Source organism: Heterodontus francisci, chromosome 13 (assembly GCF_036365525.1).
Source record: "Heterodontus francisci isolate sHetFra1 chromosome 13, sHetFra1.hap1, whole genome shotgun sequence".
Taxonomy (NCBI): Eukaryota; Metazoa; Chordata; class Chondrichthyes; order Heterodontiformes; family Heterodontidae; genus Heterodontus; species Heterodontus francisci.
In genome coordinates this window covers 117,461,165-117,605,343 of record NC_090383.1, presented here as the reverse complement: position 1 = coordinate 117,605,343, position 144,179 = coordinate 117,461,165, and the positions used below count along the sequence as shown (strand labels likewise).

The 144,179-nt window shown below is 44.1% G+C and overlaps 1 protein-coding gene across 1 annotated transcript; it reads right to left on the bottom strand.

Moving 5' to 3' along the window:
• Positions 1–39,380: 39,380 nt before the first annotated feature.
• Positions 39,381–142,924, bottom strand: cd109 (CD109 molecule). Its single transcript, XM_068045710.1, has 33 exons — positions 142,848–142,924; positions 141,101–141,261; positions 132,057–132,085; positions 131,063–131,287; positions 124,565–124,690; positions 122,427–122,466; positions 120,103–120,190; positions 116,583–116,670; positions 114,682–114,883; positions 113,521–113,630; positions 112,025–112,282; positions 109,902–110,003; positions 109,742–109,804; positions 105,769–105,945; positions 104,975–105,127; positions 103,157–103,237; positions 102,730–102,784; positions 97,747–97,867; positions 96,055–96,172; positions 93,538–93,651; positions 90,946–91,164; positions 87,243–87,384; positions 74,101–74,277; positions 71,774–71,855; positions 66,983–67,211; positions 65,400–65,571; positions 62,230–62,426; positions 61,311–61,466; positions 57,429–57,494; positions 53,061–53,203; positions 44,392–44,548; positions 44,108–44,210; positions 39,381–39,574 (listed from the first exon to the last, which is right to left on the bottom strand). Exons 1-33 carry the CDS (start codon positions 142,922–142,924, stop codon positions 39,381–39,383), a joined length of 4,425 nt encoding a protein of 1,474 aa, XP_067901811.1.
• Positions 142,925–144,179: the final 1,255 nt, after the last annotated feature.

The following is a 144,179-nucleotide window of genomic DNA, read 5'->3' as shown; positions in this document are numbered from 1 at the left end:
GGGAAAGATCAGACAGAATCACAGAATTGTTACAGCGCAGAAGGAGGCCATTCAGCCCATTGTGTCTGCACCAGCTCTCTGAAAGAGCAATTCACTTAGTGCCATTTCCCCCCCACTTTTCCCCGTAACCTTGCACATTCTTCTTTTTCAGATAACAGTCGAATTCCCTTTTGAATGCTTCAATGCCAGCAACGCCCACATCCCATGAAACAAATGAAAAAAAAATTGAACCTACCTCCACCACATCAACAGCATTGCCTTCATTAACCTTCTCTGTTACCTCTTCAAAAAACTCCAGCAAGTTCGTCAAACTTGATTTTCCCTTAAGAAATCCGGGCATGTGACTATTAATTTTGTCCTGAATCATTGTTTCTAGAAGTTTCTCCACCACCGAAGTTAAACTGACTGGCCTGTAGTTGCTGAACTTATCTTTACACCATTCTATGAACAAGCATGTAACTTTTGCAATTCTCCAGTCCTCTGGCACCACCCCGAGTCTAAGGAAGACTGGAAAATTATGGCCAATGCCTCTGCAATTTCCACTTTCACTTCCCTCCGTATCCTTGGATGCATCTCATCTGGTCCTGGTGCTTTATCAACTTTAAGTGTAGACAGCCTACAGTATCACACAACAGACTTGTAAGCAAAGTTATAGCTCACAGAATAAAAGGGACAATAGCAACATGGATATGGAATTGACTGTGTGACAGAAACAGAGAGTAGTGATTAATGGATGTTTTTCGGGTTGGAGGAAGGTTTGTAGTGGAGTTCCCCAGGGGTCAGTGTTGGGACCCTTGCCTTTCTTGATATGTATTAATGACCTAGACCTTGGTGTACAGGACAGAATTGCAAAATTTGCTGATGATACAGAACTTCGAAGCATTGTGAACTATGAGGAGGATAGTGTAGAACTTCAAAATGACATAGACAAGTAGGTGGAAGGGGTGGACAAGTGGCAGATGAAGTTCAATGCAGGGAAATGTGAAGTGATTCATTTTGGTAGGAAGAGCATGGAGAGACAATATAGAATAAACTGTACAATTATAAAGGGGATGCAGGAGCAGAGGGACCTGGGTGTATATGTGCATACGTCATTGAAGGTGGCAGGACAGGTTGAGAGAGTGGTTAATAAAGCATACAGTATCCTGGGCTTTATTAATAGGGGCATCGAGTACAAGAGCAAGGAGGTTATTTTGAACTTGTATAAGACACTAGCTCGGCCTCAGCTGGAGTATTGTGTCCAGTTCTGGGCACCGCACTTTAGGAAAGATGTTAAGGCATTGGAGAGAGTGCAGAGAAGATTCACAAGAATGGTTCCAGGGATGAGGAACTTCAGTTATGAAGAAAGATTGGAGAAATTGGGACTGTTTTCCTCAGAGAAGAGAAAGATAAGAGGTGATTTGATGGAGATATCCAAAATCATGAGGGGGCTGGACAGAGTATATAGGGAAAAACTGGTCCCACATCGAGAATGAGAAGGCACAGATTGAAAGTAATTGACAAAAAAAGCAGAGGTGACAGTGAGTGGTTAAAGTCTAGAATGCACTGCCTGAGAGTGTGGTGCAGGTAGGTTTAATTGAGGCATTCAAAAAGGAATTAGACTGTTATGAAAAAAAAGCATGTGCAGGCATGCAGGGAGAAAGCAGGGGGATTGGCACTAGGTGTATTGCTCATTTGGAGAGCTGGTGCAGACATGTTGGGCCAAATGTCCTCCTTCTGTGCTGCAACGATTCTGTAATCTGTTATTTTAGTGATGTTGGTTGAGGGATAAATATTGGCCAGAACACCAGGGAGAACTCCCCTGCTCTTCTTCAAATTAATGCCATGGGAACTTTTGTGTCCACCTGAGAGGGCAGACAGGGCCTCAGTTTAAATGTCATATCCAAAAAGCAGCACCTCCAACAATGAAGCACTTCCTCAGTTTGGTACAGGATCATCCGTCTAGATTTTTGCACTCATTTCTCTGGAGTGGGACATGAACCCACACCCTTCTGAATCAAAGGCCAGAGTGCTACCAATTAAACCGTAGCTGACAAATGTCGCCCCATTATTTAAAAAAGGAGGGAGAGAAAAAACAGGGAATTGCAGACCAGTTAGCCTTACATCAGTAGTGGGGAAAATGCTAGAGTCTATTATAAAGGATGTGATAGCAGAACATCTGGAAAGCATAAACGGGATTGGACAAAGACAGCATGGGTTTCCGAATGGGAAATCATGTTTAACAAATCTACTGGAGTTTTTTGAGGATGTAACTAGTAGAATAGATAAGGGAGAACCAGTGGATGTGGTGTATTTGGATTTTCAGAAGGCTTTTGATAAGGTCCCACATAAAAGGTTAGTGTCCAAAATTAAAGCACATGGGATTGGGGGTATTATACTGAGAATTGGTTGACAGACAGGAAACAGAGAGTAGGAATAAATGGGTCTTTTTCCAGGTGGCAGGCAGTGACTCGTGGGGTATGGCAGGAATCAGTGCTTGGGCTCCAGTTATTCACAATATATATTAATGACTTGGGTGAGAGAACTAAATGTAACATTTCCAAGTTTGGAGATGACACAAAGCTGGGGGGGAATGTGAGCTGTGAGGAGGATGCAAAGAGGCTCCAATATGATTTGGACAAGTTGGGTGAGTGGGCAAATGCATGGCAGATGGAGTATAACATGGATAAATGTGAAGTTATCCATTTTGGTTATTAAAACAGAAAGGCAGATTATTATCTGAATGGTGATAGATTGGGAAAGAGGGAGGTGCAATGAGATCTGGGTGTCCTTGTACACCAGACGCTGAGAGCAAGCATCCAGGTGCAGCAAGCAGTTAGGAAGGCGAATGGTCTGTTGGCCTTCATTGCAAGAGGATTTGAGTACAGGAGCAGGAATGTCTTATTGCAGTTATACAGGGCCTTGGTGAGACCACATCTGGAGTGTTGTGTGCAGTTGGTCTTCTTATCTGACGAAGGATGTTCTTGCCATGGAGGGAGTGCAAAGAAGATTTACTGGGCTGATTCCTGGGATGGCAGGATTGACGTATGAGGAGAGATTGGGTCAACTAGGCTTATATTCACTAGAGTTTAGAAGAATGAGAGGGGATCTCAGAGAAACCTATAAAATTCTAACAGGACTCGACAGACTAGATGCAGGGAGGATGTTCCCGATAGCTGGGGAGTCCAGGACCAGGGGTCACAGTCTAAGGATACGGGGTATGCCATTTAGAAACAAGATGGGGAGAAATTTCTTCACTGAGAGGGTGGTGAACCTGTGGAATTTTCTACTGTAGAAGGCAGTGGAGACCAAGTCATTAAATATATTCAAGAAGGAGATAGATATATTTCTTAATGCCAAAGGGATCAAGGGATATGGGGAGAAAGCGGGAACAGGGTACTGAATTAGACGATCAGCCATGATCTTTTTTGAATGGCGGAACAGGCCTGAAGGGCCGAATATATAAGGGTGAATATATACCTGCTCCTATTTTCTATGCTTCTATGAATGCTCTTTCAAGCTCACGGGAAAGTTTTGCAAGTGACGCATGTACCCTCCAGATGCCACTGGTCAGTCAGTCTAACTGGTCAATCATTACCTGTGCCCTAGAGAACCGCCAACCTGCCTGGATTACCAAGGCTATCTCAAAATGTTGGTTTGGTTTCCATCTTCTGTCACGAGGCTTGTCATCTCGGAGCCACCTTATTCTCATTTACCGCAATGCCCCCACCGCATAACCAGCCTGCCCAATTCCAATCCAAATTAGGTTAGTTTAGTGTTTATGGTACTAGGTTTGCAACCTAGAGGTTGTTAACTCAAATCTCACCCCTGCGAAGTTTTGAAATTGAATTCAGTAAATCTCGGAGAGGTCAGAAATTCGGGTGTAAGTTTGACAGTGTGTGATAGCATTACAGGTGATATGCTAGGAACATCGGAATACAGGAACATAGGAGCAGGAGTAGGCCATTTAGCCCATTGAGCCTGCCCCGCCATTCAATATGATCATGGCTGATCATCTACTTCAATGCCTTTTTCCCACACTATCCTCATATCCCCTTATGTCATTTGTATTTAGAAATCTGTCAATCTTTGATTTAAACATACTCAATGGCTGAGCTTCCACAGCCCTCTGGAGTAGAGAATTCCAAACATTCACAACTCGCTGAGTAAAGAAATGTTATACATTTCTCTCCATTTACTCAGAAGCAATGGATAACAGGCAGCTGAATCGATATTGCCCACTCACATTGTCACCCGCAACAGGACTGAAAGAAAGAAAAAAAAAGTTGCATTTATATAACCTCCTTCATGACTTCAGATGCCCCAAAGTGTTTTACAGCCAATGAAGTACATATAAAGTGTAGTCACTGTTGCAATGTAGGGAACATGGCAGCAGATTTACACACAGTAAGCTCCCACAAACAGCAATATGATAATTATTTTATTCATTCATGGGATGTGGGCATCGCTGGCTCGGCCAGCATTTATTGCCCATCCCTAATTGCCCTTGAGAAGGTGGTGGTGAGCTGCCTTCTTGAATTGCCGCAGTCCATGTGAGGTAGGTACACCCACAGTGCTGTTAGGAAGGGAGTTTCAGGATTTTGACCGAGTGACAGTGAAAGAATGGTGATATAGTTCCAAGTCAGGATGGTGTGTGGCTTGGAGGGGAACTTGCAGGTGGCGGTGTTCCCATGCACATGCTGCTCTTGTCCTTCTAGGTGGTAGAGGTCATGGGTTTAGAAGGTGCTGTCGAAGGAGCCTTAGTGAGTTGCTGCAGTGCATCTTGTAGATGGTACATACTGCTGCCACTGGGAGTAGATGTTGAAGGTGGTGGATCAAGCAGGTTGCTTTGTCCTGGATAGTGTCGAGCGTCTTGAGTGTTGTTGGAGCTGCACCCATCCAGGCAAGTGGAGAGCCACTCCGGACTTCTGCCTTGTAGATGGTGGCAGGCATTGGGCAGTCAGGAGGTGAGTTACTTGCCAAAGAATTCCCAGTCTCTCACCTGCTTTTGTAGCCACAGTATTTATGTGACTGGTCCAGTTCAGTTTCTGGTCAATGGTAAGCCCCCAGGATGTTGCTAGTGGGGGATTCAGCGATGGGAATGCCATTGAACATCAAGGGGAGATGGTTAGATTCTATCTTGTTGGAGATGGTCATTGCCTGGCACTTGTGTGGCGCGAATGTTACTTGCCACTTATCAGCCCAAGCCTGGATATTGTCCAGGTCTTGCTCAGTAGGTGACCAGATAATCTGTTTTAGGTATTGAAATCATCAATTTACCTTTACTGCCCCATATCTAGACACATATTACAGTGACCTAGGCTGTAACAATGTTAGCTGGTTAAATGAAATGGATACCATAACCCGGAAAACCCCTCCATGTGAATTTATCTAATCTTTTGGAAGGTGGATTATTTAATGTTTTAGTGAGATGAAGCCAGATATTATTCATCACGCTAATTTATTTTACAGTCAGTCATGTGTGTGCAAAGCCTGCTCTGCCATTTCAGTTAGCCAGTGGAACTCTGTCTTTTCAATCCCAATGTTAGGACACCTAATGAGAATAAGGCACAGAATCTAACTCAGTGATTTCGGCAGGAGTGCCACACAAGCAAGGGGTGTTCAACTAATGACTGTCTTTCATTGCAAACATTGTTCATTTTGTAAACAGCAAGCTGTAGGAGTTATAGAGGGCAAGCATGATCTATATCCTATCAGAAGGTCAAGCTGCTTTCTCGCCAGTAATGTCAGTAAGGTTTGATTGCAACAATCTTCATCTATCTCCTTTATAGATTTCGTCGTGGTTTGGTTCAACTGTTTTGCCTCATTGCGGCTGTTAAGTTTTCAAATTTAGAAGAAAAAAGCCTTTGATATGATTCTATGATTCTGTGTAATTCAACTTAATTTTTGTCAAGTTGGGGGTACCACTGCCCTAAATCTCTACCCCCCAAGTGCCTTTGGTCCGCAGTTCAGATGACATAACACATGTGAGCATGAAAGAGCCAAATCATGCAGTGTGTGCCTTTATCAGTAATTACGTGTTCATATTTTTTTAAAAATTTTTGGACCAGTTAAAATACTTCATCGTTAAGTAAGATGGCAATCTATTGAGAACACAGCTTTTCAATATTGTATGACTAACAAAGGGGAAGCAACCCAATCCACAATATTGTGTACTGTTTTACTCTCTAAGGAGTAGTCCCTTGATAATCCAAATGTTGTATGAATGACTCATTCCTAAGGATCGCTTTTCTCAAGGCTATTAATTTCTGGTGTCTGTTTTCCTCGTGTACCAATGCAGGTTTATGATAGAGTCCTCAGTTTATTTGCCTGCACTACTTACATCTGCATATGGATATTGTTAATAAGGGAACAGCTGAAGTTTAGTGGAGGTCTCTTCCTGGACTATTCCTCATTGCCTCTTCTCAAAAATCTGATGCTGGACAGTTGCCTTGTCGAATCTGTATTGGCCATAGTTCATAACTGGCTTGAGGAAGAGATCCCCCCGTTGCTTCATCAACTGCCGTTGCTTCATGCCAGTCGGGTTGTTTCAGTCACTCCACAGGAATCTGGGTGAACTGCTGACGCACTTTTGCAATGGTTCTCTGACCATGTATCCCTTGGCAGGACAAGGCTGACCTTGTTATGTAAACAGTTCTCATGGGAAAGGTTGTCTAACAGTGACTCCACACTATGAATGTGGATACTGTAGTCAGTTTGCAACCTGCCAATTGAAGGGAATAGGGTCTTTTGATGGGGGGAGGTGAGCTGGGTTGAAGGGCCTACCTTGTACGTGTCTGTAATGTGGTATTGTTGGAAGGGGAAAGGCAGAGCTTTGGCATGGCTCAATGGGGAGCACCCTAGCGACTAAGTCGAAAGATTGTGGGTTCATAGTCTCCCCTAAGACTTGAGCCTGTAACGTAACTGTAATTATAAGAAAAAGAAAGACATGCATTTATATAGTGCCTTTCGCAACTACCGGATATCTCAAAGTGCTTTACAGCCAATGAAGTACTTTTGAAGTGTAGTCACCGTTGTAATACAGGAAACACAGCCTGCAGTATGTGCACATCAAACTCCCATAAACAGTAATGTGATAATAACCAGCTAATTTGTTTTTGTGATGTTGGTTGAGGGATAAATATTGGCTGGGACACTGTGAAGAACTCCCCTGCTCTTCTTTGGAATAGTACCATGGGATCTTTTATATCCACCTGAGCAAGCAGATAGGGTCTCATCCAAAAGGCATCATCACCAACAGTACAGCACTTGATTTTTACACTCAAGGCCTGGAGTGAGATTTGAACCCCAAATTTTATATCACAGAGACATGAGTGCTACAAACTAAGCCACAGTTGATACTCACACACAGAATTGTAGGTGAGCATTGCTGTGCAGCACTGAGGGAGGTGCCATCTTCTCAGAAGAAGTGTTAAACTGAGGCCCCATCTGCTCTCTCAGCTGGCACTACTTAAAGAACAGCAGTGGCCGGGCCGATATTTATTTCTCAGCCAACAGGTTATTAGGTCATGTATTTCATTCCTGCTTGTGGGATCATGCTTTGTGCAAATTGGATGATATATTGAAATGATTGAGTCCTGGAGGTGACAAAGGCATGGACCAGTATGAGGATTTCAACAACTGAGGCAGGGATGGAGACTCTTAGGGAAATTAATTAGTTTGAGGTCAGTTTCCCTCAGTAATTTCCTGCCCTATGGACATTGGCCTTTCCTCTATTTTTCTTCATAATATCCTTTGCCTTCTTTTCTATCACAAGCACCAATGGTGGAGGACAATGTATTCTAGCTCTAGTTGATTGAGGGTAAATTATAGAATTCAAATGCCCAAGACCTGATGACTTATAAATTCGGCTGTGCAACATCCAATTTTCAGGCACTAAACAACCGATTAAGCCCCAAATATGGCAGAATGAAAGCATGCATCAATTTTTGGCCAAAAGTCTGCCATCTGCCATATTGGTGTGAGAGAAGGAAAAATGGGCTACAGACTCCATCCAAGCAATTCTCACGCACCCATTAATTGTCACTTGAAGGGCGGTAATGGTACTAGTAAGAGAGAAGATCAATAAGCATGCCAGAAAATTGTTAAAAACAGCTGGGACAAAGGAAAAAATAAATTCAAATGAAATTGGCTGAGGAAAAAAGCAATGTATTGAATGGTTTGAGTTACTGAAAAATGAAGAAGAAAATGGTCATAATATTTAATAGAGTAATTAACTCATTGCTTGGACCTTGGAAACTCCATAACTCTCGTTGAGTTCTATAGAATCATATTTTACATCACAGGGGGAGGCTAGACAGCCCATCATCCCTGTGCCAGCTCTTTGAAAGAGCTATCCGATTAGTCCCACTCTCCCCTTTCTTTCCCCATAGCCCTGCAAATTCTTTTTTATTTTTTATTTAGAGATACAGCACTGAAACAGGCCCTTCGGCCCACCGAGTCTGTGCCGACCAACAACCACCCATTTATACTATACCCTACAGTAATCCCATATTCCCTATCACCTCCCTACACTAGGGGCAAATTTACAACAGCCATTTTACCTATCACCTGCAAGTCTTTGGATGTGGGAGGAAACCAGAGCACCCGGCGAAAACCCACACAGACACAGGGAGAACTTGCAAACTCCGCACAGGCAGTACCCAGAATCGAACCCGGGTCCCTGGAGCTGTGAGGCTGCGGTGCTAACCACTGCGCCACTGTGCCACCCTTCTTCAATCTATAAGCCACAGGTTTTTGAAACTCAAACTTTGTGGCCACTTAACCATCATTACTCAATCCATTTTGATCCCTCTCTTACATTTTCCAATTTTCAAGCCTACGTATATACAATGACAATCACAATTTCTGCATCCACCTCATCCCCTTTGCCAATTGAATTCCAGCTGGCTTGACGTCTGTCGTGGGGAAGGTGTTAGAATCGATCATTAAGGAGGTTATAGCTGGGCACTTAGAAAAACTCAAGGTAATCAGGAATAGTCAGCATGGTTTTGTGAAAGAGAAATCATGTTTAACCAATTTATTGGAGTTTGTTGAAGGAGTAACATGCACTGTGGATAAAGGGGAGCCCATTGGCGTAATGTATTTGTATTTCCAGAAGGCATTTGACAAGGTGCCACATAAAAGGTTATTGCACAAAGTAGGAGCTCATGGTGCAGGAGGTAACATATTAGCATGGATCGAAGATTGGCTGGCTGGCAGAAAACAAAGAGTATGCATAAATAGGCCCTTTTCTGATTGACAGGATGTGACGAGTGGAGTGCCGCAGGGGTCTGTGCTGGGGCCACAACTTTTTACAATTTATATCAATGACTTAGATGAGGGGAGCGATGGCATGGTAGCTAAATTTGCAGATGACACAAAGATAGGTAGGAAAGTATGTTGTGAAGAGGACATAAGGAGTTTGGAGACCAATATAGATAGGTTGAGTGAATGGGAAAAAATCAGGCAGATGGAGTATAATGCAGGAAAATGTGAAGTTGTTCACTTTGGCAGGAAGAATAAAAAAGCAGAGTATTACATAAACAGAGAATGACTACAGAACTCCAAGCTGCAGAGGGATCTCAGTGTTCTAGTGCATGAATCACAAAAAGTTAGTATGCAGGTACAGCAAGTCATAAAGAAGGCTAATGGAATGCTATCCTTTATTATGAGAGGAATTGAAAGTAAAAGTAAGGATGTTATACTTCAGTTATACAGGGCATTGGTGAGACCACATCTCGAATACTGTGTGCAATTTTGGTCTCCTTATTTAAGGAAAAATGTGAATGCATTGGAGGCCGTTCAGAGGAGGTTTACTAGATTGATACCTGGAATTAGCGGGTTGTCTTATGAGGAAAGGTTGATCAGACTGGGCTTGTTTTCACTGAAGTTTAGAAAAGTGAGAGTAGACTTGATTGAAGTATATAAGATCTGAATGGTCTTGACAAGGTGGATGTGGAGAGGAATGTTTCCTCTTGTGGGTGAGTCCAGAACTAGGGGGTACTGTTTTAAAATTAGGGGGCACACTTTTAGGACAGAGATGAGGAGACATTTTTCTCTCTGAGGGTTGTGCGACTTTGGAACTCTGCCTCAGCAGGTGGTGGAGGTGGGGTCATTTAATATTTTTAAGCCAGAGGTAAATAGATTCTTGTTAGGCAAGGGAATCAAAGGTTATGGGGGGTAGATGGGAGTGTGGAATTCGAGACACAAACAGATCAGCCATGATCTTATTGAGTGGTGGAGCAGGCTAGAGGGGCTGAATGGCCGACTTCTGCTCCTAATTCGTAACAGACCTCTCTACCCTGACGTTTGGCCATTTTCAATCCTTGCAGCCCTGCAAAATCCAGCATTTAGACGGCACAGTTTTGTCAAAAGTCAACAATAGAACAGAAAACTGCTCCAGAAATGTAAGCACATGGCTCTGTAATGGTTGTAGTCCTAGACCAACAACCCAGAGACTGAGTTCAAAATCCTATCACAGCAAGTTGTGAAACTGGTTGCAGTCAACCTAGTGCCAGCCGTGCTGAGTGGGTAGCACTCTTGCTGTGCTGTGAGAGGATTGTGGGTTCAAGTTCCAAGCCAGAGATTGGCACATAAAATACAAGCAGATGTTCCAGTGCAGAACCGAGGGAGTGCTGCATTGTTGTCCTGTATTTTGGGCGAGATGTTAAACCAGGGTCCTGTCTACCCTCTCAGGTAGACGTAAAAGTGTTATCAAAGAAGAGCACGGGAGTTTTCACTTACATTAATGACTGCACTTCAAAAATACTCCATTGGCTGTGAAGTACTTTGGAATAGTGTAGTGATCTGAGTGAAGAATCATCATGTCTGTCAGAGGTAAAGAAGGCAAAGGACTGGGCAAAGGCGGAGCAAAGCAGCACTGCAAAGTGCTTCATGATAATACCCAGGGCATCACCAAACCAGCAATCCACCGCCTGGCTCGCCATGGTCAAGCGGATCTCGGGTTTGATCTATGAGGAGACTCACAGGGTGCTGAAGGTTTTCCTGGAGAATGTGATCACCTGCAATGAGCACACCAAGCGCAAGACGGTCACTGCCATGGATGTGGTGTATGCTCTGAAACGGCAGGGCCGCACTCTCTACGGATTCGGCGGCTGAACAATGCGACCCTTTCCAGCAACACACACTTTGGGGTAGCCTGAGGTTGTGAGAGATGTTATATAAATGCAAACTTAATTTCTTTCATTTGTGGACTGGTTCATTGATGTCCTACAGGAAAAGATACCTTCCAGCTAGGGCACAGTCTTAAAATTAGAATCAGTCCATTTAGGAGTGGAATCAGGAAGCACTTCTTCACATAAACGGAAGTGGAAATCAGGATTTGCTCACTCAAAAACCTGTGGATGCTGGGAGACAGTGAATGATAGATTTTTGTTAGGAAAGGGTATCAAGGGATATGCAACAAAGGCGGGGAAATGGAGTTGAGGTACAGATCAGCCATGATCTGATTGAAATAAAAACAAGAAATGCTGGAAATACTCAGCCAGTCTGGCAGCATCTGTGGAGAGAGAAGCAGAGTTAACGTTTCAGGTCGGCTCTCCACAGATGCTGCCAGACCTGCTGAGTATTTCCAGCATTTCTTGTTTTCATTTCAGATTTCCAGCATCTGCAGTATTTTGCTTTTATGATCTGATTGAATGTTGGAATAGATTTAAGGGGTTGAATGACCTACTCCTGTTCCTAATGTTCCCATGTTATACCATTCTGAAATCTGGCATAATATGTGACTCCAATTCACACTATGTGCTCGACTCTTAATACATGGTTGCTATGAAGGAAAGCCCACCCAGAACCTTCTCAGGCCAACTAGGTGTGGTCAATAAATGCAGTCTTGCTAGTGTTGCCCCCATTAAGACCCCTTCATTTGAGGCTCAATTTGTTGATCCATAAATCCAATGCCACAATTTTACTTCATATTCTCTTAGACATTGAAACATGTGGACCTAATACAAATGTTATTGTCTTTGAGATGAGTTAATTGCCAGAAGATTTAAATAAGGTTTGTAGATCTGATCTGGAAAGCTTTCCATTATATTAACTGCCAGTCATTTCCAATGTTCTCAGCATTGAAGGAGCTGCATATAAATAGAGATTAAATTGAAAAATGTGTCGTCACAGCCAAATAGCAAAGTGGTGATAGAAGTGCCCTACTTAATGCATGGTTCAGGGTGACTGCACATCCCTCGTCATCTGTACAGCAGACCATTCAAAAATAAAGATGGACTGTATGCACGGGAATTCTGCCACAGCCCACTGCTCTGATGCAAATCCATATTTCTTTTTCATCTCTTTAAAAGCTCTATTTGCAGTTTTCTTTCCTGGTAAAAGTAGGATAATGGGCACCATTGTTCCTGTACATATGGGAACATGGAATCTGATCAAACCACTATGGAAAATCTGGCTGGTCTGGTCTATTCTGAAGTTCAAAATCAGTTCCCACATACAACTCTGTCTCTCATATCCGTCAATCTATCGTTCTGCCAAAACACTATCTAAATCTCTCCTTGAATCTGTAGCAACTATTGGCCCCCATTACCCCACAATATGCGATACTCTATCGTGTTGGCCTTGCTATTCACCTGTTCTACTCAATAAAGAGAAGACAAAGGTAAGTTTGCAAGAGTGCAGTCAACTCCTTTTGAGCATAATGCAAGTCAAATCAATGTAGTTTGATTAGACTTCCATAAAACATTGGACAGCGTGCCATTTGAAAGACTTTTCATTTTTATTCATTTTCCAAATGTGAGCATTGCTGGCAAGATTGGCATTTATTTCCCATCTATAGTTGCCCTCGAGAAGGTGGCTGTGAGCCTTCTTCTTGAACCATCTTTGGTGTGTCTAATGGTCCATATCTGCCAGGTCGATGAAAGGTCACAGAGCTGAAACGTTAACTCTGCTTCTCTCTCCACAGATGCTGCCTGACATGCTGAGTATTTCCAGCACTTTCTGTTTTTATTTAAGCTTCAAACTCTTCCTGCAAATCTATTCTAATTGCTAACTTCTGCTTGTGCAATAAGGACAAATCTAAGAACACCATGAGGGGTAATTTTAACCCAACTCATTGAGACAGGAAACCCACAGGAACAAGCAGAACACCAGTTTTAATAAAATCAAGTGGATGTTTAAAATCAACGTTGCACTGGACCTGCAGGGTTTGATCAGATTGAAAGGCGGAATAGATTTAAGGTGCTGAATGTACTACTCCTGTACCTAATGTTCCGATGTTCTGTTTACTGGAATCTGTTAAGGTGACTTTATTTTGTTGTTTTGTAGACTCAATGATGCAATTTACTTCATTTTTTTTAAACATTGAAAACATGGACCTAATAGGAATGATATTATCTTTGGGATGAGCTAATTACCGGAAGATTTAAATAAAGCTTGTCGTTTCTAGTATATAACTGATCCCATCTGTTTTGCAAAAGGCAAGTGAGGTTAAATTATCCTCCTGTAATCCTGCTGCCTAAGTGCAAATCATTCCATCGTATCGAATACTCCTTGAAATAGTGGATTTTTTTTTTATTCTTTCATGGGATGTGAGCAAGGCCAGCATTTGTTGCCCATCCCTCGCTGCCCTTGAGAAGATGGAGGTGATGACGTACAGTCACTCCCTAGTGCCTCTTTTGACACTGTTTGCCCCTACAGGAGCCCACTGAACACCTGCGCCAAGTCTGTCACTGCCCTCTCATGCATACATTTTCCAGCATTCCCTGACTTCATGGCAATGATGGAAGTACTGGGAGAGATAAATTGTCAATTACCAGACTGAAGACAGGCAGCCAGCAGTGGAATGGCTTTTTAAGAGTTCATTAGGAGGGAATGAAAATGTGAATAATACCATACAGAAGCTTCAGGATGACATAAAAATTGTGACCTAAACAGTTAAAAAGGAACCTAGAGTACTGATAAGGGCAGAAATAAAACAAATTTGTTAAGTGGGGTTTTAAGAGGATTTTTAACAGTGTAAATAGGAATAAACGGTTTTCAATGGCGGGAGTGTTGGTAACCAGAGAACACTGATTTAAGTTAATTAACAAAAGAACCAGAGGAGAAATGAGGAGACCTGTTTCCCACAGTGAGTTGTTGTGATCTGGAATATGCCGCCTTCAAGGGCAATGGAAGCAGAATTAACAGTAACTTTCGAAAAGGAATTGGAAAATTGAAAAAGAAACCTTTGCAGGGCCATTGGGAAAGAGTGGGATCGCTCTTTCAAAGAACCAGCACAGGAACAATGGGATGAATGGCCTCCTTCTGTGCTGTATGATTCTAAGTGTGGAAGGAGGACGTTTGGAAATTGTGCCATTGTAATGTCAAAGTGACAAAGACAATAATCAGGGCCAAAAGGTTGCAAATGCGAAAAGGAAATCACAATGGACATTAGGGGAAATGGAAAGATATTATTTGCACCGGTTTACAGTCAGAAAGGTATTGAAGAACAAAAGGGGCCCCTTAGGCATGAAATTGCTGAAATTATGAGGCCAAAAGAATAGTAAAGCCTTGCAGTGTTTATTTTTGGTAACAGTTTCCACAATTCGGAATGTTTTATAGTAAAGTGGTAGGTAATGCATTTGAGTTTAAGAGAGAAATAGCCATTTAATAACAAAAAAGGATTAGCTTATATAAAGCTAGAGATTATAAGAAGGCCAGGCCCAGATGGGAGGCATCTAAGAGGCAATGGAATGCAGGGAGATAAATTTTCCTCAGTTTGTCAAACACTATCGCAGTATTTTTTAACTTTGATGGCATAAAACGAGTGACATGGATTCAGCTGCCCCTTATACATCTCTCGCCACATTCATTTCCATTGTAGTTTTAATGAGGGAGAGATGAATAAGACATGGCTTAATGGATATCAAACGTTTTACACAATGACCCAAAGTGAAAAGTAACCCCAACAGGACTGCTAATGAATACAAATCTTTAAAAAGAAGTAAAATACTCAACATGTTCCTGGGGTCTTGAGAAAAGTTACTAAAGGAAGACATTGGAGAGTGCAGCATCAAGCCAATGCACCCAAATCAACATGGATTTAGGAAAGACATTCCTAGTACAGTTATTAGAGGTGTTTGGGGAGAGTACATACTTCAGGGTGAAAGTAACATTGGAACAAATTTTCTTTTATAGCATTTAAGTACACAGTATTGCCTGTGCAATTTTGACTTTCTGTATAAATGCTGGCTTGCCGAGAAGCTAGAATGTCTAAATTTGTAGATAACGCAATGTTGTTTGGGAACAAACAGACACTTAGAAGATGCCAAAGGAAATTCATTATTGTGAAATGTAAGTAAGTGTATATTGGTGCTAAATGGTAGTAAACAGTGAGATAATTATCGTAACAAATTCATGTTGACCAACTGTTTATGATAATTTTTCTGACTGCCACGATTAATCTCAAACATGTGAAATGAAAAGCATTCAGTGCAGGAGTTTCCATGCAATATTCAGTTCAATGTTTTTATTCATTCTTCGGATGCGGACATTGCTGGCAATTTATTACCCTGAGAAGGCAGTGGTGAGACTTTTTACGAACCGATGAAATTCCTTCCAGTGGTTTGATACAACTGAATGGCTTACTAAGCAATTTCAGAGAGTAGTTAAGAGTCAAAAATGTTGGGCTGGATTTTAAAGTCCCTCCACTGTTGGGAACGTTGGCGAAGGCAGGTGGGGGGCGGGTGCAATGAATATCAGTGCGGCAGAGGCCTGCCATCGACCCCAATGGCGACAGGCCCCCTGACGATCTCAGAGGCGGCAGCGAGACCTCGTAGTGGCTGCCCCACCACTCGGCGACGGGACTCCCATTTAAATAGGTAAACTAATTTGCATACCTGATTTAATGAGAGTCCCATCGCCTCCTTAATCGGCGCACCGATCTTCATACGGGTGGCCGACAATGCCGTGCCTTCAAATCCCCGTTCGGGGATACGTGGTGCACCACCTGTGGGGGGGAAGGAGGATATTTTTCTCTGTGCGGGAGGTGGCGAGTGGGGTTAAAATGCTGCAGATTGGTCGGGGGTGGGGTGTGATGAGAAGGGGTAAAGGGCAAAGGTGCCGAACTTTGAGGGGGGTGGGGGTGGGGAAGGTCGAATTTTAAATATCTGTATTCCGGGAGGGAAAAGGGCAGGAATGTTGTGATTTACGTTTGGTGGGGGAAGGTGGGAGAGTGCATGGTTCATTTATTTTATTTAGTTTTAGGAAACGTAAACTTACCTGTCCCTTTAAATTTTAAATGTGCATTGAGGGCTGTGAGCCCTTTAAAAATGGTGCCGACGCCTCCGCATTGCGACCTGGACGCCGTTGCCTGCAACGTTTCACCCACCCCCTCCACCTCATGGGGGGTGGGGGTGGGCGGATGCCGCGGCCATGCAAATAAGCCACCACATTTGAAATCATGGTGGCTCCATGACACGGCGCCCATGCGGGTGAGCCAAATTGTATCACGTCCACCGCCGACTTCGGCGGCGGACTCTTAAAATGCAGCCCATTGGTGTGCGACTGGAGTCACTTTTTTTTATTCTTTCATGGAATGTGAACTTTAGTGGCACGGCCAGCATTTATTGCCCATCCTGAATTGGCCTTGAGAAGGTGGTGGTGAGCTGCCATCTTGAACCACTGCAGTCCATGTGGTGTAGGTACACCCATAATGCTGTTAAGGAGGGAGTTCCAGGTTTATGACCCATTGACAGTGAAGGAACGGCGATATAGTTCCAAGTCAGGATGGTGAGTGGCTTGGAGGGGGAACTTGCAGGTGGTGTCCCCATGCATCTGCTGCCCTTGTCCTTCTAGGTGATAGAGGTTGTGGAATTGGAAGGTGCTGTCGAAGCAGCCTTGGTGAATTGCTGTAGTACATCTTGTAGATGAGGCAGATGGGAAAGGTTCCTTCCCTAAAACACATTAGTGAACCAGTTAGGTTTATATAAGAAACACAAACAAGAAATGCTGGAAGTACTCAGCAGCTCTGGCAGCATCTGTGGAGTGAGAAGCAATGTTAACTCTGCTTCTCTCTCCACAGATGCTGCTAGACCTGCTGAGTATTTCCAGCATTTCTTGCTTGTGTTTCAGATTTCCAGCATTTGCAGTATTTTGTTTTTATTTTAGTGTTTATATAAGAATCTGACAGCTTTATGGTCGCTTGCACCAGTTTTTTTATTATACTGAATTCAAATTCTCAAACAGCCTGTGGCAACATTTCTACTCACAATCATACAGGATAACTAGTCCAGGAACATAACCACTATACTACCGTACCCTCACTGAAATTAGGTGACCTTTTAGGACGGAATCATGCTGTATGCTCTATTTAGCCCTTCGGAATGAGCTAAAGCTTCATTTGCAAAGGAGCCTTTAAAGAGGGAGAGGCTGTGTTTTTTTCCCCATTTTCATTGCTTTAATGGTTCTTAATGCTATTTTGTTCTGTGTTTTTTGGCACCAGAACACCCGGGGAATGTTTACATAGAAACAAAAACAGCCAAATATTTTCTGTAAAATCACAAGCAAGCTGACTGTAATTAAAGCATTTTTACAAGCTTAGCAGAACATGAGGCTCATAAAAGATTGGTTATGAAATCAAGTTTGTTACAATACAATCTTTCACTGCAGCCGAGGAAGCAACTAGGTATCTGACTGCAAGTGACAGTGTCCCTGGCAATGGAGACAGGGATGTCAGGGGTGCTTTTCAAGTTCATGATTGAAATCGTACAGGATGAGAAAAGGTGGGGGCCAAATCTAGATGGTCCCGCCCCAACATTGTGCTACCTAACGATATCCTGGTACATTTTTCTGGCCACAGCTGATGACCCCTGTCTCTACAGACTCCAGCTTCAGCTCCAGATAGGCTGTGCTGTCTTCTGAAAGGGTGTGAGCAGCCAACGTGTAACACTGAGATGGCACTGCCAGTGCCAGGCACGGTCACTGCCATGCTCAACTTTTCTGTCTTATTCTAGATAACAATAACAACATTCTATGCCACTGTGAAGCACTCTGAGATGGTGAAAGGTGCTATATAAATCCAAGTCCTTCCTTTCTTTATTGCCTTCCCCCCCATGTATCTGCTTCAGTTGGTAGCACTTTTGCCTTTGAGTCAGAAGGTTGTGCGTTCAAGTCCCACCCCAGAAGCCTGAGTATATTGGCCAGGCTGACACTCCATCCCACCAGCCTTCTTGGGATGGCCTTTGAGGTGTTGGGGTGGATGGGGAACTTGTAAAATGGCTAGTGAAGAAGGGGGGAGGTGATGGAGTGCCCGTGCCGTCCTGCGGCCATGACATTTGACCAACGGCGGAGACGGTAGAGGATGGTCCTCCCCCTAGAGGATAAGTGGTCAATTAAGGGACTCTTCCCGCCGCCACTGGCATTTTACCTGCAGCAGATGGGCACTCCGCCACATGAGGAGAACAACTAGTGAGCTCTGGCGGCCTCCCTGCAGGCTCAGTGGTGGGGGGGAGCCCTCCCAATTGGGCACTCTGTGGCCCAAGGAGGGGCTCCATTGGGGCGGTGGATGCCCCCGCAGCAGCACCACCCCACCATCCCCCCCCCCCCCCAGTACCCCCTCTGCCTGACTGGCCCAACGAACACAGGCTCCACTCACCTTGTTGCGAGGGCAGCGTCCATCGCTGCATCCTCTCAGCCATCACTGCTGAGACTAAAGAGCTGCTGGCCTTCCGATTGGCTGCCAGCTTTTGGAGGCAGGCTGTTGTCCATTAAAGGGAAGGGAGCCCTGATCGCAACTAATTAGTTGCTAGATGGGCCAGAAGTGCAGCCGGGATCCGACAAACGACCGAGGTGGGGCTTCCTCTGGCTTTTGGGCCTGTCATTGAGACCTCCTGCTGTTCTGACTAAATTCAGCACTCCCAGTGCAGTATTGAGGGAGTGCTTCACTGTCAGAGGTGCCATCTATCATATGAGACATTAAACGGAGATCCTATCTGCTCCTTCAGTTGGAAGCATAAGATCCCACGGCACTATTTTGAAGAAGAGCAGGAGAGTTCCTCCAGTCTCCTGCCCAATATTTATCCCTTAACCAAAATCACTAAAACAGATTATCTGGTCAGTCATCTCATTGCTGTTTTTGGGAGCTTGCTGTGCACAAACTGCCTGCAGTGATTCCTACATTACAACAGTGACTACACTTCACAAATACTTCTTTGGCTGTAAAGCACTTTGGGACATTCTGAGGCCACGAAAAGTGCTATAGAAATGCAATTTTTCATTCTTTCTCTAATGGAACCATGCTGTAGCAAAGAATGAACACCTTTAGGGAAGGAGTGACCCAGGAGAGAATAGGTAGGCAAAAGGTCAGAAAGAAAGGATTCACTGAAAGTTGAATTTTTAAAAAATTCATTCATGGGATTTGGGCATTGCTGGCTAGGCCAGCATTTATTGCCCATGCCTAATTGCCCTTGAGAAGGTGATGGTGAGCTGCCTTCTTGAACCGCTGAAGTCCATGTGGGGTAGGTACACCCACAGTGCTATTAGGAAGGGAGTTCCAGGATTTTGATCCAGCGACAGTGAAGCAACGGTGATATAGTTCCAAGTCAGGATGGTGTGTGGCTTGGAGGTGAACTTACAGGGGATGGTGTTCCCATGCATTTTCTGCCCTTGTCCTTCTAGGTGGTAGAGGTCGCGGGTTTGGAAGGTGCTGTTGAAGGAGCCTTGGTGCATTGCTGCAGTGCACCTTGTAGATGGTACACACTGCTGCCACTGTGCATCGGTGGTGGAGAGAGTGAATGTTTGTGGATGGGATGCCAATCAGGGTGGCTGCTTTGTCCTGGATGGTGTCGAGCTTCTTGAGATTTGTTGGAACTGCACCCATCCAGGCAAGTGGAGAGTATTCCATCGCAATCCTGTCTTTTAGATGGTGGACAGGTTTTGGGGAGTCAGGAGGTGAGTTACTTGCTGCAGGATTCCTAACCTTTGACCTGTTGCTGTAGCCACAGTATTTATATAGCTACTCCAGTTCAGTTTCTGGTCAATGGTAACCCCCAGGATGTTGATAGTGGGGAATTCAGCGTTTGTAATGCCATTGATTGTCAAGGGGAGATGGCTAGATTCTCTCTTGTTGGAGATAGTCATTGCCTGGCACTTGTGTGGTGCAAATGTTACTTGCCATTTATCAGTCCAAGCCTGGATATTGTCCAGGTCTTGCTGCATTTCTACACGGACTGCTTCAGTATCTGAGGAATCGTAAATGGTGCTGAACATTGTGCAATCATCAGCGAACATCCCCACTTCTGACTTTATGATTGAAGGAATGTCATTGAATCAGCTGAAGATGGTTGGACCTAGGACACTACCCTGAGGAACTCTTGCAGTGATGTCCTGGAGCTGAGATGATTGACCTACAACAACCACAACCATCTTCCTTTGCACTAGGTATGTCCCCAACCAGCGGAGTGGTTTCCCCCTGATTCCCATTGACTTCAGTTTTGCTCGGGCTCCTTGATGCCATACTTGGTCAAATGCTGCCTTGATGTCAAGGGCAGTCACTTTCACCTCATCTCTTGAGTTCAGCTCTTGTGTCCATGTTTGAACAAAGGCTGTAATGAGGTCAGGAGCTGAGTGGTCCTGGCAGAACCCAAACTGAGCATCACTGAGAAGGTTATTGCTAAGTAAGTGCTGCTTGATAGCACTGTCGATAACCCCTCCCATCACTTTACTGATGATTGAGAGTAGACTGATGGGGCAGTAATTGGCTGGGTTGGACTTGCCTTGCTTTTTGTGTATAGGACATACCTGGGCAATTTTCCACACTGCTGGGCAGATGCCAGTGTTGTAACTGTACTGGAACAGCTTGGCTAGGGGCGCGACAAGTTCTGGAGCACCGGTCTTCAGTACTATTGCCAGAATGTTTTCAGGGACCATAGCCTTTGCAGTATCCAGTGCCTTCTGTCGTTCCTTGATATCACGTGGAATTGACTGAAGTCTGGCATCTGTAATGCTGGGGACTTCAGGAGGAGGCTGAGATGGATCATCAACTCGGCACTTCTGGCTGAAGATTGTTGCAAATGCTTTAGCCTTAACTTTCGCACTGATGTGCTGGGCTCCCCCATCATTGAGGATGAGGATATTTGTGGAGCCACCTCCTCCAGTTAGTTGTTTAATTGTCCATCACCATTCACGACTGAATGTGACAGGATCGATCCATTGGTTATGGGATCGCTTAGCTCTGTTCGCTATTATCAATTCGTGAGTGAATTATAGCACAAAAGGAGATTTCTGGCAGGTGTAATTCGATTGTTTCATTCATTCTGCTCGTTTTTTACTTTATATGTGCCTGCATTGACCTAATGGGTATAATGTGTCCGCCACCCTTTTGATCTTCAAGAGCAGGCACCTGTAAGGTCGTATTGGCAAACAAATGAAAGACAAATGTAGGTCAGAATTTGTGCATCCATCTGTTTTGAATATTCTTTCCTGTCATCCAATGGCTTCACTTCACTCCTCACTGCCCTTACAGCAGGATATGGCTGAGTTTTCCACTTAGATTTACTTAGAAGAAAAGAAAAGCATTTCAGCATGTCAAAGAAAACGAACCTTATCCACATAGCTATAGGAGACTTCCAGGTGCCCTGAGCAGGTTTGAAACAGAGACGGACGGGAATGACTTGACTGCAGTGGGTTTGGCATTAATGCTGATCTTAAAGGGGCTGTGTCATCTTCATTCTCTGGCTTTGTCTCGCAATTTAGTGTAATGGAGGTTTTTTTTAAAATAAAATTGTTCTCAGAATGGGGATGTTGCTGGCAAGACCCGTATTTATTGCCCATCCCTGGTTCTCATGCTAAAACTATTGCTTTGTATTTCAGAGGGCAGTTAAGAATGAACCATGTTGGTCTGGAATTGGAGTCACATCTGACACCAGGCAAGGATAACAGGTTTCCTTTCCTGAAGGACATTAATGAACCAATTCTGACTGGCAATCCAACAGCTTTGTGGTCACTTTTAATGATATCAGCTTCTCATTCCCAGATTTTAGGAACAGAATTTAAACTCTCAAACTTGCCAATCTAACTGGATTGTTTGTCCCAGTCCAGTGGCAGAGCCTCTACGTCATTATATCCTACATTTTGCCCTGTGATCTTTAGCAGGATGTTATTGCACAGGCAATAAACATGATGGCAGAGGACCTTTCATGAATTTTCACTGTTAACACTGTTTTATTTTTAATTTGTTCTTGGGATGTGGCGACCCTGGCAAGGCTACATTCATTCCCCTTCCCAAGTTGCCCCCGAAGGCATTAAGAATCAGCCATGTTGTGTGAGATTGGAGTCACATATATATCACACCAGGTTGGACTGATACTTTCCCTTTTTTGAATGCCATTGGAAAAAACAATTGGGTTTTTAGCACAATCAAACAGTTTTTATGGTCATTGGTTCCTGATACTAATTTATTTTGAATCAGTGTCACAATTTGCCATGGTGGGATTTAAATTTGAGCCCTCTGGGTTATTAACCCAGTACCATAAGCGTTAGATACCACCTTCTGAATGGGATGTTGGACCTGCAACCAGCTAGGCCATTAAAGCAGAAAACACAACTGTTTTATTTTGAGTTTCATAAGAATTTTCTAAAGGAAAAAAATGATTTTTTTAATTGATCTCACCCCCGCCTACCCACCTCCTCATCATTTCCCTCAATCTCATCTCCCTCGAGAAACATAACTAAATGCCTCTGGAATCGATCCTACGATTCACCTCAATGGCCTTAGCTGGCCAATTTACTCAATAGATCAATTACTCCACTCATAGGTCATGACCACCCTTTCCATACAAATATTCCCTCCTCTCTCCAGAATCACAGAATCACAGAATTGTTACAGCACAAAAGGAGGCCAGTCGACCTGACGTGTCTGCACCAGCTCTCCGAAAGAACCATTTACCTAGTGCCACTCCCCGGTCTTATCCCCATAACCCTGCACATTCTTCCTTTTCAGGTAACAATCCAATTCCCTCTTGAATGCCTCAATTGAATCTGCCTCCATCTCACTCTGAGGCAGTGCATTCCAAATCCTAACCACTCGCTGAGTGAAAGTTTTCCTCCTGTCGCTATTGCTCCTTTTGTCAATTACTTTAACTCTGTGTCCTCTCGTTCTCAATCCTTTCATGAGTGGGAACAGTTTCTCTCTATCTACTCTGTCCAGACCCCTCATCATTTTGAATACCTCTATCAAATCACCTCTCAGCCTTCTCTTCTCCAAGGAAAACATTCCCAACTTCTCCAATCTATCTTCATAACTGAAGTTCCTCATCTCTGGAATCATTCTCGTAAATCTTTTCTGCACACTCTCCAATGCCCTCAAATCTTTCCTGAAGTGTGGCACCCAGAACTGGACGCAATACTCCAGCTGAGGCCGAGCTAGTGTTTTATACAAGTTCAACATAACCTCAAGAAATGCTGGAAATACCCAGTTCTGATGAAGGGTCACTGACCTGAAACGTTAACTCTGTTTCTCTCTCCACAGATGCTGCCAGACCTGTTGAGTATTTCCAGCATTTCTTGTTTTTATTTCAGATTTCCAGCATCTGCAGTATTTTGCTTTTATTCAATATAATCTCCTTGCTCTTGTACTCTACGTCCCTATTAATAAATCCCAGGATGCTGTATGCAGTATTAACTGCTCTCTCAACCTGTCCTGCCATCTTCAATGATTTATGCACATATAAACCCAGGTCCCTCTGCCCCTTTAGTGTTGTAGCCTTTATTTTATATTGTCTTTTCACATTCTTCCTACCAAAATGAATCACTTCACTCTTCTCTGCATTAAATTTCATCTGACACTTGTCTGCCCGTTCCACCTATGTCCTTTGTCTATGTCCTTTTGAAGTTCTACACTATCCTCCTCACAGTTCACAAAGTTTCCAAGTTTCATATCATCCACAAATTTTGAAATTGTGATCGGTACACCAAGGTCTAGGTCATCAATCTATATCAGGAACAGCAAGGGTCCTGAAACCAACCCCTGGAAAACTCCACTACAAACCTTCCTCCAGTCCAAAAAACATCCATTAACCATTACTCTCTGTTTCCAGTCACTCAGCCAATTTCGCATCCATGTTGCTACCGTCCCTTTTATTCCATGAGCTATAACTTTGCTCACAAGTCTCTTGTGTGGCATTTTATCAAATGCTTTTAGGAAGTCCATGTACACCACATCAACAGCATTGCCCTGATCAACCTTCTCTGTTACCTTATCAAAAAACTCCAGCAAGTTAGTTAAAACATGATTTTTCCCTTCACAAGTCCATGCTGGCTTTCCCTAATTAACCCACATTTGCCCAAGTGACTATTAATTTTGTCCCTAATTACTGTTTCTAGAACACTGAGGTTAAACTGAATGGCCTCACTTCATGATTGCATTTGTTGTAGAATAATTGATAGAGACTGATTGCCATGATTAGTCAATAACTCCAGTATCATTGCATCATGTGACTACCAAGATAATAGAAGGTGAATTCAATGGACCTTACTCACACAGTCATAGTTATAGGGTCATTACGGCACAGAAGGGGGCCATTCGACCCATCGAGTCCATGCTGGCTCTCTGTAGAGCAATCTGATCAGTCCCATTCCCCTGCTCTATCCCCGTAACCCTACAAGTTTAGTTCCCTCAAGTGCCTATCCAATTTCCTTTGGAAATCATTAATCACCTCCGCTTCCACCATCCTCGTAGGCAAGGAGTTGCAGGTCATTACCATTCGCTGCATAAAAATTTCCTCTTCACATCGCCCCTATTCTGAGCTCATCTTTTTTTACAATCTGGAAATCTCTCCCCCAAAAAAGCTGTGGATGCTGCGGGACAATTGCAGCTTAAAAGACTGAGATTAATAGGTTTTTATTGGTTAAGGGCATTAACGGATACAGAGAGAAGGCAAGTAAATGGAGCTGAAGTGCAGATCAGCCATAATCTCATTAAAGGGTTGAATGGCCTCCTACTGTTCCTGTGTTCTGAGCAATTTTTATTTGCTTAAGAAGGTCAATCAGCAGGTTAGCAAATCTGCTATTTGGGATACCAGGTGTCATGGGAGTTTGGATAAAAAAAGCAGCAACATCCACCACACGAACATGGCCATTTCCCGAACAATCCCAAATTCCCAGTAGGATATTGTCTCTATGAAATACAGAGGGTGAATGGAAGTCAAACAGGGAATAAACAAACTAAATAGCATTATAAGAACAGGAGTAGGCTATTCAGCCCTTCGAGAACTATCTATTGCAGTCTTGAAAGCTTCAAGTATCCCAGCACTTTTTGGGGGGCAGACAGTTCTAGGTGTCCACCCAAGATGCCTAAAAAATGGGCCCCACGAGTTTAGCAGATTGAGCACAGGCTTTCTCACTGCTAAATTAACAATGAAGGTTTTATTGTTTTCTCAACATAAACTGTGCAGCAAAAAAACACAGTAAATGTAACCTGTACAAAATCATCCAGTGAACCCATAAACAATTCAAATATGTTTAATAAGATCATTAAAAGAACCTCATAAGCTATTTCTAAAGAAAACTTACATATAATTTCCAATCCTTTATTAGGAAAATCTATTCAAAATATTAGACCTCCTGCTTTAGATACAGATATAAATGAAATTATAATGTCCCATGTAATAGGCAACCTCTGGAATAGGTTACACTGATGCATCAGAATGGTTTCCTGGACCATTTTTGATGGTCTAAGAAATTCAGAGACGAATTTCCATGAAAGAATTTCCCAAATCGGCTTAGCTTTTGCAGCTACTTTTTTTTTTCACATCTCCCAGCAACAATACCTTGCATTTCTATAGCATCTTTAATGTAGCAAAATATCCTATTTTGCTGGAGATGGTCATTGCCTGGCACTTGTGTGGTGCAAATGTTACTTGCCACTTATCAGCCCAAGCTTGGATATTGTCCAGGTCTTGTTGCATTTCTACACGGACTGCTTCAGTATTTGAGGAGTCGTGAATGGTGCTGAACATTGTGCAATCATCAGTGAACATCCCCACTTCTGCCCTAATGATTGAAGGAAGGTCATTGATGAAGCAGCTGAAGATGGTTGGGCCTTGGACACCACCCTGAGGAACTCCTGCAGTGATGTCCTGGAGCTGAGATGATTGACCTCCAACAACCACAACCATCTTCCTTTGCACTAGGTATGACTCCAACCAGCAGAAAGTTTTCCCCCTGATTCCCATTGACTCCAGTTTTGCTAGGACTCTTTGATGCCATACTCGGTCAAATGCTGTCTTGATGTCAAGGGCAGTCACTCTCACCTCACCTCTTGAGCTCAGCTCTTTTGTCCATGTTTGAACAAAGGCTGTAATGAGGTCAAGTGCCAAGTGGCCCTGGCGGAACCCAAACTGAGTATCACTGAGCAGGTTATTGCTAAGCAAGTGCCGCTTGATGGCACTGTTGATGACACCTTCCATCACTTTACTAATGATTGAGAGTAGACTGATGGGGCGGTATTTGGCCGGGTTGGACTTGTCCTGCCACATCCAGCCGTGAATAGTGGCAGCCAATTAAACAACTAACTGGAGGAGGTGGCTCCACAAATATCCCCATCCTCAAGGATGGGGGAGCCCAGCACATCAGTGCGAAAGATAAGGCAGAAGCATTTTCAACAATCTTCTTTTTTGCAACAAGCTTTTTATTGTGTACAGGACATACCTGGGCAATTTTCCACATTGCTGGGTAGAACCAGTGTTGTAGCTGTTCTTGCGCCGCAAGTTCTGGAGCACAGGTCTTCAGTACTATTGCCGGAATATTGTCAGGACCCATAGCCTTTGCAGTATCCAGTGCCTTCAGTCATTTCTCGATATCTGGCGGAGTGAATCGAATTGGCTGAAGACTGGCATCTGTGATGCTGGGGACCTCAGGAGGGGGCCGAGATGAATCATCAACTCGGCACTTCTGGCTGAAGATTGTTGCAAATGCTTCTGCCTTATCTTTCGCACTGATGTGCTGGGCTCCCCCATCCTTGAGGATGGGGATATTTGTGGAGCCACCTCCTCCAGTTAGTTGTTTAATTGGCCGCCACTATTCACAGCTGAATGTGGCAGGACTGCAGAGCTTAGATCTGATCCATTGGTTTTGGGATCGCTTAGCTCTGTCTATCGCATGCTGCTTATGCAGTTTGGCACGCAAGTAGTCCTGGGTTGTAGCTTCACCAGGTTGACCCCTCATTTTGAGGTATGCCTGGTGGTGCTCCTGGCAAGTCCTCCTGCACTCTTCATTGAACCAGGGTTGGTCTCCTGGCTTGATGGTAATGGTAGAGTGGGGGATATGCCGGGCCATGAGGTTACAGATTGTGGTTGAGTACAATTCTGCTGCTGCTGATGGCCCACAGCGCCTCATGGATGCCCAGTTTTGCATTGCTAGACCTGTTCGAAATCTATCCCATTTAGCACAGTGATAGCGTCACACAACATGATGGACGGTATCCTCAATGTGAAGGCGGGACTTCGTCTCCACAATGACTGTGCGGTGGTCACTCCTACCAATACTGTCCTGGACAGAAGCATCTGCAGCAGGCAGATTGGTGAGGACAAGGTCAAGTGTGTTTTTCCCTCGTGTTGGTTCCCCCACCACCTGCCGCATACCCAGTCTAGCAGCTATGTCCTTTAGTAATCGGCCAGCTCGGTCAGTAGTGGTGCTACCGAGCCATTCTTGGTGATGGACATTGAAGTCCCCCACCCAGAGTACATTTTGTGCCCTTGCCACCCTCAGTGTTTTCTCCAAGTGGTGTTCAACATGGAGGAGTACTGACTCATCAGCTGAGAGAGGGCGGTAGGTGGTAATCAGTAGGAGGTTACCTTGCCCATGTTTGACCTGATGCCGTGAGACTTCATGGGGTCCGGAGTCGATGTTGAGGACTCCCAGGGCAACTCCCTCCCTACTGTAGACAACTGTCCCGCCACCTCTGCTGGGTCTGTCCTGCCGATGGGATAGGACATACCCAGGGATGGTGATTGCAGTGTCTGGGACATTGTCTGTCAGGTATGATTCTGTGAGTATGACTATGTCAGGCTGTTGCTTGACTAGTCTGTGGAACAGCTCTCCCAACTTTGGCACAAGCCCCCAGATGTTAGTAAGGAGGACTTTGCAGGCTCGACAGGGCTGGGTTTGCCGTTGTCGTTTCCGGTGTCTAGGTCGATGCCGGGTGGTCCGTCCAATTTCATTCTTTTTTATTGACTTCATAGTGGTTAGATACAACTGAGTGTCTTGCTAGGCCAATTCAGAGGGCATGTAAGAGTTAACCACACTGTTTTGGGTCTGGAGTCATGTGTAGGCCAGACCAGGTAAGGACAGCAGATTTCCTTCCCTAAAGGACATTAGTGAACCAGATGTGTTTTTACAACAATCGACAATGGTTTCATGGCCATCATTAGACTAGCTTTTTAATTCCAGATTTACTAATTAAATTCAAATTCCACCTTCTGCTGTGGTGGGATTCGAACCCATGTCTTCAGAGTAATACCCTGGGTCTCTGGGTTACTAGTCCAGTGATAACACCACTAGCCACCGCCTCCCCAGAATGCTCAGGCCCACTTGGCCTCGGTACCTAAGAGCACAGGAGTGGGAAAAAGAAAGCATTTATATATCGGGGGATGCCAAGAATCAAACAATATTAACACTAAACTTTTTGTGTGCGATTAAAACTAAACATCCTACGCATAAATGTTATTTTATTATACAAGGCGGCTGGTTTAATAGCCTCTTGCCTGTAACAAAGAGCCTGATTGGGTGACCCTGAAAGACGTGTAGAACTCTCGGCTTTGTTTCAACTCACCCGTGGTTTGGAATTTCTGATCCCTTCCCATCTATAATTATAATGTTCTTTATTTTAACAGGCTTTCCACAGATTGTACAGGAAATGTATCATTCTCACTGTGAACTTAACGACATAATTTCAACCCGGACATTATTAACATAACCTCATTAGTTTAGGGGCAAAAACTAAAATGTTAAGCAGCAGGAGCTCAAAGTGAGTTTTCCAAAATTCCTGGATCACATCGATGAACCAGTGAAGAATCAGTTGACAGAGACAATTTTGTTGGGGGGGGTGGGGTTTCAATGAGGCAGGCAGCGAACATGGCGTATGCATATAGTTGCCAACTCTCCTGAATTGCCCTGGAGTCTCCAGGAATTAACAGTTTGCCTATGGAACAATGCTGCAAGAAACATCTGGGAGAAAAAAATCACCAGGGTGTTCAAAACAGGATGTGTATTTTTCATTTACATTTATTTGTTATACAATTAATAGAGAAAGGTAAAAAGAAAAGTCAGTTTCATCTGGCGGGCCAGTTGGAGGCAGGATGATAAAATCCCCAGGAATATGTCCACCAAGAGTTGGGAACCCCACCACACTGCACTGCCCATAGGTATCAGAGAGGGTGTGCTGAATGTTGCGGACTTTGGAAGGAGCCCAAAACAGTGCCTTAAACAAGAAGCGGGTGAAAGTGTTAGGAGTGAGAGCAAGCACTGGCTTTGGACAGCAGACAAAACTTTAACGAAACCTGCAGGGACACCAAAATAAAGCTCTTACATTTATATAGCATCTTTCACAACCTCAGGACATAATGCTGTGATGTAGGAAACAGGGCTGCCTAATTGCTCACAGCAAGCTCCCAGAAACAGCAATGTGATAATAACCAGTTAAGCTGCTTCAGTGAATGCTAGTTGAAGGATAAATATTGGCCAGGACACTAGGGAAACTCCCCTGCTCTTCTTCAAAATAATGGCCGTGGAATCTGAGAGGGCAGGTGCAGTCTCAGTTTAACTTCTCATCCAAAAGACAGCACCTCCGACAGTGCAGCACCCCCTTAGTACTGCACTGGAATGTCAGCCTAGATTACATAATCAAGTCGAAGTGGGACCTTCTGATTCGGTGACAGAGCGACCACTGAACCACGGCTGGCACCTATGGAAGCCTTTTTTCCTCAAAAACTACAAGTGACTGGCTTAAAAAAAAAGTGCAGCTCAAAACTTGTGCCTTTTAACTTGTATTTGAGGACTCTTAATTAATACAAAATAAATCATGCAGAACATGAGCATTGCTGAAAACAGAGACATTTTGTCAAAGCTTTTCATCTTGCACTCATCAGGACAAATCGCAAGAATACCAATGTAAGGGAAAGCAACAAATTTATACTATATGATACAAGGCGAAAAGCTTTGACAAAATATCTCTGTTTTCAACAATAATACAAAATACTCACATTGATATATTCTTTTCAAATTGTCAAGATATTCTAAACGACCACTGAACTTTTCTTTGCAGAGCAGTCATGGTTATTTTGGAGGCAAATTGTGGCACAGCAAGGTCCAACAAACAGTATGAGGTAAATTATTAGTTACTCGACTTTGGTGGAGTTGGTCGACAGGTTAATGTTGACCAACTCAACTCTGCTGCTCTTTTAAATAGCACGACTAGATCTTTTGCACCCACCTCTGCCATCAGATCAAGCCTTGTTGTAACATCCTATCTGAAAGATGGCATCTCCTATAGATCTGCACTCACTCAGGACTGCACCAAAAAGTCAACTTGAATTGCGCACTCATATCCCTGGAGTGAGTCTTGAACCCACCAATGTCAGTGAAAAAAACCTTGCATTTACAAAGCACCTTTCATAACTGCAGGATGTCCCAAAACATTTCACAACTAAGGATGTACTTTTGAAGTGTAGTCACTGTTGTAATGCAGGAAACACAGCAGCCAATTTGTGCACAGCAAGCTCCCACAAACAGCAATGTGATAACAACCAGATAATCGTTTTTGTGATGTTGATTGGGGGATAAGTATTGGCTCAGACACTGTGGAGAACTCCCCTGCTCTTCTTCGAAATAGTGCCATGGGATGTTCTACATCCACCTGAGAGGGCCTCATCTTAACATCACATCCAAAAACAAAGCCATCTCTGACAGTGTTGCGCTGGAGTATCAGCTGAGATTTTGTGCTGTGCTGTGATGCACTGGAGCATCAGCTGAGATTTTGTCCTGTGTTGCACTGGAGTCTCAGCTGAGATTTTGTGTTGTGTAGCACTGGAGTCTCAGCTGATATTTTGTGTTGTGCTGCACTGGAGTCTCAGCTGATATTTTGTGACGTGTTGCACTGGAGTATCAGCTGAGATTTTGTGTTGTGTTGCACTAGAGTATCAGCTGAGATTTTGTGTTGTGTTGCACTGGAGTCTCAGCTGATATTTTGTGACGTGTTGCACTGGAGTATCAGCTGAGATTTTGTCCTGTGTTGCACTGGAGTATCAGCTGAGATTTTGTGCTGTGCTGTGATGCACTGGCGCATCAGCTGAGATTTTGTCCTGTGTTGCACTGGAGTCTCAGCTGAGATTTTGTGTTGTGCTGCACTGGAGTCTCAGCTGATATTTTGTGACGTGTTGCACTGGAGTATCAGCTGAGATTTTGTCCTGTGTTGCACTGGAGTATCAGCTGAGATTTTGTGTTGTGTTGCACTAGAGTATCAGCTGAGATTTTGTGCTGTGCTGCACTAGAGTATTAGCTGAGATTTGTGTTGTGCTGCACTGGAGTATCAGCTGAGATTTTATGTTGTGCTGCACTGGAGTATCAGCTGAGATTTTGTGCTGTGCTGCACTGGAGTATCAGCTAAGATCGTGTGCTGTGCTGCACTAAAGTATCAGCTGAGATTTTGTGCTGTGCTGTGATGCACTGGAGTATCAGCTGAGATTTTGTGCTGTGCTGCGCTGGAGTATCAGCTGAGATCTTGTGCTGTGCTGCACTGGAGTATCATGAGATTTTGTGTGGTGTTGCACTGGAGTATCAGCTGAGATTTTGTGTTGTGCTGCACTGGAGTATCATCTGAGATTTTGTGTTGTGTTGCACTGGAGTATCAGCTGAGATTTTGTGCTGTGTTGCACTGGAGTATCAGCTGGGATTTTGTGCTGTGCTGCACTGGAGTATCATCTGAGATTTTGTGCGGTGCTGCACTGGAGTATCATCTGAGATTTTGTGTTGTGCTGCACTGGAGTATCAGCTGAGATTTTGTCCTGTGCTGCACTGGAGTATCAGCTGAGATTTTGTCCTGTGTTGCACTGGAGTATCAGCTGGGATTCTGTGCTGTGCTGCACTGGAGTATCAGCTGAGATTTTGTGTTGTGCTGCACTGGAGTATCAACTGAGATTTTGTCCTGTGCTGCACTGGAGTATCAGCTGAGATTTTGTGTTGTGCTGCACTGGAGTATCAGCTGGGATTCTGTGCTGTGCTGCACTGGAGTATCAGCTGAGATTTTGTCCTGTGCTGCACTGGAGTATCAGCTGGGATTCTGTGCTGTGCTGCACTGGAGTATCAGCTGAGATTTTGTCCTGTGTTGCACTGGAGTATCAGCTGGGATTCTGTGCTGTGCTGCACTGGAGTATCAGCTGAGATTTTGTGTTGTGCTGCACTGGAGTATCATCTGAGATTTTGTGTTGTGTTGCACTGGAGTATCAGCTGAGATTTTGTCCTGTGCTGCATTGGAGTATCAGCTGGGATTCTGTGCTGTGCTGCACTGGAGTATCAGCTGAGATTTTGTCCTGTGCTGCACTGGAGTATCAGCTGGGATTCTGTGCTGTGCTGCACTGGAGTATCAGCTGAGATTTTGTCCTGTGCTGCACTGGAGTATCAGCTGGGTATCTGGAGTGGAGCTTGAACCCATGACCTTCTGACTTAAACATCGCAACTAACTGACACCTTGTGGGCAAGTGGAGCTCTCATCCAAAGAAAGCTGGGAGTCAATTGGACTTTCAAAACTGAGATTGATAGATTTTTGATAGATAAGGGTATTCAGGGTTGCGGAATTAAGTTGTTCTCTGTTTGGGTGACCAACGCTCTCAAATTCACACGATGCTTTTACTATCATTGCACAGCCTCCAGCTGCAATTTGCTGTTATTTCATCTAACATGAAATGTAAATGTTGCAAACTGAAAGTCCAAGATTATCACCATTATCTGAGAACCAAGGTCTCGGAATTACTGCATGTTTCCATTGGTTGTATGTGACGCGGTGTTTGTGGAGGCAACTTTAGTTCATTTTGCCAGTCACGAATATGCCCGAGTGTGTTATTAATTATAATGGATCCCTACCAAAACATGGCTTGGACTACCCAAGAAAGTGCAGTAATATTTTCCGTTCCTTTCCTTTAATCAAAAACCTGACTGTTCGACTAAGACCCACGGTTAGGACAGCAGCAAGAGCAAAAGCAAAATGGAACAGGCGAGAAAGTAAATCAAGAAATACTGGCTTGGTGATTCATGGCTTGGGTTTAAATGACCAGTAGATTGAAGTAGGTAAGGAGCCCAACAGCAGAGACCTGAACATATAATCTAAGCTGGGTCCCAGTGCAGTAAGGAAGGAGTGCTGCACTGTCAGAGGTGCTGCATTTCAGATGAGATGTTAAACAGAGGCCCAGTTTGCCCTCTGAGAGAGGACAAAATTGGGCAGATATGATGTTCTGTCTATTCTCAGTCATGTAACCCCATCACTGTTCAATAATGAGACTCAGATGTGAGGAATGGCCAAGAGTGGATAATCAGGAGTGGTGGAATCGCAACTCAGCACAGGCCACCATCTTCAGGAGGGGAGCCCGATCCTGCTGTCTCCAGGGTTTAAGGAGAGGAGACTAATCCTGTCATCGTGGTTTAAGGAGCAGAAAAGCAGAAACAAAATTGTCATATGATTGTTTCTTAATTCAGTGACTGTATTTGCAGTGTGTAGATGTGTACGTGTGCCAGTGTGTAGGTGCGTGGTGTACAGGTGGGTAGGTGGCTAGGTGGGTGAGTGTGTAGGTGAGTGGATGGGTAGCTGGGTCAGTGTGTAGGTGGGTGGGTGTGTAGGTTTCGTGAATTAGGTATGGAGCACTTGTATACTACGGAGCTATTAAGAGTTGCATGGTTTGGGGGAAATAGTTCATTTAAAGTTATGTATTGGATATTAACCATGGAGCAACACTGCTCCCTAGTGTCAAATACATAAAGAAGATTTGTGCTTGTGTTACCTCTAAGCTTAACTTCTTCCACCCTCCATAAAATTGAGCTCGTTCACTACTCTGCTGCCCGCATCCTAACTCGTACCAAGTCTCATTCACCCATCATCCCTGTGTTCAATTACCTTCACTGGCTCCCTGTCCAGTAATACCTCAGTTTTAACATTTTCATCTTGTTTTCAAATCCCTTCATGGCCTCACCCTTTCCTGTCTCTGAAACCCTGCAAACTCTCTGCACTCCTTGAATTCTGGCCTCTTTCTCATCCCCTATTTTAATCACTTCATCATTGATGGCCGTGCCTCCAGCTGTCTAGGCCCTAAGCTCTGGAATTCCCTCCTTAAAGTCAATCCTAAAAGCCTATCGCTCTGCCGAAGCTTTTGCTCATCTGTCCTGAAATCTCCACATTGGCTTTGTGTCAAATTTTGTTTGATAACGCTCCTGTGAAGCACCTTGGAAAGATTTACTACATTAAAGGCACTACATAAATAACCCCTTATTACATCTCTCTGAATTATCTCGAGTATTTTTGCATTAATGTATTTCTGTAACATGGAGCAACTGTTATTACTGAAGCAACAAGAAACAATATAAGAAAGCAGGTCACTGACCTGAAACGTTAACTTTGCTTCTCTCTCCACAGATGCTGCCAGACCTGCTGAGTATTTCCAGTGCATTTTGGTTTTATTTTTATCTAAGAAAGCGGGGAATGGTTACTTGGCTTTTCAAACCCTGTCCTTCCCACATGTTTACCCAGGTCTATCATGGACACTTCCCTAAGTGTTTCATCTCTTGGGAGAAGATTCTACTGCATTTGTCCCTGCTCCAAAGTCTAAGTCAAAGAAGATTCTGGAATAATTATCTACATTGACATCCGACATTACATACCCGTGACTGTTTTTCTTTCAGACGAGACGTTAAACCAAGGTCTGGTCTGTCCTTGCAGGTGGATATAAAAGATCCCACGGCATTATTTAAGGAAAAGCACAGGCATTTCCCCTGTGTCCTGGCTAATTACACCCTTCAACTCCAAAAACAGATTCATTATTAATTCATGTCATTGCGGTTTGTGGGAGCTTGCTGTGTGCAAATTGGCTGCTGCATTTTTTTGACATTACAACACTTCAAAAATTACTTCATTGGCTGTGAAGTGCTTTGGGGTGTCCTGAGGATGTGAAAAGTGCTATATAAATGTAAGTTCATTCTGCTATATGATATTTGCGATATCCTCCAACCTGAGAACAATAATGTTCTACACTACATTGAATCATTTCTCTGTCCTTGTGCTTATAACGCTCAGTCTTTTAACTCGCTCTGCAGAGAGAAAGAGACAAATAAATGTCCAGATATCTCTCCCAGTTAGGCTAATGTAAGTTTAACAACTTATCCTTTAAGTACTTTGGGCCCATGAAAAGGGTGGCGCAGTGGTTAGCACTGCAGCCTCACAGCTCCAGCGACCCGGGTTCAGTTCTGGGTACTGCCTGTGTGGAGTTTGCAAGTTCTCCCTGTGACCATGTGGGTTTCCACTGGGTGCTCCGGTTTCCTCCCACAGCCAACGACTTGCAGGCTGATAAGTAAATTCACCATTGTAAATTGCCCCGAGTGTAGGTAGGAGAATGGTGGAGATGTGGTAGGGAATATGGGATTAATATAAATGGGTGGTTGTTGGTCGGCACAGACTTAGTGGGCTGAAGGGCCTGTTTCAGTGCTGTATCTCTAAACTAAACTAAATAAACTAAAAACTAAAATCACATGGCAATGGTCGGAGGTTGCTCACTGTGACCAGTGGGCAATTTCAGTTACAGAAAAAGAAAAGAATTGCATTTATCCCTGGATAGAGTAGATAGGGAGAAACTGTTTCCACATCAGAGTATAAGAAATAGGAGCACGAATAGGCCATAACGCCCATTGAGACTGCCCCACCATTCAAGAAGATCACCTGATCTACTTCAATTCCACTTTCCTACCCACTCCTCATATCCCTTCGAGCCCAAAATTCTATCAATCTCTGTCTTGAATGTAGTCAATGACTGAGCATCCACAACTCTCTGGGGTAGAGAATTCCAAAGATTCACCACCCTCTGAGTGAAGAAATTCCTCCTCATTTCAGTCCTAAATGTGCTGTATGATGCTATGAGGGAGAAATTTGTTTGTGTAGTGCTGCTTCTAGCTACCTGCACAGCCTATACGGCATTCTTCATTGAAGACAACAGTTCAAGGGAAGGCAGCTCGCATCAACCTCTCAAGAGCACCTAGAGAAGGGCAAAAAATGTTGGCCTTGCCTGTGATGCTCACATCCCAAGAATGAATTGGAAAAAAATGGCAGGCACAGCTCTCCGTTGGCAAAGTTGGAAAGAGATAACTATTGAATCAAACAATTGCATGGAATGAGAAAAGGGAATCCACCGCTTTGTGTCCATTCCTTGCACAGGCCAAGGACCATCTGCTGTTCCCTGAGCTTTACACAATTGCCAATGGTCCGACCACAGTCAAGAGGATAAACCTTAGTGAAATTTCTGAACGGCATTTGAAAGGAAACCAGCAAAGAGTCTCAATCTGAAAGAATAACCTGGTCATTTGTCTTCACAGGCATTGCTGGACCTGCTGTGCTGAAGAATAGGGTGTGGGGGAGGAGGGTATCAGGATAATTTATTTTATTCAGCGAGTTATGATCTGGAATGATCTGAAAGTGTAATTGAAACAGATTGAACAATAACTTTGAAAGGGAATTGGATATATACTCTGCAGTGCTATACGGGGACAGAGCAGGAGGGATTGGGAGTGGATAGTTCTTTCAAAGAGCCAGCACAGGCACAATGGGTTGAATGGCCTCCTTCTGTGCTGTAAGATTCTATAATCTGTAACACCATGCAATTCTCACTGTGTTTTAACCCATCAGTAGCACACCCGTCGCTGTGGGTTAACTAATGTGCAATGTTCTACTTGCCTTGGCTTAACCTGTTGTTAACAATGTTGTATGATCGCCTTAAGAATGATGTCCCTTTAAGAACTCAGTATGCTAATGAGCTAAGTATCAGGATATAGTCATGTGACTAGAAGCTATAGTCACTCTGCACCTGTAACACCCCAGACAAAAGTTCTGTGAATAGTTTGCTCTGTATTGTATGTACTTGTTTCGCTGTTAATAAACCTTCTAGAGCTCTTCAATGAACTGGAATCCACGCACCTCATTGTATTGCTTAAGATAACACAAAGAAACTCATGATAAGGTGGCAGCAGTGGTGAAAAGGCAAGATCTAAGCTTGAAGACCACAGGTAAAACAACTGTTCAAACAACCTTTCCTACACCCAAAAGAGAGAAAGTTCCAAAGAAGTACTGGCCCAAACAGTGGAAAGAGGAAAAAACAAACCTCCAGCTGTGGGAGACAGAGCACTGAACGACAGACTGCAAATAAATTCCTGTGATTGGGTGAGTCATTGTGCTGAATGTCGAGGAATCCCGGTTTAAAAAAGAGCTTTGAAGCATTTTAAAAATTGACTTTTTTAAAGGCTCCATGGGAGAGAGAAAAAAATGGGGAAAATCCAATTTCTCTTTCAGCTGATCAAGGTCGGCACCATTACAGGAGGCATCCAAGAAAAAGCACAGGAAACCCTCGAACACAACAGAGTCTCCATTCACGCAGCCAAAGCTGAAAAAAATCATTAAACCAGTCAAGTGTGAAGAACATAAATAAATTTTAACAAAAAAACAGCAAAGGGGAAAACCCTTGACCAGCCTATCGAACAGCTGTGCAAACATACTAGTTGAAGTGCTGAAAGCAAAATAAACAGAGAACACTGTCAAGCATCTGTTACTCTCATTCAAAGCAGCTAGTCTAAATAAAAGAGAAGTGTGCAATACTCCAATTACGCAAAACGGACTCAAAAGAATACACTCCGACGATAAGGGTGTAACAGAACAACAGGACAACAACCAACACATTGACAACATGTCTACAAACCAAAAACAGCCAAGGGTGAAATCCACATCCCCAGAAGGTTATATTGTAACAAGATCAGGAAGAGTTGTCAAACTACTGAAACAATATATGGACTCTTAAGCTTCTGCACTCGTAAATGTCACAATCCCTATCCTTGTACCTGTAAATTTTATAATTTGTATCCCGTAATACTAATTTTGATATGATCCAATTTTATGTGTTTTTACTTGTAGCATATGAAACTTATCTTTGGAAATAAAGGAGATTTTGTATGATCGCCTTAAGAATGATGTCCCTTTAAGAACTCAGTATGCTAATGAGCTAATTACCAGGATGTAGTTATGTGACTAGAAGCCATAGTCACTTTGCAACTGTAACACCCTAGACAAAGGTTCTGTAAATAGTTTGCTCTGTATTGTATATACTAGTTTAGCTGTTAAACCTTCCAGAGATCTTCAACGAACTGGAATCCATGCACCCCATTGTGTTGCTTAAAATAATACAAAGAAACTCATGACAAACATGCTCTTCGCTGTGCATTTTTGGTCATGCAACATGCCTAAAACTAACCTGTGATGAAACAAAACCAGAGTGAGCTCTTGATTAAGCAGATGGCTGAATAATGAGGACATTTTAAGTCTGTTTTATTTAGACGATGTCTACAATTGTTTTGACTTTATTCCTGCAGCTTCCTGATGAAGAATTGCTGAGACCCAAGAGTGGAAATCTGATTTCATTTTTATTCATTATTAATAATAGCGTCAAGACTTTTTCCAGTGGCTCTCAGCATGACTAGACCCCCCCACCACCACCGCGCCCTCCCCTCCCCCACTGCCCAACTCCCACATCGTTGCCGCACACACAATTTAATTATGATTTGCGCTCGGCGGATTAAATAATCTTGCAATTTGTTTTATTTTGTTTTATTCCATTTTAAACCAGGGCTCGCAAGGGAGGAAAAATACACATATACACAAAGCAAATGCAGGAAAGAGGCCAGGAGAGAAAGCTGGGGAACTTCATGTGCTTATGTGAACGTTTGAAGCGTGTCAGGTTTCGAAAAGAAAAAAAACAAAGCAAGCTGATCGATCCAAGGATTGTTCCAGTGGTTTTAACACTACCATAACTCAATGAGCGGTTGTAAATTCAGGACATTGGACGGTCTCACTTTCTCTGAAATCTGGAACTTTGGTTGCACTTAGAGAACTTAAGCAAAACCAGCTGCAATTACAATATGAAGTGGTGGAGGGGTTTAGAGGAGAAATATTCATGAAAAATACCCCTTTTATGTCCACAAATATACAAGACATGGACATTAAAAATAAATGAGCAACAGTTCACAAAAAACAGCTTACGAGGTTACAGTGGTTACTAAGCCTGATACAAATGTATTTTTGCCAATCTTACTCCCCCATCCCCCAATCAAAATAATAATTATTTCACCTGGAGCGAGAGGTTTTACTATCAATGACGAGTGGATAATTAAGACGAACTGAGATAAATGATAAGAAGGCACAGCAAGAGTGCAATTTGTCCTCCGAGAGCTGGCAGAGTTGCAGAGTTGACTGATACAGAGCTGAACTGCGAGCGGCATAAGCTGCAGTTAAAGCCACAGAAGCTGCACGGGTCTGTGTCAGACATCACTTTTGAGTTATATGTCCTTACCATCTTTCTCCCTGTGTTTAAAGCAAAATACGACAGTCATTTGCACCAAATTCCATTTTTTAAAATCTATGTTAGCATGCTAACACCACCAGTTCCGAGATTCCCCCTGAGTCACACGTGCCACCCTTAACTTGGAAATATATTTGCTGTTCCTTCATTGTCGCTGGTTCAAAATCTTATAATTCTCTACCTAACAGCAAATTCACCACACAGATTCCAGCGATTCAAGGAGGCGCACCACCACCAACTCAAGGGCAACCAGAGATGGGCAATAAATGCCAGCCCTGCCAGTAATGTCCACAACTTAAGAATGATCACAAAAAGTAATCGGATGGAAGTAGAGTTATTTTTTAAAATAATCACTATAGTAAATGTCCTTATTATTTTCGATCAAGAGACCAAGGTGAAAAACCAAAGCCTGTAGAGCAGGACATCACTCGAAGACTTTTTCAGAAGGTAACATTTTGGCATTGAAATAATTTGAGACATGACATATGGTCAATGTAGCACGCTTGGGACAACAGGTGACTTATAGGGCTGGATTTAACGGGTCCCCTGGGCACGGGCTAGGAGACAGGGGGACCCATAGAATTGCAATGGGACCCAGGGGGTGGAGGGCCTGTCACCGTCCCATTGCACTGCTATAAATTCGGGCCGGGATAGGCCGACGATGGCCTTCCCGCCCAGAGGCCAATTGAGGCCCTTAAGAGGCCTATGATCAGCCAGTTGAGGGTCTCTTCCCCCGCTGCTAGCATTAAGCCAGCGACGTGGGGGGAGCAGGGAATTCCGGCACACAGGGAGGTCACCCAGTAAAACAAGGCAACTTCCCTGTGGGCTTGGGGGTGGGGGCCCTACTCTGTGGGACTGCCAGACTAGCCCCGGCCACCCCAGCGACCCTGCCTCACTTACCTTGGGTCTAGGTCTCCAGCAATGGGCCAGGTTCCAAGGCCTCCTGCAGTACTGATACTGGCCACCACTAGTGGAGGTACTGACAATACTACTGAGCAGCCAGCCCTCTGATTGACTGGCAGCTCTTGGTCGTGGGATCCTTTCTTTAAAGGGATGGGAATCCCAAAGACAGGCTGCTAATTGCCAGGGCGCCATTAAATAGAGCTGGGAGGGCCTCCGAATGGCTGAGGTAGGATGCCCCACCTCCTTTACAGCCCAGCGCAGGAAGCTCTGCAGGCTTCACTCAATTCAGCCCATGGATCCCAAAGCTCTCCATCACTGAGGGTTCTCCTGACCTCATGTCTGTTGTCGATGAATGGATAGAGATTGATTGTTATGATTGGTCAACAGCTCCAATATTGTTGTATCATATGACTACTGGTAGATGGTGAGTTCGATGGAGCTTGGTCTTTTCTGCTCTAACAATTCCTATGTTCCTGTGACTGAAATGAGTAGGAGAGAAGTTAAATAAAAAAGTTTGGGTGATTAAAGCCTATAGATCGTAGGAGGAAGGGAAATCTGAAGAGCCTCCACAGTTATGAGATCGCAGAAAAGAATATGTTAAAGGTCGGAGACTTCACCTTTCAGGCTTGATGCAGTTCTCCAACATGAAAGGCCATGAATCCTCAGTTGCTAGGTACAATGGAGAGGAAAAGGGAACAGAAATTCATTGTCAGGGCTCTGCTCTTTCTACATTTTCCAAAAGGCCTTTCTGAGTGGGCCAACCTGGACCTGTGTTGCTAGATAACTGAGGTAGGAAGACCATAATTCCCCCCAGAGGCATTAGTGAGGCTTCCCTCCCCCAAATGTAGAGTTGTCTCAAAAACCTGGAGGCCTACGCGCAAACGCTCCTCAGACTGAAGAACATGAGGGTGGTCCCAGGAGCAAGTGGAAGAGGTGCCAGGAGCAGGGAGATGGTGGCATAGTGGTAATGTCACTGGACTAGTAATCTAGAGGCCCAGGCTAATGTCTTGGGGACATGGGTTCAAATTCCACCATGGCAGCTGGTGGAATTTAAATTCAATTAATTAATAAATCTGAAATTGAAAGCTAGTCTCAGGAATGGTGCCATGAAACTATCTTCAATGGTTGTGAAAAGCCATCTGGTTCACTAATATCCTTTAGGGAAGGAAATCTGCCATCCTTACCTGGTCTGACCTACATGTGACTCCAGACCCAAAGCAATGTGGTTGTCTCTGAACAGCCCTCTGAAATGGCAAAGGAAGCCACTCAGTTTAAGGGCAATTAGGGATGAGCAACAAATGCTGGACTTTCCAGTGATGATCACATCCCATGAAAGAATAAAAAAAAGAAATGTATCACCATTTGATGTCCCCAGTGGGATCTTTGAGGCTTGGGGCTTTCTGGCAGAAACGTGAAGGCCGTAATCCCATTGGGCAAGACCATATAAGCTGAAGGTCTCTAGAAGCCTCTGTCTACTGTTACGTCTCCAACCCCAGTAACCCGCCAGAGGGTAAGCCTGTATCAGGGATATGTCAAGGTCAGTAAAATGGGGTACAACTGGCCTCAACAGGCATAGTACAATTTGGGCATTCTAATGCCCATTTGGGGGCATGGGGGGGAGGGGGGGAAAGGCCTCGGAAACTAGTCTTTTGGGTTTTGACTCTTTTCCCATCCCAAATAAAAATGTCTGAGGGCAATTTATTGATGGGCTCCAACTCCTGCATTCCCTTGTGGCAGGCGAAAGCATAGCAATGGCAGAGCACAGATGGGCTTCCTACATTATTGATCGCAATTACTTTCTGACCTGGCCAGACTAAACGGAAAGGAAAATCAGGGGCAAGCACTTTCTGTTTTAAGTAGTCACCAGTCTCTGCGTGGAGGACCACAGGGCAATAAGTATGCATATCGTCAGCACGGAAAGATGATGAATTTCTTGTCGTATTTCAGGACCCTTTATCGGCAACTGCAACTTGCAACCCAGATGATATCCCTCCAGTGGAGGATGGACCAGCCTTGGGAGCTGACCTGGAGCCAGAGAAAGACATCAACAGCTGTGCGGTGCTACTTTTGCAATAAGGGACAAAAAAAGTAGCCTTTAAAAAAGGATCTGGATTGATATACGGGGTGAGTATTGACACGACTATTGCAACCATTAAGTTGAATACAAGGATGGGCTTACAGCAAATAGAGTCTACTTAAACAGAAGCAAAGTACTGCATATGCTGGAAATTGAACATAAAACCAGAAAAAGCTGGAAATATTCAGCAGGTCTGGCAGCATCTCTGTGTAGAGAGAAACAGAGTTAACAGGCTGAATTTTGTTGAGGTCCCGATGTCGGGATCTGTGGCGGGGGAAGGGGGGGGTGCATGTCGGGAAGATCATACCGGCAGCGGCCCACCACAGAGCCCACGCCAGAAGTGCCAGGCCCATTCTTCCCGGCAACGGCAAGGCTCCATGGCAGATCCCCCACCGCTTGGCGACGGGACTCGCCTTTAAATATTTAAATAAGGGGCATGAATATGTTAAAATTGACTGCTATCTTACCGACTGTCCGCGATCTTGCATGTGGCGGCCAGCACGCATGCGCCTTCGCTTGCCCATCCAGCGAAAGCTGGTGCCACCGAGGTAGGGAAGTGGGGAGCTTAGGATTTTTAGTGTATTGGTGGGGGGGTGGTGGTGGTGTACCGGGTTCATTCAGCATGTGTAGTGTAGCCGGGGGTGGCGGGGGGGGGGGGGGTGGGGAAGGAGAAAGTGGGTGACCTTTGTACTTTGAACAGTTGTGGGGGGAGGTCAAATCATCCATGTAAGTGTTTGGGGAAGAGGGCAACTATTATATGTAAGTATATTTGTCAGTTCCGAAGAAGGGTCACTGACCCGAAACGTTAACTCTGCTTCTCTTTCCACAGATGCTGCCAGACCTGCTGAGTGAATCCAGCATTTCTTGTTTTTGTTTCAGATTTCCAGCATCCGCAGTATTTTGCTTTTATTATATGTAAGTGTTATTGGATGGGGAGGAAAGAGACGGTTTTTTTGCGGTGTACTGGAGGGAGTATGGGTTTAGATATTCAAATTTAGCGGCAGGTCTGGCAGCCCTTTAAAAATGGCGCCAGTGCTTGCACTGAGGCAGCTGACACCATTGCCGGCGTTGCAGACCCTGCTCCCGCCACATGATTGGCGGCCGGGGGGGGGGGGGTGTGGGGGGTGCCGCCCGACCAGCATATTATCACGAGCTGCCGCGCGTTAGATCACGACGGCATGCCGGTGCGCGGCCCGCTCATGCGGGCCACCATTTCTTTTGCCAGCCGCTGCACCGGGCAGCGGGAACGTTAAATCCAGCCCAACGTTTCAGGTCAACGATCTTGCGTCAGAACCTAAACAGATAAAACTATTTAAACAGAGTCTCTCTATGGCAGCAGGATTATTTCACCAGCAAAATGTAGAGAGTGGAGAACAGTTACATAATACAAGTTATGTGCACAGAATCAATCAGAGTCACTCACAGCTGTGCGGGCTCCAGATGTGATTAACAGGGAATTACCCAATCATCTCCATTCTGGCCAGTAATAGTAGTGTCACTATATGCAGTCATACATCCCCACACTTTAAATCAATCAAATAAATAAACATCTTACCCGGCTCATAATATTCAAACACTCTCACCACAACATCCTGGGCATTAGCTACTTTGGAATCCCTTATAACCGGGATGGTCACACAGACTTCCATCTCATTCAACTGGAAAACAAAAAGAGCAAGTGATGTTTCTTTGTGAATGCATTTGAATGTACTCAGCTTTATACAAGGTCATTCCGAAAATGACGGGGAAAATCTTTTCTTAAACATCGATGGCATTAAAGAAAAGGTACCAGTGACGTCCACATCCCACAAATGAATTTAAAACAAAACTCCAACTCACCGAGTCAAAATAGAGACTAACTTTCCCAGCTTCAAATTCCACTTTTTTGACGAGGTCGTTGGTTTGAACGCCATCCATTTCCGGAACAAAGCCACTCAGCATCTCAACTTCCATCAAAACCATTCCTGTACTTGAACTATCTTCCCCTCCTCGATACCTTAATCAGCAGGTGCAAGACAAAACTCACTTTTATGGTGATTTAAGTGTACCACAGCTTTCCTCTGCCCCTGCTTCAAGACCAACTCCAGGTTCTGCCCATCTAACAGTCATCTTCCAAGGACATTATGTGCAGTGCAATTTGCTGTTATTCACTATCTCTCCCTTAAAGAAATATCAAATAATGTGGGCTTATCAGACTTGGCATTTTAAAATTGGAGCTAGACCATTCAGAAATGAATTTGTGAAGCATTTTTGCACACAAACGGTAGTGGAAATCTGGAACTCGCTTCCCGATAAAGCTTTCAACACTGGAGAGCAATTGGAAATTTCAAGACTGAGAAAGATTAATTCTTGTCAGGTAAGAGTATCAAAGGATATAGAGTTGAAGTCCAGGTGAATGAATGGCCAGCTCCTGTTCCTAATATTCCTATGGCCAGCCAATGAGCACTGCTAATACCCAGGCAACTTTACGGAGTTGATGTACAGCACTTTGACAATTTATCACATTTTTTATGTTCAGAGAGCTTTTTCAAATACCGTTTATTGAGACAAAAGGCCAGATGGCCATACTAGACTAGCAACCCAAAGGTAGTGAGATCAAATCCCTCGGTGACCCGTTGTGCAACTGAATGTGATGAATGTAGTCTATTGGTGAGCCAACACCCAGTGGCGCAGTGGTTAGCACCGCAGCTTCATAGCTCCAGCGACCCGGGTTCAATTTTGGGTACTGCCTGTGTGGAGTTTGCAAGTTCTCCCTGTGTCTTTGTGGGTTTTCGTCGGGTACTCCGGTTTCTTCCCACAGCCAAAGACTTGCAGGTTGATAGGTAAGTTGGCCATTAGAAATTGCCCCTAGTATAGGTAGGTGGTAGGGGAATATAGGGACAGATGGGGATGTGGTAGGAATATGGGACTGGTGTAGGATTTGTATAAATGGGTGGTTGATGGTCGGCACAGACTCGGTGGGCCGAAGGGCCTGTTTCAGTGCTCTATCGCTAAATATATAAAATGAAGAGATATTGAATCCTCTGGATTGCTGTAAAAGCCCAACTGATTCCCTAATATCCTTCAAAGCACTGGCACCTCTATCCAGTCTGACTGACATGTATCATTAATATCTTTCAAAGAACTGACCCATCTCTACCTTGTCTGACCCACATTTGATTCTGATCCACTCTATTTATTGAATTCTTGATGCCTTTTCAAGTGGCAATATCTCCGATGGACAAAAGAAGAATCACAAATGAAATACATCTCTGCCCGTCCCAAAAAAGAACAAAAAGATTTATAAAAATGGGAGGCCCTTTAAGAGAAGCATCTTTGAGGAACTATCTTAAAATGAACTATTCAAATAGAGCATTAACCACTGCAAAGAATGGAAACTGTTAACCCTTTTGTAAGTTCACAGTTGGGGAAGGGAGTTTTGTTTAAAGTACCGGCCCTGAAGCCTGGGTAAAGAAAAAAATATATTAAGATATTCTATGTTGGTTAAAAAAAACATCAAATGTCTCGGGTCAGTGGAGGAGCACCACTGCGGCTGGAAGCAGCTCTATCCATTTTTAATGAAGGCAGTGATTGCAGACCAGAATGGTAACTGACTGAGGTCCTGGATATCATTGTCTGACCACCTTCCCCACCCACCCCCACCCAAAATCACTCTTCACTTGGTATTTTTCCATGGGGCAGGGAAGGTGAACAATGTGCTCCCAAAATCTTCTCAATACTAAGTACGACCAAGGAAAAAAATTACATAGGAACATGAGGAGGCCATTCAGCCCCTCAAGCCCTTTCTACCATTCAGTTAGATCAAGGCTGACCTGTACCTCAGCTCTGCCTTTGCTCCACATCCCTTTATACCATTATTATCCAACAAAATTCTAACGATCTCGGCTTTGAAAGTTTGAATTGATCCCCCAGCACCCATAGCTTATTTTGGGCGAAGACAATTCCAAATTTCCACTATTATTTGTGTGAAAAAGTATTTTCCGATTTCATTCCTGAACGGCTTGGCTCTAACTTTAAGATTTTGTTTCCCCTCGTCCTTGATTTCCCCCCACCAGAGGAAACCATTTCTCTGTCACAACCCAATTGAATCCCTTTACCATTTTGAACACCACTCGTTTGATGTGTCAGCAGACAAATCACCAGCTAGCTTCAGACACCAGAGATCTTTACAGCCATGCAGTCTCCTCCTTCCAGAATACCAAACGTTACTCATTTCCAAATACAGCCTGAAGACGTTGGTGAAAGTCACTAATCCTAAGGGTACTCATGAGGGAGAACTGTGGCTGCAACTGGATCCTGCCAGGGAATGGGATGGCACAATTTTCCTACATTTTTTTTTCAGTTCTGCTAACAAACTGAGTATTGCACAAAAGCCAAATATAAACAATATAAAATATTACTGTGAACCGACCGTAAAAGTTAACATCAAAGTTTATAGTTTCATTAAAAAATATATACATAATGTGTGAAACCATCATAACTCTTTATTTGAACTGCATTAGGCAACAAAATGCAGGCAGTGTATGTTGTACTGGACAGGTAACGCATGAAGTTCAACTGCTTCTCAGCAACTGACGGGCAAACAACTATAAGGCAGGGATTGGATCACCTAACCTCTCACTGAATACTTAACTCACTTGTGCTGCATTCCTGGGAGAACTGCTTTTTATGTTGGTGTTAAGTCAGGGCAAGTGTAGAACGAGCATGTAACAGGACGTTATGGAGTGTGTTATGTGTTTGGACATGAACTTTAGGAGAAAAGGGACTTTATGTTTATATAAGAGCATAAGAACATAAGAAATAGGAGCAAAAGTAGCCCCTTGAGCCTACTCCGCCATTCAATAAGATCATGGCAAATCCATTTTTCCACCCTATTCCCATATCCCTTGATTCCCTTAGTTTCCAAAAAATGCATCATCTTCCCTGATAGGGAATTGGACCTGGTCTGTGGCAGCAAAAGCCAAATCCTGACCACTTCATGACCTCAGAATGCCCCAATATTTTACAGCCAATAAAGTACTTGTGAAGTGTAGTCGCCCTTGCACTCACATAGATTCTATCACTATTTCTTTTGTTTCGCACATACACAAAGCGGTGAAGGAAAATGGCAGAACATCCATTGTCTCTCTTAACTGAAGGAATCTCACTGGTGTACAGTGCATCTTGCTGGTTAATCAGCAAACCCCCAAACATTTGGTCATGCGCGTATGTTGCAGCCATATCCTGAAGTTAGGAAGGAACAGCAGTCGAGGAAAATGCTTGATGCCTCAGTTGATAAGTCACAAATACATTCAGTCAACAAAGAGCCAACTCTGCTGTCTCTCCTTTTCAATATCCAGCTGTTTCTCAAATGAATCCAGTGCCCTGAGCCTTCGCTATTGTTCCTGGCAACTTGCTGTAATCGTTGATCACCGATGTGAAGCACTTATTAAATACCACTGCCAATTTTTGATTGTCATGTAGAAATTGATGGTTTGCTCCTCTCAGGAGGCCAATCTCCCTATTACAATACTCCTTGCACTGATATCCTTGTAAAATACTACATTGTTCCTTTTGATGTTTTTCATTCTTTTCCCTTGTACTCCTATTCTACCCTTAACCTCTTCTACTTTTCTCGCATTCTCCTCCAGTTCTTGTTTCATTATTATTCTTACAATCATTCTAGAAAAGGGCAGATTGCTGGGTGACCTGATAGAGGTCTTTAAAATTATGAGAGAGTTTGATATTATAGATCTAGAGATGGTGGTCCCATTTGTAAGGGGGAAACCAGAATTAAGGATCATACATATAAGATAGTCACTATTAAATCCAATAGCGAATCCAGGAGAAACTTCTTTACCCAGAGAGTGATGAGAATGTAGAACTCACTACCATGGGGAGTGGTTGAGGGGAAACTAGATAAACGCATGAGGGAGAAAGGAATAGTAGGTTATGCTGCGAGGGTAAGATGAAATAGGATGGGAGGAGGCTTGTATGCAGCATAAACACTGGCATAGGGCAGTTGGGCAGAATGGCCTGTTTTGTGCTGTTAATTCCATGCAATCCTCATAGATTTTATTCTTCTATTTTAGTGACTTTTTTTTTAATGGTCTACACTTAGTCTGTACCTTTACAATCCCCTTTTAAAAATACCCCAGTGTTGCTCGACACTACTGTGAGTTAATTTCTCCTTCCATCTTAGCGCAGCTGGCTCACTTCTCATTTTTCTAAAATCTTCCCCAATCCCGTTCCAGTTTTTATACTGACTTCCCAACTTCTGCACATCAATAATTCCAGCAAGGGTCACTGGATGTCGACCAGGAGCATGATCCAAAACTGATTTCTCTCCTTCCCAGCACAGGGGTGTTAAAGCCAATTATAAAGCCTCCCTAACTCATAGAGTCATAGAGTTATACAGCACAGAAACAGGCCCTTTGGCCCATCGTGTCTGTGCCAGCCATCAAGCACCTATCTATTTTAATCCCATTTTCCAGCACTTGGCCCATAGCCTTGTATGCTATGGCGTTTCAAGTGCTCATCTATATACTTCTTAAATGTTGTGAGGGTTCCTGCCTCTACCACCTCTTCAGGCAGTGCGTTCCAGATTCCAACTACTCTCTGGGTGAAAACATTTTTCCTCAAATCCCCTCTAAACCTCCTACCCCTTACCTTAAATTTATGCCTCCAGTTTATTGGCCCTTCTGTTAAGGGAAAATGTTTTTTCCTATCGAATCAATCGATGCCCCTCATAATTTTGTACACTTCAATCAAGTTCCCCCCTCAGCCTTCTCTGCTCCAAGGAAAACAAGCCTAGCCTATCCAGTCTGTCTTCATAGCTGAAATGCTCCAGGCCAGGCGACATCCTGGTGAATCTCCACTGCACCCTCTCCAGTGCAATCACATCCTTCCTATAGTGTGGTAACCAGAACTGTACACAGCACTCCAGCTGTGGCCTAACTAGCATTTTATACAGCTCCTCATAACCTCCCTGCTCTTATATTCTATGCCTCAGCTAATAAAGGCAAGTATCCCATATGCCTTCCTAACCACTTTATCTACCGATGCTGCTACCTTCTGTGATCTATGGACAAGTACACAAAGGTCCCTCTGACCCTCTGTACTTCCTAGGGTCCCACTATCCATTGAATATTCCCTTGCCTTGTTTGTCCTCCCAAAATGCATCACCTCACACTTCTCAGGATTAAATTCCATTTGCCACTGCTCCGCTCATCTTACCAACCCATCCATATCGTCTTGCATTCTGAGGCTTTCCTCCTCACTATTTACCCCACCACCAATTTTCGTGTCGTCTGCGAACTTACTGATCATACCTCCTATATTCACATCTAAATCATTTATGTACACTACAAACAGCAAGGGTCCCAGCACCGATCCCTGCAGTACACCACTGGTCACAGGCTTCCAATCACAGAAACAACTCTCGACCATCACCCTCTGCCTCCTGCCACTAAGCCAATTTTGGATCCAATTTGCCAAATTGCCCTGTATTCCATGGGCTCTTACCTTCTTAACCAATCTCCCATGTGGGACCTTATCAAAAGCCTTACTGAAGTCCATGTAGACTACATCAACTGCTTTACCCTCATCTACACGTCTAGTCGCTGCCTCGAAAAATTTAATCAAGTTTGTTAGGCACGATCTTCCTCTGACAAAGCCATGCTGACTATCCCTGATTAATCCCTGCCTCTCCAAGTGGAGATTAATCCTGTCTCTCAGAATTTTTTCCAATAGATTCCCTACCACTGATGTTAGACTCACCGCCCTGTAATTACCTGGTTTATCCCTGCTACCCTTCTTGAATAATGGTACCACATTCGATATCCTCCAGTCCTCTGGTACCTCTCCTGTGGCCAGAGAGGATTTGAAAATTTGTGTCAGAGCCTCTGTTATCTCCTCCCTTGCCTCACATAACAGCCTGGGATACATCTCATCTGGGCCTGGGGATTTATCCACTTTTAAGCCTGCTAAAACAACTAATACCTCCTCCCTTTCAATGCTAATTTGTTCAAGTATATCACAATCCCCTTCCCTGATCTCTACACCTACATCGTCCTTCTCCATAGTGAACACAGATGAAAAGTAATCATCTAAAACCTCACCTATGTCCTCCGGCTCCACATACAGATTGCCACTTTGGTCCCTAATGGGCGCTACTCTTTCCCTGGTTATCCTCTTGCCCTTAATATACTTGTAAAACGCCTTGGGATTTGAGATCAGTTAACTCATTAGAGACAATAATGAACATGGCATCTTGCTTAAATATGCAAATTACACCATGAACTGGAGAGTAGCCAAGGGTTACACCTCCGTGCAAGAGGGTGACTACAAAGTTACCCACAAGTGTCAGCTGTGGCTCCGTGGGTAGCTCTGCTACCTTTCAGTTAGCAAGTTTATCCGTTCAAGCCACTCCAGAGCATTAAACACAACAGGCTGACACTCCCACTACAGTACTGAGGGAGGTGGTGCTGTCTTTCCAATGAACTGAAGTCCTACCTTTTTAGGTTGATGACATCCCAACAGTTCCACAGCCAATTAAGTACTTTTGAAGCCTAGCCACAGCTGTGATATAGGAAACAAGACAGCCCCAATTTGGGAACAGCAAGCTCCCAAAAAACTTACCAGGTAATCAGAGTGTATCTAACCATCACAACCAACTGGTTCATTGATGTTCTTTAGGGAAGGAAAACTTCTGTCTTTAACAAGTCTGGGCCTATATGTGACTCCAGTCCCATAGTAATATTGTTGGCCTTTGAAATGACCTAGCAAGATACTGTCATATTTATTTTATTTTTTTTATTTTTATTTAGAGATACAGCACTGAAATAGGCCCTTCGGCACACCAAGTCTGTGCCGACCATCAACCACCCATTTATACTAATCCATATTCCTACCACATCCCCTTGCAAACTCCACACAGGCAGTACCCAGAACTGAACCCGGGTCGCTGGAGCTGTGAGGCTGCGGTGCTAACCACTGCGTCACTGTGCCGCCATGCTCGGCCTCCACCTGCCAAGAATGAGGCACATTAATTTTGTCATGAACATTGATTTTAAACTGTTACTGAAGTGAAGAAATGACTTATTAAACAGATCAGCCGTAGCTGGAAAAGACATTTGCACATTAACTGACAGTGTTTGGAAGAGCAAAGCAGCCATTCCCTGAAGGTGGGGAAGCTTGCCTTCCAGGTTGACTGCTAAGATGGCCGAATACATAAACGGACATTTTCAAACCAGCTAGTCACATGACTAACCTGCTGGGCAACCTGAGTTTTTTGAATTTGTACAAACAATTTGGGCAGAAAGCAAAATGCTCCTGGATTGAGAAGATCTCTCCTGGCTGGCTCGCCACAGCCTCTCCTATCTGCCTACTCTCATCTCTTTCTCACAAGCCTCTGAATCCACTGAAGACACATGAACCCCAAGAGAGAAAAGTCTCCTACAGCGAACAAGGTTTAAGAAAAATACTGGGCCCCAACGAAAAGCAAAATCTACCTACAATCAAGGACTCTACAGTGAGCTCCACGAACCTTAAGAAAAACTCTTCAGATTAGAGATACAGCACTGAAACAGGCCCTTCGGCCCACCGAGTCTGTGCCGAACATCAACCACCCATTTATACTAATCCTACACTAATCCCATATTCCTACCAAACATCCCCACCTGTCCCTATATTTCCCTACCACCTACCTATACTAGTGACAATTTATAATGGCCAATTTACCTATCAACCTGCAAGTCATTTGGCTTGTGGGAGGAAACTGGAGCACCCGGAGAAAACCCACACAGACACAGGGAGAACTTGCAAACTCCACACAGGCAGTACCCGGAATCGAACCCAGGTCGCTGGAGCTGTGAGGCTGTGGTGCTAACCACTGCGCCACTGTGCCGCTTCAACATGTGATATTGCTTCAAACATTTCACTTTATTTTCCTTCTGCTCTTTTCTGTCTCTATTTGCATGTGTGTATCCCGTATGCATGCTAGCATGGACGCATCGTTTATCCATAGGTGTTAACCGAATTAGAGTTTAAGTTCAAGTTTAATAAGTTTCAACTTTTCTTCTTTAAACTTAAGAAAGTCTGTTTGTGCTGGTTTCTTTGCCTTATAATTGGAAAGCGGTGAACAAGGATTCACCAAGGGGGAGCTAAAACACGGCATGTTTAAAATTAAACCCTGTTACAGTAAGACCAGATGAAGGCTGAAAGGGACTCCTTGACACCTTTCTCACCTGGTTGTAACAATACTCAGTTGTACCGAATAGAAGAAGGCCCACCAGCATCTGAGGGCAACTAGGGATGGACAATAAATGAATTACTTTTGAAGCGTAGTCACTGTTGTGATGTAGGGAACATGTCAGTCAATTTGCTCACAGAAAGCTCCCACAGACAGCAATGAGATAAATTACCAGATAATTTGTTGATAGCTATCAGAAGCACTTGGTTCATTCATCATCCTGCCAGCAATGCCCACCTCCTAAGAATGATTTTTTGAAAATCAAAGATGTGGTTACCTGGTACAGATATGCAGTGTTACGTGATTCAGATCATCCTTATCATCTAAAACATCAATGTCCAAATCAAACACCTCCTGCGATTCAACAGATCGACGCCTCTTTGATGCAACTTTACTTTCCAGATTGAAGAGAATATTAAGCTAGAAAAACAAAACCCAGCAATAAAATTATTCTCCAATTAAACTCTGCCTCTTCCTATTTGTTATTACACATTTACAGTTTACATGTGCTTTTTTCAATTTAGTATGCTGCTTTCGCTGCTCACGATGCAGTCTCCTCTACATTGTGGAGATTGGTGATCCTTTTGCTGATCATCTCCATTCAGTTTGCAAGTGTAACCCTGAGCTTCCAATTGCTTGTCATTCTAATTTTCCATCCCACTGCCACTCTGACCTCTCTGTCCTTGGCCTCCTACACTGTTCCAATGAAGCTCAAATGAAGCTTGACGAACCGCACCTCATCTTTCGATTGGGCACTTTACAGTCTCCAAGACTCCATATTGCGGTCAAAGATTTCCGCTCATAACCACTGCTTCAATTTGTTCGAACAGCAGGTGCTAGTAATGATTCTGCTGTTGCCGTTTACACATCCTCTAGACCCATTTTTAATTTTTATTTGTCCTATTACCATCCCCTTTTGCCATGCACCATCAACCCTATTGTCATTTAATCACTCCTGCCTTCCACCTTATCATGGACATTCCATTTTGTTCTTCCCTCCCCACTTCCCCTGTTTCTATACATATTTACATTTATTACATCTTTAACTTTTTCCAGTTCTGACAAAAGATCATCGATCTGAGACGTTATCTCTGTTTCTCTCTCTAAGATGTTGCCAGACCTGCTGAGCATTTCCAGCATTTTCTCTTTTTATTTCAGATTCCCAGCATTCACAGTATTTTGCTTTTGTTACAGTTTCCAGTTGTTTATACAATTTTCCGACAACAGGCAGTATTGTATGCAATTATATGAAAATGTAATTTTCCTACATTACAGCAGTGACTACATTCATTGGCTATAAAGTGCTTTGGAATATCTTGAGGGTGTGAAAGGTGATATATAAATGCAACTTCTTTTTACACAGAAACACAAGGATGGAGGAGAGATACCTCATGTATCTGGTAGTCCCAAAGTTCCAAAAAATTCCATTGTAACATAATGGTTTTTGGTTTAGTCGTTCTCCCTCTTACACTCATTGTACACAGAAACAGCTTAAAAGCTACCTAATGCCAGAGGTTTGCATCAAGCATGTCCTGATACAGTCCTGCGAGGTTGGTTGCCTAGTCCCTGACAAGAGATTTGGGAGAGAGTTTATCACCTAATCTCCAACATCATATGGACTTTGTGATTCGCTCAGGTTCTACAGGCCTGGCAGCTTCTGTTTAAATGTGAGGACTGGGATATTCCAGATCCAGCAGGTCCCAGCAATTATTTTGTGGGATAAAAAAGCAACAAATCTGTTCAACGAGGGAAATCCCATGACAGCAGCAGCTGGAAAAATTACGAGAGGTGTAGACTTGAAATTTCGGTAAAGCAAAGAGATCGTTCCAAAGTTTCAGAAAAGACAAGCTGAAGGACAGGAGAAGCTTTGTGTATTTAAAAATCATTTACAAAACATTAGTCCCGTCCTGAAGAGTTGCAATTTTTCCTAACCTTTCCACTTTTTTGGTAAAAGGCATTCTACTGTGAATATAAATTTTAATTCTCTTGCTGCAAAGCCATTTTTTTTCTAATGTCCGTTTAATAAATTCACTTTAAAATTTAAATAAGCTCTGAAATGATGCTACATAGATTTAAATGGAAATTGCAGCACAGAAATAGACCGTGTGGCCCAACTGGTCCATGCAGTGTTTATGCTCCACACAAGCCTCTTTCCCCCCCTGTCAGCATATCCTTCTATTCCTTTCCCACTTATGTGTTTATTTAGCTTCCTCTTAAATGCATCTATGCTATTTGACTCAACTGATCCCTGTGGTAACTCGTTCCACATTCTCACCACTCTCTGGGTAAAGAAGTTTCGCATGAATTCCCAATTGGATAGATTAGTAACTGTCTTCTATTTACATCTGCTACTATTGGTCTCCCCATAAGTGGAAACATCTTTGGGGCCCGATTTTAACTCCGAGGAAATGGTTGGGTTTTGAATGAGTTAAAATCCTTCTCGATGTCTACCCTATCGAAGCCCTTCATTATTTTAAAGACTTTTAAGAGGTCACCCCTCAAACTTCTCTTGCTAAAGAAAAAAAGCCCCAGTTTGTTCAAAATCCCTGGTTGTTCTAATCGCTCAGTTCTGCTTTTCTGCTTTTAAAAACTCAAGTGGGATATAATGGAGGTGTAAGGTAATCCATTGCGAAGAGTTTGCTGCTCATTCTTCTTAGCTAGATCTCAAGGAAAGGCACTCAAAGATTTAAGAAATTATGATGTGTGCACAAAAGTGATCTAAAAGCTAACATTATCTAGGGTAAGAAGGAGTAAAAAACCCCCAACAAAGTATCACTCATACCCTGCATCTTTCTTTGCCAAACAGCTATTTGAATTTCTCTTGAATCAGCCAATAACCATTTCCACAGTCTCCACTGTCTCCCGGGCAATCTCTTCCACACGTCCCTATCCTCTGTGTAAAATTTGAAATTAGATCTTTGCCCTGCATTTTATGATCTTGGGCCATTATTGTAGCCAATGCCTATGGTAGAAATATTTACCAACTGGTGTTTTATTTTTGATTTAACTCATTCAAAATGAAGGGGTTCACATCTGCATTGACAAGATGTCCAAAGACAATTGGTCCAAACTCAATGTCAGCCATGGCTCCGAGGTAGCATTCTTGCCTCATGCCAACATCAGTAAAAAATCAGATTATCTGGTCATTATCAGATTGTTGTTCATGGGATCTTGCAGTGTGCAAATTGGCTGCCGCGTTTCCTACAATAATGACTACACTTCGAAAGTACGTCATTGACTGTCAAGTGTTTTGGGATGTCCTGAGGTCCAGAAAGGCATTATATAAATGGAAGTTCTTTCATTCTTTTCTTAGTTTCAAAGGCTGTCACTGACAAACTGCTGTGGATGAAAATGTTGCTTGGCGAAAGGATGATTTGTCAAGCCACATTTGCAGTTAGCCAAATGCATTGTCAGTAACACCGTCTCCTGTAATCACTCACTATGTGCTATGCTGTTTGAGGACCTTATTATGACAAAGCCACTTAGAACCACAAAATCTTACAGTGCAGAAGAAGGTCTTTGAAAGAGCTATCCAATGAGTCCCACTCCCCTCTGAAAATGTTTCCCCCATCAAGTATTAATCCAATTCCCTTTTTAAAGTTACTATTGAATCTGCTTCCACCACCCTTTCAGGCAGTGAAATCCAGATCATAATTCTTATTTAGATTATATCGCATTTATATGTGAACAATGAAAAAAACAGCTGCTTTACTTTATAGCCATCTCGCTAACAAAGTGGCAGCTTTGAAGCACATGGACATCTGAGAATCTATTTCTGCTAGTCAGAAATCATAAAGACAAACAACCACTTTCCTGCTTTTCATTAAAGGAGGAATTTCAATGTCCTAAATTATAGAAGCATAAACTCAGAATGCTAAATTAATCCATGAGAGAAAAACGAATCAATATAACTGTCGATAAATTATCACCACCCAGCGGAACAATATCTGAAAATCAGCCTGAAGCACTGAACTTCCCTTTGAACAGTTTGAAGAGGACCCCATTCACTTAGGGAAGAGTTATTAGCCCAAGTCAGCTCCTAGAACAGCCTTAAAATCACAGTCTACTGCACAGAAGGGGATCAATCAGCCCATGATCTCTCTGCCGACTCTATGGCACAAGCTATTCCATTAGTCCCACTCCTTGCTCTGACCCCACAGTCCTGCAACTTATTTTTCCCTTCAAGTATTTAGCCAAGTCCCATTTGGAGGTTACTACTGAATCTGCTTCCACTGCCCTTTCAGACAGCACATTCCAGATCATAAATCCTGAATAAATGATCCTGAATGGAAGAATTTTCTCCTCATCTCTCCCCTTAGCTTTTTACCAATTACTTTAAAGCTATGTCCTTTGGTTACTGATCCTCCTGCCAGTAGAAACAGTTTCTCCTTATTTATTCTATCAAAACCCTTCAAGGTTTTGAACACCTCTATTAAATTTCTCCTTAACCTTCTCTGGTCAAAGGACAACAATGCCAGCTTCTCTCCTCTCTCCCTGGTATAATTCTGGTCAATCTCCTTTGCAACCTCTCCAAGGTCTTGACATCTTTCCTTCAGTGTGGTGCTCATAAAAGTTGGCTACCAGTAATCTCACAGCAACAGAGGGGTTTAACAAATGTTATTTGCAATTGATAAAGTTACAGTACCTGGAAAATGGCCAGGCCTTGTCCCTGTGCAGTTACTGTAACCAACGTGGGCTGCTTAATTCCAATCTGCACATTAAAAAAGAAGGTAAAGTGAAATACAGTATTGCGATTAACAGAGACAGTAACAGAGCAAACAATGTCAGGAGAACAATCTGTAATGTACAGGAGCTACAGCATTCCTTCATCACAACCACTAAAGGAACAGTTATATTATTGGACTGGTAATCCACAGAATGTCAATTCAAATCCCATTACAGCAATGGGTAGCATTCTCGCCTCTGAGTCAGAAGAACATACGAATTAGGAGCAGGAGTAGGCCACTCAGCCCCTCGAGCCTGCACCGCCATTCAACAAGATCATGGCTGATCTGATTGTAACCTGATCTCCACATTACCGCCTACCCCCAAAACCTTTCACCCCCTTGCTTACCAAGAATCTATCTGCCTCTGCTTCCATCACCTTTTGAGGAAGAGAGTGTCAAAGATCACAGGTTTGTGAACCATTCTAGATACTTGAGCACATAATTCAGGCAGACACTTCCAGTGCAGTACTGAAGGAGGGCTGCGATGTCGGAGGTCCTGTTTTTCAATTGAGACATGAAACCAAGGTCCCGCCTGCCTTTGCAGTTGGAGGTAAAAGATGCCATGGCATTACTTTGAAGTAGAGCAGGAGGGTTCTTCCCGGTATCCTGGGCAATATGTATCCCTTACCAAACTCCAAACAGATTATCTGGTTATTAACTCGTTGCTGTTTGTGGGAGCTTGCTGTGCACAAATTGGCAATCACGCTTCCTACAATATAACTGTGTCTACACTTTACAGGTCAGAGGCTGGGAATTCTGCAACATGTAATTCGCCTCCTGACTCCCCAACGCCTGCCCATCATCTACAAGGCATAAGTCAGGAGTGTGATGGAACACTCTCCACTTGCCTGGTTGAGCGCAGCTCCAACAATATTCAAGAAGCTCGACACCAGCCAGGACAAAGCAGCCAGCTTAATCAGCACCCCATCCACCACCTTAAACATTTACTCCCTCCCCTATCAGCGCGCAGTGGTAACATGAGCACCGGGGAGACAGTGGCATAGTGGTAATGTCACTAGACTATTAATCCTAAAACCCAGGCTAATACTCTGGGGATATGGCTTCAAATCCCACCATGACAGCTGGTGGAGATTAAATTTCAATTAATTAATAAGTTCAATAACTATAAAAATGTTGGGAAAAGCTAGTATTAGTTATGGTGACCATGAACAACTACCATAAAACCCATCCAGTTCACTAATACCCATTAGTGTCCTTACCTGCTCTGGCCTACATGTGACTCCAGACCCACAGCAATGTGGTTGACTCTAAAGTGATCTAGCAAGCCATTCATTTGTACCAAAAGTCTAAAAGGAATTAAACTGGATGGATCACCCAGCATCGACCTAGGCACTGGAAATGACAAGGGCGAGCCCAGCCCTGCAAAGTCCTCCTTACTAATTATCTGGGGGCTTGTGCTAAAATTGGGAGAGCTGTCACACAGACTAGCCAAGCAACAGCCTGATATAGTCATACTCAAGGAATCATACCTTATATCCAATATCCCGGACACCACCATCACCATTCCTGGGTATGTCATGTCACACTGGCAGGACAGACCCACCAGAGGTGGCAGCACTGTGTTATACAGTCAGGATGGATTTGCCCTGGGAGTCATCAACATTGACTGCAGATCCCATGAAGTCTCATGGCATCAGGCCAAACATGAGCAAGGAAACCTCCTGCTGATTACCACCCACTGCCCTCCCAGAGCTGATAAATCAGTACTCCTCCATGTCGAACAGCACTTGGAAGAAGCACGGAGGCCAGCAAGGGGACAGAATGTACATTGGATGGGGGACTTCAATGTCCATCACCAACAGTGGCTCAGTAGCACCACTACTGGCTGAGTCCTGAAGGGCATATCTGCCAGAGTGGGCCTGTGGCAGATGGTGAAGGGAAAAACCATTGTCCTCATCAATCTACCTATTGTAGATGCATCTGTCCATGACGGTATTGGTAGGAGTGACCACCACACAATCCTTGTGAAAACAAAGTTCTGTATTCACACTGAGGACCCCCTCCATCGTGTTGAGTGGCACTATCACCATGTTAAGTGGGATAGATTCAGAACAGATCTGGCAGCTCAAAACTGGGCCTCCACAAGAGCTGTGAACCATCAGCAGCAGCAGAATTGTATTCAACCACAATATGTAACCTCATGGTCCGGCATATCCCCCACTCTACCATTACCATCAAGCTGGGGATCAACCCTGGTTCAATGAAGAGTGCAGGAGGGCATGCCAAAGCAGCACCAGGCATACCTCAAAATGAGGTGTCAACCTGGTGAAGCTACAACATAGGATTACTTGCATGCCAAACAGCGGAGGCAGCATACAATAGACAGAGCTTAACGATCCCATAACCAATGGATCCAATCTGCAGTCCTGCCACATCCAGTCGTGAATGGTGGTTGACAATTAAACTAACAGGAGGAGGAGGCTCACAAATATCCCAATCTTCAATGATGGGGGAGCCCAGCACATCAGTGCAAAAGACAAGGCTGAAGCATTTGCCACCATCTTCAGCCAGAAAGTGCCGAGTGGATGATCCATCTCGGACTCCTCCTCAGGTCTCCAGCATCACAGGTCTTCAGTCTTCAGCCAATCCGATTCACTCCACATTATATATAAAAAGGTTGAAGGCACTGGATATTGCAAAGGCTCTGGGTTCTGACAATAATCAGGCTGTATTGCTGAAGACTTGTGCTATAGAACTTGCTGCACTCCTAGCCAAGCTATTCCAATACAGCTGCAACACTGGCATCTACCTGACAATGTGAAAAAGTTCTCAGGTACGTCCTATACACAAATAGCAGGACAAATCCAATCCGGCTCATCAGTCTACTCCCAATTATCAGCAAAGTGATAGAAGGTGTCATCGACAGTGTTATCAAGCGGCACTTAAACAAGAAAAACCTGCTCACCGATGCTAACTTTGGGTTCCGCCAGGGCCACTTGGCTCCTGACCTCATTACAGCCTTGGTACAAACATGGACAAAAGAGCTGAACTCAAGAGGGGAGGTGAGAGTGATTGCTCTTGATGTCAAGGCAGCATTTGACCAAGTGTGGCAAAAAGGAGCCCTAGCCAAACTGAAGTCATTGGAAATCAGGGGGGAAACTCTCCATTGGTTGGAGTCATACCTAGAGCAAAGGAAGATGGTTGTGGTTGTTGGAGTCCAATCATCTCAGCCTTAGGACATCACTGCAGGAGTTCCTCAGGGTTGTGTCCTAGGCCCAACCATCCTCAGCTGCTTCATCAATGGGGAACTTGCAAATGGTGGTGTTGCCATGCATCTGCTGCCCTTGGCCTTCTAGGTGGCAGAGGTCACGGGTTTGGAAGGTGCTGTGTAAGGAGCCTTGGTGCGTTGCTGCAGTGCATCTTGTAGATGGTACACACTGCTGCCACTGTGCGTCGGTGGTGGAGGGAGTGAATGTTTGTAGATGGAGTGCGAATCAAGCAGGCTGCTTTGCCGCTGGATCAAAATCCTGGAACTCCCTTCCTAACAACACTGTTGGTGTACCTACACCCCAAGGACTGCAGCAGTTTATGAAGGCGGCTCACCACCACCTTCTCAAGGGCAATTAGGGATGGGCAACAAATGTTGAGCTTTCCAGTGATGGTCACATCCCATGAACAAATATAAAAAATGCTTAATTGGCTGTAAAGTGCTTCAGGACATCCCGAGACTGTGAAAAGTGTTTGAGAAATGTAAGATCTTTTATTTTCTAACTTTCATATTTGTATGTTCACTTAACCGAGTCTGAAAGTGCTCTTGCTTATGGCACAGTGTGAGGTACCTGTAGGGTCTGAAGCATGATGGCATTTGTAGAGGAGATGCTGAAGACTGCTGGGGCGAGCAGTCCGGGTCCGCTGACCGACAGCGTGAGGTTCGTTGTAGGGGCGATACTTTGAACTGCAAACTGGGACAAAGCCTGCAGGGCCACCACTGTGTCCTAAAATGAACAGAACATTGGAGAACACTGTAAGCAATCTGTGAAGGTAATCCCAGTCAAAGGTGAATTCCCTCTAGTCACTAATTTAAAGCACACACACAACACAAGAAATGAAGCTGAAGCAGGGAATAGAACTTTACATTCACGCTGACCTGTTCACTTAGCTTCGTAAAATGTGACAAATTGCACCACCAGCAGAGGAAGATGGAAAAGGATACAGCTCTGGTAAACTCGAACAGGTTTCTTTTTCCTCCAACGAGGAACTCCAGGTGTGTGGAAGAGACTGGAGAAGCTTGGATTGTTTTCCTTATAGCACAGAAAGTTAAGGAGAGATTTAATAGAGGTGTTCAGAATAATGAGGGGTTTCACTGAATAAATAAGGGGAAACTGATTACACTGACAGGGGGGTTGACAAACAGAGGCCAAAGATTCGAGATCATTGGCAAAAGAATCAGAGGGGAGAAATTAGCAGAATTTTTTTGCACAGTGAATTGTTATGATCTGGAACGTGCTGCCTGAAAGGGCTGTGAAAACAGATTCAATAGTAACTTTCAAAAGGAAATTGGAAAAATACTGAAAAAGGAAAAACCTGCAGGGTATGGGGAACGAGCGGGGGGGGGGGGGGGGCAGGGGAGTGGGACTAATTGGATACTTCTGTGCTGCATGATTGTACGATTCCATTGCATACACATGAACACATACATACATAAATAAGTGGGATGAGAGTCTGCTTCAGACCAGGCAAATGCCATTGGCAGCATACCTGCGTTGAGGAGAAGCCTCCGAGATGGTTCCTACACTGACTGAGCCACTGCATGATGGGGATCCCCTCCAGTAGCTTGTCCTGCTTCAAGTGTGACAACAGTGCATAGGCAGCTACTTCAATGTCTGATGAAAGGAGCTGCTGACCCCACCACATGGAAGGTCTGTGTGTAGGAGATGACCAGAACTTTACACCATCTGTGACAAGAGAGAAAGACAGTGAGAAATGTTCACTCTGAAGTGTGTTAATCAAATGGAGGTTCAGTCATATCCCAAGCACCTCCAGAGAGGTAGCTATATGGAATAAATTTCCAGATAAAGCAGGATTGATTAACACCATGTCTGATAAATATTCGTTCTTGGGATTTGGTAAAGCCAAGGTTGAGATAGAAATCCTCTCCATTCACCTGGACTAGGTTTGGATGCAACAACAACAACTTGTATTTATATAGGGCCTTCAACTTAACAACATAGCCCAGGGTGCTTCATTAGGAGTGTTATCAGACTACAATCTGACACTGGACCACATAAGAAGATATTAAGACAGGTGACCAAAAGCTTGGTCAAATAGGTAAGTTATAAGGAGCAAATCAGAGGAGGAAGCAGAGGTAGAGAAGGTTTAGGGAGGGAAGTCCAGAGCTTAGGGCCATGGCAGCTGAAGGCACAGCCGCCAATGGTGGAGCAAAAGAAATTAGGACTGGTCAAGAAACTCAACACCATCCAAGACAGAATCAGTCTATTTGATCATCACCCCAACCAACAGCTTAAGCATTCACTCCTTCCATCATCAGCGCACTATCGCTGCAGTGTGTAATGTCTACAGATGCACTGTAGCAACCTGCCAAGGCTTCTTCAACAGCACCTTCCAAAATCATGACCTCTACGACCTAGAAGGACAAGGGCAGCCAGTCCATGGGAACAGCATCATCTCAAAGTCCCCTCCAAGTCACACATCATCCCAACGTGGATATATATCGGCCATCCCTTCATCATTGCTGGGTCAAAATCCTAAAGCTTCCAATCGAACAGCACTGTGCGAGCAACTTCACCACACGGACTGCAGCAGTTCAAGAAGAAGGCCCATCACCATCTACTCAAGGGCAATTAGGGACGGGCAATAAATGCTGGTCTTGCCAGTAACCCCCACATCTCAAGATTTTAAAAAATCTGACATATTTCAACTCTTTTCTAGGCTGTTAAACTTTCAAACCTTTGTCTGCCATTTTCTGGTTAGGATTAAATGTGTTAGCAGTGAAAGAAACGTGGCCTACATGCTTCACTATGACTAAGTGGCACAGTTCTAAAGAGTGTGCAGGAACAGAGAGACCTGGGGCTGTATGTGCATCGATTTTTGAAGTTGGCAGGACATATTGAGAGAATAGTTAGCTAAGCATATGGTATCTTGGGCTTCATAAATAGAAGTATTAAGTAAAAAAGTAGGGAAGTTATGCTGAACCTTTATAGATCTCTGGTTAGGCCACAACTAGAATACTGCATGCAGTTCTGGTCACCACACTTTGGGAAGGATGTGAGGGTCCTTGAGAGGGTGCAGAGGAGATTTACCAGAATGGTTCCAGGGATGAGGGATTTTAGTTACAAGGTTAGGTTGGAGAAGCTGGGATTGTTCTCCCTGGAGCAATGGAGATTGAGGGGAGATTTGATAGAGATCTACAAGATTATGACAGGTTTAGATAAGGAAGACAAAGAAAAGTTGTTCCCATTAACTGATGGTACAAGGACCAGTGGACACAGATCGAAGGTTTTGGGCAAGTGACGCAGGGGAGATGTGAGGAAGAACTTTTTTACACAGTGAGTGATAATGACCTGGAACTCACTACCTACAAGGGTGATGGAAGTGGAGACAATGAATAATTGAAAAAGGAAATTGGATGGGCACTTGAGGGAAATAAACTTGCAGGGTTTTGGGATTAGAGCAGGGAAATTGGAGTGAATCGATTGCTCCGCATAGAGAGTCAGCATGGGCTCGATGGGCCAAATGGTCTCCTTCTGTGCTGCAATGACTCTATGACTGTATGTTTGATTGCTCTGTCCATGAGACCCTTTGACGCTTTGAACTAGAAAATAATAACTTGGTTAGTTTACCAGTTTTTTTCCTCAAACCTTCGCAAAGGTATCACTCTTCAGTTTCTATTATCCTGTGGCAATGCATCATTCAGCACTGATAGAGGAAGATAAAAGCAGTTGACTATTCAACCCCTTCAGTCTATCCTGCCATTCAGTTAGATAATGGTTGCTCCGTATCTTAAACTCCATCTACCTGCTTTGGTTCTGCAACCCTTAATACCCTCACAACACAAAAATCTATCAATCTCAGTTTTGAAATTTTCAATTGACCACTAGCACCAACAGATTTTGGGGGGATAGAGTTCCAGATTTCCTTTGTGTGAAGAAGTGCTTCCTGACATCACCCCTGAACAGCCTGGCTTTAATTTTCAGGTTCTGTCCCCTTGTTCTGGACTCCTCCACCATAGGCAATAGTTTCTATCTACCCTATCAACTTAGCACCTCAGGAGGCTGTCCAGTAAAACCTGGCAGCCCCCTTGCGGGCTGGGGAGGGGCTGTCCTGATCAGGCACCCTGTGCCCCACGGAGGACCCCCTACAGCACAAGTCACCTCCACTGCACTGCATTCCCCATCCCCCCAACAGACCTCCCCCACTTGCCTCACTGGGGCCTGGCCAATTGTCCCTGGCGAGGCCCCACACACTTACCTTCATTCCAGAACCAGCGTTCTTCCTGCTCTTCTGACTGGGTGCAGTCCCAGCAGTGGCCACCGCTCCCAGTGATGCTACTGGGACTGAGAGCTACCGGTCAGTGATTGGCCAGCAGCTCATGGAGGTGGGACCTCCTGCCTCAGAGGGGCGCAAGTCCCGCCCGAGGCCAATTGAGAGCCTGGGCCACGTAAAATCATAGCGTAGCTTCCAGACCCAGTGGAGGCGGGCTCGCCCCGATATTGGCCAGTGGGCGGGGCCCCTACCCAATGTAAAATCCCAGCATACAACTTAAGCATTCATGGAAATCAGCAGCCAACCTCAGTTAAAACATACGCTCAGTGTTTTATTCTCAAAGCCCAATTTTTAAAAGACAATTCCAAACCACTGATTTTAAAAAATGCTTCCGTTATTTCAAAATGGCCAAATTCCAACCTCACCTTGTTGGTCTGCTCTTCGATTTAACTCATCGAGGGCTTGCACTGCATAACTGCTATTGGCCAAGGTTAAAGCATACGTCACGAGGGAGAGGGTGTAGTTGCTGCTAATTCCACCTTGTAGCTTGCCTTCGAGATATAATACAGCACCTGAAACTTGATGTAAAACTTTGCTCTGGAAGAAACAGTATTAAAAATTATTGTCAAGCCAGGCTAACAAGATGGAAAAAAACAAAGGCACAAATCACGATAAAAGACAGATGGGGTGTAAAGCCTTTAACAAATGACAGCGTGTTTTCAAGCTTCTAAAGAACAAGCTGCTATTATGCTCGATGACAGAGCAGGCTCGGATAATTGACTAGCGATGGGAAAAGTTTGCAGTAAACCTTTTATCTCCAAGCGTTTTCTTCCTTCCTCCCCTTACTGGTGCTGGGCACCAACAATGCTACTGGTACCTCCATCATGCAACCAGGCTTCGCATGTGAGGTCCAAGGGGCTATTCCATCAACAACAACTTATCATGAGGGGGGAATCCAACTACGCTCGATATCCACCGCCTCAACCATTGCCGCACTATGATTTCACTGTGCACCATCTACAGGATGCTTTGTAACAGCTCAACAAGGTCACTACTTCAACAGCTCCTGTGACCCCCTATGACTGAGCAGGGTGAGAACAGCAGTACCATACAGCCTGCAAGTTCCTCATGACTATCCTGGCTTGTACATTTATCGGCTGTATCTTCATAATCAATGGGTCAAAATCCTGGGACTCCCTACCTATCTATAGGTGGGAACCCCTTAATCACATGGACTACAACGGTTCAAAAAGGCAGCTCACCATACCTTCTCAAGGGCAAATATGGGCAGGCAATAAATGCTGGCCTTGCCAGTACCAGTTTATTTGTTTTCGTCAGCTAAAAGTTTGAAAATAGTTATCCACTAAAATTGAATTTTCCCAGTGGGGCCAGATAAGAGGGACTGGTGTTAGGGGAAATGGTCAAGAGGAGAGGTTTGATGGTGACACTGGATGGGGGAAGAAGTGGAGATTTTATATTGCTTTGCTCTTGGAATGTGAGTGTTGCTGGCAAGACCAGCATTTATTACCCTTGAGAAGGTATTAGTGAGCTGCCATCTTGAACCACTGCAGTCCATGTGATGTAGGCACAGTGCTTTTCTCTATGGTACTTTTGATACAACTGAGTAACTTGCTGGGCCATTTCAGAGGACAGTTAAGAGTCAAACACATTGCCGTGGATCTGAGTCACATGCAGGCCAGACTGGGTAAGGACAGCAGATTTCATCCTTAAAAGGGGATTAGTGAACCAGATGGGTTTTTAATGATAATCCAATAGCTTTATGAACATTATTAATGGATCCAACATTGTATTGTTTTTAGTTGAATTGAAACTTCCCCCAGTTACCACGGTGGGATTTGAACTCATGTCTCCAGAGAATTGGTACAAGATCCTAGTTCATTAGTCCAGTAACATTACCACTATGCTACCATCCCCAAAGCACTGTACCTGACAGTGCGCATGGAATAATAATTTATTCAGGAAATAATACAACGACCACCAGACGTACCATGTAGTGCCGATCCTCCAAAAGAGCAGTCAGTATGTAAGCAGTGAGTGATGTAGTTCCACTCTGCCCTCCCTGTAGCTCCGTATGGATAACTTGCCCAGGCTCCCAGAATTCGCCGCTTTTATTCTGATGTCTCATTATCCAGGAGATGGTTCCACCCAACACCTCAGTGTCGATGTAAACAAAGCCCCGTGCCTGCAAGAAGCACCTGAGCACAAAGGCCGACAACCTTTTTTGGGACAAAAATATTAACGAGTAACATTTAAGACAGTTCTGGTCCACATATCATAAAAAGGATATGGAAACACTGGAGAAAGTGCAAAAGAAGATTTACAAGAATAATTCCAGGACTGGGAGGTTATAACAATGAATAAAGACTGAACAGGCTGGGGCTCTTTTCTCCAGAAAAGAGAGGGCTGAAAGGTGACCTGATGGAGGTCTTTAAAATTAGGGAAGGGCTTGACAGGTAAAGATGTTTCACGTGTGGGGAAATCTAAAACCAGGGGCCATAAATATAAGATAGTCACTAATAAGGGAAACACAGAAACTGTTTCCAGTAGCTGAAGGGTCAGTAACCAGAGGATCTAGATTTAAGGTGATTGGCAAAAGAACCAGTGGAGATATGGCAAAGTTTATATTTCTTTTTACACAGTAAGTTGTTGTGATCTGAAATTCACTGCCTCCAAGGGAGGTGGAACCAATTTCATGAGAAACTTTCAAAAGGGAATTGGATAAATAGTCAACGGGAAAATTACAGTGCTACGGAGAATGAACGAGGAAGTGGGACTCATTGGATAGCTCTTTCAAAGAGCAGACACAGGCCAGATGGGGCGAATGGCTGCCTTCTGTGCTGTATTATTCTATTATTTTAAATCCAATAAGGAATCCAGGAGAAACTTCCTTACCCACAGAGTGGTTAGAAAGTACAACTCGCTACCATTGGTAGTGGTTGCGGTGATTAACATAGGGGATTTAAGGAGAATCTAGATAAGCGCATGAGGGAGAAAGGAATAGAAGGATATGGCGATAGGATGAGATAAAATAGGGTGGGGGGAGGCTCGCGTGGAGTATAAACCAGGCATAGGCTTCTTTTAATATGGAAATGTGGGTCTAATGACATCATTCAGATGTCAACTGCCATTCTGAGTCAGAATTGGCTGGAACATGCACGGTGCTCACTCCGAGCAATTCCATGGTGATAAGACCAAAATGGTTCAGCCGGTTGAGTGCTGAATCGGGCAGAACAGGAGTACTCTGGGCCTCTGCCATCTCATGCCCTCCTTCCACCGCGGTTGCTCACACACACCCACTGCTCCCTTGCCTCCCCACCCTTCATGAAACTGACCTTGCTGTTGGCCACCCCAGCTGAACTTGAGCCCTGAATCTGGTGAACTGTGGAAGGACGTCCCTGTTTGGCACCCGGGCTCACCTTCCTAATGTAAATAAGACCTGGTCTTCACAATCGTGTATCAGGGAAGGCCACTTCATCTCCACATGCACGGCCCGACAGCATTCCCCCTTCCACAGTAGATCAGCCAAGATCAAACCCCTGTGACAAGGTGGTGATGTCTGGAGTCTGACGCCCATACTGTGAACGGCATATGTTAGCTGCAAGATGCCTAACACCTTCTCAAACTATTGAAATGTCTCAAATGCTTCAGACAATAATTCACGTAGGTTTGGAATGCAGTGGCTGTTGTCAGGTATACAAACATGACCAGCAATACCCCACACAAAGCAATAAAGTGAACGACCAGTTAATCTCAATTTAAAGGTATCCACATCGGGCAGGAATCTGCCCTTCTTTGAGTTACACCATGGACCCTTAATTTTCACCAGCACAAGTGGATGGGGCCTCGGTTTAGTATGTTGAGCTAACAACTGCACCCCTGGCAATGCCCCACTAGTTTGAGGGTGCGAGTCTGAGGCTGGAGCTTAAAGCCATGCCCTTCTGACTTGCAACTTGAGCCAGGTGACATTTTCATAAAGGCAGACTGTTCCTCAAGAAACTTCAAGCCTCTGCTGATCCCAGCTATGGAGGCTTCTCAATTGGTCTCATTGCCTCAAGCTATTCTGTATTAAAAATATAACAGCCAGGGTTTACATATTCCAAGTGTCTGGGCCAACACAACATTTAAGAAGTATTTAGATGAGCACTTGCAATGTCATTGCATACAAGGCTACGGGCCAAGTGCTGGAAAATGGGATTAGAATAGTTAGGTGCTTGATGGCCGGCACTGACACAATGGGCCGAAGGGCCTGTTTCTGTGCTGTATAACTCTATGACTCTATGACAATACCTGCTGTTAAAACTTGCTTGGTCTGCCAGCATGGATTGTAAGAAAGAAAGAGCTTTCATTTCTATAGCGCCTTTCATGACCTCAGGATCCTAAGAAAATAGGCGACATGTTTAGATAGAGGATCTGGATCGGCGCAGGCTTGGAGGGCCGAAGGGCCTGTTCCTGTGCTGTAATTTTCTTTGTTCTTTGTTCTTTGATGTCCCAAAGCACTTCACAGACAATTAACAACTTTTGAAGTGTAGTCACTGTTACAGCATAGGAAACGTGGCAGCCATAACTGCACACAGCAAGCTCCCACAAACAACAATGAGACAATGGCAAGATATCTCCTTTTTTAGTAATGTTGGTTGAGGGATAAATATTATTTAGGACACCAGGGAGCCAATCCTCTGCCCTTCTTCAAAATAACACATGGGATTTTTTATGCCTGCCTGAGAGGGCAGACAGTGTCTCATTTTAACGTCTCATCCAAAAGTTGGCACCTCCCTCAGTACTGAGCTGGGATTGGCTAAACTAGTATCTGAGTTCAAGTCTCTAGAGTGGGATTTGAAATCATAACCTTTTGGTTTAGCATAGAAACATACTAGCCACTGAGCCACAGGTCATTGCTGCTGGTCACTGTCACATCCATCTGTTCAATTCATCCGGCCAAGCGGAGGTAGAAGTCAGTATGAAACACTGAGATATATACGTTTCTGTCTACAGCTCCAACCCTATGGATAGTGAATAGCAAATTCCTCTACTTCAGGATGTGGCTTTGTCAGGGTAAATATTTGGCCAAAGCTTGGATTAGTCATGATAAAAATGTCAAAAGTAATGTAAATCATGGAGTCATAACCAATTCATGAAAATGTATACATCTTATATCTCTCTTTCTCCATCACTTCTTTCTTATTTTGCTTTCTCTCAACTGTTTCTCCTCAGCCACATTCATTTTCCTCTTTCACTCTGTTATCACTTTTGCTCCTTCACTCCCATCATACCTCCTTCAACTCTGATCTCTTCATCTTCATTTCCAAACCTTTCTTTCCCCTCATCCTTTGCTCCTTTCTATCTCTCACTCTTCTTCTGGCTTTCTGTTTTCATCTCTCTGTCCTTTCTTTTCCGCCTCCTTCATTCTTGACTGCTTCTCTCTCTGTCTGCTTAGAATTGACCTCACTCTTATAAAACAGTCTATGTCTTTAATAAATTAATAAATGGTTTGGAATTAACCAAGCGCTCGCTGTCAAGAGCCTTATGAAATTCAGGGAAAGAAAATATATTTGACATAAGGCAACACCCTGTTTTCCCTGATCAGTAACATTATTTTTGAAACTTGAGTCCTTTAAACACAGAAATAGTGTTAATAAACAACTCTCAGTAGACTGTGAAAGGTTGTTAGTCCTGCATAATGTTTGACACTGTACTGCGGTTGTAAAGTGGATATGAAATGTTGGAAGTTTGCCAATGCCGCTTATTTCCTTGCAAGACTTACTGACCACAAAAAGGCTTGGTTTAGTCAAAAATCAGCAATGTTTACATGTGAATGGGCCATTGCACTTGTATTTTAACCCCTTTTTCAAATCAATGAATAATGGAACACAGTGCTTATACACCAACTGTATTAGGTATTCTATCCTTTGAAAACCTGCAATAGGCATCTTGCATGTTTACAGCTCTTTGAAAGGTGCAACCAACCAATTCAAACTACAGCTTCATCAAGACTCAAGGAGGAGAGAGAGTATGTAAGGACTGCAGGAGGAGAAAAAGAAGCTAATGTATACACGTATCCTTTCCTTATGTCAATTATGTGTCCGTGGTTTCTTTCTAGCGAAGTCCTTATTGAAGGCATGCAGGCCAACATATCTGAGGCTTAGGAAGAGCAAAAGAGGATATTTTAGAAAAGTATTGACCATTTTAATATCAACAAGAGAGACAGCGAGAAAACGAGATAGCAAGAAAGAGAGAATGAGAGAGAGAACAAAAGAGCGAGTGAGAGTAAAAGCGAGAGGGAGAGAGAATGAGCGCGAGAGGTGCAAGAGAACAAGAAAGCGCAAGAGAACAAGAGAGCACAAGAGAGACTGAGAGAACAAGAGAGAGCGAGAGAAAGCAAGACACAGTGAGAGAGAGACAGAGAGAGAAGAAAAGGTTGTAACAGAAAGAGAGCTTGGAGGCTAGAGGTGAGAGAAAGATCAGCTATCCACTGATAGGCAAAGTGTGGACTTCAATTGATAGCTGGCAGCTAGTTTCTCTTTTTATTAAACTCATATTTGGAATAAAGTAAAGTAATTCATATTTACTGATGTAAATTGGTTGCTGATCATTCCTTCCTAGCATATTCCCTACTGATAGTAATCCCCTCGACATTCTTCAGTAATTATACTGAGGGAAAATAGTTATAAATCTTGCAACAGTTTTTTGGGTCGGTTCCACAGTCAAGTGAATGAGAGCTTTGTAACCGGAGGTACAAACGGAAGGAGCCTTCAGTCATTTTCCTCCAAAACCTTCTTACCAAGTACTTCCAGAAGAATCAGAGTTTCCAAAAGCACTGAAGGAACCATCAAATCTTTGGTATGTCAACTCCCTTTGGTAACCTGAAAAACAAGATCATTGCTTGAGAACTGGATTGAGCGTTGAGAAGGAAATTGGATGCAACTGTTGCTTCTGCAGGGAGTTAGAGAGATATGGGCTGTTGCATGTAGGAAAGCAATATAAAGAAATGGAAACAGCAGGTAGTAACAATTAAATGGATACTTGAGGAACCTCCAAGGGCTGAATTATTTTATTTCCACACATTATTTTACATGTATACAAATTCATCTGCAAAAGGGTCCCTTGATGTCAAAGCTAAAACCAAAACTGGTTCATCTCTTCCTCTGACTGTGTCTCTGCCTCCATCCTTCTGCATGTCCTCCTCCATTTCCCTCTCTCTGTATCATGCTCATGCATTTCCACTGGGGGATGGAAGGTTTCCTCAGATCACTAGCTGTGAATGACCTTGACAAACAGAGTGGGAAGATTTTCTATGTTCACAATCCTCATGAGATTTCAACTACCACCTCAGGGAGTGTTTTTCAAGTCTCACTAGAAACAGTGGTTCTGGGGAATATTTCCCAGTGCAACACTTCACCTTGGTACAATGACACTAGGGCAAATGCTTAGGTCCCAAAGAAATCAGGACTTCCTGGTCACTGGTCTAACAAAATCCAACAGTTTCACTTCATCTTTCCATTGGCTGGCACAGGCTGTGGTTACAGCCAATGGCAGCCTTTTTTAAATTATTCAATGGGATGTGGGCATCACTGGAAAAGCCAGCATTTGTTGCCCATTCCTAATTGCCCTTGACAACTGAGTGCCTTGCTAGGCCATTTCGGAAGGCAGTTAAAAGTCAACCACATTGCTGTGGGTCTGGAGTCACAACAGATTTCCTTCCCTAAAGGGCATTAGTGAACCAGATGGGCTTTTATGACAATCAATGATAGTTTCATGGTCGCCATTACTGAAACAAGCTTTCAATTCCAAATTTTTTTAATTAATTGAATTTAAATCCAACCAGCTGCCATGGTGGTATTTAAACCCATGCCTTCAAGGGCATTAGCCTGGATCACCAGATTACTAGCTCAGCAACATTACTACTACACCACCATCTCCCCCTTACATTGAACAATATAAGAGCAGCTGTGCTCTCCAGGCCGCCTTCCCATCTTCCACCCTTTGTACACTTGAGCACATCCAGGCACCACACTTCAGGAAGAATGTGTGAACTTTGCAGAGGGTACAGAAGAGATTAACTAGAATGGTTCCAGGGATGAGCGTTTTCAGTTATGTGGACAGATTGGAGATTTAGAGCAGAGAAGGCTAAGAGGAGATTTGATAGAGGTGTTTAAAATCATTAAGAATTTAGACAGCGTGAAAAAAGAGAAACTATTCCCAATGGCTAAGGAGTTGATAACAAGAGGGCACACAGGAAAACTGTTTTATGCAATGAGTCGTTTGGATTTGGAATGCACTCCCTAGGGTGGATTTCAAAAGAGAATTGCATAAATACTTGAAGAAGAAAAAAATTACAGGGATATGGGGAAAGAATGGAGGCGTGGAACTAACTAGATTGTTCTTCAAAAGGGCTGGCACAGACTCGATTGGCTAAATGGCCTCCTTCTGTGTTGTAATATTCTATGATTCTATCCAAAACTCCCCTGCCCATATCCTAACTCGCAACAAGTCCCATTCACCCTTCACGGTGTCGCCCCTCCTGTATCTCTCTTACCTGCTCCAACTCTATAAAGCCTCTGAGATATCTTCACTCTTCCAATTCTAACCACTTGCACATCCCAAATTTCCTTTGCCCGCCATTAGCAGCCATGCGTTCAGCCATCTGGGCACTAAGCTCTGGAATTCCATCCTTAAACCTCACTACTCTTCCTCCTCTTTAAGATACTCCTTAAAACCCACCTCTTTGACCCTCACCTATCCTAACATCTCCATTCATGGCTCTGTGTCAAGTTTTGTTTGATAACGCACCTGTGAAGTACCTCGAGAGGTTTTACTATGTTAAAGGCACTATAGAAATACAAGTTGTTGTAGCTTTCTATTTGTCTATTTCTGCCGTCTTCCGGCTGATTTTGTGGTGGATCTGGAGCCATAACCTGAAAGCCCTGAAGCAAGCTAGTGTGAGAGAGAAATCGAATGTAGGGGCCTCAGTGGGAGTGGGAGTTGGAGTTGGGGCCTGGAGGCAACAGCCTCAGAGAATGAGGCTGAGGCAGATTTTTGGCATGTTCCTGAAAGTAGCCCTCAAGACAGAAAGCTAGTGAAAAATACAGTCGTGATCATCATAATCACCTTGGATCATGTATGACAAAGCCTTCTCCTCAATCTCCTCATTCACTTGGTTTATGGCCGTCAAGTATTGTAAAATGTAGATATTTGGTGCAAATCTGATCATATTTTGTTCACCACATCCATAAGGCATCTGAAGCAGGTCCTCCAAACCGTTAATGGAAGGTCCAAGGATATCACCTGAAAGAGAGAATTGATTACCATAATCCATTTAGTTTACACTTGAACTGCATTTGCCACATATTGGCCCAGTTCCCAAAGGATATAAATCCTGCTGCAAATGAAATATAAATCCAGTCATAAAATGCTCTTAAAGTATCAAATTAGGCCAGTGGAGAAGAGGCTGCATCGCAGAGACAGAATGTGGTAAGTGGCTATAACGAGCATCCAATTCCTAATTGCCTGACCACCCGAGTCAAATTTTTACCCCATTATTTCCTGGACGAGAGGCTTTGTACATTAAACAAGCCATAACGAGGAAGCTCTCAGCAGAATGCAGATGTTTCCCAATGGGAAGTGAGGGACAGAGGCTGCTCTTGTACTCTCTGGAGTCCCAGCACTACCTATTGAGTTATTTACTCAGATGGCAGGTTCCTTCCCCTAGGTGACTGACCAAAATGCCATTCTTCGTGTGTCAGTCCCGACAGAAACTGTGGTCAGCTGTTATGCCTGATTCAATGTCCACACATTTCCAGCAGACACAGGTGGGAAATCAGGTGACCCAGGCATATAGGGCCCAATGCATTAGTTGACTCAGGTATATGGTGACCCAGGCATCAGGTGACCCAAGCATATTGGCTACCAAGCAGAAGGAAAACTCCCCCATGACAGCTTCTGGCCAAAAAAGCTAGGGGGAAAATTAGTCATTTACAGCAAAGCCGCAATTATCCACAGCAAGATCCCACAAACAGCAAAGAGATAAATGGTCAGATCAGCTGTTTCAGTTGTGTTGGGTGAGAGCCAGGACATCAGGGAAATCTCCCCTGCTCTTCTTTGAAATAGTGCCCCAGGGTCTTTTACGGCCACCTGAGAAGGCAGACAGGGAACTCAGCGGAACATCTCACCCGAAAGACGGCACCTCCGACAACGCAGCACTGCCTCGGTACTGGACTGGGAGTATCAGCATAGATTTTGTTCTCAAATCTTTGGAGCAGCTTCTTGAGCCCGTAGCCTTCTGACTCAGAGGTGAGAGTGCTACCCAATGAGCCAAGGTTAACACTAATAACGAGCTTTCAACTATCGATATTAATCAAATGCTCTTGGATGAAAAATGTAGAAAGTACAGTATGGAAGAGCCAGAGTTGATGAGAGTGCTCCAGCTGGAGTTACCATTTTCCTGGCTCGTCCCGGATTCTTTTACATTTAGTGGCCCCACAAGGGAATCAGGAGCTCATTTGATAAGCCTTTAAGGCTGCAGGCGCCAAGGCATTAACTGAGAATGGAGGGCCATGCAATATTGCATTTCAAGGTCTTTTCCTTCCACTGGGAGTTTCCACACAGCCGCAGAATTTTAACGAGAAAGAACCGCCATAAAGTTTGGGCAAATGGTGCTGAGGTTGCTGATAGATGCTCACTGTATATTTACTGCACGTTAACTCGTCTTGTTCGCAGCTCCCATGACTTAACTGTTCTGGCTACAGAAAGAGATTTTTGTAAAGTAGGATTGTATTCCCTGGAATTTAAAAGATGAAATAGTGATTTGATCGAAGTTTTTGCGGTATTAACAGGAACAGATAGGGTAGATAGAGAGAAACTAATTCCGCTGGTTGGGGAGTCTCGGACTGGGAACATAGTCTAAAAATTAGAGCCAGACCTTTCAGGAGTAAAATGAAGAAACACTTCTACACACAAAGGGCTGGATCTTGTGCTCATCCAGAAGGCGAATTTCATGGTGGGGGTTTGCCAGAGAATCGGAATGGAACTGCCCGCCACGGCACCTAACTCCGGGATTCCCAGTTCCAATTTCCCCAGGGCTGGGATAGGCAGATGACAACCTTCCCACCCAGAGGCTAATTGAGGTCGTGAAGTGGCCTATTAATAGCCAATTAAAAGCCTCTTCCCACTGCCACTGGGATTTTACCAGCGGCAGGGGGGGCAAATGCCACCGAGGCATCCTCACTGTGGGCTTGGGGGAGGGGGGCTGGGGAAGTCCCTCCTTTGTGAGAAACTTGTGGCCCATGGAGGAACCCCCCTCTCCCCAGGGGAACATCAGTACACCCCTCTCCCTGGACCGAATGGCCAACCCCCCGCATCCCCCCTTCGCCGGGGCCTTCCGGACTGGCCCCAGCGACCCCGCCTCACTTACCTGTGTTCTGGAGTTCCAGCTTTGAGCCTGGGTCCGAGGCCTCTGCAGTACTGGCAGTGGCCACCGCTCCCAGTGACGCTGCTGATACTGCTGGGCTGCCAGCTTTTCAGCCCGGTGCCAGGAGCCCCACCTCCTGCATAAAATCCAACCCAAAGGGTGGTAGAGGTTTGGAACTCTCTTTCACAAACAGCAATTGGTGCTAGATGAATTATTAATTTTAAATGAGATTGATAGATTTTTGTTAACAAAAGGTTTTAAGGGATACGTGGCAAAGCTGGGTAAACGGAGTTACGTTGCAGATCTGCCATGACCTCATTGACTGACGGAACAGGCTGGAGGGCTGAATGGAAACGTGTTCCCTTGTGTATTACTTGGCTTAGAGGCTGCTAATGACTTTGCATTAGAGTCCATAATAGAATGATATAATACCAATGTCCTGAAATTAATACTGCAGAGATCTCTGCAGCACAATGGAAGGATAAGCAATAACTTAAACCAGTCATGGGATTACATTTCTTTAACAACTGCTGAGATACAATCATGTTGTACAAGAGATCTTTTACACTCTTGTTTATTTGTATGGATCTCCAGAGTTAAACTATTTACTTATGAAACACTGTCTGGATGTCACAGAATGTGTGGCTGGTTAAGATGCACTGCACAACATGCAGTCGGACTACACATAACAGGAAATTCTAGTTTGCAACATAGGAAGAGGAGGCCATTCAGCCCAGCTGGCCTGCTCCGCCTTCAATTAGATCATGATTTTTTTTTATTCATTCATGGGATGTGGGCGTTGCTGGCTAGGCCAGCATTTGTTGCCCATCCCTAATTGCCCTTGAGAAGGTGGTGGTGAGCTGCCTTCTTGAACCGCTGCAGTCCATGTGGGGTAGGTACACACACAGTGCTGTTAGGAAGGGAGTTCCAGGATTTTGACCCAGCAACAGTGAAGGAACGGTGATATATTTCCAAGTCAGGATGGTGTGTGCCTTGGCGGGGAACTCGCAAGTGTTGGTGTTCCCATGCATCTTCTGTCCTTGTCCTTCTAGGTGGTAGAGGTCGCGGGTTTGGAAGGTGCTGTCGAAGAAGCCTTGGTGCGTTGCTGAAGTGCATCTTGTAGATGCTACACCCTGTTGCCACTATGCATCGGTGGCGGAGGGAGTGAATGTTGGTAGATGGGTTGCCAATCAAGCGGGCTGCTTTGTCCTGGATGGTGTCGAGCTTCTTGCGTGTTGTTGGAGCTGCACCCATCCAGGCAAGTGGAGAGTATTCCATCACACTCCTGACTTGTGCCTTGTAGCTGGTGGACAGGCTTTGGGGAGTCAGGAGGTGAGTTGCTCGCTGCAGGATTCCTAGCCTCTGACCTGCTGTTGTAGCCACGGTATTTATATGGCTACTCCAGTTCAGTTTGTGGTCAATGGTAACCCCTAGGATGTTGATAGTGGGGGATTCAATGATCGTAATGCCATTGAATGTCAAGGGGAGATGGTTAGATTCTCGCTTGTTGGAGATGGCCATTGTCTCGCACTGTGTGACACGAATGTTACTTGACACTTATTAGCCCAAGCCTAGATATTATCCAGGTCATGCTGCATTTGAACACGGACTGCTTCAGTATTTGAGGAGTGGTGAATGGTGCTGAACATTGTGCAATCATCAGCGAACATCCCCACTTCTGACCTTATGATTGAAGGAAGGTCATTGATGAAGCAGCTGAAGATGGTTGGGCCAAGGACACCACCCTAAGGAACACCTGTTGTGATGTCCTGGAGCTGAGATAATTGACCTCCAACAACCACAACCATCTTCCTTTGCGCTAGGTATGACTCCAACCAGCGGAGAGTTTCCCCCCTGATTCCCATTGACTTCAGTTTTGCTAGGGCTCCTTGATGCCATACTCGGTCAAATGCTGTCTTGATGTCAAGGGCAGTCACTCTCACCTCACCCCTTGAGTTCAGCTCATTTGTTGATGTTTGAGCCAAGGTTGTAATGAGGTCAGGAGCTGAGTGCCCCTGGTGGAACCCAAACTGAGCATCACTGAGAGGTTATTGCTAAGCAAGTGCCACTTGACAGCACTGTCGATGACACCTTCCATCACTTTACTAATGATTGGGAGTAGACTGATGGAGCTGTAATTGGACGGGTTGGACTTGTCCTGCTTTTTGTGTACAGGACATACCTGGGCAATTTTCCACATTGCAGGGTAGATGCCAGTGTTGTAGCTGTACTGGAACAGCTTGGCTTGAGGTGCGGCAAGTTCTGGAGCACAGGTCTTCAGTACTATTGCCGAAATATTGTCAGGGCCCATAGCCTTTGCAGTATCCAGTGCCTTCAGTCGTTTCCTGATATCACGCGGAGTGAATTGGCGGAGGCCTGGCATCTGTGATGCTGGGGACTTCAGGAGGAGGCCGAGATGGATCATCCACTCTGATCTGTACCTCACCTGCATTTAACCACCTTTGCCCCTTTTTCCTCGATACATATTTGACCCTGTAGTGAGCTTCCAACCACATACTTACCTATTTCCATCTCAGTAACATCGCCCGACTTCACGCCGATGTCAGCTCTGCCGAAATCTTCATTGATGCCTTTGTTACCTCTAGACTTGACTATTCGAACACACTCCTGGCTGGTCTCCCACATTCTTCCTTCGGTAAATTTGAGGTCATCCAAAACTCTGTTGACCCTGTATTAATTCATATCAAGTCCTGTTCACCCATCAGCCCTCTATTGATTTCATCTTTATTTTAAAATTTTCATCCATGTTTTATCCTCGCCCCTCCCTATTCCTGTAATCTCGTCCTGCCCCACAACCCTCCGAGATATCTGCATTCCTCTAATTCTGGCCTCTTGAGCATCTCTGTTTTTAATCACCCCAACTTTGGTGGCTGCGCCTTCAGCTGCCTGGGCCCTAGGTTCTGGAAACCCCTCCCTGCACCTCTCCACCTCTCTACCTCACTTTCCTTCTTACGTGGTTTGGTACCATATTTTGTTTTAAAACGTTCCTGTGACGCCCTTTGGGAAGTTTCATTATATTAAAAGTGCTATATAAAAATAAGTTGTTGTTATTGATACCCTTACCCAACAAAAATCTCAATCCTGAAAGCTCCAATTGACCGAGCATTCTTTGGGAGAGAGAGATCCAGATCTCCATATCCTTTTTGTTCAGCTGCTTCATCAATGACCTTCCTTTCATCATTAGGTCAGAAGTGGGGATATTCGCTGATGATTGCACAATGTTCACCATTTGTGACTCTTCAGATACTGAAGCAGTCCGTGTAGAAATGCAGCAAGACTTGGACAATATCCAGGCTTGGGCTGATAAATGCCAAAGAACATTTGCACCACACAAGTGCCAAGAAATGACCATCTCCAACAAGAAAGAATCTAACCATCTCCACTTGCATTACGATTGCTGAATCCCCCCACTATCAACTTGGGGGTTACCATTGACCAGAAACTGAACTGGAGTAGCCATATAAATACTGTGGCTACAAGAGCAGGTCAGAGGCTAGGAATCCTGTGGCGAGTAACTCACCTTCTGACTCCCCAAAGCCTGTTCACCATCTACAAGGCGCAAGTCAGGAGTGTGATGGAATACTTTCCACTTGCCTGGATGGGTGCAGCTCCAACAACAGGCAAGAAGCTTGACACATCCAGGGTAAAGCAGCCCGCTTGATTGGCACCCCATCCACAAACATTCACTCCCTCCACCACCGACGCACAGTGGCAGCAGTGTGTACCATCTGCGAGCTGCACTGCAGCAACACACCTTAGACAGCATCTTCCAAACCTGTGACCTCTACCAACTAGAACGACAAGGGCAGCAAATGCATGGGAACACCACCACCTGCAAGTTCCCCTCCAAGTCACACACCATCCTGACTTGGAACTGTATCACTGTTCCTTCACTGTCGCTGGGTCAAAATTTTGGAACTCCCTTCGTAACAGCACTGTGGGTGTATCTACCCGAAATGGACTGTAGCGGTTCAAGAAGGCAGCTCACCACCACCTCCTCAAGGGAAATTAGGGATGTGCAATAAATGCTGGCCTGGCCAGCGATGCCCACATCCCATGAATGAACAAAAAAACAGTGCTTCCTGACATTACTCCTGAATGGCCAAGCTCTAATTTTAAGTTTGTGCCCCCTTGTTCTGGACTCCCTAGCAAAGGAAACTATATCTCTGTATCCACCCAAGTTAAACACTGTGATCCCCTCAATCTTCTATACTCAAGGGAATACAAGAGAACTTTATGAAACCAGTCCTCATGATTTAACCCTCTAAGCCCCAGTGCTAAGTTAACTGATCTCAAAGGGGAGATAGGAGCACAGTAACTGGTTGTCGCATTTCTGAGCTAAGGATTGAGAAGATCAGCAAGGATTCCCACTCCTGCTTGCTGTCCAATCACCTTTGCTGGATATTGTGCGTGTACAGAGGCCAGGATCAGATCCTGATGTGATGTCACTGTGGTCGAACAGCAAAGAAGGTCCATTTGAGCAAAGTACTGGAGAGGGGCAGGCAACCTTCACTCAACTGCAGCCAAGCAAGTATCAGTCTTCTCAGGCAAGGGCAGGGAACAGTGACAGACAAAATGAAAAGAAAATAAACCAAAAAAAATTCCACATCTGGCCTCTTCAGTCTAAATAAAATTATTGTTATGAAATGAAATAGATTAGACACAGATGTGTCTCACAAAAAATTGAATTCAGAAGGAAGAAAAAAAGTTTCTTTGAAACAATAAATTATTCTGCCCAAAATAGACCTGCTGGTTTGAGGATGATATTCAGATGAAAAACACATGCTTCTTGAAACTGGAAGCAAATTCTAATGATTGGATGACGAAGCTCACTGAGGTAGACACTGACCCTAGATCTATCAGTAATCCATTGAGAGTCTTGTGTCAAATGCCCACTTCCTGTGGCATGAATTTATCAGCAATTCTGGTGTTGATTTTAACCCTTTTGGCCTGTCAGAGAAAGGGCAGAATTGGGTGATTTTAGCTGACACAATGACGCACTCCACAGGTTTTGCCCTTTCGAAAGCATTGACATCACTTCCCTCTTCAAAAGGTCCACCCTCGACCTATTACAAAGCATTTACAACACAGAAACAGGCCATTCGGCCCAACAGGTCTGTGCCAGTGTTTATGCTCCACATGAACCTCCTCCCACCTTACATCATCTCACCCTATCAACATAACCTTCTATTCCTTTCTCCCTCATGTATTTATCTAGCTCCCCTAAAATGTATCTGTGTTGTTCACCCCAACCATTCCTTGTGGTAGCGAGTTCCACATTCTCACCACTCTCTGGATAAAGAAGTTTTTCCTGAAATCCTTATTGAATTTGAGTGACCGGAGGCATCCTTCCATCTATGAAAGATGATGGACATGCAGCAAACAATCCATTTCGGTGGGGTGTCTTCTCTTGCTGCACCTTTGCTGATGGCTGTGAAGGCCAATCCTTGAGAGGCAGGTTCTGCCACAAGTGCTGCACGGGAAGCTGCCAAGGGACACTGTGAGTTGTTGTTTTTGACGTTGGCGCCTGTTGCCAAGCTGCTGTAGCAAGGGGTTATCGTGATAGTGCACAACAGTCCACAGGACGTGTCGCCATTTCCCTCATTCGCCAGCTAGTGACTACCAGGTGCAATAGTCGACATTTAAGGCCTTCATGTCACGTTTGTAAGCATCCTTGAAGCAGAGCTTTGGGCGCCCCACTGGTCGTCTGGCCCCAGCTACCTCATCATTCAGAAGATCCTTAGGTATGCGACTGTCTTCCATCCTGCAGATGTGTCTGATCCATCAAAGCGGCCTCTGTTTGATTAGTGTCAACACATTTGGGAGCTCTGCCTTTGAGAGGACTGCTGCATTTGTGATTTGTGTCCTGCCAGGATATACCCATAATGCACTGCAGACAATTGAGCTGGAAATTATTGAGCTTCTTTTCCTGGTAGCTGTAAGTTTCCCATGTTTCACAGTCATACAGCAAAGTGCTGAGAATACAGGCCTTATAAACCATCAGCTTGGTCATAAGGGACAGCTTGGGGTTATCCCATGCATGTTTTGCAAGTCAATCAAAGGTGGTAGCTGCTTTCCCTATGCGTTTATCGAGCTCTGCATCAAGGGACAGATTGTCTGTCACTGTTGACCCAATGTAGCAGAATTTGCTCACCACTTCCAGTGGGGTGTTATTTAATGTGATCAGAGGTGGAGATGCAACACCTTGTCCCATGACTACGGTTTTCTTGATGCTTATAGTCAAGAAGAACAAGTTACAGGCACGGGAGAGAGAGTCCATGAGTCTTTGTAGCTGAGTTTCAGTGTGTGTGACTAGTGCAGCATCATCAGCATAGAGGAGTTCTCTGATCAGGATGTGATGTGTTTTTGTCTTCGCTTGCAGGCCTGATGGATTGTAGAGCTTGCCGTCTGACCTAGTCTGCAAATAGATTCCTTCCATAACTGCAGGGAAGGCAAAGGTCAGGTGCACTGAGAAGAAGATGCCAGAGTGGGGTCTGGGACACAACCCTCTTTCACTCCATTCTTCACTCCAAAACTGTTGAAAGTGGAGCCATCAAACTGCACAGTGCAGTGCATGTTGTCATGGAAGGAGTGGATGAGACTGAGGAGCTTCAGTGGACAGCCAATTTTTCCCAAAATCTTGTAGAGCCCTGCTCTGCTGACAGTGTTGAATGCCCCAGTGAGATCTATGAAAGTAAGGTAAAGGTGTATACTCTGTTCCCTACACTTCTCTTGTCCCCACTATGCTGAGCAGGGAGATTCCATGGTAGTTGTTGCAGTCACCGCGGTCACCTTTGTTTTTATAGAGGGTGACGATATTGGCATCGCGCATGTCCTGGGGTACTGCTCCCTCGTCCCAGCACAGGCAAAGCAGTTCATGTAGTGCTGAGAGTATAGCAGGCTTGGCACTCTTGATTATTTCAGGGGTAATGCTGTCCTTCCCAGGGGCTTTTCCGCTGGCTAGAGAATCAATGGCATCACTGAGTTCCGATTTGGTTGGCTGTATGTCCAGCTCATCCATGACTGGTAGAGGCTGGTCTGCATTGAGGGCAGTCTCAGTGACAGCATTCTCCCTGGAGTACAGTTCTAGGTAGTGCTCAACCCAGCGGTCCATTTGCTTGTGTTGGTCAGTGATTTTGTCCCCTGATTTAGATTTGAGGGGGGCGATCTTCTTGATGGTTGGCCCAAGAGCTCTCTTCATGCCATCATACATTCCTCTGATGTTTCCGGTGTCTGAGGCCAGCTGAATATGACTGCATAGGTGTTGCCAGTAGTCGTTTGCGCAGCGCCTGGCTGTTCTTTGTGCAGTGCTTCTGGCTGCTTTAAGTGCTGCGGATGTTAACTCGCTGGGGGCTTTCTTGTAGTTCAACAGTGCAATGCGCTTAGCGGCTATGACAGGTTCCAGCTCTTCATTATGAGATTGAAACCAGTCTGCATTTCTCTTCGCACTTTTGCCGTAAGTAGTCAAAGCTGACTCATAGATGGCGTCTCTGATGTGGGCCCACTTGGTCTCAGCATCCCCTGTGGGAGTGTTTTGAAGGGCTGTTACAAGTGAATTTAGAAATTTTTGTAACAGCTCTAAACAGGCTCCAGAAGCTGGCCGAGCGCGTCTACCCTGAGGCACAGAGTGGCTTTCGTGCAGAGAGATCGACCATTGACATGCTGTTCTCCCTTCGTCAGATACAGGAGAAATGCCATGAACAGATGCCCCTCTACATTGCTTTCATTGATCTCACCAAAGCCTTTGACCTCGTCAGCAGACGTGGTCTCTTCAGACTACTAGAAAAGATCAGATGCCCACCAAAGCTACTAAGTATCATCACCTCATTCCATGACAATATGAAAGGCACAATTCAACATGGTGGCTCCTCATCAGAGCCCTTTCCTATCCTGAGTGGTGTGAAACAGGGCTGTGTTCTCGCACCCACACTTTTTGGGATTTTCTTCTCCCTGCTGCTTTCACATGCGTTCAAGTCTTCTGAAGAAGGAATTTTCCTCCACACAAGATCAGGGGGCAGGTTGTTCAACCTTGCCCGTCTAAGAGCCAAGTCCAAAGTATGGAAAGTCCTCATCAGGGAACTCCTCTTTGCTGACGATGCTGCTTTAACATCTCACACTGAAGAGTGCCTGCAGAGTCTCATCGACAGGTTTGCGGCTGCCTGCAATGAATTTGGCCTAACCATCAGCCTCAAGGAAACGAACATCATGGGGCAGGACATCAGAAATGCTCCATCCATCAATATTGGCGACCACGCTCTGGAAGCGGTTCAAGAGTTCACCTACCTAGGCTCAACTATCACCAGTAACCTATCTCCAGATGCAGAAATCAACAAGCGCATGGGTAAGGCTTCCACTGCTATGTCCAGACTGGCCAAGAGAGTGTGGGAAAATGGCGCACTGACACGGAACACAAAAGTCCGAGTGTATCAGGCCTGTGTCCTCAGTACTTTGCTCTATGGCAGCGAGGCCTGGACAACATATGTCAGCCAAGAGCGACGTCTCAATTCATTCCATCTTCGCTGCCTCCGGAGAATACTTGGCATCAGGTGGTAGGACCGTATCTCCAACACAGAATTCCTCGAGGCGGCCAACATCCCCAGCTTATACACACTACTGAGTCAGCGGCGCTTGAGATGGCTTGGCCATGTGAGCCGCATGGAAGATGGCAGGATCCCCAAAGACACATTGTACAGTGAGCTCGCCACTGGTATCAGACCCACCGGCCGTCCATGTCTCCGCTTTAAAGACGTCTGCAAACGCGACATGAAATCCTGTGACATTGATCACAAGTCGTGGGAGTCAGTTGCCAGCATTCGCCAGAGCTGGCGGGCAGCCATAAAGACAGGGCTAAAATGTGGCGAGTTGAAGAGACTTAGTAGTTGGCAGGAAAAAAGACAGAGGCGCAAGGGGAGAGCCAACTGTGCAACAGCCCCGACAAACAAATTTCTCTGCAGCACCTGTGGAAGAGCCTGTCACTCTAGAATTGGCCTTCATAGCCACTCCAGGCGCTGCTTCACAAACCACTGACCACCTCCAGGCATGTATCCATTGTCTCTCGAGATAAGGAGGCCCAAAAGAACACTTCTCTTGTCGCTGGTGTGTGGAGAAGATCTTATCCACAACAGATCTGCTAGCACGGAAACTGCACTGTGCTTCTGAGTACACTCAGTCTGCAAGTAAATGGAGTCTTTTAAGTGTGGCTCTAGCAAAGGCCTTCCCTGTGATGCTAAAGAGTGAGATGCCCCTGTAGTTGTTGCAGTCTTTTCTGTCACCTTTGTGTTTGTATAGTGTGATGATTTTGGCATCACGTATCTCCTGTGGAACAGAGCCTACTTTCCAGCAGAGAAGGAGGAGTTCATAAAGTTATAGCAATAGATAGGACTTTCCGTGCTTGAGCAGTTCAGCTGGGATTCCATCCTTGCCCGGTGCCCTTCTGTTCGCTGGGTGGTCTGTGGCCTTCTCGAGCTCCAGTAATGAAGGTTCTTCATCTCTAACTCATCCATGACAGGAAGTTGTGGGAGAGTGTCAAGTGTGGACTGGGAGATGTCCGACTCACAGTAGTACAGCTCACTATTATATTCATTGCCCCTAGTTCTGGTCCCACCACAAGTGGAAACATCTATCCTATGAAATCCCTTCATAATTTTAAAGACCACTATTAGGTCACCTCTCAGTCTACTCTTTCCTAGACAAAAGAGCCCCAGCTTGTTCTGTCCTCACAAACGATTAAACCGTTTCTCAACTCCTACTCCTTGCCAAATCCATGCCCATCTTTACGGCAATTCAGTGTTTGATTCCTCAATCGGGTTTCTGCCACTGACACAAAACTGGATTGGCCTTAATGAAAGTCATGACAGTGGTTCATCGTTCCTCCTTGCGTTCTCTGCAGTCAACTACACAATCCTCCTCTAACACCTCTCCTCTTGTCCAACTCAGTTTGCACGCACTCAACTCCCAGACTTAACACTTGTTCACCCTTATCTTGCAGGACAAATGTCCACCAAAGGCATATTTGAGTGGCTTGCAAGTCTCATTTCAGAGGGCAGTTAAGAGTCAACCACGCTGGTGTTTGACTGGAGTTACGTATATACCACACCCGTAAGGATGGTAGATTTCCTTCCCTAGAGGACAGCCGTGAACTATTAGGGTTTTCACAATAATTCAAGAGCTTCATGCTCACCGTTACTGACGCTAGCTTTTGAATTCCAGATTTATTTTGTTTACTTAATTAACTGAATTCAAATTCACAAACTGCCACAGTGAGATTTGACACATTTGTTTAGATGATTGGTTCAGGGCTCTGGATGATTAGCCTAGTAACGTAACCACTATGCTGTCATACCCGTGAATAAATAAATTATGAGAAAAAGAGTGATCTGATCAAGGGGTTTAAAATGTTAAAGGGATTCGATAGAGTAGATAGAGAGAAGCTATTTTCTCTGGTGGGGGAATCAAGAACACGGGGACATGATCTTAAAATAAGGAGTGAAATCAGAAGTATGTTTTTACACAAAGGGTAGTGAAAATCTGGAATTCTCTCCCCCAAAGGCTAGGGATGCTGGGGGACAATTGAAGCTTTCAAGACTGAGATCGATAGATTTTTGTTGGGTGAGAGTATCGAGGGATTCACAGCTAAAGTAGGTAAATGGAATTGAGGTGCAGATCAGCCATGATCGAATTGAATGACAGAATGGGCTCAAGAGACTGAATGGCCTCCTCCAGTTCCTTATGTTGCTAGTTCATTCTCTGCCTTATCAAGAGCATTGCCAGGGAAGATCCAGAGGATGTTTGTTTAAGTAAAGCAAATGCCAGGGCTTCTTACCGATCACAGTGACCTGAGCGATTTGGCTCCCTTCCACCACATTTTCTGGAAAGGTAAACTGCACCTCCTTGGACCAAAGTTGTCCGTCAACTTTTGGGGCCACTAAGAGTGCCTGAGAGAACGACTGGTGTATTCCTTCAGCCTATAGACAGACAGGGAAGCATGTTGTTAAACACCATCAGGTAAAAAGGATAAACTGAACACTGGGAATCTGGAATAATAAAGAAAAGGAAGACTTCGGCCAGGAGGCAACTTGTAACAGAGTAAAGAATAATACAACATAGCAGGAGGCCGTCTGGCCTTTGCCAGCCCTTTGATAGAGTTATCTAATTAGTCCCACTCCCCCTTGCTCTTTCTCCATAGCCCTGTAATTTTTTTCTCTTCAGGTATTTATCCCATTCCCTTTTGAAAGTTTGAATCTGTTTCCACTGCCCTTTGAGGCAGTGTATTCCAGATCGCAATAATTTGCTTTGTAAAAAAAAATGGCCTCATCTTCCCTCTGATTCTTTTGCCAAACACCTTAAACCTGAGTTTTCTGGTTACCAACCCACTGGAAACAGTTTCTCCTTATTTACGCTAGCAAAATTGTTCATGATTTTGAACACCTCTATCAAATTTCTTCGTAGCCTTCTATCAGGTTATGACTGACGGAGGTATATTATCCTGTTTCCTGCACTAATCCATTCTTTTGCAAGAACTCAAAACTGTAGACCCTCTTACCACCCTTGACTTTCCTTCCTTTTCCTATAACCTCCTGGCTTTCAAACCTCAAGTTGGTTGTTATCCAATCACTACCTCCTGATTTATCTCATTTTTTCTTGTGCCATTTACATTAAGTCTACAGCAAAGAAACAGGCCATTCAGCCAAGTGTTTATGCTCCATTTGGGCCTCCTCCCACCCAACCTCATCTCACCTATCTATTCTGTTCTCCCTCTGATGTTTCCTCGTTGCTGGTAGCCTGCTCTTTCACCTGTGTTTCTCAACTTTATTAAAATGTTTGGTACCAGGTATTCATCCAGTCTTGTTTTGAACGAGTTACACCAGCAGCTTTTCCCACATATCTACTAGTCTAGGTTAAGGGATTACTCCTAATCTCTGGGCATGCTTAAGGCTACTTGTAAATTTAAACCTAGGCTCAGGCTCCAAGTTAAACAACTGGCTTATGTCTACATTATCTGTAACGCTCTTGGCTTGTTAGAGATTTGCACCATGCAACATCTGTAACACATTAGTAAAATTTGGATCAATTCAACCTTCTCATTGTTGCCCCTTTGGGGTAAATACAGCAGCAAAGATCTGTAATGCATTCGACACGGTCTGGAGAATCGAAATATATAGCCAGGAAATCCAAATCCAAGAGCATTAATGGCAGGAGTTCCAAAATCCTGATGGGAACTTCAGATTCAGCTGCTTCCAAAGAGCTGAGGACTGCTTGGTATAAGCTCTTGCCCAGTTATTAGCACTCTCACCTCTGAGTCATAAGGTCATGGGTTCAAGTAGCCCACCAGAGACTTGATTACATAATCTAGGCTGACACTCCACTGCAATACTGAGGGAGTGCTGCACCATTGGAGGTGCCGTCTTTCAGATGAGACATTCAACCGAGTTCCCGTCAGCCCTCTTATCGACATAATATATTTCATGGCACAATTTCAAAGAAGAGCAGGGAAGTTCTCCCTGGTGTCCTGGCCAATATTTGTGCTTCAATCAGCATCACAAAAACAGGTGATCTGATTCCTATCTGACTCCTGTTTGTGGGAGCTTTCTGTGTGCAGATTAGCTGCTGTGTTTCCAACATTACAACAGTCACTACACTTCAAAAGTACTTGATTGGCTGTAAAACCCTTTGGTCATCCTGAGGTCATAAAAGTCGCTATACGAGTGCAAGTCTTTCCTTTTTGCAAAGTTGTCAGCTCCAAGCTTACAGCTCTGTCAATTTCCTTTCACTTTTCTCCTGATAAAGAGTCCTTGTACATGAATCACAAAAAGTCAGCATACAGGTACACCCAAGTAATTAGGAAGGCAAATTGAATGTTGGCATTTATTGCAAAGGGATTGCAGTATAAAAGTAGGGAAGTCCTGCTACAACTGTACAGGGCATTGGTGAGACCACACCTAGAGTACTGTGCAAGTTCTGCTCACTTTATTTAAGGAGGGACATACTTGCATTGGAAGCAGTTCGGAGAAGGTTCACTAGGCTGATTCTTGTGATGAGGGATTTGTCATATGAGGAAAGGGTGAGCAGGTTGGGCCTATACTCATTGGAGTTTAGAAGAATGAGAGGTGATCTTATTGAAATGTATAAGATTCTGAGGGGGCTTGACAGGATAGATGCTGAGAGAATGTTTCCCTCGTGGAGGAATTTAGAACTCGGGGGCACAGTTTCAAAATAAGGGGTCTCCCATTTAAGATGAGGAGATGAGGAGGAATTTCTTCTCTCGGGGGAGTTGTTAATCTTTGGAATTCTCTTCCCCAGACAGCAGTGGAGACTGGGCCATTGAATATATTCAAGGCTGAGTTAGACAGATTTTTAATTGACAAGGGAGTTAAGGGTTACGGGGAGCAGTCAGGAAAATGGAGTTAAGGCCACAATCGGATCAGCCATGATCTTATTAAATGGTGGTGTAGGTTCGAGGGGCCGAATGGCCTACTCCTGCTCCTAATTCTTATGTTCGTACATTATTATGTTATGTTCTTATGATGCCATGCTGCAGTGTTGTTTCCCTGCCAATAGCAGCACACATCCAAGGGGCCTTTTTATATATATTAGCCGACAGCTTGTAGCCACACAGCCAAATTAATCCTAAATTCCCACGCATTTACCCCATCTCCAAAACACATTTCAGCAGTCGAATAACCATTAGGAAAATAGAATCATAGAATTCTATTCAATCCATTATATCTGTGCCAGCTCTAGAACTATTTAATTAGTCCCACTTCCCCTACTCTTTCCCCATTGTCTTGCAAATGTTTCCTTCGAAGAATTCATCTAATTTCCATCTGAAAGTTACGACTGAATCCCCTTTCACGCAGTGGGTTCCAGATCACAACAACCCATTGCATAAAGAGAATTCTCATCCCCCCTCTGGTCTTTTTTCCAATTATGTTAAATTTGTGTCCTCCTGCCATTGGGAACAATTTCTCTTTATTTACTCCATCAAAACCCCTCATAATTTACAGCAATTCTATTATATTTCCCCTTAACCTTCTCTGCTCTATGGAGAATAACCCAGTCTTTCCACATAACTGAAGTCCCACATCTCTGGTACCATTCTAGTAAATCTCCTCCGCAACCTCTCCAAGACCTTGACATCCTTCCTAAAGTGTTGTGCCCAGATTTGGACACAATACTCTAGCTGAGGCCAAACCGGTCATTTTAAAACAGTTTAGCACAACTTCCCTGCTTTGGTATTCTGTTCCTCTATATATAAAGCCCAAAAAGTCCCATATGCTTTCTTAATGACCTTCTCAACTTGTCCTGCCACCTTCTAAGATCTGTCTGTATGTAAAGGAGTCAAGAGATATGGAGAATGAGTGGGAGTTGAGATAGAAGATCAACCATGATCTTATTGAATGGCAGAGAAGGCTCATGGGGAAGTATGTATGCCTGCCTACTCCTGCTCCTATTTCTTACCTTCCTAATCTACCATGTTTACCTTAAGAAAAATCCAAAAAAAGAAATTTATTAAATCTAAACGATACCTTCACTAAAATGTACTTGGTGACAGCGTCGAATGCGACTTCAGACGTGGCCTTGACTGTGACAGGAATCTTCCCAAGACCCTTCAGCTTGATGGGGAAATAAAACACGTGGGCGTCTTGACTCTGCACAGACACTTTCTTCTTATTGGGGACAGTGTTCCTCTCGTTCAGGACAATGATGAAATCAAACGAATCACTCAACTCGACTGTCACCCAAACCTGTGTGTTAAAAAATATATAATTTTATTCATCTGCCTATAAGCTTTTTATCTCCAGATTTATTTATGAAACTGAATTCAAGTTCTCAAACCACCCACAGTGGGATTTGAACTCAAATTCTACTAGAATTATTAGTCCAGGCCTCTGGTTTAGTAGTGCAGTAACCATAACCACGACACTGGAGGAAGATATAACTCAAAGGAGGGTAGAGACAAGATAAAATATAGAGGGATAGTTTTCCTAGGCCTGGCATGCCCTATAGGGTATTTGAGGCTGGATTTTTTTCTCTCCCACTATCCTATCATGAATTAATCAGGAAAAGGGGAAAATTAGATGGCCTACTCCTACCTCACAGAACGTTCTGTCTTCCCGCCTCTTTCCAGGATCATCATTGATCGCACTTTTTTATTCATTTTCATAGGATGTGGGCATCACTGGCAAAGCCAGCATTTATTGCCCATCCCTAATTGCCATTGAGAAGATGGTGGTGAGCCATCTTCTTGAACCACTGCAGTCCATGCCAGGTGTTCCATCCAGTTTTATTTCTTTTCAACTTTTGTGTAGCAGTTTTGTCCAACTGAGTGGCTTGTTAGGCCATTTCAGAGGGCAGTTAAGAGTCAACCACATTGCTGTGGGTCTGGAGTCACATGTAGGCCAGACCAGGTAAGGCCAACAGATTTCCTTCCCTAAAGGACAGTCGTGAACCAGATGGGTTTTTACAACAATCAGTGGTAGTTTTATGGTCACCATTCCTGAGACGAGCTTTCAATTGCAGATTTTTATTAATTAATTGAATTTAAATTCCACCAGCTCCCGTGGTGGGATTTGAACCCATGTCCCCAGAGTATTAGGCTGGGCCTCTAGATTACTGGTCCAGTGAGATTACCACTGGCCCACCCACTGACACTATATGGGTACTGCATTTCCCTCATGTCAGCTTCTGTTGCTGCTGCTCCCCAGGTGAAGTGATAGGAATGGATACCCCGGTCACATATCCAACCAATGAAGAGAGAAGGGCCAATAGCAGCCTCCTCCATCTCCAATTCATCTTGGTAGTTTACCCACTGATGGTCTCAGCCTCTGCCTTCAGTGGAATACTTCCTGCACAATTGGGCAGCATTTTAAAGTGTCTTTTCAGAAAAAAATCCTTGATATATTTAAAAATGGCAACTTGGTGAAGTTTGATTAATAAAGCTGAAAATAGATTTATCACAAAAAATAATGTGTCAGTCTACCATCTCTGAGTAACCTGACTTTAAATTACTAAAATTCCCTTTTAAAAAAGTATGTAAAACTATTTTCTAGTTATATTGGGCTCAGTCACATTTCTTACGGCAAAAGAGCCTCCTTCTCCATTGTAATTCTATTGGTTTATTATGAATTACTGGATAATACAAACTTTTGGTGAGAATCAAACAAACAGAATGTTTTGAAATGGAATAGACTGAATTAATAAAGAAGACTACATCAAAGCTGTCATTTGTGGAGGGTGGAAATTTATCGTTCAAGTTCAGGTCCACGACTAACTGGGAGGCCCAATGAAGGCCTGAAATTGGGCCTCAGGGCTCATTACAAGAATTGAAGTGAGCTGTTGGGGCCTGACAGGCCCCCTGAGGCAGCTCACCAGTTTCAAAGAGATGACATACCTCCCCAGCAGCGACTCTTAGATATCTCCCAGAGTTTGTGGGTGGGAGGGGGTGTCGGGGCGGGGGAGGGACGGCGTATGGGGGGGGAAAGAGGAAGTGGAGCCAATTGCTAGCTCATCAGTCTCCCTTGGAAACGCAGTCCTGCTCCTCCCAGCTCGACATCACGAATGAATTTAGCTACCTTTTTAATGCAGGCCGCTGACTAGATTGCATCCAGGCTCAGTAACAGATGAACAAAGCAGGCCCGACATCTGCTCCTGTCATAATAGCCAAATTTATCAGTGGTGGGAGAGAGCTAAAGCGAGCATTCAGCACCTCATCACCATTTGCAAGGTATCCACTGTCTGCTTCAGGCAACTGCCTACAAAACTTGTGAAATGTTAACTTTTGAGACCCACCAGGACATTTCCCCTCAAAAACACCCACGGCCAATATGGCTTTCGTGACATTTATCAGGCGTGCATGGGACTAAAAGATGGTCAATTTCCACCCCCAGATGTTTTGCTCTCTGTATCTTTATACCACTGGATAGAACCTGTGCTCTCTGGTTGCTGATTGAAGGCCAATATGCAGGTCACCAATCTAATGCTAACTCAGGATGGAATGATCCCAAAATATTTGTAAAACATCATTACTAGTGTGTGGGACATCAGACAACCTAATGGTTTTATTCCAACTCCAAAATATTAAGCCCATTATGTGAGAGGCACAAACTGTTAGGCACTACCTCCAGTGTCTGTTGTAGGTAGTTGAAGATATTTATTTCCAGGATTAGTTGTTCCCCTCTGGTTACAGAGTATGGCAGGTTTAGTTCCAAGAAGAAAGACTTGAAGACCTCCAACTGTTAAATTAAAAAGAACAAACTGGTATTCACATTATTTAACACAGACACAGGAGCAGAGGTCATAAACTGGTGATGAGCCAATCTGTGAAAGACATTCCTCAAGTAATTTACGGTTGGTCCAGGCATGTGGTGTGAGTTTCAATGCGTTTCAATGCAATCCCTCTGGTCTCTGAGTTAGTGTCATTGTAAACATGGCCCAAAGTGCTTTAAAGCTGATAGATTAGTTTGGAATTGCATTCATACTTGCTAAATAGGGAAAAGCAATATCCAATGTGCATTCGGCGTGATCTTGCAAACAGCAATGAAATGGTCTGTTTTAGATGATGCTGGTTGAGAGAGGAATGTTGGCCAGGCTGTTATTGTTTGTGCAATAGTACCGGGGGACTATCTTCACTACAGCCAGCTAAACAGATGGGCCTGAGACTCAGCATCCCATCCAAGCGACAACACCTCAATGTCTTTTTCTACTAATGCAGGGAGACCAGAGGGAATCTTCTCCCTGTGTTTACAGCCAGCCATTCGGCCCATCATGCCTGTGCTGGCTCTTTGGTAGAGCTATCCAAATAGTCCCAGTACCCTGTTCTTTCCCCATTGCATTGCAAATTTCGTTTCCTTTCAAGTACTTATCCATTCTCCATAGCTCCAAGAAGTTAGTGGTGGAATGAGCAGTCACCAATGATGAGGAGGTCTCCGTGTTAGAGGAGTATAGGGAGCGTGTGGGGATGTGAGGCAGGAGGAGATCACAATATGAGACTGAATAAAACCATGGAGCGATTCAAAAACAAAGAGGAGAATCTGACAAAATATCTCCCCTTTGCGCCCCTCCTGTCACGCAATTTGAAGAGCCAAGATATTGTGATTTATTTTGCTGCCTTTTGTTTGGGAAGAGGAACGAAAGTATATCGGTGTTATAAATAAATGAATGAGACAAACACATCCATGTGAAATGCCTTGAAAAATAACATTTTCCTCAATACCTTTTTCTCTGGAGCCATCTGGTGGCTATGTTTGAATTTCACATCCTGCCTTTAAATAAGAAACTAAACACAGGGGCAAGAGGAGGCCATTCAGCCCCTCGAGCCTGTTCCGCCATTCAATGAGATCATGGCTGATCTGCAACCTAACTCCATATACCTGCCTTTGCCCCAGATTCCTTAAATACCTTTGGTTAATAAAAAGCTCTGATTTAAAATTAACAACTGATCTCGCATCAATTGCTGTTTACAGAAGAGAGTTGCAAACTTCCACCACCTTTTGAATTGCTTCCTAACTTCACTCCTGAAAGGTCTGGCTCGAATTTTTGACTACGCCCCCTTTGACTTCCCAAGCAGTGGAAATAGTTTCTTTCCATCTACTTTATCTGCTCCCATTACTATCAAGAAAAATTCGATCAAGTCACCCCTTAACCTTCTAAAGTCCAGGAAATATAATTCTAGTTTGTGTAATCTCTCCTCGTAATTTAACTCTTGGAGTTCAGGTACCATTCTGATGAAAAGGACCAGCGCTGTAGTGCAGGTTATGACCATAATTGGAAATAAGGTAGGACACAGGGTAACACAAATCGAAAGCAGTGGGTTAGGCAAAGCTAAGCTTGTTTTTCAATGACTGATGAGAGTGAGGAGGACCAATGGCTATCAAGTTCTTCAGAATGATAAAGTTAAAGCAGCACACAGTTTGATGAGTTTTCATTTCAACTCAGTGAGGTTGTGGGGAGGACAAGGAGTGTGTAGGCCGACACATTTATCACTTAGCAATCAGAGGGAAAAGTGACCATAGTAACATTGATAAAATGGAGAGAGAAGTACTGTGCTTACGATAAAATGTCTCTTCTTAATTTTAAGATAGCATAAAGTCTCTTTAGAGACTTTGTACTCAGTACAAAGAAAACCTTAATTATCATTTTGAAGTCATATTAGGTGGGATAACTAATAATCCGGTCTTTCTTTTCTAATGTTATCCCTTCCTTTCCTGAAGATGATGATTCATCCCAGGGTATAATTCCACAGGTACAACCTATCCTCTGGATTGTGCACGGTATGTGAAAGGAGCAAGTCTGAAGGGCTGATGATGGTTTATTCATTATTAAGGATGTTGGCATCACTGGCAAGGCTGACATTTATTGCCCATCCCCAGTTGTCTCAAGATGACGGTGGAGAGTTTTCTTCTTGAAGCGCTGCAGTGGTCCTTCTGGAATGCAATGCAGAGAGTCAGCATACCCAGCACACCAGCCGGGAACACATTTCCGAAGCTCATGGTCCTCTGGTAAAAGATGAATGGCCCAACATTCAATCTATTCCTACTCTTACGTAGTTTAAGCACAGGTCCTCCCCAGTCTGACAAACTGAGATAACCTGCCACTAGGCTATTTAAGTAGATTTCTGAAAGCTGGGGAACTCTTACCTGAGCAGGTGCATTGGCCAATTGAAGCCCATGGTTCTTGGAAATCGTGAAAGCGCTGGCAATCCAGGTGGTCAGGGAATCTGGGACTGTTCTCTGGATGCTGACATGTGTGCTTGAACTAAGCACAAGAAAAGAGCATTACAGTAATGATCATCAAGTGAGGTTAAGACCTGCCTGCATTTGTTCCATATCCCATGATACCTTTACCCATTTCAGTCTTGAAAACTCCAATTGTCCCAGAATCCACAGCCTTCCTACAGGGAAAGAGTTCGAAATTTCTACTACCCTTTGCGTGGAAAAAAAAATGCTTCCTGATTTTGCTCCAGAATAGGCAAAATCTGTGACTTGCGCCTAGAAGGACACGGTAGTAGGTACATGAAACATTATCATCTCCAGGTTCCCCTCCATGTCACACATTATCCTGACTTGGGCATACATCACCTTCCTTCATCATCGCTGAGTCAAAACTCCCTGCCTAACAGCACTATGGGAGTAACCCCACCACATGCTTTCCCTTAAAGGGATCTAAGCTATTCATCTCAACTACTCCCTGTGGTAGCGAGTTCCACATTCTCACCATTCTCTGGGTAAAGAAGTTTCTCTTCAATTTCCTATTCGATTTTTTTTCATCATTAGTCATTTATTAGTGATTATCTTACATTTATGGCCCCTGGTTTTGGATTCCCCCACAAACAGAAACAAAATCTCTATCTTTACCCTTTCAAACTTTTCAATCTTCCCTGGTACATCTTTGTAAATCATTTTTGCACCTTCTCCAATGCCTCTATAACCTTTTTCTAATATGGAGACCAGAACCGTGCAGAATAAGCTCACTACTTTGTTTGAATACTTTCACAACCTTGTTAGGACTTAACATTGAACATCTATTGCTGCATTCGTGAGGTGGGCTTCCAGAGACAAACTTAAATGGGTGTCTGCTATCTCTAGCAATACAGCACTGAAACAGGCCCTTCGGCCCACCGAGTCTGTGCTGACCATCAACCACCCATTTATACTAATCCTATATCCCCTACCACATCCCCACAATTCTCCTACCACCTACCTACACTAGGGGCAATTTACAATGGCCAAATGACCTATCAACTTACAAGTCTTTGGCTGTGGGAGGAAACTGGAGCACACAGTGGAAACCCACGCGGTCACAGGGAGAACTTGCAAACTTCACACCGGCAGTACCCAGAACCGAACCCGGGTTGCTGGAGCTGTGAGACGGCAGTGCTAACCACTGCGCCACGCTTCTGCCAATGTCTACCTTCTTTTATACTTGTGCTCCTCCCTGCTCTAGCCAACACCAAAAATACATAGTCATTGGGTTGAATTCCTGGAACTTCTTTGTAGGAGCATCTTCTCCACGCGGACTGCATTGGTTCAAGAAGAAGGTTCACCACCATGCTGTCAAGTGCAACTAGGAATGGACAATACATGCTGGCCTTGCCAGTGATGCCCACATCCTCAGAATGAGTATAATTTTAAAAGAAGCCACTCGCAATCCCATGATTGTGAGCAGTGAACCTGCAGTTTAACCTACCCAACTATTCAATCTATTCATATTTTACTTCTATGAATTTCACCTCTTCACAGAGGTGCTGGCAATGCGAACATCTCTCTAATTCAAGATCCTAGTGTCAGGAAGGGAAGCTATGGGGCTCCGTTCGCTCTTGGATATCCTACCCAGTCAACATGTCCAACCACATCCACGTCTCTGGAAAATATGTTCTGACTCTCTCTTCTTCTGGCTCAACCGACTGGCTCATGGCCTTATACTCAAGGCCGGCATCAAACAGGGTTGTGTCTGTGAAGATAGATTCACAAAGTTAGCAAACGTCCCTGTACACATCGCCCAGTATTTACAGGTAGCGCTCCACAGAAAAGCCAGCATGAAATTCTTAACCTGCGCATATTAAACCAAGGCAAAAGAAACCCCCAGTGTTAGGTTGAACAGTCTGAAGTCAGAGGGCCATTTGGATTCCGTGTGCAATTTTCAGTGTCCAATATGGGATTTAAATGGGACAAAATCACTCTGTGCAAGTGTTTTAACTGATCCATGTGAAATTCTTCTGTTTGCCATTTTAATGGTTTGAAATGAAGGGGTTATTTAATTCCTTCCAAGATCTGGTCCAATGGCAATGGGAGTAGACTTTTCAAATTCAATACCTGCCTGGGATTTCTGTTGGGTTTTTCCAGAGGGAGATTGGTGAAATCCACTTGAGGAAACATATCACATAGAACTAAACAATATTTACAGCAGGGAAATAAGCCATTCAGCCCAACAGGTTGATGTCAACATTCATGCTCTACATGAGCCTCCTCCCACCCACCTCCATGTGTCAGCAGTGACTCAGTGGGTAGGACTGATGCCTCGAACTTAGGAAGTTGTAGGTTGAGGTCCCATTCCAGGACTTGAGTACAGAAATCAAGAGTGACACTCCAATGGAGTGCTGCACTGTCAGAAGTGCTGTCTTTTGGATGAGACATGAAATTGAGGCCCCCATCTGCCCTGTCAGGTGGATACAAAAGATCCCATGGTAATATTTTGAAGAGAAGGGGAGTTATCCCCAGTGTCCTGGACAATGTTTATCCCTCATTCAACATCACAAAAGCAGATTATCTTGTCATTATCACATTGCTGATTGTGGGAGCTTGCTGTGTACAAATTAGCTGCCACATTTCCTGTAGTACAACAGTGACTACACTCCAAAAGTGGTCTCCTCTACATTGGGGAGACCAAGCGCAGACTGGGTGACCGCTTTGCGGAACATCTCCGCTCAGTCCGCAAGCAGGACCCTGAGCTTCCGGTTGCTTGCCATTTCAACACTCCCCCCTGCTCTCATGCTCACATCTCTGTCCTGGGATTGCTGCAGTGTTCCAGTGAACATCAACGCAAGCTCGAGGAACAGCATCTCATCTACCGATTAGGCACACTACAGACTGCCGGACTGAACATTGAGTTCAATAATTTCAGAGCATGACAGCCCCCCACTTTACTTTCATTTTTAGTCATTTTTAGTTATTTTTTCTTCCTTTTTTTTTGCATTCCTTTTTACATTTTTTACAATCTTTTTTTGCATTTATTTCATTTCATCTTAGTTTGTTCAGTTTGCTTACCCACTGTTTTTTTCAGGTTGTTTTTCTTCAGGTTTGCACTTGCTGATGTTCTATATTCAGTATATTCACACCTAATCTGTACTAATGCTTTGTCTTTCAAAACACCATTAACATATTGTTTGCCTTTGCTCCGTGACCTTTTGGTCAGCTATGTGGCCTGGTCCAATCTGCACCTTCTCCTTTGTTATCTCTTGCCCAACCCCCACCTCACTTGTTTATAATCTGTGACTTTTTTAATATTTGTCAGTTCCGAAGAAGGGTCACTGACCCGAAACGTTAACTCTGCTTCTCTTTCCACAGATGCTGCCAGACCTGCTGAGTGATTCCAGCATTTCTTGTTTTTGCTCCAAAAGTACTTTATTGGCCGTAAAACATTTTGGGATGTCCAATGGTTATGAAGGTGATATATGAGTACAAATCTTGTTTATTTTTCCCTTCATCTTATCAGCATACCCTTCTAATCATTTCTCTTTCATGGGTTTGTTTAGCTTCCTCTTAAAGGCATAGATGCTAAAACGCATCCATTTGTGCCAAATCTCTGGGGGTTCAACTAATCTCCGACAAAAGTCAAGTCAGGAGACAAGGTCAACCCTGCAAAAATTCAGGGCCATGAACTGCTGTTTCAGCAACAGCACTCAATGGTAACACCTCAGCCATTGGCAGGTAGATCAATTGATTTGCAAACTGCAATGACCAGCCAAAAGGAAGGACTGTGCAGCCAATCAAACCTCCATGCTTTTCTGTCTTGGCACCTCTCAGTAGAGGCATTAATCTGTCACTCAAATGAGTGTCACTGGTAAAATGCCACAAAAAAGAATTTCATACAAATACTTTAGAAAGAAAGACTTGCGTTTCTATAGCGCCTTTCATGATCTCAGGACATCCTAAAGTGCTTCACAACCAATGAAGTACTTTTGAAGCGCAGTCACTATTTTAATGCAGGAAACACGGCAGCCAATCAGCAATGGAATAATCTTTTTAGTGTTGTTGGTTGTCAGGATACCAGGGATAACTCCTCTGCTTTTCTTCAAATAGTGCCATGGGATCAACTTGAGAGGACAGACAGGGAGTCAGTGTCGCGCCTCATTCAGTTCTGATAAAGTGTTAACTCTGTTTCTCTCTCCACAGATGCTGCCAGACCTGCTGAGTATTTCCAGCACTTTCTGTTTTTATTTCAGATTTCCAGCATCCGCTGTATTTTGTTTTTATTGAATCAGTGTAGTGCCTCATTCAAAGGAGAGTACTTGCAGCAGTGCAGCATTCCCTCAGTACTGGCACAGGGAATGCTGACCCAGATTTTGTGCTCAAGTCTCTGGAATTAGGGCTTGAACCTATGGGCACAGACTCAGAGGTGAGACAGTTACCCACTGAGCCACGCTGACATCTTTATGATCAGGAAAATAATGCACAGTCTGATACCACCCCAAGTGAACTAAAATAGAGGAAATGCTGGCACTGTGATAATGTCATATTAACAAGCTTCACAGTGTGGACACTCTAGATCCTGTCTGTAGTTTCCCATTAAACTAGCAGTTACCTTTGGTCACTCAGGTTTTGGCTCAACATAAGGTTTTTTAAAAAAAAATTCTTCACTCACAAGTAACATTCTACCAAATTCACCTTCTGACCATGTTCTAACACTTTTAGCAGTCTCACTGCAGTATCTGATGATATTTCCCAAACACCTGGACAGAATGATGCAATTTCACTGACAAGTACCCTCGCTGGTTCATAGGAAATTCTTCTGATATTTTAAGACGCAAACCCCATTTTAGACGTCCCTTTGTTAAAATAGTGTGCAAAAAAACATTTTGTAAGGAGCTGTTACAGTGCCATAACTAGGTGCATAGTATTTACAGCACAGGAACAGGCCATTCAGCCCAACTGGTCTATGCTGGTGTTTATGCTCCATACAAGCCTCCTCCCACCCTACTTCATATTGTTCTAGTCCTTTCTCCCTCATGTACTTATCTGTTGGCCAGAACACTGGGAAAACTCCCCTGTTCTTCTTTGAAATAGTACCACACTACCTTTACCTCCAGCCAACAGAGTAGAAGAAACCTCAGGTTAACTTCACATCCGAAAGACCCACCACATTCAATAGCACACAAAGAGATTTGAAAGCAATAAAATGCATACTGGCTGGAAATTGTTTGAATAGGTAAAACCTAGTTCAAAAATACATCATTTTTTTTTAAAAACTACATACAACAATAAAACTAAATTATTGTCAAACAGGAATTTTGTGAAACAAGAAAACTGCTTTCAGCTTGTTCCTTTGCAATGCACAATTTATACTAACCTGGATTCTCTACATTATATTTAACCTCCAAACACAGGGGATAAGATACAGAAAAGCTTCTAATAAAGAACAAATATTTGGCCTATCCTTAAAAGCTCAGGGTTCTTTTGTGAATGAAGACAACAGCTGTATTTAGACAACTCAGTCACATTACTTATACAAACAGGGAGGTTTAATATCCTCTCCTAGTATAGAGCTTTCAAATTAAAAGCTTAATGGCTGTTAAAATAGGCTACACTGTTAGATAGATGCATTTACCAGTGCGGTAACAAAAAGGAATTAAAGACTGCAAAGAATTTGACTTATTGAATTATTCAAATGTTGAGGATCAAAACTCTTCAAGAGAATTGCTTTAATTCTGAAATATTTTCTTCACAAAATACTAATAAAAATAAATTGTTCTCATTTCATAGATTGATGACCTACACTGGCTCCCCGTCCAGCATTGCCACAAATGTAAAATTCTCATCCTTGGGTTCAGCTCCACCCATGGCTTTGCCCTTCTCTATATCTGTAACCTCCTTCAAGCCTTCATCCCCATGAGATCTCTGCACTCCTCCATTTCAGGCCTCTTGAGTACATTTCTTATTAAAACCAATAGTAAAAACCAATTCCACCCCCAAAACCTGAGATAAGATGTATAGATCCACAGTACTAGCTGCCACCTGATTTGTCAAGCTCCCCCCGAGAGCATGGGATATTTGGTGTCAGATGTGGAAAAATGTCACCCATGTGCAGCGCGGTGATGTTCTTACACTGTGCCTGGGACATTAAGTTGAGATGGAGCAGAGCTTTACACCCTATTTAACTGTGCAATACACGACTGAGACATATTAAGACAAAAATAAATGACAAATAGCCAAGGAAGGAATCCTTAGGAGATAAGGGTCACAGAGATAGGTTTTAAGAAACATCTTAAAGGAGGAGGAGAGGTTTAGGGAGGGAATTTCAGAGCGTGGAGTTTGGTGACTGAAAGTACAACCGCTAATGGTGGAATGAAGGAAATTGGGGGAATGCACAGAATTGGAGGAGCACAGTGATCGCTCAGAGGGCATCGATTTTCTTTTCCTTCAGTGTCTGTCAGGCACAGTACAGTATAAGATGGTCGATTGGTGAAAGATCAACTTCACCTGCTTTGTGCAGTGAGCAAGAATACTTGGCCTCCCAAGCCTTATGCCACTTTCGAATGAATCTCCATTTCCCAACAAACTGGGTTGTCTCTGAAATATTTCAGTGTTCATACTTACACATTGGCACACTGGGTGGAATATAAGCATCTGTTAAGACCAATAAACCATTGTCCTATTAACGAAAGGTCAGAAAAAGTTTCAGTTAGTATCTTTGTACGTGTGAATTTTGTATTTCTTCAAGGGCAGGACCGTTAGTGTTGGGGGAATTAGAACACAGTCAAATTTCATGTTACTGATCTCACCGTCGGGGTGCCAGATTTTCCATGACCCCTGCATCCTTCCTACTCTCGCATCACACTCTCATGACACCCTCCACACCCTCACCACACACTCCATCACAACATTCTCCTCACCCCTTTGTACCCTCCCCACCTCTCCGTCCACTCGCCACCTCTCCGCACCCTCCCTGCTTCACCACACCCTTTCCGCATTCTCTTTGCCTTATTCTGCACACTCCCCCACCCCTCCCTGAAGCCCTTCACACCTGAAATACATTGGCATAGAGATGCCATCCAACATCTGGTGCAATGTATTCTTTAGCAGCACTTTTTAACTCCTGGATAACCTGCAATTCAAAGGGAATAAAACAGTACGATCATCAAACCCCATTCCTCATTTAAGAATAAAATCACATCGCACTTTCTATCCCTGCAGCTGCTCCCCTGCTCTCATGTTCACATTTCTGTCCTGGGCCTGCTGTAGTGTTCTAGTGAAGCTCAACGCAAGCTCGAGGATCTCACCTTCTGATTAGGCACTCTACCTTAGGCCTTATGGACTCAACATTGAGTTCAACAATTTCACAGTATGACTTTTTTTATTTTTTTTTTAACCATGTTCCTGTCTTAAACTTGTTTTTCATGTTTTTGCTTTTGGACTGAGCTGCTCATTATTCTGCCATTAACACTCTCTCTGGACTAATGCTTTGACTTTTACTACAACTATTAGCACACCCTTTGCCTTTGTTCCATGATATTTAGATTTTAGATTTAGAGATACAGCACTGAAACAGGCCCTTTGGCCCACCGAGTCTGTGCCGACCATTAACCACCCATTTATACTAATCCGACACTAATCCCATATTTCTACCACATCCTCACCTGTCCCTATATTCCCCTACCACCTACCTATGCTAGGGTCAAAAGCATTTTGCTTTTACACTAGGAAGTATATGAGGGCAGATCCTTGGGGGATCCTCCAATGAACACAGCCCTGGTGAAATCATGGGCTAAATTTTCATCTCTTTCATTGTAGAATTCGTCCTATTTTATCCCAGTGTGGAATAAAAGTCGGGCGGGGTTGACAACAAGTGGTAGATCCGTTCTGTTAGATTGTCAACCCAGGGTGAAGATGAAAATCTACTTCCTTGGTGTAAAAGTATTCCACATTGCAGTGACTCAATCTCGCCTGCTCACACACCACCCTAACATGCTGAGATCTTAATGGTACCTTACTGTCTTGCACTAAATTACTTTGATGTGTATTAATTCCCCTGTGATTTATCCAAAGGTGTTTCTTATGATGAAGATTGCAAAGTGCCCTGGGCTGCTTTCGGTCCATGTCACTCATATGCTGTAAGAACAGGAGGAGGCCATTCAGCCTCTCCAGCCTGTTCCGCCATTCAGTTAGATCATGTTTGGTCTGTGTCTTAACTCCATCTACCTACCTTGGTCTGTAAGTCTTAATAGCCTTGCATAACAAAAAATCTGTTGATCTCAGTTTTGAAATTTTCAATTGATCCCCAACCTCAACAGCTTTTTGGGGGAGAGAGTTCCCGAGTTCCACTCCCCTTTGTGTGAAGAAATGCTTCCTGACATCACCCCAGAATGGCCTAGGTCTAATTTGAATGTTATGCGATGGGGTTTAATTGATTGTCTATATATTGATAACATATCGTGTAGTATTTTTAAAGATAGAATGTTTGCTCCATTTGTGAAGAAGACCTGTATTAACCTACTAATTACTTCAATACTTGGGAACAGTCTGTTCTTTTCCACTAGATGATGTGATAGGCTTGTGCATATATGGAAACAATAAAGGTTCATTTCTCTACAATCACTAGCCATTGGTTTGTGGCTTTCATGGAAAAATACACAGAATCGCAGAAGACGATTCCCAAAAACACTGAAGAAAATCCCATCTAATCAAAAAAGGAATTATTCTGGAACCACTAGCCTGTCCCTCTCTCTGACTTGTAGTTTTCTATTTGATAAATTGACTGCAGAAAGGCTAATGGCTATTGCTTAGCTGCTGTCAAATATTCACACCGATCAGGTTTCTCAAAGTTATTTTATTCGGCACTTACCATCTCCTCTGTAATGTCATTTCCTCCCTTAAGGAGCTGGACACTCTTGTCCACCACCAAGATCCCAACGAAGGAGCCATCTTCATTGGTGGACACACTGAGAGAGACATTATCAGCTGGCTTGGCTTGATTCTTGCTCCAGGACAATGAGGCCTGTACCGACCGAGGTAACCATTAAATTATCAGATACAACAACTTGCATTTATGTAGCGCCTTTAATTCAGTTAAACATCCCCAGGTGATTCAAAGGAACTTATCAGACAAAAATTGAAACCGAGTTACATAAGAAGACATTGGGACAGACGACCAAAAGCTTGGTCAATGAGATTTAAAACTAAAGCATATTCCAGATCTGAATACTTATGTACCAATGAAAACAGTTTGAAAGATAATTCAAGGACCTGGTGCTCTTGGTTAACTGAGCTGATTTGGAGGAATACTGGGAGTATCGAGAATGTAACAAAATCAGGAATGATTTGGACCAGAGACAATGCTCGTATATTAGATGCAAGAAAGACAACTGAGATGGTCTGGGCACATTTCAAAAATGGAAACAGCTGGAATATCTTTCAAGAGCCAGTCCACAGAGGCACAGGGAACAAGAAGCTGCTGAAGAACTAATTAGACAAAGTCTAGAGTGATTTGTCACAGGAAGGGATACAGATAACTGAAGCGGCCAAGTTAGTTCAGAACTGACAACAGTGGAGTCAATGCCGAGCTGACAGACAATGACTGCCTTGTCAGTACTTTCCTTCTCCCAAGAATAAATTTAAACAATTAATGAAATGTCTCACCTTATTTGCAAAGATGCCTTCCACATTCAGATCCAAAGCATCGCTAACAACCTGACCACCTTCTCGAATATAGTAGACGATGAGGCTTGCCAAAGGTGCCCAAGAAAGTTCCGGCATCAGTTGGAGTTTGGTCAAGTTGCTTTTGCCTGTGGCTACCGCCTGATTTCTTGACACCACCTGAGGGAGCAGACGAGAAAAGGACAGGTGAATAGATTTACTTCCAATTCACCTCAGTCTCAAGATTATAAAAGAACTGACCAATGTTCACCATATTCCACCAACTTACAGCATTTGAAACCAATTCACGAGTAAAGTTTTATAATTCAGCACTAAACAGCCAGGGCCCTCGAAATTCCCCTGAGTTCTGCCAGCTTCTAGCCGTAAATCCAGCAGGAGTTGGGTGGGACAGGGAGCAATGCAGCACGGTTTCTGGGATTTTCCAGAAGGGCAGAATATCGACCTGCCTCATTTAGAAACATAGAAACATAGAAAATAGGAGCAAGAGTAGGCCATTCGGCCCTTCGATCTTGCTCCGCCATTCGGCCCTTCGAGCTTGCTCCGCCATTCATTATGATCATGGCTGATCATCCAACTCAGTTGCCTGTTCCTGCTTTCGCCCCATACCCTTTGATCCCTTTAGACCCAAGAGCTATAACTAACTCCTTCTTGAAAATATACAATGTTTTTGCCTCAACTGCTTTCTGTGGTAGCGAATTCCACAGGCTCACCACTCTCTGGGTGTAGAAATTTCTCCTCATCTCAGTTATGAAAGGTTTACCCTGTATCCTTAGACTATCAATCCTGGTTCTGGACTCCCCCACCATTGGGAACATCCTTCCTACATCTACCCTGTCCAAAGCAAATGGCAGCCAACGTGGGTGGATCCAGGGGGTGGGTGTTATGAATGCTGGACTTTGTAAAATGATTATGTTGTTAAAAAATTGTGATGTTTAAAAGTTTAAGATGGTGTCTGGAAGGTCAGGTAACTTCACATCCACTCTATGAAAGGATAAGACAGAAGTCTTGGTTACCAGCACAACGGAGAACACAGATCAAAGCCTTATTTTTGAAAAAACAGAGACTGCAGGGGGAACCGCTGAAGAACAATGGGTTTCATCCTCCCAGTCTTTCTGGTCGTAAAAAATGGGGTCAGTGATTCTGGAGATGCAAATCTACCAAGCGGCTGTTAACACCTGGGAACAATGGAATGCCCAGGTGGCTCAGTGAAAAAACCCATTGTTCTTCAGCTGTTTCCCCTGCAGTCTCTGGACTTTGCATATTGGAACAGGATAATAAACTCTTGACCTGTGGTTCCAGATAAATTTAACAGATTTTCTGAAGGCAGAGAGGCTGTAAGAGAAGAAACCAGTGTCTGTGACCTCGAGAGAGAGAGAGAGGTAACAGCTGCTCTCGAAAGTGTGAGACAGTAAAGGGCTACAAAAACTTGAACCTGTTTTGAAAGCTGAAACTTGCGGAGAAGCAGGAGACCAGCAGGGATCACTAGGAATCGCCTTATTCCCAGGTCAGAAGTGCTCAGAGAAGTGAGTGAAGAGGAAACTAATTTTGAAAAGGTATGGGAGATCCAACCTATTGCAACTGGGAGGAATTTGGGACTTTTAACCACACAGATGTCACCATTGAAGAAGACTGTTTAACATATAAGTGTGGTGTGAGGTTTGAATAAGTTAAGAAAATACTTACTTTGTAATTTGGGGTTTCAGCTTCTTACAATGCACTATTTAGTTAATGAGGATTTCTTTTAGTTTGTCTGTTATAATAAATGTTTTAAAAGGTGAAATCTTGTCATGGTTTGAGGGTTTATATCTCGTATTTGTAACGATAACGGTCTCACTGAGGTCATAACAATGGGGACTTCATAAACCAGGAATTGTCAATCCTCAGGTTGCAGGGCAATTCAGGTGCAGCAACAATAACTTGCAATTAGATTGTGCCTTTATAATAGTAAAATGTCCCCAAGTCCTTCACAGTAGTGGCTATCAAACAAAATTTGACACCAAGCCACATAAGGAGATATTAGGATCGGTGACCAAAACCTTGGTCAGAGATAGGCTTTAAAGAGTCTCTTAAGGAAGAAGGAGAGGTAGAGAGGCAGGGAGGGAATTCTAGAGCTTATTGCCCAGGCAGCAGAAGGTATGGCCACCAATGGTGGAGCGATGAAGGATGAGAATTTTAAAATGAGACATTACCAGACTGCGAACCAAAGTACATTAGCAAGCAGAGTAGCAGGCAGTGAGGGATAGAGGGTGGATGTGAGCCAGCCAATCAGCACCAGTGTGATCAAGCAAAGTATGTAAAAATATACAAAAGCAAAATACTGCAGATGCTGGAAATCTGAAATAAAAACAGAAAATGTTGGAAATGCTCAGCAGGTCAGGCAGCATCTGTAGAGAGAGAAGCAGAGTTAACGCTTCCGTCCTGATGAAAGGTCATAGGCCTGCAGGTCAGTTATCAAGCAGATAGCCCCTCCCCCCAACCCTGTGCCCTTGAGATGGTCTCTCCTTGACGGTCTAGCCATGATGCTCCAGCTATTATGAGTGTGGGGCAGGTTAGTCGAAACAGTTGGTCTTTCCTGCCATGCCAATTTTGTACATTTTGGATCTCCCCAAAATCCAGAGATTTAACTAAAATGGTATCGGTTGCTTTTTTTTGGAGGGTTGTCACATACTTATTGTCCACGTACTCTGTGAACTTACTTATACACCTAACTCCAAGTATTACGTTTCCTTTCACCTTACTGTGGAATCAAACTGTTCACTTTACATGCACTGGTTGGTCTGACTGTGTGGAATCCAGGTAAAATCCTTTTGGTGGCACTTTGGCTACTGCTCATGTCTGAGTCAGACGGTTATGGATTTAAGACCGATTCTATGACTTGATCTTGGCTACAACCATTGCAACACCAAGGGAGTGCTACATTCTGTGAGGTGGCAGCCTAGGCAGGACATTAATGATCCCATGGGACCATTTAAAAAACAGGAGTTTCTGTGGGCTATGCTATCCAATCTTTCTCTCTTAGTCAACATCTTCATACGCAGATTAACTGGGCATTCACCATATTACTGTCAATGGGATCCTGCTGTGCACAAAATGGCCACCATGTATGTTAACATAATGCACTTTAACCACATTTGTTAACTATTTAAGATCTCTCTAAGAGGTGTGATGCCCTGCTGCATAAATAAAATAAAAACAGAAAGTGCTGGAAATACTTAGCAAGTCTGGCAGTATCTATGGAGACAGAAGCAGAGTTAGCGTTTCAGGTCAGTAACCTTTCATCAGAATTGGCAAAGGTTAGAAATGTAATAGGTTTCAAGCAGGTGAAGTGGGGGTGAGAGGGGGGTGTGGGGAAAGAGAACAAAAGGGAAGGTGTGTGATAGGGCAGAGGGCGGAGAGATTAACTGACAAGGAAGTCATGGGGCAAAGGCAAAGGGAGTGCTAATGGTGTGGTGACAGACAAAGCATTCGTGCAGAAAGAGTGTTAATGACAGAATAATGAACAGCTCTGTCCAAAAGCACAAACATGAAAAACCAAGTTTAAGGCAGGCGCATGGTTAAAAAAATGTTAAAACAAAATAAAACAATAATAAGATGGGCCAGTCATGGTCTGAAATTATTGAACTCAATGTTCAGTCCAGAAGGCTGTAGAGTGCCTAATCGGAAAATATGGTGCTGTTCCTCGAGCTTGAGTTGATGTTCACTGGAAAACTGCAGCAGGCTAAGGATAGAAATGTGGGCATGGGAGCAGGGTGGTGGATTGAAATGGCAAGCAACCGGAAGCTCGGGGGTTATTCTTTTGGACTGAGCGGAGGTGTTCTGCAAAGCAGCCGCCCAATCTGCGTTTGGTCTCCCCATTGTAGAGGCATTGTGAGCAGCAAATACAGTATACTAAATTGAAAGATAAATGAATCATTCCTTTCTCTTGTTTTAAATTATAAATTATTGATCAAATTACCTGATAGGTAATCTCATTCCATAACTCAGAACTTTCAATGGCAACATCAAATGGTAGCCCCACCTAGAAATGAACAAAGCTCGTTAACACACTTTAACATGGAGATTGACTGGATACATTTCCCTCTGATGATTTAATTACAAATGGTTACACGCATTACCTTGACAACAGAACTCTGCGTGTGGAGCTGGATGAAAGAACTCGTGGAAGACAGGACATCGCTGTTCACTCCAATCTGTCTCACCATTTTCTCAAACGTAACCTGTTGGGAATTTCAGCATCAACAGTCAGAACCCACTGCACAATGTGTACATATTCCACCTGTTTCTAAAGACCCAAATTCTACTGATGCCGCTTTATTCTTTACTGAGTGAATCAATGGACTGACCAAGGTGTAGAGTATTACATCTGACAATCCCTGCCTTGAAATCCTCTGGATTACGACTGAGGAATGCAGAATGCACAGTGTTAGCTTCTAACAGCTTAAAATAAATGGCAAGGGTGGGTGCAGTGGCTTTGGGTGATATCTTGACTCAATACTCAGGTAGAATTTTGCAAATTTGCATGTAACTTCATTTGTGATTACTTGAATCGTTATGAAATGAAGCAAATATTTAGAAATACTCGGTAACTTCTGTGTGTGCTTCTGTGTACCAGTACTGTGTGTATGTGTCCATGTGAGTGAATGTTTGTGTGAGTGTGTGTTTATGTGTGAGTGCATGTTTGAGCGTGTATGAATGTGTGAATGTGGATGTGTTGTGTTTTTATGTGTGTGTGTTTATGTGTTAGTGTGAAGATGTGTGTTTGTGTGAGTGTGTGTATATATGTGAGTGGGAGTGTGCGTGTGTATTGTTTGTATGTCAGTGTATATGTGAGTGAATGTTTGCTTGTGTGAGTGTGTATTTATGTAAGTGTGTGTATGTGTGTGTGAGTCAGTGTGTTATATTTGTGTGACAGTATGTGTGTTTTTGTGAATGGATGTGTGAGAGAGTGTGTGAGCGTGGGTATGAGTGTGTGTGTTTGTGTGAGTGTGTGTTTGCGTGAGTGTGTGTGTGAGTGTGATTCTGAGTGTGTGAGTGTGTGAGTGTGTGTGTGAGTGTGATTGTGTGAGTGTGTTTGTGAGAGTGTGTGTTTGTGTTAAAGGCCTGCTCAGGTCGGGAAAAAGAACCCGACCCGAACCCAACCAATCCACAGCGGGCCCGAGCCCAACCCAGCCCGAGTCCCTCCAATTTCACCCCGAGCCCAACCCGAACCAAGCCCGGCCCCACTCGTCCCGACCTGAGCCCGACCCAACGATCCCTTTACTTACCTTCCAACTGGGAACCTCCAGGAAGCTGCAGCGCATGCGTGATGACATCATAGTGACATCACTCGCTCACTGCGCAGACTCAGTTTCGTCCCGGACTACCAGCTCAGGTAAGTTTTTTTATTTTTAATACTTACCAGCAGAGCACTTACCGTGTGTGTCCGACCCGACCCGAACTGTGCACGACCTGGACTCGGCCCGACCCGACCCGAGCCCGACACATGTCGTTGGGTCCCGTCGGGTTCAGGTCGGGTAGCAAACCTTTAGTTTGTGTGAGTGTGTGTATTTTCTTTTGTTCATTCATGATTTGTGGGCGTCGCTGGCCAGGCCAGCATTTATTGACCATCCCTAATTGCCCTTGAGAAGGTGGTGGTGAGCTGCCTTATTGAACCACTGCAGTCCATGTGAGGTAAGTACAACCGCAGTGCTGTTGACCCAGCGAAGGTGAAGGAACAGCAATATAGTTCCAAGTCAGGATGGTGTGTGACTAGGAGGGGAACTTGCAGGTGGTGGTGTTCCCTTGCATTTGCTGCCCTTGTCCTTTAGTTGGTAGAGGTCGCAGGTTTAGAAGGTGCTGTCTAAGGAGACTTGGTGCATTGCTGCAGTGCATCTTGTAGATGGTACACACTGCTGCCACTGTATGTCGGTGGTGGAGGGAGTGAATGTTTGTAGCTGGGGTGCCAATCAAGCGGGCTGCTCTGTTCTGGATGGTGTCGAGCTTCCTGAGTGTTGTTGGAACTGCACCCATCCAGGCAAGTGGAGAGTATTCCATCACACTCCTGACTTGTGCCTTGTAGATGGTGGACAAGCTTTGGGGAGTCAGGAGGTGAGTTACTGGTCACAGGATTTCTAGCCTCTGACCTTGCATGTATGTGTGTGCGATTGTGTGAGTGTTTGTGTGAGTATGTGTTTGTGTAAGTGTATATGGTGTGTGTGCGATTGTGTGAGTGGTGTGTTTAGGAGGGTCTAGCCTCTACCTTTATCCATAAGTGCACACTGTTTGGCAACAACGGAAACTGAATCTTAAGAAATCCGCTCTCTGGAACAGTCATGTTGATGTTGTACGAGGATGTCTTCCAGACTTTGCTATCAACAATATCATGTTCTGCAGGTTCAGTTGTGACTGATGGATATGGACCAGATGGCTGGCTGTGGGTCTGCGATATGTGGACATTCAGAATGTTCTCCCTGTCTTGCGGTGTCAGTTTTCTGTGATCAGTACGTGTCACCTGAACCTTGAAATGAACAAGAGAAGCATTTAGCCCATTCCAGCAGAAACAAAAGCAACGACACAACTGACGTGACCAGCGTCCCCGGATTCTTTTGGGTGAAAGTATTTATAGATACCAGCAAAGGAAATTCACGCCACAATTAATTTTAATCAATAAAACCCAAAGAGCAAATTAAAAATAAATCTTATGACTCTACTGAGGTGTGAAACTAAATCTGCGTCTACCTTCTCAAAGGATGTTAAAGAATATCTGGTTATGCATTTCATTTGCTGTTTGTGGGAGCTTGCTGTGTACAAAATGGCAGCCACAATGGTTTACATAACAGCAGTGTGCACTTTAAAAGTAATCCAACTCTGTGAAGTGCATTGGGACATCCTGAAGACACGTAAAGTTCTAGACAAGGCCCACCACCACCTTCTCAGGGTATCTAGGGATGGGCAATAAATGCCAGCCTTGCCAGGAATGCCCACATCCCAAGAACGAATGAATGAAAGAACAATGCAATTTGGAACTGCCTGATATGACACTGAGCCATACAGAGTAGAATGATCCAAGAGTGGATGTTCAGTTTCTGCTGGCTTAATTGATATGAACAAGCGTCATAGCCCAACCGGAGCCATGGACTAGGAACGGGCAGGTCATGGGGGTGGAGTCAACAGAAAACATTAATCAGCAAAGACTCCTACAGTCCCTTGCCTCACCGCCCCTTCCCCAACCCACATCACCCCCTCCCCTCACCTTCCCCATCCATTACCCTCCCCACCTCTACCCCTCCCCCACCCCTACCCTCCGCACCACTCCCCCACTCCCCTACTCTCCTTCCCCCACACCCCCTACCCCACCCCTCCCCCACTCCCCATCCCCCACTTTTCCTACCCCACCCCTCCCCTTCCCCCACTCCCTTACTCCATCCATCCCTTCCCCACACTCTCTACCATTCCCCACCCCCTCTACCTCTTCCCACCCTCTTCCATACCCCTCTGTCTCAGCCGCTTCCCTCATCTTACCCACACATTCCCCTCCTCAACTCTCCCCCTCCCCCACCCTAACCTCTCCACCCCCTACCCCACCCATCCCCTCCCACTCCCCCTTCATCTGCACCCTTCCCTCTACCCCTTCATTCCACCAACACCAATCCTCCCCCTCTACTCCTCCAATCCCCTCCACCTCCACCCCTCCCTCTCCCCATACATCTCCACCTCCTCAGGCTGAGTTAGAATCAGTTCTCAGTGAGGACTTACGTTGGCCGTGAAGTTGAGAGGCGGCTTTAAGATTCGCTGATAGTTGAGTATCTCCAGCTTGTACCTCATGAACGAAACAGTGACATCTGCAACTGTGGACTGTATCACACCTGTGGTCACAAAGCAGGAGCTTTATTCACAGACAAACATTAAGCTGATCAAGCTGTCAGAGTTGAAATCACTCATTTTAATAGTTATTGATATTCCAACTCAGTCACAACATTGGACTAGTACAAAGCAAGATCCATAAACTGAATATTGTGTGCACTTTAACGCACAAGGACTCCAAAATGAAATCTATCCATTTGCTTTGATCAGGTTAACAAATACATTAAAACAACATACATATGGGGTTTCATATCAGCCTGTTGAGGGCAAGTTTAACTCTATCATTAGACCTGATTTGAGAAGTTACAGATTGTAACCCAACTACCCAACATTTACTTTGTTGCTGTTTTTGGGGACTTGCTTTTTGCAAACTGGCTGCTGCATTTCCCTACATTAACAAAAGAACCAGAGGCGACAAGGGGAAAACCTTTTTGATCCAACACATGATTCGAATTTGCAATGCACTGCCTGACAGAACAGTGAATATTGTAGCTTTCAAAAGGAAATTGGATAAATACTTGCAGAGGAGAAAATTTGTCGGGGTATGTGGATAGAGCAGGAGTTGGGACTAAATTGGATAGCTCTTTCAAAGGCGTGGCACAGGCATGATGGGCCAAATGGCCTCCTTCTGTGCTGTTATATTCTACAAACTGTACCCAAGGCTGAGTAGGAAGGACTGCAGAAATGTGAGCCTTTCATCTTGTAACTGAGGTATCTTAGAGTAGAACCTTTAGAGGCAGACAAGATCAGAAACATTTCATCAGGAATGTCACTTTAAATTATCAGAGTAAAGTAAGTGTTTGAGGTCTGGGATCTTTGGGACTGGGGAATAGAGAGGGTCCTTTCTGGTCTTATAGAGATCAATATTCCTATTGGTCACCTAGTTGGCTGGGTAGTAAGTCAGATGACACATCTAGAGGTCAGGTGGCATCCAAATAAACAGCTAATCACCTCATGGAGCAGGGGTGGGGGTGGGGGGGGATGCGTGGTCGTGAGTTCCAATGGTTGTACACAGTAAACACCATCATTTTGTGGTCACTTTATACTCCTTACCGGTGTGCGATTCTGTCACAGAAGCTTGGACTGTCAGTTGGTATGTCTGATCTCCGAACAGTTTTACTGAATGTTCGATCAGCGATTGGTATGACTGATTTGCAGGCAATGGATCGGTTAACCCCAGGAAGGCTCCATAAATATTAAGAAGGAACTCCTGAAGTTCGGTGAAAGGGAAGACGAAATGGGCAGTTCCACTTATCTGCAGAGGTGGATAAAGGGAAAGTTAATGCTCGCAGAATTAGATTTAACCGTTATCACTTTGCTACTAAATTGATGGTGGACCACTTTGTGATAAAACAAAGCATTTTAATTTATTAAAAACTGTGGTATTGGTTTTGTCCCTTCAATCGGTACATATGCGGGTTGGGAATTCAAGCTCATTCACAGAAAATGGCACAGATTATTCCCACATTCACTAGCGAGGCTAATTTGCTAAAAACAAAGGCTCATTAAACCTTTCATTGCAGAATCTTACAGAACAGAAGGAGGCCATTCAGCCCACTGCTCCCATTGGCTGTTTTGGAAGAGCTATCCAATTAGTGCACACACCCCTGTCCAAGGCCAGGACTGACCTCACAGGTGGATGTAAAAGATCCCGTGGCCCTTTTCCAAAGAAAAGCAGGAGAGTTTTCCCCTGTGCCTTGGCCAATAACTAAGACACAGACTATCTGGTCATTATCACATTGCTGTTTGTGGGAGCTTGCTGTGTGCAAATTGGCTGCTAGTTTTCCCAGATTACAATAGTCACCGCATTTCAAAAGTACTTCATTAACTGTAAAACACTTTGGGACGTCCTGAGGTCAGGTTGCTGTATAATTACAAGTCTTTGTTTTGCTCCTTTCTATGTATAGAGACTCCTATTGAGAGATATATGAGTGTGAGCTGGGATGTCAGGCGAATACAGGATCAGTTTGAGGTATGACTGGGTGGTCTGCTCTCGTTCGACGTCTTGCTCACACTTGAACGATGAAGGGAGAACAAATCTAGGGGTCATAAGTATAAGGCAGTCACTATTAAATCTGATTAGGAATTCAGGAGAAACTTTTTTGCCCAGAGAGTGGTGAGAATATGGAACTTGCTGCCACAGGGAGTGGTTGAGGTGTACAGCATATATTTATTTAAGGGGAAGCTGGATAAACACATGAGGAACAAAGAAATAAAAGGATATTCTGATAGAGTTAGGAACATAGGAGCAGGAGTAGAGCATTCAGCACATTGAGCCTGCCCTGCCATTCATTACGATCATGGCTGATCATCCATTTCAATGCCTTTTTCCCACACTATCCTCATGTCCCCTTATGTCATTTGTATTTAGAAATCTGTCAAGCTCTGCTTTAAACATATGACTGAGCTTCCACAGCCCTCTGGGAGTAGAGAATTCCAAAGATTCACAACCCTCTGAGTAAAGAAATTTCTTCTCATCTCTGTCCTAAGTAGCTTCCCCCTTTATTTTGAAATTATGTCCCCTGATTCTAGACTCCCCAACCAGGGGAAACATGTTACCTGCATCCACCCTGTCTATCCCTTTATGTATTTTGTAGGTTTCAATGAGATCACCTCTCATTCTTCAAAACTCAAGAGAATACAGGCCCACTTTCCCCACTCTCTCTTCATAGGACAGTCCAGCCATGCCGGTGAGTTAGATGAAGTAGAATGGGAAGAGGCTCGTGTGGAGCATAAGCACTAGCATAGACCAGACCAGTGGGTTGAATGGTCTGTTTCTGTGCTGTACATTCTATGTAATGACCATTTAGTTAACGGCAAAGAGGGAAACCAACACATATGGAGATGCTTTTCCAAGTAAGTTGTGATAGGAGAGAAGGAAACTGAAGGGGAAGGGGGTGGGGGCTTCAGGGGGCAGTGGGGGAGGGAAGAAATAGAAGTAACTTCAAAAGTACCTCAAAGGTTTTGTTCATCGTTGATGAGATAGGTGATAAGGATATGGTGACTGTCACATTTCCTTTCACGGGTTTTCCATACAGGTATCTGAAAAGGAACAAGATTTGAAGAATACCATACAATTACAGGGACAGTGAACCTAAATTCTGCTGCAACGGCCTCTAGATTCACCAGAGTCAAATTGGTTCACAATCCTGCAGATTGCTATATGTGATTCTACCATGAGAAGTCCTTAGATAAAAGGGGTATTTTTTGATGAAGGTTTTTTGTAAACTACCTCACCGAGGTGCAACCTCCTGACTGAGGTACTTTTGAGTGTCCTCCTCAACTTGCTCATTATTCATGAGTATCAGCAAGCTCTTCCACTACCTGTGCAATCACAGAGCAAGCCTATGCTCTCTCCAAGTGGGCTTGTTCTTCCATTGGTTCTCAGCACTAGGGCAATGCTGACAAGGTACTAGTCTGCATTTATTACCGGTCCCCAGTTTCTCCAAGGAGGTGATGCTGGTAAGCTTTGTCCTTGAATGGCTGCTGTCGAACTTTTCATAGAAACATAGAAAATAGGAGCAGGAGTAGGCCATTCGGCTCTTCGAGTCTGCTCCGCCATTCGTTATGGTCATGGCTGATCATCCAACTCAGTAACCTGTTCCCGCTTTCGCCCCATACCCTTTGATCCCTTTAGACCCAAGAGTTATATCTAACTCCTTCTTGAAAACATACAATGTTTTGGCCTCAATAGCAATTGTTTCTGTAACTGTTTCACTTACTGTAGAAGCTGTTGAAAAGGTAACCACGTGGCTAGTACAGAGTGTATAGGTGGCAGTTCTATTCCCTGAAGGATAGTGAATTATAGAATCACAGAAATTTACAGCACTGAAGGAGGCCATTCGGTCTTTTGTGTCCGTGATAGCCAAAAGGTAGCCATCCCACTTTCTGGCTTTTGGTTCACAGGTTATGTCATTTCAAGTGCATATCCAAGTACTTTATAAATGTTATGAGGGTTTCTGATTCTATCACCCATTCAGGCAGTGAGTTCCAGACCCCCACTATCATCTGGGTGAAAAACATTCCTCTCGAATCCCTTCCAAACCACCTATCTCTTACCCGAAATCTATGCCTCCTGGTTATGGACCCCTCAACCAAGGGGAATAGGGCCTTCCTATTCATTCTATCTAGACCTCCCATAATTTGACACACTTCAATTAGGTCTCCCCTCAGCTTCCTCTGTTCCAAAGAAAACAACCCTAGCCCATCCAAAATAAAAACAAGAAATGCTGGAACCACTCAGCAGGTCTGGCAGCATCTGTGGAAAGAGAAGCAGAGTTAACGTTTCGGGTCAGTGACCCTTCTTCGGAACTGACAAATATTAGAAATGTCACAGGTTATAAGCAAGTGAGGTGGGGGTGGGGCAAGAGATAACAAAGGAGAAGGTGTAGATTGGACAAGGCCACATAGCTGACCAAAAGTTCATGGAGCAAAGCTTTGAGGAACGCCTAGCCTATCCAATCTTTCCTCATAACTAAAATTCTCCAGTCCAGGCAACAAATCCTCATAAATCTCCTCTGTGCCCTCTAGTGCAGTCACATCTTTTCAACTGTGTGTTATGATCCTGCAGTTTTTTATTTCCGGGAAGTCTGCGGTGTGCCTTTAAGGCTGTAACAGGATCAGTACTGCTTTAAGTCAGCAAGCTCCAGAGACTGAGTCAAAGAATGCATTCTCGTTGCTGTAGGATACAGTCACTCAGAGACTGAGGATCAAGAGATATACTGTTGCCGACTGACATTTGAAACTAGATGAAAAATAGGCTTTTGGATACATAGAGGAAAGAAAGCTCTCTCTCAGTTTATTTAAACCCTATTTATTATACTCTCAGAATTCTGATATCAAGCCAGATTAATTTCTTAAAAGAAAATAACCAATTCCTTTAACTACTGAACTGAAATTGTTGAAATTCATCGCTGGAAAAGAAGAGCATCAATTCGACTGCTGAATTAGACTACGGACTGTTCTACTGTTGAAGAACCTTTTTTCCCCATTGGACGGCTGTAAGGACTTCAAGCAACCTTGGGCTATTCCACATTGGAAGATTTCACTTCAGCAGCAGCGTAAATATGCAACGGCACTAATGTTTCCATTTTACATGCTGTTTATATCTTAGTACTGTTTAAGAATTTAGTTTTTCTAATTAAACAGTTAATTTGTTGATCTAAAGGCACCTGGTTTGGTTAGCCTCATTCGGGGCTTCATAGATGGTCCAATTTGGCTGGGTCTTTCTTTAATTTGGAAAGTTTAAAAATGATATGTTAGGTGATCTGTGCAGATGCGTTTCTCCCACCACAATCAGAATTGTATATTTTGATTGGGGACTTTGACTTGAGCGGCTGGTCGTAACAAATGTGGTGACCCGAACTGCATGCAGGACTCCACCTGTGGCCTAACCAGTGTTTTATACAGTTGGGTGAAGCAGTTGATTTCTTATTATAATCCAGTGACTTTTGTGGACATTTATTTTTGCAGTTGCTGCTAGCCCAGATTTATTAAAATCAATTTTATAACTTTCCATTGTGGAATCAAACTCATGACTTCTATCACTACGACACTACTGTTTCACAAAGGGGTGAGTAGGCTGCAATCAGATGGGAACATTGAGGAGGTCAACTGCGTGTGTTCCAACTGCTACCAAGGCTGAAATCAGCAAACTCGGCAAATATCAGGGATTGAACACAAATCACTAAAAACCAGTGCACAGGAACAAAAAAAGTAATCAAAAAGGCTCATGGAATGTTGGCCATTATCTCAAGGGGCTGGAATACAAAGTGAGGAAGTGATGCTACAGTCGTGCACAGCTTTGGTCAGACCCCATTTGGAGAACTGCACTTCAGGAAGGATATATTGGCTTTGGAGAGGGTGCCGTGCGGGTTCACCAGGGGATTAAAGGGTTAAATTATGAGGACCAGTTGCATGGACTAGGCCTGCATTCCTGTAAATGAAGGAGTGATTTGATTGAGGTTTTAACATGATTAAAAGGAGAGGATAGATAACAGTATAACTGTTTCCTCTGGTGAGAGGGGTGGAGTCTAAAGCAAAAGGCCATAACCTTAAAATTAGAGCTAAAATTAACTCTCTCTGTGGACGCTGGAGGACAATTAAAATTTGCAAGGCCCAGATCAACTGATTTTTGTTGGGTGTGGGTATCGAGGGATATAGAATCGAGACAGGTAAATGCAGTTGACGTACAGATCATCCCAGATCTAATTGAATGGCGGAACAGGCTGAGGGGCTGAATGGCCTCCTGCTGTCCCTACATTCCTGTGAATCCAGTATCTTCCTGGTCATTGCAGTTCACTGGAGAAACTCTCTTGGGAGCCAGATCCAAAACACAGATTATTGGAGCTAAGCTTCTCCTGGTCTCAGCCTGAGTCCCAGGCTTCTTCCACTGGCCTAGGCCGAGCCAAACAATCCACTATTTTGTTATCCTTTGGTCAGCACACATCTATTTTCATGCTCTGAATGACTCACCGTGCAGTAACAGTTCCGGTTATATTCGCTTCATCGAGTGGAAGATACACAGATGATGTGTTGATCGAAACTTCAAATCGAGAGAACACTGAAATTGCAAACCAACATCAGCAAATTGAACTCAATTGATATGTTAGGTAGAAAGAAACTATTTCCTCGGGTGCAATAATCGAGAACAAGGGGCCATAACCTTAAAATTAGAGCTAGGCTGTTCAGCAGTGACGTCAGGAAGCACTTCGTCTTACAAAGATTAGTGGAAATCTGGAACGCTCTCTTCCAAAAACTGGTGACGCTTGGGGTTAATTGAAATTTTCAAAACTGAGATTGATAGATTTTTTGTTTGGTAAAGGTATTAAGGGTTACAGAACTAAGGCGTGTAAATGGAGTTCAGATACCGTTCAGCCATGATCAAACTGAATGACCAAACAGTCTCCTCCTGTTCCTATGTTGCTAGAAATTAGTCTGAGGCCGGCCCTAACTCAGAGGTACAAGAAATTGCACTCTGTCCGTGTTTAATCTTGCGCGGATAGACGTTTGCCACTGATTCTCATGACCCGTGAGAATGCCAAGTGTAAATGCATCCTCCCTGCTCACACAGAAGAAAAGGGCAGTCTAATAACAGCTATAACTAAAGGACAGCAAGTGTACCATTCCGAATGGGTGGGCAGTGCTTGCTCATGCAAGAGTAATCCATGTAGAGGAGTCTAAACTCGGGATCATAATTGTAAGACAACCACCAATAAATCTACAAAGTGATTATTGACAACGCAGCCCGTCGCAGACGTCATCAGACTGCGCCAACCTGCGCACATGCACAGACGGGCTCCTGCTCTCTACGCAGACGCTGCGTTCCGCACTGCCAGGACTTGTTGGCGCATGTGCAGATGATATCATCGCGTAACGCGGGCAGAGAGTGGGGGTGGAGGAGCGGGAAGAGAGCGGGGGCAGGATAGGGGAGCGGGAAGAGAGTGGGGTGGGGAAGTGGGGGAGCGGGAAGAGAGGGGGGTGGGGTGTGGGGAAGCGGGAAGAGAGCGGGGGTGGGGGAGCGGGAAGAAAGTGGGGTGGGGGAGTCGGGGAGCAGGAAGAGAGTGGGGGTGGGGGTGTGGGGGAGCGGGAAGAGAGTGGGGTGGGGGAGTTGGGGAGCGGGAAGAGAGTGGGGTGGGGGAGCGGGAAGAGAGCGGGGGTGGGGGGATGGGGGAGCAGGGAGAGAGCGGGGGTGGGCGAGCGGGCAGAAAGTGGGGTGGGGGGGGTGGGGGAGCGGGAAGAGAGTGCCCAAAGACCTTGGTGGTGGCGGGTGCGTTCTCCTCCTTCCCCACCCCCCCCCCGCCCGCTCTCTTCCCTCCTCCCCCCCCGCCCACTCTCTCCCTCCCCATCCTGCTTGCTCTCTCCCTCCGGCCATTGTTTGCAGCCATGTGTTTAAGTTGCCTTTGTGCGATTATTTGAGCAGCGCCATCTTTAATCCTGGCAGCTGCCTGACCTCGCAGACTGAGATATTTTAGTGGATCAGGCTGCATTTGTGCATGTGCCATTGCAGCGCCACCTAGTGGTTGAATTGTCAGCAAACGTAGCCATAAATCTAATAAGGAATTCAGGAGAAACTTCTTTACTCAGTGAATGGTTAGAATGTGCAATACGCGACCACATGGAGTAGTTGAGGCAAATAGCATAGATACATTCCTTCTTCTTAGGCAGTCCCTCAGGAACGAGGATGACTTTCTTCCACTCCAGGGTTGTGGGTCCTTAGGTGACTGAATAGTCCAATTCTGGATCTGCACCACCCACTCTGCCACAGGTGGGGCAGCTGGTGTTTGGTGAGGCGAGTGAATGGGATGCTCGAATTTCCAAACCAAGGTAGAGATGCATTTAATGAGAGGCTAGATACCTAGATGAGGGAGAGAGGGATGGAAGGATTTTCTTTTTTTCATTCTTGGGATGTTGGCATTGCTGACCAGACCAGTATTTATTTCCCATCCCTAATTACCATTGAGAAGGTGGTGGTGAGCCGCCTTCTTGAACCACTGCAGTCCATGTCAGGTAGGTACACCCACAGTGCTGTTAGAAAGGGAGTTCCAGGATTTTGACCCAGTGACAGTGAAGGAACGGCGATATAGTTCCAAGTCAGGATGGTGTGTGGCTTGGAGGGGAACTTGCAGATGGTGATGTTCCCATGCGCATGCTACCCTTGTCCTTCTATGCTGATAGGGTTAGGTGAGGTAGGGTGGGAGGTGACTCGTGTGAAGCACAAACACTGGCATAGACATGTAGGGTCAAATAGCCTGCTTCTGTGCTGTTCATTCTATGCAAAAAGATCAGAAGTTACTTACCATACTCCGCAACAGTGAAAGTTTTTTCCCGTTGTTCACCCTGTAATAGAATAACAAAGCTAACATATCCAGTATGAGATTTTACAGAGGCTTAAAACTCCATAATACCAGATCCCCTCCCCCACCACTCACCTACTGAACAGTAACTTTCACCCACAGTTAACATAGGGTTACCAGCTCTCCAGGATTGTCCTAGACCACAAACATTTTGGACATTGTTGCAAGTAGCACCCAAGAGTAAAATTATCATAGGGTCGTTTTTAAAAAAAAGGGTCCTTTTGAAACACTTGGGCTTGTTAGTTATAAAACTACTGGAGATTGGGGATAAAGGCAGATGACTCGACAGGGCAAGTTGGACTTGGGAAATTCAGTGATAAAACCAAAATGTTTGTGACCTTAAGGTTTTGCCAATGGGCATTTCATCATGTTGTAAGACAGTTTGTAGCAGTCAAACCTGATAAACCTGTCTTTCAAAACTGCATTTTCGGGATCTGGGTATCACTGGTAAGGCTGGCATTTGTTGCCCATCTCTAATTGCCCTTTGAGAAGAAGGTTGTGAGCTGCCTGCAGTCCATGTGGGGTAGGTGTTCCCACCGTGCTATTTGGGAGGAAGTTCCAAGATTTTGACTCAGCAACGATGTATTTTTGATGTTAGCTAGAGCAGGGAGGGACACAGGTAGGAATGATGGTGGTCACCAACATCTAGTTAACTTGGGCCGGAATTTTATGCTGCCCCAGCGGGTCGGATGGTGGCTTAGGAGCGGCGTAAAATTGAGCATCAGGCTCTGGGAGGCCTAACCGCCCCGATTCTGCCTCCGACCAAGTTTATGGAGGTCCAGCGTGGGGGGGGTGGGCGGGGCGTGAGAAGTGGCCCGCCTGCCCGAGGCCAATCAAGACCCTTAAGTGGCTACTTAATGGCCCCTTAAGGGCCTTTGCCCGCCTCCACGGGTACCCATGACAAGCAGGTGTGCCGGGGACGTGAAAGGCTGCCCAGCTATAGCTGCCGGCCTTTCCGCACCCCGGGGGGTGGGGGCCTGGCAATTGAGCACAGGGTGCCCGATTGAGGGCCACCCCCGCCTCCCAACCCAACCCCGGGATCCAAGGCGCGCCCCCCCCCTCCCCCCAAACGACCACCCTGGCCTCACCAGGGCATGACCGATTCCCCTGGTGAGGCAACCCAAACTTACCTTCAGTCCTGGCTCCTTGGAATCCTCCTCGGTCGGCTGGGCTGCAGTCCCAGCAGTGGCCACCGCTCCCGGTGGCGCTGCTGAGACTAAGAGCTGCTGGCCCGCTGATTGGCCGGCAGCTCACTGAGGCAGGACCTCCTCCCTCAAGTGGGTGGGAGTCCCGCCTCACGCCAATTAAAGCCTGGGGACCCATAAAATACGGGACGAATCCCCAGGCTGGGCGGCAGCGGGTTCGGCACCAACATTGATGTCGGAGTTCGGCTTCCGTCCACCCAGCGTAAAATTCCATCATTTGTCTCTAGAAAACCACCTCATGGATGCAAAATTAGATATTCAATGTCAAATCCTCACAAGGTCATGAAAACATTCAAGTAAAGTAGTGAGTTTATTCTGCACAACTCCAGTATCCATATTAGAAAAACGAGAAAGAGACACTGGAAAAGGTGCAAAGGTCATTTACAAGGATGATACCAGAAGTGAGAAGTTAGACCTATCAGGAAAGATTGTACAGGTTGGGGTTCTTCACTTTAGAAAAGAGAAAGCTGAAGGTTGAGAAATCTTCTAGATTATGAAAGTGTTTGACAGTGCAGATGGCGAGAAGATATTTCCACTTGTGCAGGAGACCAAAACAAGGGACCATAAATATAAGATAGCCAAAAGGGAATTCAGGAGAATGTGAAACTTGCCACCATAGGGAATGGTTAAGGGGAATAACATAGATGCATTTAAGAGGAAGCTTGATAGACACATGAGGGAGAAATGAATATAAGGATATGCTGAAAAGCTGAGACGAAGAGGGGTGGGAGGTGGTTTGTGTGAAACATATGCTCCAGCATGGATCTGTTGGGCTGAATGGCCTGTTACTATGCTCTCCATTCTATGAAACTTAGATTACTCCCTTTGTCAGCTGTGCGTTTTATTGAATTGTACAGTAGGATTGATTGTACTTACGTTGGACGTAACCTGTATGTGCCAATTGCCGAGTGGAGAGTTAGGAGACAGTGCAAATTCCTTGGAAACGACACCTAATGTGGTCTCCAATTCCAGCCACTGTTGGATCACAGACCTCCGTGGGCTCTGTCAGAATAAGACGTGCATTTCGTTTGATTATTTCATGTTATTTTTTAATGCAATAGTTTCTGTCATGTTTAGAGACTGTAGATTCTACTGGTAGCACAACAACAATTCGCATTTATTTAGCACCCACTCCAAGAATTGAGCATAAAAATCAAGGCTGACAATTCAGTGCAGTATTGAGGGAGTGCTGCACTGTCAGAGGTGCTGTCTTTCGGATGAGGCATTAAACCGAGGACCCGTCTGCCTTCTCAGATGGATGTAAAAGATCCCATGGCACTGTTTTGAAGAAGAGCAGGGGAGTTATCTTTGATATCCTCAACCCTCGACCAACATCACAAAAACAGATTATCTGGCCATTATCACATTGCGGTTTGTGGGAGCTTGCTGTGCGCAAACTGGTGCTGCCAGAAGTACTTCATTGGTTGTAAAGTGCTTTGAGATGGCTTGTGGTCATAAGTGCTATATAAATGCAAGTCTTTCTTTTCTTTTAACGTGGTAAAGCATCCCAATGTACTTCATAGGAGTGTTATCAAACAAAATTCAACACAGAGCCAAAGATGAAGACATTGGGACAAAGAACAAGGTTTAAGGAGGGTCTTAAAAGATGTGAACGAGGTGGAGAGGTTTAGGGAGGCAATTCCAGAGCTTAGGGCACAGGAGGCCACCAATGATGGAGCGATGGGAATCGGGGATGCGCAAGAGACCAGAACTGGAGGAGCACAGAGATCGCAGATGGTTCTAAGGCTGGAGGAGGTTAAAATCTCTATAACATTGCACAGTTATGATGAAATAACTTTTAATGTTCTCCCCTCCACTTGTGAAAGGCTCTTTGTTTCTAGTGTTGACTATTCAGGGATTGTTCAGGCAGCTTTAAAAACAAAATGTTGAAACCTATTTCACTGGAATTTGCTCTCCATCCCAAACAGCTTTCAAGATGTAAGGCTGAGGCTGTTTGGATGATCCTATCTTGTTCAGAGTTTTATTCATACCGTATCTGTGGCATTTCTTTTGCTGGTAAAAGGCCTGTTTTCTAATCATCGTGTGGCCCAAACTGGATAGAGCCACTCCTGTGTCAAATAAAACCACCCTGGCTGTTTGCATTGAAGTGAGATTGAGAGTCAGAGGGGCTGAACTTGACTTTGGGTCACAAGTCCTTCCATTGACGAGGCCCCATCCTCATTGACATTTGACTGACAAGCTAAGAGATGCCAAATAGGGATCCTAATGTAGTTCACCAGATTGAGGCCTCAATTTGAGGCTTGGACAGCCATCAGCAAGGGGGGAGGAAGGTGGAGTGCAATCATGGAGGGCGGGCGTCAGACGCACAGCAATGCCATGGAATATTTTAGTTCCTCGTGCTCCTCCAGATCTACAAAAATAATTCGACGGGCTTCCTCGATTCGATTCGAACTGATTGGCACTGGCTCAGACCAAAAATGGCAATCGGGGTCCAATTTACGTCACAGGATATCCATATTAAAAGTGATTTATCGCTTGAAGCAGGCGGGAGCTTTAGACATAAAGGGGGTGGTAGACCCCCTTTCAAAATGTTAACGGGGGCCGTAATACAATCGACCCCAGTTTGAGACTGTTCATGCCAGGTAAAGGGAGTCAAAATCGACTCGAGAGAGAGAGAGAGAGAGAGAGGGGCAGATGTGCTGGCATTCTTAAGAAAAGGTAGTAAAACTAATGCAAAATCACAATACAGGTATCCATTGGAACTGGCCAAATTAATAGGAGAAAGTAAAAGTGCCTCGGTCTACCCCTTCGATCCTAACCGCTCCCTAATCTAGCATAAGCTGGCACACGCACACAATTCTACACCTCACACACTCCCAATCCCAACCGCTGTCAGGTAGAAGTATATCGCAGAGCCCCAAGACACTACCCCAATAACAAGAGGTGAAACCAGATTCCGGGTGCACTTGTCCCCGGCTCAGTGGGTAGTGCACTCACCTCTGAGTCAGAAGGTGATGGGTTGATGCCCCACTCTAGATGCTTGAGCACATAATCTAAGCTGACTCTCCACTGCAGTACTGAGGGGGTGCTACACTGTCAGAGGTGCCGTCTTTCAGATGTGATGTTAAACCGAGGCCCCGTCTGCCCTTGCAGGTGGATGTACAAGAGCCAACGACATTAATTTGAAGAAGAGCAGGGGTGTTCTCTCCAGGGGTGTCCCGGCCAATATTTATTCCTCAATCCAGATCACAAAAACAGATTAGCTGGTCATTATGACTTTGTGATTTGTGGGATCTTTCTGTGTGCAAATTTCCTACATTATATTTCAAAACTACTTAATCAGTTGTAAAGAACATTGGGACAGCCTGAGATCATGACAGGCGCGAGAAAAATGTAGGTTCTTCCTTTCTTTAGCTGCTACCTAATAGCTAATCTATTGCATCATCAGTATCGGTCCGTCAACAGCAGGGTCTCATTTGGTAATGACATGTGCAAGAAAGAAGAAAGATGTTCATTATTACACTTCTCACAAGCACAGAAAGAGGCTTCATGTACCATGAGCTATTATTGAAATGCAGTGATTGTCAAAGAAAGACTTGCATTTATATAGCACTTTTCACGACAACCAGACGTCTCAAAGTGCCTTCCAACCAATGAAGTACTTCTGAACTGTAGTCACATGGCAGCCTTTTCCATGGAGCAAGTGTCGTTTTGCGGTGGAGGGTTGGATTTTGACCAAGATGCTGGGATAACTCCTTAATAAAAACAGAAAGTGCTGGAAATGCTCAGCAGTTCTGGCAGCATCTGTGGAGAGAAACAGAGTTAACATTTCAGGTCTGTGACCTTTCATTAGAACTCCTTGTTTTTTTAAGTAAAATGCTGTGGGATCTGTAACATCCACCTGAGCCACAGGATTAGGCAAACAATGTCTGTTGAATGACTTGGCAGGCTGGTTGACATAGAGAGCAAAAAAAAAGTAAACAATCCCTGGCCAAGAAATAGGTTTCAGCTTTTGTTTCTAAAACTGTCTGAATAATCCCTGAACAGGCGACAATTGAAACAAAGGCCCATCCAGTTTGCAGCATTGTGAGTGTGAGGGATATACAGCACTTGGGACCTTAACAGTGTCATGTGGTGAACCCCTTAAAGCTCAGAACTCAAATTTCCTATTCAGTTTCACTCAAAGCACTCATGTAAATCCCATGCAGATGCATTATAGACAGTGAACTTTTATTGGTAATACTCTGCACTAAACCTGCATCTTAGAAGAGTTTCTCAATTTAAAAACAAAAGTGTAAAAATTAAGGCCAAGAAGGAAAGTTAGGAATTTTATTCAGCAATAAAAACTTGCTTTCATATTGCACCTTTAATGTCGGAAAACATCCCAAAGGGCTTCACGGGAGCGTTATCGACAAAATTTGACACAACCAAATAAGGAAATATTAGGACTGGTCAAACAAAGAAGAACAAAGAACAGTACAGCACAGGAACAGGCCATTCAGCCCTCCAAGCCTGCACTGATCTTGATGCCTGTCTAAACTAAAACCTTCTGCACTTCCGGGGACCGTATCCCTCTATTCCCATCCTATTCATGGATTTGTCAAGATGCCTCTTAAACGTCTCTATGGTACCTGCTTCCACCACCTCCCCCAGCAGCAAGTTCCAGGCACTCACCACCCTCTGTGTAAAGAACTTGCCTCGCACATCCCCTCTAAACTTTGCCCCTCGCACCTTAAACCTATGTCCCCTAGTAACTGACTCTTCCACCCTGGGAAAAAGCTTCTGACTATCCACTCTGTCCATGCCACTCAACTTTGTAAACCTCTATCATGTCGCCCCTCCACCTCTGTCGTTCCAGTGAAAACAATCCGAGTTTATCCAACCTCTCCTCATAGCTAATGCCCTCCAGACCAGGCAACATCCTGGTAAACCTCTTCTGTACCCTCTCCAAAGCCTCCACATCCTTCTGGCAGTGTGGCGACCAGAATTGCACGCAATATTCTAAGTGTGGACTAACTAAGGTTCTGTACAGCGGTAACATGACTTGCCAATTTTTATACTCTATGCCCCGACCAATGGAGGCAAGCATGCCGTATGCCTTCTTGACTACCTTATCCACCTGCATTGTCACTTTCAGTGACCTGTGGACCTGTACGCCCAGATCTCTCTGTCTGTCAATACTCCTCAGGGTTCTGCCATTTACTGTATACTTCCCACCTGCATTAGACCTTCCAAAATGCATTACCTCACATTTGTCCGGATTAAGCTCCATCTGCCATTTCTCCGCCCAAGTCTCCAACCGATCTATATCCTGTTGTATCCTCTGACAATCCTCACCACTATCCACAACTCCACCAACTTTTGTGTCGTCCGCAAACTTACTAATCAGACCAGCTACATTTTCCTCCAAATCATTTATATATACTACAAACAGCAAAGGTCCCAGCACTGATCCCTGCGGAACACCACTAGTCACATCCCTCCATTCAGAAAAACACCCTTCCAATGCTACCCTCTGTCTTCTATGACCGAGCCAGTTCTGTATCCATCTTGCCAGCTCACCTCTGATCCCGTGTGACTTCACCTTTTGTACCAGTCTGCCATGAGGGACCTTGTCAAAGGCTTTACTGAAGTCCTGGTCACCAAATGCTTGGTCAAAGAGGTAGGTTTGAGAAGCATTTTAAAGGAGGAGAGAGAGGTGGAGAGTTAGAGAGGTTTAGGGAAGGAATTCCAGAGCTTAGAGCCCAGGCAGCTGAAGGTATGGCCACCAATGGCAGCACAATTAAAATCAGGGATACCATCCATCAGCTTTTGAGGCAAGAAATATGAATAAGTTAGGGAGAATCATCCATAAAATGCTTTCGGCAACAAGTGGCAATAATAATATATCTAATACTTTGTTATGCCATTCCTTAGTTTGCTATTTTAATGGCAGCATTTACTCCTCTATATACTTAGAAAAGCAATATATGATATCCACATTTCCTGCCTTTCACACTTTTAAGTTCTGCACTTTACTTTCTGTGTCACACTTCAACGAAAAATGTAATTCTTTATTAGTCAGCTGGCAGTTTGACATCATTCAATTAGATCATGGCTGGCCGTGTATTAACAACATCTACCCACCTTGGTTCCCTATCCCCTAATATCCTTACCTAACAAAAATGTATTAATCACAGTCATCAAATTTTCAATTGACCGCCTACCTCAATAGTTTTTTGGGAGAGACAGTTTCAGATTTCCACTGTGCTTTAGATGAATAAGTGCTTCCTGACATCACCCCTGAACGGCCTTGCTCTAATTTAAGGTTCTACCCCCTTGATCTGGGCTCCACCCACCAGAGGACACAGTTTCTCTCTGTCTTCTCTATCAGCTGCTTTAATCATCTTAAACACCTCAATTAGATCACCCCTTAGTTTCCTATATTCAAGAGAAGACAATCCTAGTCTATGCAAACTGTCCTCATAATTTAAACCTTTTACCCCGGTATCATTCTGCTAGCTTAAACTAAATGCTTTCACACAATTAAAATATCAAACCTCTGATCAGGTAAATTTGTGTACACTAATATCACTGTTAGTCAAATTTAAGCAAGTGCCTGGCAGTGACTATCTCCCACAAGAGAGAATCTAACCATCTCCTCTTAACGTTCAACAGGATTGCTATCACTGAATCAGCATCAGCATCCTCGGAGTTACCATTGACCAGACACTTAACTGGACCAGCCATAGAAGTATTGTGGCTACAAGAGCAGGCCAGAGGCTGCGAATTCTGTGGCAAGTAACTCACCCCCTGATTTTTCAAAGGCTGTCCATCATTTACAAGGCACAAGTCAGGAGTGTGATGGGATACTCTCGTTTGCCTGGATGGGTTCAGCTCCAACAACACTCAAGCAACCTGCTTGATCAGCACCCCATCCACCACCTTCAACATACACTCCTTCATCACTGGCGCACAGTGACTGCAGTGTGTACCATCTACAAGATGCACTGCAGAAACTCACCAAGGCTCCTCAACAGCACCTTCAAAACCCACGACCTCTATCACCTGGAAGGACAAGGGCAGCGGACACATGGGAACACACCACCTGCAAGTTCCCCTCCAAGCCACAAGCCATCCTGACTTGGAACTATATCGTCATTCCTGCACTGCCGCTGGGTAAAAATCCTGCAACTCCCTTCCTAACAGCACTGTGGGTGTATCTACACCACATGGACAGTAGCAGTTCAAGAAGGCAGCTCACCACCGCTTTCTCAAGAGCAATTAGGGATGGGCAATAAATGCTGGCCTAGCCAGCGACACTTGCATCTCATGAACAAATATAAAAAAAATTAGGCTTAGTTGCTTTTCAGCAGGAATGAGAGCAAAAGACACAACCTTCTGCAATCATAAGAATTCTTAAGTAGTACTCACACGAATGATGACATTTATTTTCCCCAGGTATGGTTTGAGATCAGGGTAGATGCAGATGGCTCGTATTTTCACAATCTGTCCTGGTTTGTACATAGCCTTGTCCGTCTGGATCAAGGTGGAGACAGTCTCTGCAACAACCTCCATGGAGGTGCTGTTGGAAAACAACAACCTTTGCTCTGCATACCCTTGCACCATCAATTGATAGTGGCTTTCTGACAAGCCTTCCTAGAAGTTGAGAGAGAAACCAAATACACAACATCAAAAAAACTGTTCCTACTCTGAGAAACGGTCAGAATTATACATTGAGAAATTAGCCTTGCACCATCACTCCACCCCAGCACAGACCTTCCCTTTTGTTCTTTCCTCCCCTCCACCTTTCCCTGTCTCTGTACTTGCTTAAAACTTGTTACAGCTTTAACTTTTTTCAGTTCTGATGAAAGGTCATCAACCTAAAATGTTAACTCTGTTTCTCTCTCCACAGATGTGCTGCCTGGCCTGTTGATATTTCCATCAATTTTTGTTTTCATGTCAGATTTCCAACATCCACAGTATTTTAACTTTGTGTGAAGATATAAAAAGGTTCTTGGGCCCAATTTTAACCCATTCAAAACCCATCCACATGCACAGAGTTAAAAATCGGGCCCCTTGTCTCCCATCAGTGCAATTTTCAGATACTCACTGAGGTCAGGATAGCTGCTTTGCAATCTGCAAAAGTCTACCCTATAGCGTCCCCAATGTCTGATAGCTGAATAACTAATAAACAAAAGTTCAAAGAAAATTAAAAAACATAACTTTTATTGACGCTATGATTTATTTCCCCCAGAGTTGTGCCCAGCAGTGTCCTATTGATTAATCTATAATTCCTGGAGACTCCAGGACAAACCTGGAGCATTGCAAACCCTGCCTCAGGAGCCAGTGTGAGGAACCGATGTGTCATTAATCCCTGTGCGGAACCTAATCTTATACATCCTTTAGTTTTATGATAAATACTTACTGTTGGAAGGACCAATCTTCCTATAGTACCTGAAAAGCACAACACGGGGAATAAATTCAATTCATCAGCTATAGTGAAAATGTGATAAAAATTGAAATATATATATTTTTTTAAAGTCAGAGAAACTGTCCTAACTTGAGAACTGGACCTAACATCCATCTGCGCCCCTGCAGCTTTAAAATTCTCATCCTTGTTTTCAAATCCCTCCATGGCCTCGCCCCTCCCTATCTCTGTAATTAATGTGTGGCTCAAAGACTGTTGGGGTAGAAGTGGGTTCCGGTTTGTGGGACACTGGCACCAGTACTGGGGAAAGTGGTGGCTGTACCAATGGGATGGTCTGTACCTGAACCGTGTTGGGGCTAATGTTCTAGAGAGGGTTTTAAACTGAATAGTGGGGGCAAGGGATAACATTTGGGAAGATATGGTAAATCAAGGAGTAGAGGCAAGGCAAGAGAGAAAGGTACTAATATGGGAAATGATAAACAGACTGTGCCAGGAAGGGACAGAGCGTACAAATCTAAGAGTAAATCAACAGATAAGGCTAGAGGTTACAAAAATAATAAAATAACACAACTAAAGGCTCTGTATCTGAACGCACATAGCATTCGAAACAAAACAGATGAACTGAGAGTGCAAATAGAAATAAATAAGTCCGCTCTGATAGCCATTACAGAGACATGGCTGCAGGACCACATAGAATCGGACCTGAATATTGAAGGGTACATGGCATTTAGGAAGGATAGGAAGCTAGGAAAATGTGGAGGGGTAGCTCTGTTAATTGATGATGGTATTAATGCAATAGAGAGGGATGATCTAAGTTCAGGAGACCAGGACATAGAAGCAGTTTGGTTAGAGATGAGAAATCATAAAGGCAAGAAGTCACTTCTGGGAGTGGTGTACAGGCCACCTAACATTAACCACAGTATAGGATGAGTATAAAGGAAGAAATAATGGCAGCTTGTCAGAAAGATACAGTGATAATTATGGGGGATTTTAACCTACATATAGACTGGAAAAATCAGATAGCCTAGATAGCCGAGATGAGGAGTACATAGAATGTTTTCGGGATAATTTCTTGGAACAATACATTCTGGAGCCAAGCACAGAGCAGGCTATACTAAACCTGGTATTGTGCAACGAGATAGGATTAATTAATGACCTCATAGTTAAGGCACCCCTAGGTAGCAGCATCCTAATATGATTGAATTTTACATTCAGTTTGAGGGAGAGAAGAGTGGGTCCAAGACTAGTATTTTAAACTTAAATAAGGGCAATTATGAGGGCATGAAAGCAGAGCTAGCTAACGTGAACTGGCAAATCAGGTTAAGGGATCGGTCAATAGAGATGCAGTGGCAGACATTTAAGGGGATATTTCAGAATACACAGAATAGATATATTTCAACAAGAAAGAAAAATTCCAAGTGTGGGACCCGCCATCCGTGGTTAAATAAAACAGTTAAATATAGTATCAAACTTAAAGAAAAAGCTTATAATTGTGCAAAGGTGGGAGGCAGGTCAGAAGATTGGACAAAAAATAAAAAACAGCAAAGAATGACTAAAAGATTGATAAGGAAGGTAAAATTAGAGTACGAGAGAAAGCTAGCTAGAAATATAAAGACAGATAGTAAGTGTTTCTATAGATATTTTAAAAAAGAGTTAACAAAGTGAGTGTTGGTCCTATAGAAAGTGAATCTGGGGAATTAATAATGGATAATAAGGAGATGGCAGATGAACTGAACAGATATTTTGCATCGGTCTTCACTATTGAAGATACAAGTAACATCCCAGTATTAGCTGTAAGTCAGGAAATGGAAGAGAGGGATGAACTCAAGAAAATTACAATCACCAGGGAAGTGGTACTGAACAAATTTTTGGAGCTGTGAGCTGACAAGTCCCCGGGTCCTGATGGACCTCATCCTAGGGTGTTAAAAGAAGTTGCTAGTGAGATAGTTGACGCGTTAGTTTTAATTTTCCAAAATTCCCTAGATTCGGGGAAGGTTCTGTTAGATTGGAAAATAGCGAATGTAACTCCTTTATTCAAAAAGGGAGGGAGACAAAAAGCAGGAAACTACAGGCCAGTTAGCTTAACATCTGTCTTAGGGAAAATGTTAGAAGCTATTATTATAGATGTTATAGCAGGGTATTTAGAAAAATTCAATGTAATCAGGCAGAGTCAACATGGTTTTGTGAAAGGAAAATCATGTTTAACCAATTTATTGGAGTTTTTGAGGAAGTTACATGTGCTGTGGATAAGGGGGAACAAGTGGATGTATTGTACTTAGATCTCCAGAAGACATTTGATAAGGTACCACTTCAAAGGTTATTGCAGAAAATAAAAGCTCATGGTGTAGCGGGTAACATATTGGGATGGACAGAAAATTGGTTAACTAACAGGAAACAGAGTGTAGGCATAAATGGTCATTTTCTGGTTGGATCTGTCCTGGGGCCTCAACCTTTTACAATTTATATAAATGACTGAGATGAAGGGACTGAAGGTATGGTTGCTAAATTTGCTGATGACACAAAGATAGAGTCATTGACAGAGAGATACAGCACTGAAACAAGTCCTTTGGCCCACCCAAGTCTGTGCTAACTATCAACCACCCATTTATACTAATCCTACATTAATACCATATTCCCTACCACATCCCCACTTTCCCTCAATTCTCCTACCACCTACCTACACTAGGGGCAATTTACAATGGCCAATTTATTTATCAACCTGCAAGTCTTTAGCTGTGGGAAGAAACCAAAGCACCCAGCAGAAACCCACATGGGCACAGGGAGAACTTACAAACTCCAGACAGGCAGTACCCAGACTGAACCCAGGTTAACTGGAGCTATAAGGCTGCAGTGCTAACCACTGCGCCACTGTGCCCCCCATAGGTAGGAAAGTAACTTATGAAGAGGACAGCAGGAGGCTACAAAGGGATTATAGATAGGTTAAGTGAGTGAGAAAAGACCCGGCAAATGGAGTATAATGTGGGAAAATGAGAAATTGTCCCCTTTGGCAGGAAGAATAAAAAAGAAGCTTATTATTTAAATGGTGAGAGATGCAGAGGGATCTGGGTGTCCTAGAGCATGAATCGCAAAAGGTTAGTATGCAGGTACAGCATGCAATTAGGAAAGATAATAGAATGTTATTGTTTATCACAAGGGGAATTGAATACAAAAGTAGGAAGGTTATGCTTCGGCTATACAGGGCATTGGTGAGACCACATCTGGAGTACTGTGTACAGTATTGGTCTCCTTATTTAAGGAAGGATGTGAATGTGTTGGAGGCAGTACAGAGAAGGTTTACTGGACTAATATGTGGAATGGGCAGGCTGTCTTACGAGGAAAGGTTGGACAGGCTAGGCTTGTATCCGCTGGAGTTTAGAAGAGTAAGAGGCGACTTGATTGAAACATATAAGATTCTGAGGGGTCTTGTCAGGGTGGATGTGGAAAGGATGTTTCCCCTTGTGGAACAAACTAGAACCTGGGGTCACTGTTTAAAAATAAGGGGTCGCCCATTGAAGACAGAGATGAGGAGAAATTTTTTCTCTCAGAGAGTCGTGAGTCTTTGGAATTCTCTTCCTCAAAAGGCGGTGGAAGCAGATTCTTTGAATATTTTTAAGGCAGAGGTAGATAGATTCTTGATCAGCAAGGAGGGGTGGAAGGTTATCGGGTGTAGGTGGAGTAATCAGTTCAGCTATGAACTTATTGAATGGCAGGGCAGGCTCAAAGGGCTGAGTGGCCTACTCCTGCTCCTAATTTGTATGTTTCGTAATCTCCTCCAGCCCCACAACCCCCCGAGATATCTGTGTTTCTCCAATCCTGGACCCTCTTGAGCATCCCCGATTTTAATAGCTCTCCCATTGGCGGCCATGCCTTCAGACTCTTACCTCTGGAATTCCCTCCCTAAACCTCTCCGCCTCGCTACCTTCCTTTCCTCCTTTAAGAAGCTCCTTAAAACCTGCCTCTTTTACCAAGTTTTGGTTGGGCAGCCCAAATATCTTCTTTACACGGTTCAGTGTCCAATTTTGTTTGATTAGTCTCCTGCGAAGCACCTTGGGGTATTTTACTACCTTTTATAATGTTGAATATAATGTTTAAGATTATGAAAACGTTTCATAGGGCAGACACAGAAAAGATATTTCCACTTGTGGGTGGAACTATGATAATTACAATTCCAATAGGAGAAACGCTTTCACTCAGAGAGTGCTGAGAATGTGCAACCCACTACCATATGGAGTGGTTGAGGCAAATAGTCTCTTTGGCCTCCTTGTCTCGGGAGACAATGGGTAAGCGCCTGGAGGTGGTCAGTGGTTTGTGGAGCAGTGCCTGGAGTGGCTATAAAGGCCAATTCTAGAGTGACAGACTCTTCCACAGGTGCTGCAGATAAAACTGGTTGTCGGGGCTGTTACACAGTTGGCTCTCTCCTTGCGCTTCTGTCTTTTTTCCTGCCAACTGCTAAGTCTCTTCGACTCGTCACGCTTTAGCCCCGCCTTTATGGTTGCCCGCCAGCTCTGGCGTTCGCTGGCAACTGACTCCCACAACTTGTGATCAATGTCACAGGACTTCATGTCGCGTTTGCAGACGTCTTTAAAGCGGAGACATGGACGGCCGGTGGGTCAGTGACGGGCTCGCTGTACAATGTGTCCTTGGGGATCCTGCCATCCTCCATGCAGCTCCCATGGCCAAGCCATCTCAGGCGCCGCTGGCTTAGTAGGGTGTATATGCTGGGGATGTTGGTCGCCTCGAGGACTTCTGTGTTGGAGATACGGTCCTGCCACCTGATTCCAAGGATTCTCTGGAGGCAGCGAAGATGGAATGAATTGAGACGTCGCTCTTGGCTGACGTACATTGTCCAGGCCTCGCTGCCGTCGAGCACGGTACTGAGGACACAGGCTTGATACACTTGGACTTTTGTGTTCTGTGTCAGTGAGCCATTTTCCCACACTCTCTTGGCCAGTCTGGACATAGCAGAGGAAGCCTTTCCCATGCGCTTGTTGAATTCTGCATCGAGAGACAGGTTACTGGTGATAGTTGAGCCTAGGTAGGTGAACTCTTGAACCACTTCCAGAGTGTGGTCGCCGATATTAATGGATGGGGCATTTCTGACGTCCTGTCCCATGATGTTCGTTTTCTTGAGGCTGATGGTTAGGCCAAATTCATTGCAGGCAGCCGCAAACCTGTCGCTGAGTCTCTGCAGACACTCTTCAGTGTGAGATGTTAATGCAGCATCATCAGCAAAGAGGAGTTCCCTGATAAGGACTTTCCGTACTTTGGTCTTCGCTTTTAGATGGACAAGGTTGAACAACCTGCCCCCTGATCTTGTGTGGAGGAAAATTCCTTCTTCTGAAGACTTGAACGCGTGTGAGAGCAGCAGGGAGAAGAAGATCCCAAACAGTGTAGGTGTGAGAACACAGCCCTGTTTCACACCACTCAGGATTGGAAAGGGGTCTGATGAGGCACTGCTATGCTGAATTGTGCCTTTCATATTGTCATGGAATGAGGTGATGATACTTAGTAGCTTTGGTGGGCATCCAATCTTTTCTAGTAGTCTGAAGAGACCACATCTGCTGACGAGGTCAAAGGCTTTGGTGAGATCAATGAAAGCAACGTAGAGGGGCATCTGTTGTTCGCGGCATTTCTCCTGTAGCTGCCGAAGGGAGAACAGCATGTCAATGGTGGATCTCTTTGCTCGAAAGCCACACTGTGCCTCAAGATATACACACTCAGCCAGCTTCTGGAGCCTGTTTAAAGCGACACGAGCGAAGACTTTCCCCACTATGCTGAGCAGGGAGATTCCACGATAGTTGTTGCAGTTACCGCGGTCACCCTTGTTCTTATAGAGGGTGATGATATTGGCATCGCGCATGTACTGTGGTACTGCTCCCTCGTCCCAGCATAGGCAAAGCAGTGCGTGCAGTGCTGAGAGTATAGCAGGCTTGGCACTCTTGATGATTTCAGGGGTAATGCCGTCCTTCCCAAGGGCTTTTCTGCTGGCTAGACAATCAATGGCATCACTGAGTTCCGATTTTGTTGGCCAGATTTTGATGGTATAGAGGCATTTAAGGGGAAGCTAGGTCAGTACATGAGAGAGAAAGGGTTAGCATATATTGATGGGGTGAGATGAAGAGGGTGGGGAGGAGGCTCATGTGGACCACAAACACTGGCATAGACTAGTTGGGCTGAAAGGTTCTTTCTGTGCTGTACATTCTATGTAATTCAATGTAATATAAATACAACTTGTTGTTATTGTCCAATTCACTTCATATAGTATTCCTGCAATGGGAAGACAGGAGAGATTATGACCATTTGTGTACTGTGCTACTGTTTGTAGCTGTGTAATTGGCACCAAGACAACAGGATAAACTTGCCAGAGTCGCTCAGGCCAGTGGCTGTGAAGATCAGTTCTTTTGGTTTTAATGGGTCCTCCAGGCTGTTAGTCTTAGTGAGTCTGGGAAGTTTATCTTAGCTGCTGTCACCCAGGGGCTATTAGATGATATCAATGGTAGCACAGTGGTTATGTTATTAGTAATCCCGAGGCCTGAATTAATGATCTGTTAAATGTAAGTTCAAACCCCACAACAGCTGGTGAATTTTAAATTCAGTCAATAAATAAATTTGAAATTAAAAAAAGCTGGTAACAGTGACCATGAAGCTACTGGATTGTTGTAAAAGCCCATCTGGTTTATTAATGCCCATTAGGGAAGGAAATCTGCTGTCCTTACTCCAGAACCACAGCAATGTGGTTGACTCTTAACTACACTCTGAAATGGCCTAGTAAACCATTCAGTAATGGGTAATGAATGCTGGCCGTGACAGTAATGCCCACATCTAATGAATGGATTGAAAAAAATAATAGCAGAAGTATGCTATAACAATGCTTGTTATCCTACCAGGATTTGCCACCAGTTATCAGAGTTGAAGAAAGAATTTGCATTTATATAATGCTTTTCATGACCTCGAGATGACCCAAAGAGCTTTACAACCGCGGAGGTACTTTTGAAGTATAGTCACTGTTGCTATGTAGGAACCATGGCAGCCAATATGATAATGACTGGATAATCTGCTTTCATGATATTGGTTGAGGGATAAATATTGGCCAGAACTCTCCTGTCTATCTTTGAACTTGTGCCATGGAATCTTTTACATCTACCTGAGAGGGTAGATGGAACCTCAGTTTAAACACTTACTTAAAAAACAGCACATCCAACAGTGCAGCATTCTCTCAGTACAGCACTGGAAGTGTCAGCCTTGATAGCATGCTCACATCTCTGGAGTGGGACTTGAACCCACAACCTTCCGACTTAGAGGCAAGATTGTTATACAGAGCCATGAAAGATGGATTGCACCACCCATTCCCCAAAGGGGAAAAGCCTACTCAATGTGTGGGAGTTGATTAAATTTCTTACAGTGGCTTTCATAAGAGCGCTCCAGTTACACCTGTGAGATTACCTGGAAAAGGCAGCTCCATCAACAGGGAGAGGATCAGACCATCGAGTTCTCAACACTTGATCCCTCACATGGCCACGCCCAATGACGCCCAACTATTCAGACAATCTTCTGGCCTTCTTTTCTTTTAGAATCTTCCCACAATAGCAAGAGATTAAGCCTCTGCTATTAATACAGTTGGACAAAAACAAATTACGAGGAAGTGAATTTAGCTATTTCCATTCAGTGATGTGACCAGTTTTCAAGGGGCACAATTAGACAACAAGTGCACTGGTTGAGAGGAAGTACCCATCTATTAAATATTGGAATTGTTCCTTGGGGGTGTTTTTTGTTGATATTGGTCAGCCTGGGCTGCCCATAAATCTGGTATTCAATTCAATCACAAACATGAGATGTCTCATTCACAGTAACCTTATTTTGAAAGGACTATAGCAAACAGAAAGTGATATGATGCTAGGCTATTCTTTTAATTGATTGCAATGTGATCTTTTCAAACAACAGATTAGGTGAATTGATTAAATCCCAAGCTGGTATGAAGTTTCTTTTTACCAACTGAAAAAAAAACAATTTGTTATTTAACCATTTCCTACTCTGGTCCATGTAATGTTATGTTTTACTTTATTATAAGATGCCACAATTTCATGAGTTGAATCTGCAAACATTCTTTGTTCAAATAGAATTTAGGGGAGACAAAAGGGAATAGTAACATCGTTTTTCTGATACTGGACTAGGAATCCAGAGATCTAGGCTACTAATACAGAGGTGTGAGTTCAAATCCCACCACAGCAGTTGGGGAATTTAAAAGTTCAGTTAACAAATACATCTGGAATAAAAAGCTAATATCAGTAATTCTGACCATGTAACTACAGATTACCATAAAAGCCCATTACTAACAGACACCCAAGCTTCCAATATGGTGGGCAAGAAGTGCTATTTCCACTCTATTGACCAGTTCCCCACAAGGAGAACTACTGGCTTTAATAGAACACATTCAGGTTAGCAGCCGAACAGCATCCTACCCACCCCCCAGACTAGTGGTGAGCAACACCACAGAAGATCAGCTTAAAAGAAAGGCTTACCTTTTTACACAGCTCCCTTCACAACCTCAGAACATCCTAAGACACTTTCGAGCCAATGAAACACTTTTTGAAATGTAGTCACTGTTGTAACATAGGAAACACGGCCGACAATTTGTGCACAGCAACATCCCATAAATAGCAATGTGATAATGACCAGGCAATCTACCTTAGTAATATTGGTTGAGGGATAAATATTGGCCAGGACAGCCGGGAGAAGTCCCTGCCCCTCTTCAAAATAGTGACAGGGATCTTTTACATCCACCTGCGAGGGAAACCTTGGTTTAACATCTCATCCGAAAGACGGCACCTCCGCTGTGTCAGCCTAGATGTTGTGCTCAAGTTTGTGGAGTGGGACTGAAACCCTGGACTTTCTGTTTCAGAGAGGTGAGAATGCCACTCACAGAGCTTATCATCTACAAAACATGTAATCCTCTGTTATACCTCACATGGTAGTGCTTCATAGCACACAGCAGAAAGGGCATTTACCCTGCATTTAACCCTGATTATTCCATGCTATCTTACCTGGGTGGAAGGTGCCTTCAGCACTGCTCAAATTCTGTCCATCCTTGCTGATTTGTACTGTTATTCTCAGAGGGGGCTGGCTGTCCTGCAGTGGACATACTGTTAACGTCATGTTAAGTCTGGGGTAAAGTCTTCCTGGTGCCGTGATGATGTAGGTCGGTCTTCAATATATACAAAAGAAACAGGGTTACCTGTTTAGTTCCATGCATCTGGTTGTCTTTCCCTATTATTTCCACCCATATCCTTCCATCGTGCCCCAAAGGAGTTGACCTATGCTGGATCAAGGTGCTTAAGGTGATTAAAGGATTTGAGAGGGTAAAGAGAGAAAAACTATATCCGCTGGTGGAGGGAGTCCTGAACAAGGTGTAAAATTACAGCTAGGCTGCTCAAGGGTGATGTCTGGAAGCACTGCTTCACATAAAGGGTTGTGGAAATCTGGAACTCTCTCCCCCAAAAAGCTGTTGAGACTGGGGGTCAATTGAAAATTTCAAAACAGATATTGATAGATTTATATTAGGCAAGTGTAGTAAGGGATATTAAACAAAGGCAGGTGCATGGACTTAAGATACAGATCAGCCATGATCTAGTTAAATGGTAGAGCAATGTCAATGGGCTGAATGGCCTGCTCCTGTTCCTATATTCCTGTGTGTGAGGCTGGTCTGAAAGTGACAGCAAGTCATTCGAACCAAGCCAGGTCATGTTCTCATATGACACTAGGGAATGGAGTTTGGAGCGGGGACAGGAAACAATGGCTTCAGTCTTCCCAATATTTAGTTGGAGGAAATTTCTGCTCATCCAGTACTGGATGTCGGATAAGCAGTCTGATAATTTAGCAACAGTGGAGGAGCCAAGAGAAGTGGTGGCGAGATAGAGCTGAGTGTCATCAGTGTATATGTGAAAATAACTATAAATAATAATATTCACATTGATACAGTAAATCACTGGAGATGGAGCACTGTTTCAGAAAATTCAGCTTGCGATTGAAAAAGACCAGAATTATATCCATTTCCACATAGACACACAGATTCACACACACAGACACAGGTCTATTGTGTATATATTACAGACATACACACACGAAATCTACATTCCTTAATCATGCAGATTGATCCACAAGTTGTCTTTCTACATTGATATAAATGTTACATTTACACATTTAGTCTGTTTCAAAAGTTGTTAAATTTTTTGTAGTGTTCAATTCAGGACATTATACGTCTGCATCTCTGCATATTCTACACATGCACAGAAAGATACACAAGAAATATGGTTAGAAAATGTTAAAAAAAAAACTTTCTAAGCATGGGAAAAGATATGAATGCAATCCCTGTGTATAGATAACAGTTACACATCTGGTTGATTTATCCACTATTTGAATCATTTTCTGAAATCTCGTCATGCACATTTACAGGGAATAAGCAGTCCACACCGACAGGTATTTCGGCACGGGGGTAATTAGATTCCAGGATTAACACAGAGTGACCATTGAATGTCTGACAGTTTCGGAATAGATAGAAGTTAATAAACATTCATGCTGACTGCATAATTCATAAACTGAAGACAACATACAATTTAACTGAAAATATCCAAAAACTATTATAAAAGAATCTGCAAACAGATTCCATCCTCATTCTCTGCCTGGCTGAAAAGGAGGATGGAATTACTTTACAACGATTAAATGGATATAAGCACATTTTTAAAAAGCAGCAATACTTTATTACAAACAGTACCACTTTAACCTAGGACTTACCTGCTGGCATTGCAGATGGAAAGGAGACTGAGCAGCAGCTGGACAGAGACTGAGACTGTCCAGGTGAGTGGTATCATGGTGTAGGTCCCAGGTGAGATGTGTTCCTCTCAGAGATGCAATATCTATCAGCGGCACAATCTGCAGTACAGGCTGTTTCAGTTAGTGGGAGAATCTCTCTGGAATATGTTCTCTCTCTCTCTGTCAGTCTCTCGATCTCTACCTGTATGACACACTCGCTCTCTCTCTGGCACACCCTCTATGGAACTCTATCTCTTTCTCCTATAATAGTCTCTCTCCTAAGGCATAGTTTCTCTCTCTGGCTTGCTCTCACTCTCTCTGTGGCACAATCTCTCTCTCCAATGCAGTTTCTTTCTCCTAAGGCAGTCTCTCCCTCTCTTTCTCTCTCTCACCTGTGGCACAGTTTCTCTCTCTCGCTCTTATCAGCGGCACAGTTTTTCTTTCTCTGGCTCTCAGTCTCTCTATGGCACAGTCTCGTTCGCTCCTATGGCACAGTCTTCCTCTCTCTCTCTCTCTCTCCTGTGGCACAGTTTTTCTCTCTCTGGCTCTCTCTCCTATGGCACAGTCTTCCTCTCTCTCTCCTGTAGCACAGTCTCTCTCAGTCTCTCTATGGCACAGTCTCGTTCTCTCCAATGGCACAGTCTCTCTCTCTCTCTCTCCTGTGGCACAGTTTTTCTCTCTCTGGCTCTCTCTCCTATGGCACAGTCTTCCTCTCTCTCTCCTGTAGCACAGTCTCTCTCAGTCTCTCTATGGCACTGTCTCTCATGGCACAGTTTTGCTTTCTCTGACTCTCAGTCTCTATGATGCAGTCTCTCTCTCCACTATGGCAGTTTTTCTCTCTCTGGCTCTCTCTCTCTCCTACGGCAGTCTGGTACTAATTTGTTTTGATTTACATATTTGAATGGTTTAATTTTCAGTAAGAACCTTAAAGTAGAACAAAGTACAACTTTTATTCTTTCCTTCTTCTTGACAGCTGACCCCTCCTAGTGTTTACAAATGAATTCTTAAATTACACCCACAGGAGTTGGATGAATTGTCACAGCCCTGATTCAGTTTCAATATACAGAGGGGACAAACAATGAGGAAGAAATGAGAATTGTGTAACTAGAACATGTCTTATCCACAAAGCAATGCTAATTACTCTCTTATTTATTCTCATGATGTGGGAGTTGCTGGCAGGGTCTGGCATTTATTACCCATCCCCTAGTTATCCAGAGTTTGTTACACAAACGGTCTATCAACAACAGTGAAATAATGATTTGTCATAACAATGACAAGTGATTTGGTTGAGGGATAAATGTTGGCCAAGACACC

What these genes read in the sequence shown, in the direction of transcription:
- cd109 (XM_068045710.1), bottom strand. Translation starts at nt 142,924, where the DNA reads ATGATACCACTCACCTGGACAGTCTCAGTCTCTGTCCAGCTGCTGCTC. An exon ending in AAGGCCTGGCCATTTTCCAG is followed by an intron (nt 53,204 to 57,428) that starts GTACTGTAACTT and finishes TTGTTTTTCTAG; the next exon opens with CTTAATATTCTCTTCAATCT. An exon ending in TTAGTCTCTATTTTGACTCG is followed by an intron (nt 44,211 to 44,391) that starts GTGAGTTGGAGT and finishes TTTGTTTTCCAG; the next exon opens with TTGAATGAGATGGAAGTCTG.